At 41.1% G+C, this 144,179-nt stretch overlaps 5 protein-coding genes across 9 annotated transcripts; 4 read left to right on the top strand and 1 right to left on the bottom strand.

The window, feature by feature from the left end:
- Positions 1–14,555: 14,555 nt before the first annotated feature.
- On the top strand, positions 14,556–26,295 carry LOC113070308 (guanylate-binding protein 1-like). The gene is made up of 10 exons (XM_026243552.1): positions 14,556–14,696; positions 15,183–15,362; positions 15,451–15,578; positions 16,378–16,487; positions 22,735–22,925; positions 23,558–23,800; positions 23,900–24,180; positions 24,949–25,161; positions 25,243–25,345; positions 25,553–26,295. Exons 2-10 carry the CDS (start codon positions 15,188–15,190, stop codon positions 25,996–25,998), a joined length of 1,890 nt encoding a protein of 629 aa, XP_026099337.1. The 5' UTR covers positions 14,556–14,696; positions 15,183–15,187; the 3' UTR covers positions 25,999–26,295.
- Positions 26,296–41,817: 15,522 nt separating this feature from the next.
- Positions 41,818–50,169, top strand: LOC113070307 (guanylate-binding protein 1-like). The gene is made up of 10 exons (XM_026243551.1): positions 41,818–42,100; positions 42,690–42,869; positions 42,958–43,085; positions 44,226–44,335; positions 45,301–45,485; positions 46,133–46,375; positions 46,915–47,195; positions 47,551–47,763; positions 48,414–48,516; positions 49,084–50,169. Exons 1-10 carry the CDS (start codon positions 41,833–41,835, stop codon positions 49,578–49,580), a joined length of 2,208 nt encoding a protein of 735 aa, XP_026099336.1. The 5' UTR covers positions 41,818–41,832; the 3' UTR covers positions 49,581–50,169.
- Positions 50,170–59,514: 9,345 nt separating this feature from the next.
- LOC113070324 (gastrula zinc finger protein XlCGF8.2DB-like) lies at positions 59,515–65,601 on the bottom strand. 2 transcript variants are annotated; one of them, XM_026243587.1, is made up of 3 exons: positions 65,497–65,601; positions 63,756–63,861; positions 59,515–60,755 (listed from the first exon to the last, which is right to left on the bottom strand). In XM_026243587.1, the coding sequence occupies exons 2-3, from the start codon at positions 63,838–63,840 to the stop codon at positions 59,878–59,880; spliced, it is 963 nt and encodes a 320-aa protein (XP_026099372.1). In that variant the 5' UTR covers positions 63,841–63,861; positions 65,497–65,601; the 3' UTR covers positions 59,515–59,877. The 2 variants fall into 2 exon arrangements, with proteins under 2 accessions (XP_026099372.1, XP_026099373.1); XM_026243588.1 differs by lacking the exon at positions 65,497–65,601 and adding an exon at positions 65,348–65,490.
- Positions 65,602–65,873: 272 nt separating this feature from the next.
- LOC113070318 (gastrula zinc finger protein XlCGF57.1) lies at positions 65,874–72,241 on the top strand. 2 transcript variants are annotated; one of them, XM_026243567.1, is made up of 3 exons: positions 65,874–65,975; positions 67,494–67,628; positions 70,760–72,241. In XM_026243567.1, exons 2-3 carry the CDS (start codon positions 67,544–67,546, stop codon positions 71,863–71,865), a joined length of 1,191 nt encoding a protein of 396 aa, XP_026099352.1. In that variant the 5' UTR covers positions 65,874–65,975; positions 67,494–67,543; the 3' UTR covers positions 71,866–72,241. The 2 variants fall into 2 exon arrangements, with proteins under 2 accessions (XP_026099352.1, XP_026099351.1); XM_026243566.1 differs by having other exon boundaries at positions 65,926–66,096.
- Positions 72,242–78,136: 5,895 nt separating this feature from the next.
- LOC113070306 (uncharacterized) lies at positions 78,137–120,544 on the top strand. 3 transcript variants are annotated; one of them, XM_026243549.1, is made up of 6 exons: positions 78,137–78,234; positions 110,616–110,673; positions 110,806–111,381; positions 116,098–116,160; positions 116,307–116,882; positions 118,307–120,544. In XM_026243549.1, exons 2-6 carry the CDS (start codon positions 110,661–110,663, stop codon positions 120,118–120,120), a joined length of 3,042 nt encoding a protein of 1,013 aa, XP_026099334.1. In that variant the 5' UTR covers positions 78,137–78,234; positions 110,616–110,660; the 3' UTR covers positions 120,121–120,544. The 3 variants fall into 3 exon arrangements, with proteins under 3 accessions (XP_026099334.1, XP_026099335.1, XP_026099333.1); XM_026243550.1 differs by having other exon boundaries at positions 78,138–78,234; positions 110,619–110,673; positions 116,101–116,160; XM_026243548.1 differs by having other exon boundaries at positions 78,138–78,234; positions 110,619–110,673.
- Positions 120,545–144,179: the final 23,635 nt, after the last annotated feature.

Below are 144,179 nucleotides of genomic sequence, written 5' to 3'. Positions count from 1 at the left end.
ACGAGAAGTATTTGGAAGACGAAGCATGCAAGGAACCGAGGCCCCTTGGTTAACCTTGAAGGGAGCGAACAGGCTGGACATCCCTTATATCGGGTATTTAGTCACTGATTTAAGGATCCATGGGATCGTCGTACCACAGAAGGGGATTGTCATTGTCCAGGATCATTGCTTAGGGACCCATCGAGCCCTCTTGGGGATGAATGTTATTGCTGAGTGTTGGGAGGAACTGTTTCGGGCAAGGCACGTGAAGACAATTCCATTGGCAGAGCAGCAGGAATGGAAACGGATCGTTGCTGATTGCCGCCGGATCCAGACGGCTAGGGCCCGAATGGACCGAGAGGACACCGGCCGAGTGGCCTGTCGATTTGCTCTGTCCGTGCCAGCAAGGAGCGAGGCCATTGAATGGGTGAGGGTCCCCCAACAGGAGTATGGACCCGAAGGCTGGGTACTAGTGGAGCCCAATCTGGACTGTCAAAATGTGGAGGTGACCCGAGGACAAGTCCCAGTAAAAGTACGCAATGAGAGTCTCTACCCGATTCAGTTGCACCGGCACCAGCGATTGGCCAGAGTGACAATGGTCAGCCCCCATCAGGTGAGAGAGGAACGGGACGTAAGTTTTCGGCAGGTATGCCCCACCGTGGTCGAGGTAGCCCTAACTCAAGTGGACTCGCCACCGAACAAGGCGGAGGAGGGAATGCCTGGCCATCTACGGGGCGAGTCTCTACAGGGAGAAGGATTGGAGGAGGCTCAGGCATGTAGACTAGAGGGGTTCTTGATGAAATGGCAACATGTGTTCTCGACACACGATGAAGACTATGGCTGCACGAGTGTGGTAAGACACCAAATCCCCACTGGAGGGGCTGGACCCAGCCGTGAGAGGTATCGTCCCATTCCACCCACTCTATACTCAGAGGTATGCACCTTGTTGCAAGGCAAGCTCGACAGAGGGATTGTCCGGGAGAGTAGCAGCCCCTGGGCAGCACCCATAGTACTTGTACAAAAAAAGACAGGAGCCTGGAGGTTCTGTGTGGACTACCGTAAGTTGAACCAATTCACCAAGAAGGATGCCTTTCCTCTGCCAAGGATTGAAGACTCGGTAGCCAGCTTAACTCAATCTGCCTGGTATTCCACACTGGATCTGGCAAGCGGTTATTGGCAGGTGCTGGTGGAAGAAGCGGGCTGGGAAAAGACTGCCTTTAAAACCCCATTTAGTTTATTTGAGTGGGACCGGATGCCCTTCGGCCTTTGCAACGCTCCCGCCACGTTCCAGCGACTCATGCAGCGGTGTTTGGGAGGTCAACTGATGGAATCGACGCTGGTCTACTTTGACGATGTCATAGTCTACTCCCCCGACTTTGAGTCTAACTTGCAACATCTTGAGAAGGTATTCCAAGCCATGGAGAAGTATGGGTTGAAATTACAACTGGACAAATGCCATCTGTTGACGAGGCAAGCTAAGTTCCTGGGCCATTTTGTCAGTTCGGCCGGGGTCGCTGTGGACCCAGAGAAGGTGTCGGCCGCGCGAGAGTGGAAGGCTCCGAAGACGGTGAGACAGGTCAGATCTTTCCTGGGCTTTGTGGGGTACTACCGGCGCTTTATTAAGGACTTCTCAAAGATTGCGAGGCCACTGAACCATCTGTTGGCAGGAACGGGGCGACCTCGAGGTCGTTGGTCCCCGTCGATTGCATGGGACTCCGAGTGTGAGACGGCCTTCCAACGGCTAAAACAAGAGTTGCTGCAAGCACCTATCTTAGCTTTTGCCGATTTCAACCAACCCTTTGTGCTGTACACAGATGCCAGTAATCTGGGCTTGGGGGCAGTGTTGGCCCAACGTCAGGAGGGAGTGGAGCGGGTCATTGCCTACGCTAGCAGGAGCCTCCACCCAGCAGAGAAGAACGATGCTAATTACAGTTCCTTCAAGCTTGAGTTGCTGGCACTAAAGTGGGCATTGAGCTAAAAGTTCAAGGATTACCTGTGGGGTGCGAAGGTACAAGTTGTCACAGACAACAACCCTCTTGTACACCTACAGACGGCCAAATTGGGTGCCGTAGAGCAGCGGTGGGTGGCCCAGCTGGCTAATTATGACTATCAGCTTCAGTATCGGCCGGGCAAAGAGCATGTCAATGCGGACGCCCTTTCCCGGCTCCCTGAGGAGCAGGGTCGGAAGGACTCCGTAGAGCAGGTGCCTGACCTGGAAGAGGGGTACATGGTGGGCATCGTGGAAGCGCCAGGAGGCCAACAGGAGGCGATACCGTCAAGCTGGGGTTGGGACCTCGACCGCTGGAGGGAGCGGCAGCAGAGCGATGACCGGTTAAGAACATTGAGTAGTGCATATCCCAAATAGTAACTATCCCAAGTGCCGGTAGAGCCATGGATAGGTGGATGGGTCGTGGTCCCAAGGGGCTTTGTGAATGCGCCCGTCTGGTTTGTGACCCATCTCACCACCCCGTCGGTCCCAACGGGAAAACCGAGGACGGCCCCCTGTACGTTATGGCGAGTGGACAGGTGAAGGACGTTCTAGGGACTAGAACGAATTGGCGGGGGAGGATGTCGTGGAGTGACTGTGACGGGGCGGAACCAAAAATGAGGAAGATTAGTTCCACCCGGACCATATATCGCAAACACTGCCACTTCCGGGAACGCTGGCGAACCCAAATCGGCGTGTTATTGGGAACAGGTGTCTAGTTGAGCGTGGCGATCACTGATTGGGCAATTTGGTGAAGAGGAGACCCATAAATAGGGCATCAGAAACATCAGTTGTGTCGGTTATCTGGAAGAGAAGTGGAAAGATCCCGTGTTAATGAAAGTGTGAGTACACTGAAATATTCGTCGTGTCAACAGTTACTTTGCAAGTGTGGAATATCCATATACCTCTTGGGAGTTGTGACCAGTGTGAGCGGCCCCACCGTAATAGGATTGGTGGGTGAGCCGGGACCAGCAAAAAAAAGGAGTCTGGTGCCTTGTCGTGGCTGTGACATTTCCTCTGGCCATCTGTTGCATCGGTGCCCCCAACGTCCAGGAACTAATCCCGGTCCTATGTGGTTTTGACCCTAATTCACTGTGAGTGTGTGTGGAGTGCAGTGGGTGAGTCCTTTTCTTTGCTGTGTGTACACTTGAAGTCTACAGCGTCGTGCTGTGTCATGTCGTCAGTAATCACCCTCTAGGCTGGGAGAGAAAACCCTGTGGAGGAGAACGTGCACCGGTGTTGCGAGACGACGTCTTTTATATACATGCACGCTCGTGGCTTTGGACCCCTACTCCACCAAGTGGTGACGTGTCAACAATAGCAAGTAAGGAACAGTGTGCATATTGTGGGGGACGACGACTGAGAGAAGTGTTGGCTGCTATACGAACATCCAGCTGTGTAGCCCTTGTGTATGAATACCTGTTTGAGGAGTGCTTTCAGAGGTTCGCCCCGTCTAGATCTCTGGTCCGTTGTCTGGAAGAGAGGAGAGGGAAGCGTTCGAGTCATTCCTGGAGAATCACGAGCGTTTGGAAGCTGTGACATTATCGTGAGGAAAAAACATCATCCAAAACAAACCATGGCTTACAGTCAGATTCAGCGTATATTTATGATCCAGAATCAGATCCAGAGGCTGAAATTTACCAAGAGCAGCATCAGCAACGACTACAGCAGGACGTCTATATGTGGTATGTATTGAAACTGTATATATTTGCTTAGCCGTATATTTACTTTTTCTTTTTTTTTTAAAGGTGTACATGTGGGAAGTGCAGTTTGATGACAACATCGCATGTTGTTTACTTGATGTGCTTTTTTGAAGCAGTTTTACTCACCGCCTGCGGTCCCAACACACAATCGTGACCCTTTTTCGTTGGGACTGCATTATCCTTAAGAAATAAACGATACGCAAATCCGGCTAAACTCCATCCACTGGTCCCTTAATGCTGTTTTTTTTTTTTGTCTGCTGTGCTTTGGTGACATTTCGCTCTCGCTCTGATCAGTGAACATCTGTGCTCTGCTATACGGGAGCGCGCGCTCTTCCGGCAGAAGTGCCTTAGGACCCGTATAAGGAAATTCCGCTCCATCTAATGTCACACAGAGCCATACTCGAAAAAAACTTTACGAAACTTGTGACAAACCGGAAGGAGTATTTTTGGAACAGAAATACTCCTTCAAACGTACAACTTAATTTTTGAAACTTTGTACATGTTTAGCATGGGAATCCAACTCTTTAACAGTGTAAAAAACTTTTTTTTTTTTTTTTCTATGCATGAAATAGCATTTCACCCCCCCCCCCCCTTAAACATATTTGTAAATAGTTTATTAATTTTTTGTTCAACTTTTTGCTGTGCCACTGAAACTGTTCATCATTTGTAAATGTTGATGAACATTTACTATTAATCATTTAGTATCAAGTATTTTTTATGTTCACAGTCGCGTGATGCCTTTTGAAAGGCCGGTGACACACTGGCATATTGCACCTGTCAAACATAGTCTATTTTGCTGTCAATACTGTTGACGGTGTCCTTTATCAGTAGGCTTTATATTTATGCTCAACATGAAGTATAGATATTGTTGTCGTGAAGACAAGATCCTGGTCTGTCGGCGGTGCCCCTCTGTCACCTACAGTAGCAGCAGCGTACCAGCACCGCGTCAGCCACGATTCTGGTGTGTAAAGACACAGAAAACGCGAAGCAAAAAAGCAGCAGAAACGCACACTCACAGCCAGTGTGTCACCGGCCTTAGAATCAGCTGCAGGGCGGGATTTGCGCTAAACGCGGAGACGTCCGCCACTTAATATGTTCGTTTTCTAAACACGAAAATGTATATATGTTCCCCAAACAAAATTTTGCATTCGGTCATTCGGTAGACATGTGCACCGTACCGAAAGCCCTGTATCGAAACGGTCTGGTACGAATACACGTACCGTTGCACCCCTACCAGATACAGATCCCCTGTAAATACCTTGTCTCAGAGGACCAACAGGACAAGACCACAGGAAACCGATGTCACAATCTGACTTTGCTGCAGTCTGGAAGGTTTTTTTCTCCATTCTGTCACCGATGGAGTTTCAGTTCCTTGCCGCTGTTGCTTCTGGCTTGCTTAGTTGGGGACACTTAATTTACAGCGATATCGTTGACTTGATTGCAAATGATTGCACAGATACTATTTAACTGAACAGAGATGACATCACTGAATTCAATGATGAATGGACTTTAAATGAAAACTGAGTGTTTACTATTGTCCTTTCGCATTACTGACACACTATTTTCCTATTTGATACTGTAAAGCTGCTTTGACACAGTCTGTATTAGGGATGTAATGATTACCAGTTTGACAATAAAATATGATCAAATTCCCCACGGTTATGCAGTGCCTTTACTCCTGCACCAGTGATATAAGCACTAACATCTATCTTGTTAAGGGTTGGTTAAGAAGTGAGTCAGGTTGAACAATTAACTGATTTATTGCCTGAAACAGCAATGTAAAAGACACAGCATTAACTGAGTATATAAACGATAAAATAAAATGAAGAGCTCTTTAAAATAAGAAATAAACAAAATCAAATAGAAACCCATTCAACCCTCTGGAGTTGATTAACGCGTATACGCGTGATGAGGCATTTTCTCCTGATATCCCCCTAAAATAACTTAAATTACACTTTCAGTTTTGAGTTCTTTATCCTTGAATATATGTGTCTGAGCCCAAAGAATAGTTCCTTAAACCAGTGTGTGCATACGTTGATTCCAAAAAGCGATCAGTTCCTTAAATGAGTGTATAGATTTCAGACAAAAGGGAAGTTCTGCTCCTCAAATGTGGGTGCATTGAGTGCACTAAGTATTCTTACCAGTGTGGACAAGGTTGATGCTCCTATCTGGTGTTTCGATGGACAAATCAAGCCCATTGGGCTCTCTCTTTGATGACTCTCGTGGCTGGCCACACCACTTTCATGTTCGTCACACAGTCTCATTGGGGTGGGCTCGCCATTTCCAATTCTTCTGATTTAAATAATAATAATAACAAATCTACACAAAGTGTAGAAGAAGTAAATGTTATGTTCTTAACATGAGACCTCATTAACTTCTTTTCTGTCATTCAAAGTACAGTCTGTGCAACCAGTTACTATAGATGCACTTAGATTACATGAGCAATTATATTTTTAATTAACGTGTTTCCAAAATAAAATGTATTACATGAATTAAAATATTAAAATAAAGATGCTAACATTGTTTTTCCCTAAAATATAGCTTTATTTATTTTTTCACATTAACATGAAATGAAATAGCATTATTTCCATTTAACTTATTCAAATAGCATGTACAACTCAAAGTAAAAACACTTGTTATGCATCTGCATAATAACCCCTTTACAATCAATATTTAGCTTGAAACGAGTTACTCATTATGTTCACTCATTAGACCCATTATGTTGTGCCAGCATGTCCCCTCTAACATTAAAACATGGTGTGCTTGAAAGTAAAAGTGTGAACATTGTCGTAACAACATTAATTGTTCTCCTAACTATGATAATACGTACCAAAGTTGGTTTAAAACATTTAATTCTTGGTTTTTAAACAAACAGACACCACTACTCTCTCCTTTTAAGTAGCCAGCCAGAAACAGAACTAGCCAAATGCAGCTCAGTCACCAGAGTTTAACCAAAGTTGACCAAGAGTGCTTAATTCGATGTTCAAGTGGAATCTGAGTAGTAAACAAAGTAATTCAATTCAATGATGAAACTCAGGATTTAAACCAGTAAGTTTGCAGTATTTTAATATTTCAGAAAGGACCACTTTGTCAAGTTACTTCAGTTTATTGAACACAATTTATCTTTGGCAGTATGGTTCCTTATGGGGGTTCTGGCTCCCAAATTAATTGAACATAAAAGAGCTTAAACATTAAACCCCCAAACATAATGCAAGGTATTACTGCCTGAATAAGAACCCCCCCAAAACATACCTTGTTCCAATTCTGCGAAGAGAAAAGACAGTGTTATTGAGATAATCTTAATGCAGGCTCCTCCACCACCTGCTCCGCCGCCATTGGTTAGCCCCCTGGAGTCAGTGGCCATTCCACATCCATGGCTCCTCCCTCCATCGGCTCCAACTTTAGTCATTATAATGGCTGTGGCATGGGTCCATCTGGGCTCCTTGCTCCTTCATCAGCGCCTTGGACTCTGCTCTCCCCGAGAGTAATTTCACACCCCTGGACTGGTTTTGTTGCGTTTTCCCTCCCCATATGTTCCGTGTCCCAGTTAATTGACCCTTTCCATGTGTAAGGATGAAAGAACCTGAGATAATTTTATCTCCTGAGAAACAGACAATACAAACATACATGGGCATCTTCTAGACCTCCTCCCCTTCTGGCCATTTGTTTCATTTTAAATCCCTTCACCCATTCTTCCTTCTACTTAATCTGCTCAAAATGATTACATGAAAATGTCAATGGAAGTGAACTAACACTCATGTCTAGCATCATTGGAAATGTCTAAGAGCAACTGGTACAATGGTCTCAACCTTATAAAAGTATTATAAAAGATAATACAGATCCTAATAGTTAAGATATATTTTGAGGTATTTAAAGGAATGCAGCAAGAGGATCAGGGTGATTCTGTAGCCAAAAAGCCCGTAGTGTGGTGCGTCTCTTCACTTCATACTATGTATTTTCTAAGGTCAGGTATGCATAGTTTACTTTTAGATTAATCTTTGAGAATTTGATGTTTTATAATGCTATGATTTGATATGTTTCCATTGGATATCTAATTGGCAGAACACATATTTACATGACTGATAATAAATTGTTACATTTGATTTTATTCTGTTTTACTCTGTAATTATTGACTCGAGTAGATTACTTTGAATCCTTGTTAGCAACATGAGCACCCGAATGAATGAGTTAGTATAAGAATAGGAGTTAACTAGAATAATCAAATGCCAGAAGAATACTAATTAAAAAAGGCATACAACCAATTTGCATTTCAACCTAAATTCAAGGTCAAACTAAAATGGGGTCACATTAAATTATAAAATGGAGTCAGATTTGAGTTTAACCTAACTCTACGCACTGAAAGACCGAACACGTATGAAACCTTCATCCAGCACTGGATACCTTCCTTGGGCCGAGTGCCTGGACCTTACACATGCATCTGTGTTCCCCTGATTGCCGTGTGTTTAAAAGCACCACTCTATTCAGTTTGTTTGTCCGGTCTACTTGTTAGATGTCTTATTTCTTGTGTTCTTGTTGTGGATTTTTTCCCTGTGATTCCAATATTAAAGATAGTGGATGTTTCTCAGAATCTCCACTGTTCCTTCCACAGCGAATCCTGACATAATTCAGCTTTTCCATAAGCGCCACCTGCTGTCAGTGAGTGGATTTTCAGTAAATGGAGTTTGACAACTCTCTCAAGGTTGATAAACATATTAGCTCTGTGATTGGATCTAGTTTTTCACCTCTACTTGCTTGCTAAAATTAAGCCCCTTCTATATGAAAATATATAGAAAATGCTATGCTTTAATTATGACTAGGCTGGACTGCAGCTCTCTGTCTTTTGTAATTTCAAGGTCTCAAACGACCTATATACATGTGGTTCAGAATGCAGCAGCACAAGTTCTGAAAGTAAGAAATTTCCGCATGTTGTTCCTCTTCAGAAAGCACTTAGAATTGAGTTCACAAATCCTATTACTTTTCTATAAATCTTTACATAATCAGACACCAAGTTGTCTAATTTACTCCACTCCTAAAAACTCTCATAAAGCCTAAGAAAGAAGTCTATCTATCTATCTATCTATCTATATCTATATCTATATCTATATATATCTATATATATATATAGATATATATATATATATAAAAGATTACTCCAAATTCCAACTCGTTTTAGCTAGATAGAAACTAAATAAACTGAACTGAAATGGATTTATTTGGTGAAGAGGATTTATATTACTGTGCATCGTAAAAGCATTTTGAGATTTGAGAAGTGAGTCTGCATCTCCTGCACTGCATTAAAGCTTTCCCTCATTCCCTCATGGATAAATCTTTCAGTAAATTCTGCTGTCACTTATTACACAATGATGCAGTGAGATCCAGTCAAAGAAGTGATTGAAAGCGGACTTTCATTTTAAATTAAATTTCATCTTAAATATGAAAACTTTAACAATAAATCAGTAATAAATTAAAGTAAAATGATAATCAAACAATAACCCCCCCCCCCCCCCCCCCCCCAAAAAAAAAACATAATACTGAAAAAGATGTTTACAATAAATAAAAACAGAACATAAGCAAATGGTGACACCCAAACATCTCTCAAATCGGTTGACTGCAGACTTCTGCAAACTTTGAAGGAAAGGCATCTGTAGTATGTGTACCTAACACATTCAATAAAGAAAACACAACACACACTAGGATACGATACACACCCTGTAATGCCACAGACGCGGCACTAAGATATAGCAACTGAAACATTCAGCTCACACAAACAAAGCATGTAATCATGTTTTAAGCAGAAGTTCTTCTCAAACAGTTGAAGGGATAGATACAGTACATGCTTTAGCAAAGTTAAAACTTAGATGTTCATAAAAGAAGATGTGAATAAGAAAGCCATTTTTTTTTGGATTCAACTTTTAATTATTAGACAAACTCCTTGTGTGTGTAAACATACTTGCCATTTATTTAAACCAGCAAAATAATCCAATCTAGTAATCTAGTGAAACTTTTAAGTAAGACTTACTAAGAGGGGAAATCCATATTAAGAGGATGGCAAGATGGTAAGAAAGAAAGAAAAACTGAACTATGAAAGACAAATTAACAATATAAAAGTCTAATATGTGACTTTTGTAATGTGCAGAACAGTCAGTATGTTGTAACAAATCAGAACACTCAGAGACACAGAGACCTTTGACCTTAACTGAGTTTTTCAGTGTTAGTTTACTTTTTTTAAGGGTTAGTTTACAGAAAAATGAAAATTATGTCATTAATAACTTACCCTCGTGTCGTTCCAAACCTGTGAGACCTCCGTTCATCTTCAGAACACAGTTTAAGATATTTTATATTTAGTCCGAGAGCTCTCAGTCCCTCCATTGAAACTGTGTGTACGGTCTACTGTCCATGTCCAGAAAGGTAAGAAAAACATCATCAAAGTAGTCCATGTGACATCAGAGGGTCCGTTAGAATATTTTGAAGCATCGACAAAATTTAACTGAGTAACTTGAGAACAATCAATCTTTTGTTCGTTATCTGGCTCGGCTCTGTGTTCATCTTCATTTCTCTCTTCACAGCAGTTCAGTCTGCAATAGTGTGAAAAATGTATAATTCATCAAACTTCTGATTCCCAATCAGTTGCAGGGAGAGATTGAGCTTGATAATGAGAGATGATCCACATCTCATTAAAGTAGGGAAGGTTGGAATATTTAATTCACTCAGATTAGAATGGAAATTGTAATTGTTTTATCCAGCATTTGGTTTTTTTGGAACATTATAATTGCACTACTGCCCTGTACTGTATAAGTTTGACGATAAAAATGTGTTGTGTTCCCTTGTATTACTGATTTGGTATTAACCCCCCTCTTTAACCAATGGTACATTCCTCACATGTTGCTCTTTTCAGTTTGCGGGAAGCACTCTGAAGAGAGGTATGTGTCTGTGGTAATAGACAACTCAAAATAGGGTTTTAGAGCATATTAAATAGAGGTTACAGCGAAATCAAAACAAAATATACTGTTAATGAACCTGTTGTGTGTTGATCGCACCTTGATCTCAGGTCTCCGAGCTAACAAAGCGGCGTCACATGGCTTGGTTAGCAGCAGTAAGAAGGAAAAGAAGGATTGTCCCTTTGGTCTGATATATACACACATATGTATGTGGATTTATATATATATATATATATATATATATATATATATATATATATACAGAAATGTACGTTATATAAACAACTTTTTTTGGATGTGATTAATCGATTTGACAGACAATGTTACCTATGCATGAACCACATCTCCTGCATTATCAGTGTTATGCATATTGCATACCACCTGTTACAGTAATAAACGGCAAAATTGATCAATTCTGTATCTCTTTATTTGTGCATCATAATGCACTGAGGTTAATTTGTACAGTTTACAATAACGCATATTAAAAATTAAAGGAGCCGTGTAACTTCTTAAGATCATCCGACCACTCTTTGTGTTCGTGCAGATTGAGTTCGTTGATTGTCTTGATTTTTTTTCTAAATACCGCATCTTTGCTTCCTTGTTGAGTTGTTCTTTATATGTAATCTTACACTTGATCTGTATGTCATGTCACTTTCACTTTCACTTTTACTGATAAGCGTGTCCCCAAACATGGCCGCGAATACCCAGAATGCAATGCGCAGTGACGTAGTTTCCCAAGCTCTATTGCTTGAAACGTGCGATTGCGTCATATTTCTATGAGCGGGATAACATCTAAAGTGCCAGTTAATGTCCATGTTAATTTTCTTAAGTATGAGGACGCTTGTTAATGTTAATCTGAGTTTCACATAAATCTGTTTAATGACACGAGTGGTTAATCTTTGCTGCACAGAGTGAAATGCGTGCCAATTGGCGGTGCATTATGGGTAATGTAGTTCATGACTTAAAGCATGTTATGTGTGTTTAGAAGTAACTGAAACTCTGTATTGTTACTTTGAATTTGTAATTCGCCTACATATTTGAAATATGGGACAATGTAAATAACTGAATTATGTATTGGCAGATTACACCAAAACGTGCTTGAACCCCTAATAAAAGATCCAGAACAAGTGATTGTAACACTGTCCCATTTTATGCTTGCAGGTATGAGTTGTATTCATTTAGTTTCATTAATGTTTTATTAATTTGTCAGAATTCATAAATCTTATTAATTCTACATAAAAATATGCTTTTGGTGTTATGCATTTTAATTAAACTGAGCAACTTAAAATACTGTAAAGAAAATACATCTTGTAATGTGTGGGAGTTTGCGGGAAGCACTCTGAAGAGAGATTGTTGATCCAGAACAAGTGATTGTAACACTGTCCTATTTTATGCTTGCAGTAAAAACACAAAAACAAAAGGGGCTCGTTGGTGTCTGTCTTTATTTGGGCTGATCCTGTGGTGCCTCCAGTGGTTCGTTACACAGTCAGTGTACTGTTTGAGTAAATGAATTACTCCGGGATATTGGTTTGTTTGAACTCAGAGGGAGTTAACAAAGTTAACAGCTTAAGTCATTTGTGGATTAATGCGTATTGGAGACGAGAACCGTTTAAAACGATTCAGTTCGATTTGGTGAACTCGTTAAAAAAGATCCGGTTACATCGAATGATTCGTTCACGAACCGGATATCACAAACTGCTTTGTTTTGAACTCTCTCACAACAGACACAGAAGAGTAGACAAAAATGAATAAAGTAAATATTTTTGGACCAAAATGTATTTTCGATACTTCAAAATATTCTAACGGACCCTCTGATGTCACATGGACTACTTTGATGATGTTTTTCTTACCTTTCTGGACATGGACAGTATACCGTACACACAGCTTCAAAGGAGGGACTGAGAGCTCTCTGACTAAATCTAAAATATCTTAAACTGTGTTCCGAAGATAAAAGGAGGTCTTACGGGTTTGGAACGACATGAGGGTGAGTTATTAATTACATAATTTTCATTTTTCGGTGAACTGACCCTTTAAGGTACAGCATTGACAACAAAAGAGCAGATTCATACAGAAAAGCTTTGTCAATCTTACGTAGCAATGACAGTAGTGAAAGAGCCAAAAACACTGAGAAAACTCCACGTGGAAGCCGAGCGGCAACCTCCTGCTCTCTCTCGTGAGGCCAAGTGACAAAAAACTACAATTCATTGACTGCAAAAATAGATTTTGGTCTATACTGCTAGTTTTGCCATTCATGACAACTGTGAGGGGTGAATTTTTTTATAACTCATCCGTTTAAATTATATTAAACCTTAAAGTTATGCATTATTAAGGGCGTGGGCACTTGATTGACAGGTGGATTAGCGCTGCTGTCACCGCTGTCGCGCTAGGTGGGCGTGGCTTCAGCAGTTGTCAGTGACGTCGCGCAGTGACGCGCTGCCAAGATGGCGACGGACCGATCTGCACACTTTAGGCTTCCAAAAACACTCTTCGGGACACTACGTTCATGTTTTAATACAGTCTATGGTGGAAGCGCTAAGTTATTCAAATTTATGGCAGTGCAAAACGCACAAAGGTTTTTTAGCTTTATGCTGAAATACAGGAACAGTTAAGGGAGTACAACAAAAGCTGAGTCGACTCCACCAGAAAGTCCAAAGATAATAAAAACAGTAATTAAATGAAGACATGCTGCGATACATTGCAGCAGTAAAACAGCTCTAAAACTTTATAGCCATTAAAGGGTTAGTTCATCCAAATATACGAATTATGTCATTAATGACTCACGCTCATGTCATGAATCATTAATGACATAATTTTCATTTTTGGGTGAACTAACCCTTTAAAGTAAATAATAAAACAAGAAAAATGGTGAGAAGTGTTACAGCCAGATGTGCCCTTGTTCCCTATCAACCTGAAGTCATTTGATTGTGAAGTCACACAGGTCACGTCTTTGTTGTATATGTTATGTTTGCCAGTGTTGGCTCTTTTGCTGTTGTAAACTGTAAGGACCTTTGAAATAGCTGCATCTGGTGAAGCGATATGAACATGTAATGCTGTGAAGACATACCTGGAACTACTTAATATAAATAACTGCACAACTTAGAATATTAACCAACCAATCAAAATAAACCCCAGCCCAGTAGAGTATAACAATCATTTACTTTTTAGCTGATGGTTTACCCAACCAACTGATTCAACACATTCTATGGTACACAGTTTATGAATGAAAGAGTTCCCTGGACTCTTGTGTTGTCAGTGTCATTCAGTACTGATGGGGTCATGAGTACACCTTAAAGTTTCCCATTTCTTTTCATCGTGTCTGATACTCTGGAGGGGGAAGTTCTTGGGAATTTCCATTCAATGTCATCAGAAACAAGTTTTATCACAGGTTAAACAGACAGACCAGCTTTTCTTGTTTAAGGCTCAGATATACAAAATGTCATTCCAGTCTGTGTCATGTAATACCACAAAAATGAAAAACATCTTATCTTTTTATGTGGCTGCACATTCTGGAAACAATCCAAGCTTCTTGTAACGCTGTCACATGTTTTCCACGTTGCAGTGGCTGATTTTGAAAGTAAATCCAAGATTGAAACTGTGTGTTGTTGTTTGTTCAGTTAATAGGAGGAGTTAAATTCAGCCACAGAGAATAACCTGAGACATACTGAGAGACCAAGTTCAATTAAATTCAAATCAATTCAAGTTTATTTGTATATCGCTTTTTACGATACAAATCATTGCAAAGCAACTTTAGAAAATTAAGTTTCTACAATATTTTACCAAGTGCCTCGTTTAGTGTGTAGAAAAGGTTCTATATTTTGTCCATATATTTACACACATTCCTACATACAAGTACAAGTTAGTAAATCACACACTTTGCGTGAAACTGTGCTTACTCATTGTGCACACATTTGTGTGTACAAACTATTGATAAAAAGGGGACCAGGAACGTCCCCTAGCTCACTCTTGACCAATCAGCATTGAGAGTCTGGACCTGAAGGTGTGTCTAAGAGACACTGGTAGAATATCAGGAAGCTACGACATAAACACAACTCAGACTGAAGTTAGACTGGAGTGAACTAAAGCAAACGGGTAAGAGACGTTCCTTCATTCAGATTATTAAAGCACTTGTGCTGCTCTTATAACGGCAAACAATCAATGTTCAGTGTTTTACAGTCAGCATCAGCACAAAAGCAGATTCTTCCCGTTTGTTTTTGCCCCTGCAGTTGATCATGTGTGATTATTTGTATTTGAGGTTTCATGTTGGTGATTTAATATTAGGACTCAACGAGTGTGTGTTAGTGAACTCTACACCTGACTTGTCTTCATAGATGTTCTGTCCATTTTTTTGTTAGAGCTTCAAAGTATTTTATTTGTATTTTACTTCTCTAGTAGAAACCAACATCAACTAAACCCAGTCCGGTTATAGACTGTAGCTGGGCACACAATTCACACAAAGTTTCTGAACAGAAAGAGGAAATGCTCATGTGGGTAGTTACTGTACTGTGTAATGCAGGATTATTGGAGTATTTCTCAATGCAGTTGATTAAAGGAAGTGAAATGTGTTTGTGTCTCCAGTGGCCATGGACAAACCAGTGTGCTTGATTGACACGGCGTCCGATGGGAAGCTGTGTGTCCAGCGGTCAGCGTTGCAGGTTCTGGAGCAGATCCAGCAGCCCGTGGTGGTGGTGGCCGTGGTGGGTCTCTACCGAACTGGGAAGTCCTACCTGATGAATCGACTGGCAGGGAAGCAAACAGGTCAGCAGCACTGATGTCATCCAAACACTCGTGTCCTCCAGATAAGTGCATGCAAGTCATTGTGGGGTTTCTGGTGTGTGGTTCTCAGGGTTTGCACTGGGCAGCACAATCGAGTCCAAGACGAAGGGCATCTGGATGTGGTGCGTGCCTCACCCCACTAAACCAGGAACCACTCTGGTGCTGCTGGACACCGAGGGACTCGGAGACGTGGACAAGGTGAATTAACAAATTTACCAAATTACTAGTGCCCAAGGTTCCAATAACTCTTTTACTTCAGCAGCAAAGATAACCTTAAAGTGTTAGTTTACCCAAAAATCTAAATGATGTCATTAATAACTCACCCTCATGTCGTTCCAAACCCGTAAGACCTCCGTTTATCTTCGGAACACAGTTTAAGATATTTTAGATTTAGTCCGAGAGCTCTCAGTCCCTCCATTGAAGCTGTGTGTACGGTCTACTGTCCATGTTCAGAAAGGTAAGAAAAACATAATCAAAGTAGTCCATGTGACATCAGAGGGTCAGTTAGAATATTTTGAAGCATCGAAAATACATTTTGGTCCAAAAATAGCAAAAACTACGACTTTATTCAGCATTGTCTTCTCTTCCGTGTCTGTTGTGATAGAGTTCAAAACAAAGCAGTTTGTGATATCCGGTTCCTGAGCGATTCACTCGATGTAACCGGATCTTTTTGAACCAGTTCACCAAATCGAACTGAATTGTTTTAAACAGTTCGCATCTCCAATTTGCATTAATCCACAAATGACTTAAGCTGTTAACTTTTTTAATGTGGCTGACACTCCCTCTGAGTTAAAACAAACCAATATCCCGGAGTAATTCATTTACTTAAACAGTACACTGACTGAACTGCTGTGAAGAGAGAACTGAAGATGGACACAGAGCCGTGCCAGATAACGAACAAAAGATTGACTCGTTCTGCTGTTCTATTTCAATGTGAGTGCAAATGGCTATTTCCAGTTTATTATTCTAACTTCACAAATGTGGTTCTGCATCTTAGGGGGACTCGAAGCATGATACAAACATCTTCTGTCTGGCTGTGTTACTCAGCAGCACTCTGGTCTACAACAGTCGAGGGACGATCGACAACAGGGCTGTAGAGGAGCTGCAGTATCCTTCTGAACATTTATCTAGATTTTAAGTAATTCATTTATTTGTTTATTTGCAAAAGAAATAGATTGTTCAAATGTTTACCACTATTTTACATAGGAAAACCATGCAAATTTACTTTCTTTGTGAATGCTTTATACAAAACATATTTATATATTTACATTAACTACAATATAAAAAACATGACTGGGAGAAGTTAGATGCACAGCACAGGCTGGCAGGTTGTTTACGAAACTGCTGATATTCAGAGAGCTAAATGAATAATTAACTTTTTCACCATCTTTATTTGATAGGGCAATTGAGATCAGTAAAAACCTTCTAATTTGGCTTTATACTTTTAACCGAGCGATGTTGTAAGGATCTATATATACCTGTAGGCTCAGTTGTATCGTAGACTGATAGTTGCTTACTACAGTGTAGTGGCACTGGCATGAGATTAAGTAAGCTCTTTTTGGCCATGAGATAAAGGGTCTTTGGTGATGGAGGGTATTTCTTGATGTTTCCTGATGATATATCCCAAGGTTAACATATAAAGTGTATAAACCATTGGTCCTAGTACTGAGCCTTGAGGTACTCCATTATGTACTTGTGATCAATATGATAACTCTTCATTCACTGCTATGAATGGATGACATCAGATAAGTATGTTTTGCACCATGCCAATGCAATTCTACTAATGCCGACATAATTTTGTAGGATATATTAAAAGAGTGTTGTGATCAATAGTATCATATGATCATATGAGAGCAGTTTCAGTACTATTATAGGGTCTAAATCCTGACTGGAAAACCTCATAGATAACATTTTTCTCAAAGAAGGAACACAGCTGTGAGTGCACTACCTTTTCTAGTATATTTTACAGAATTGTTACATTCAAGATAAGTCTGTAATTAACTAATATTCCTTAGGGTAAAGTTGTTTTTTTAGAGACTTAATTGTAACTCTGTTGCAAGCCGGGAAGAAGTACAGTATTGTTCAAAATAATAGCAGTACAATGTGACTAACCAGAATAATCAAGGTTTTTAGTATATTTTTTATTGCTACGTGGCAAACAAGTTACCAGTAGGTTCAGTAGATTGTCAGAAAACAAACAAGACCCAGCATTCATGATATGCACGCTCTTAAGGCTGTGCAATTGGGCAATTAGTTGAAAGGGGTGTGTTCAAAAAAATAGCAGTGTCTACCTTTGACTGTACAAACTCAAAACTATTTTGTACAAACATTTTTTTTTCTGGGATTTAGCAATCCTGTGAATCACTAAACTAATATTTAGTTGTATGACCACAGTTTTTTAAAACTGCTTGACATCTGTGTGGCATGGAGTCAACCAACTTGTGGCACCTCTCAGCTGTTATTCCACTCCATGATTCTTTAACAACATTCCACAATTCATTCACATTTCTTTGTTTTGCTTCAGAAACAGCATTTTTGATATCACCCCACAAGTTCTCAATTGGATTAAGGTCTGGAGATTGGGCTGGCCACTCCATAACATTAATTTTGTTGGTTTGGAACCAAGACTTTGCCCGTTTACTAGTGTGTTTTGGGTCATTGTCTTGTTGAAACAACCATTTCAAGGGCATGTCCTCTTCAGCATAGGGCAACATGACCTCTTCAAGTATTTTAACATATGCAAACTGATCCATGATCCCTGGTATGCGATAAATAGGCCCAACACCATAGTAGGAGAAACATGCCCATATCATGATGCTTGCACCTCCATGCTTCACTGTCTTCACTGTGTACTGTGGCTTGAATTCAGAGTTTGGGGGTCGTCTCACAAACTGCCTGTGGCCCTTGGACCCAAAAAGAACAATTTTACTCTCATCAGTCCACAAAATGTTCCTCCATTTCTCTTTAGGCCAGTTGATGTGTTCTTTGGCAAATTGTAACCTCTTCTGCACATGCCTTTTTTTTAACAGAGGGACTTTGCGGGGGATTCTTGAAAATAGATTAGCTTCACACAGACGTCTTCTAACTGTCACAGTACTTACAGGTAACTCCAGACTGTCTTTGATCATCCTGGAGGTGATCATTGGCTGAGCCTTTGCCATTCTGGTTATTCTTCTATCCATTTTGATGGTTGTCTTCCGTTTTCTTCCACGTCTCTCTGGTTTTGCTCTCCATTTTAAGGCATTGGAGATCATTTTAGCTGAACAGCCTATCATTTTTTGCACCTCTTTATAGGTTTTCCCCTCTCTAATCAACTTTTTAATCAAAGTACGCTGTTCTTCTGAACAATGTCTTGAACGACCCATTTTCCTCAGCTTTCAAATGCATGTTCAACAAGTGTTGGCTTCATCCTTAAATAGGGGCCACCTGATTCACACCTGTTTCTTCACAAAATTGATGACCTCAGTGATTGAATGCCACACTGCTATTTTTTTGAACACACCCCTTTCAACTAATTCAACTAATTGCCCAATTGCACAGCCTTAAGAGCGTGCATATCATGAATGCTGGGTCTCATTTGTTTTCTGAGAATCTACTGAACCTACTGGTAACTTGTTTGCCACGTAGCAATAAAAAAATATACGAAAAACCTTGATTATTCTGGTTAGTCACATTGTACTGCTATTATTTTGAACAATACTGTAGGTGGGAACAGGTGGACATTTATATAAAAGTTTAATGACAAAACAAACACAAAACAGCGTGACAGTCTGTCGCAGACGAATGCCACGCTCAAACAAAACCCAAATTAAAACCCAGGCCTGGCTCTCTCTCGTCTTTCACTGTAATAACTCCTCTCTTTATACTTCCGGAGCTCCTTTGTGGAACTCTAGACTGTTGAGTGGTGCAGGTGTCACTCATTTCCAATTACTCCACTGGCCTCGAACCGTTATCACGACTCGGTCACGTCTCACTCAGAGATGAGAGAGGAAAAAAACTTTGTTCCAGTTACCAGACACACTGCCGCTCGGCCCTCCACCAGATGGGTAAACTCTTCCGCGGTGGCACTGGATAGCCCTTGGTGGACGGCGATGGCTCCTTGGCTGCCCGGTGGGCAGCAACGGCTCCTCCGGATTCGGGCAGCTGGCAGGAGTCCCCCGTTCCCTGCTCCTCCCCATCATGGTGGATGGCTGTAGGCTCTGGCCTCAGGCAAACGGCGATGACTCCTCCACTCCCTCACAGACGGCAGCCGTCCCTCCACATCCCAGGTGGATGGCAGCGAGTTCGTCCCTCCTCTCGGCAACTAACTCCAGCCCACTGCCTCAAGCGTCCATGGTGGCAGACTGATCCGCCATGCTTGATGGCACTCACCACAGTGGCAAGGGATCTTCGGCAGCACATCCCTCCTTCCTCCCGGGTTTTGGCACCCATGTAACGCTGTTCGCAAGTCGGGAGGTGGTAACTGGCAGACATTTAAATAAAACTTTAATGAGTAAAACAAACACAAAACAGCATGACAGATCCTCGCGGACAACTGGCGTACACAAACAAAACACAAATTAAAACCCATATCTGGTCCTCTCTCGTCCTTCACTGTATTAACTCCTCTTTTTCGAGACCGGTGAGTGGTGCAGGTGTCGCTCATTTACAATTACTCCACGGCCTCTCAACTTTCCCACGACTCTCTGCCCCTCATATTAATAAAAGCCAGTTTTAAGGTTTTTGGGACATATCCTAATTACGTTGATCAATTAATATTCAGAATAGGATCTTCAAAAAAAAAAAGAATTTCGAATATTCGTCAAATAAAAAAAAATCCACATTCGAATGCAAAAATGTGGCATTAGAATTTTAGGTGTCCATTAAGGAGGCTGCTTTAAGGCCCGCCCCGGCTATACTTCACATTCCGCATTTTGTTCAGTCTCACACACAGCATTGTCTGCACAGCTTTCAAAAGAAGGACAAGCTCGACAAGTAGTACCACTTCTGTCTCATCATTCACCTCATGCATGTGCATGTGGATCTTGTTTACGTCAAAACTAAAACCAAGCCATTCATACAGAATGCATATTTCATGCATTTCTAGAGAGGGATATCTTCTATCACTTTTGCACTCAAGTCTCACACAATAGAGCCGCATGTTTAGAAAGCCATGTAAAATTAAGGTGGTTTAAATTTTTTTTCAAAAACTTGTCTTGAGACTTTATGGTGGGTTTTCCCCATCCCACTTGCATCTCATGTTTAAATGAAAAATGTACTCTTGTGTGATTGAAATGTGTGATTGGCTTTCACCCCTTTGTATTAAACTATACATGTACACAAGATGCTGTTTTGTTTATAGTTCTTTAAGCTACTTAATTATAATTGGTTTATAACCATTATTTTTAATATTTTGCACTTTTGTCACAGTCATTTTCTTATGCTTTGAATAAACATGCATTAGTAATATTTTGCCCAATGTGCCCTCTTGTGGCCTCAGAAGAGAAGCCAAAAGCTTTTCTTCACCCTAACTGAAATTATGCATTTTAAATTCAAATATAATTTGATTTTAGTTTTCAGCCATTTTGACAGTCCTAGATCTTTGAGTGGAATTGTTCCTATAGAGGATTATCTGATGCAGTAGTATCATTATCTGGAATAAATGCCTGTGGCAGTGTTTTTTTCTAAAATAGATGAAAAGTCAGCAAATTTAGTAGTTTTAGCAAAGTCCTTTTAGGCAAGTTGTGCCACTCTGCCGCCATCTTGGCATCACCTCCGGGCGGCTACTTCAGACTAACAAGATCAGGCTCCTATCTAAATGAATGGGCATAGAGTCAGAACTGCACTTTCACTGGTCACTTGGACACAAAAACTGCATGTATAGAAACCGCAGTAAAATATGATAAAAATCGTTTTAGATGACTTTGCCCCAAAATAAGGTTTAAAACGCCTTTTTCCCCACAGGTTATACTTTTACTACGCATGCGCAAGGGTTCCTCAACTGTGCGCATACGTCAGTGGAACCAGACGATAGGCTTAAATGTTTTTCCGGCTTGACTGTTAAAGCAGATGATTGGCTTTCCAGTGGGAGGGGCGGGACATGTGCACATAACCGCCATCTTTGCCATTACGGGTTTTCCTTATATAGTTGTATTGAGGATTGAGGAAGTGGCATGACTCTTATAAATTTTCTCTGATTTTCAGTAGGATGAAGTACTTTCCCTCCATGCAATATAAAATGCTTCTAGTTGTGTTTACCTGTTTTCACCATTTTCCATGCAGCTCTCTTTAGTGTGCTTGTTATACCAATGTGTCAACTATTTTCTTTAATTTTTTTTAACCGTAATGAAGCAACTGTGTGTAAAGTGCTAGGAAGGAGAGAGTTCATAGTTTCATGCTAAGGAGACAAATCTGGAATCGTCTTTTGCCATAGACGTGATAGTTCTAACATATTTGTAAAAAGGAGCTTTTTAGCTATATGAATTATCCACAATAATAGATAATGATCTGAGATATCAGTGCTCTGCTACAGAATTTTAATGCCATTAATATCAATTCCATGTGACCAATAAATCTAGAGTATGATTATGACAGGACCTCACACCTGTTGTTGATAGAGTTTAGAATGTCTATAAATGCTGATCCCAATGCATATTTTTATTATCTACATGGATATTATATTACACTGGATCCAATTATATGAAGCACCATCATTTCAAATAAATTGAACTTGAAATCAGACCTTTGACAAATATGGAAAATATTGCCATACATTTTAGCAACACCTTCACCTTTACTATTTGGACGCAGCTCATATTTCTGACAGTAATCTTGAGGGGTATGTAATCATATCATTTACAAAAAGCACTTTCATAGAAAGGAATCTGATATTCATTAAGCCAAGGTTTTTCATTAGTCATCAGTCTTATTTGTTTTTTTCTTAAACTGGTTTGGCCATTTTTTGTATTTGCTAGTTCAGGAAACAGACACAGTCTCTATAGTATGATATCTAGGTGAAGAGTTCTCTATGTATATTTATATTTACAGAGAGCTTTCCTAGAACCAGAGGACCACAGTGTCCTCATACTTGCCTGTATTTAAACAGATATTGCTGATCTATCATACAGGCAACTAAGGATATGTCATTAATATTTTTCAAAAGTGACAAACCATTGGCGTTATATGTAATTTTTGTATTTGGAATACAAAACAGGAGAAAAGACAACCTTGTGGGACCTCAGTATTAACAATGATACTACTAGATTTAAAACCATTAACTGAGTGTGGACATTGTTCCTGAACTGATACCTGATACAAATTCTAATGAAATCATGTTGGACAGTCACTTTGTGTTCATACCTAAACAAACTGTCAGATATGTTACTGAACTAACAGAGTGCATCAAGGTCAAATCACCAGACGAAGATGTTGATGATTCAAATGAGTTTGTGAAGTTCTTCCCTAGTTTCATCTGGGCAGTGAGAGACTTCACCCTGGAGCGAAAGATTGATGGCAAAGACGCAACAGAAAATGATTATCTAGAGTTTGCTCTGAAGCTGAAACATGGTAATTTAAATATGGTACAAAAGATTATTTTAAGAGCCCTGAAACTGTATTGTTCATCCACAGCAAATTGTGTTCTCCCACTCTAGATCAGTGGTTCTCAATTCCAGTCCTTGAAACCTCCCTACTCTGCATATGTATCTCTTTCACTTCAGATATTTGTTCTATTCGACTGTAACTGGTTTGCAAAGTGGACATCACAGGATATTTCGCCATGATTCCAGTTGGAAGGGATCATATATGTTCTATATAAAGGGCATTAATGTGAAAAACTCCTGCAGGGCCACTTTTTTGAAGAGTTTAGCTCCAACCTGCCTCAACACACCTCTCTGGAAATTTCCAGTATGCCTAGTAAGACCTTGATTAGCTGATACATATGTGTTTAATTGGGGCTGGAGCTAAACTCTGCAGGACACTGGCCCTCCAAGAGCAGGATTGGACACCTAGATAATAGTATATATATATATATATATATATATATATATATATATATATAATACACTGTGGATGGAAAGGGTTCAAAGTGGAGAAAAAAAAAAGTTCAGTGACAATGTGGCAGAGAAGGCTACACTCTGCTCAAAGGACAGACACATTTTTAGAACTGAGAAAAGCAACAGCTTGTTCATCTCTTCTAGGAACATCAAAAAAAGTGATGGAATACAACCTTCCCAGGGAGTGCATCCAAAAATTCTTCCCCTCCAGGACGTGCTTCACATTCCCGTTTCCAACCGCCCCAGAAAACGTGTCTCGTCTGGAGAGATTGGATCCTGCGGACCTTTCCACTGAGTTCCTGGAAGTTACAGGACGTTTCTGCAAGTTTGTCTTTGACAAGAGTGAAGTGAAGAAGCTGAAAGATGGATACACCGTCACTGGCAGAGGTGATTCAGAAGCACATTTGAAGAGCTTGCACACATGCTTTGAGTGGAATATCTGTTGCTCAATCATTTTGTTTGACTTCTTTCCTTCTTTTTTGAAAGTTCTGGGTCATCTAGCGAACACATATGTAGACACCATCGCTAGTGGAGCTGTTCCGTGTCTGGAGAACGCTGTGATTGCCATGGCACTGATTGAGAATCAAGCTGCGGTGAAGGAGGGGCTTGAGGTGTACCAGAGTGGCATGGAGAAGCTGAAGAAGTCCTTCCCTCTGGAACTGAAGGAGGTCTCATCAGAACACCAACGTCTCAGCGGCATGGCAACACAGACCTTCATGACTCGATCTTTCAGGGATACTGACGGGAAGCAACTGAAATCTCTAGAGGTTAGATGGATATCGATAGTTGGATCTCTCTCTAAGGAGCTGATTTGAGTTTACTGATAGAGAGATGTTCTTCCAGAGTAGTGAATGTGATCTGGACATTCTCACTGATTCCATCTTCTCACATACAGTATACACCAAAAGTTTGGACACACCTTCTCATTCAAAGTGTTTTCTTTATTTTCATGACTGTGAAAATTGTAGAGTCACACTGAAGGCATCAAAACTATGAATTAACACATTTGGAATTATATACATAAAAAAAAGTGTGAAACAACTGAAAATATGTCATATTCTTGGTTCTTCAAAGTAGCCACCTTTTGCTTTGATTACTGCTTTGCACACTCTTGGCATTCTCTTGATGAGCTTCAAGAGGTAGTCACCTGAAATGGTCTTCAACAGTCTTGAAGGAGTTCCCCGAGAGATGCTCAGCACTTGTTGGCCCTTTTACCTTCTGTCTGTGGTCCAGCTCACCCCTAAACCATCTGGATTGGGTTCAGGTCCGGTGACTGTGGAGGCCAGGTCATCTGGCGCAGCACCCCATCACTCTCCTTCTTGGTCAAATAACCCTTGATGCCTTCAGTCTGAATCTACAATTTTCATAGTCATGAAAATAAAGAAAACTCTTTGAATGAGAAGGTGTGTCCAAACTTTTGGTGTGTACTGTATGTCATTATGTGCTGACAGTGTTATTCCAAATAAACAAGTCAGACCAAATAGCAAGCCCCAAGTCCCAAAGAACAAATACACTGTCCGTATGTTTTTTTCTAGGAAAAAGTTAATGAACTCTTCAATGGATACCTTTGCCAAAATGAGCAAGCTTCAAAGAAAAGATGTGAGGATCTCCTGTCATCCCTCTCAGCAACAATGAATGAAAAACTCAAACAGGGCATCTATGCTAAATCTGGTGGCTATGAGCTCTTCTGCAAGGATCTGGAGGACATTGTGAAGAAATACAACAGCCAGACCAATAAAGAAGTCAAGGTCTTGTCTATGTTGCACACCTTAATTTTAAAACAATGAAAGTCTATCAGATGTTCTGATGTAGCTTGTGTGTGTCAACAGGCTGAGGCGGTCCTAGAGGTGTTTCTGAAGCAGAAGTCTGTGGATTCTAAAGCTATTCTGCAGGCTGACAAAAAACTGACTGAGAAAGAAAAAAAGATTAATGGTAAGAGTTCCCTATTCTTAATCTCTGACCAACATGTGAAAGAAGGGATCAAAGGTTTAGGTAATTGTATAGGTGATACGTTTCAAATGCAATAAATAGCGCTAACAAGTAGCAATAAATAAAAAGCCTTTCACAGAAGTGTCATGAAAAATGTTAAATATTTTACTTGACATCTCTTTCCTTCCTCTTCTTTTTGTCAACAACCAGAGGAAAAAGAGAAAGCCCTACTCCTAGAGCAGGAAATCAAAGCTAAAGAGGAGGAGCAGCTACAGTTAGTAGAGAAAATGGAAGCAGAAAGACAGAGTAATGAAGAGAGGATGAGACAGATGAAGGAGAAGATGGATGAGGAGATCAGGCTTCAGAGAGAGGAGGCCGAGCGTGCCATGGACAGCAAACTGAGGGAGCAGACCGCACTGATGGAGAAGGGCTTTAAGGAGAAGGCGGACAGGATGAGCCAGGAGATGGAAGAGTTCAAGAGACAGAGCGCAGAAGCTGAGAGTAATAGAGCTCGAGAGTTTGCAGAGCTGTTGGAGAAATCCAATAAGAGACATGAGGAGTCTATGGCTATGATGATGAAGCAGCACAGTGAACAGATGAGGGCTTTACAGCAGCAGAAGAGTGCGAGCAGTTCGGATGGATGTTGCATCTTGTGAAATGCATTAAGAGCCATGTAATTGTACGATGCAATTAACTTACTGTAAAATGATTTTGTACCTATACATATAACAGCATTGAAAATATTATTTCCATATACAGTTAATTAAACTGAGTTCTATCATTATTCAGACAAGTAATTTACCCTTCTCAAAGACCTGGCCCCTTTGTTACCATTTGTGTCTCTTTAATGTGTTGGGATGTATTAATCTAGTGTCTCAGATCAAGCAGTACATGAACTGACCATATCTTCATTTTCACTAGTTATAACACAAAATAAACATGAATGAACATCAGAAGGTATTTTGTATCTCATTTCAACCACAGGTGTATTTCAACAAACAATACACCATTTTTCAAGCTCAAGTCAACTGAAGTTCATTTACTCTCCTTTCTGGTTTGTTTGACAGACAAAACAGATTCTGCATTATGATTGGTCAGATCTTCTGTCGATTTAACTCCCGGGGAAGGGTGAATTAAGACAAATGAGTTAGTTATAATAATATTAATATTCAAATTTTTATTGTTCCTCTTTTCAATGAGTCTGACGTCTGTATACTCAGTTGAACTATACAAATAAAAATAATGATGTCAAGGTAGACTGTCAAAATATACAACATAAGTTAGGCTCAAAATATAGGTAAGACGAGACTAATGTGCATAGACCGAATAACTATATGGACAAATGAGCAACTTTTTAGGGGGGCACAATGCAAACTGTTTCTCCAAAACAAGCGACTCAAAACTCCTCAAAATTACATAGCTATCCACCTTGTGTAGTAATATGAAAATGTAGGTAATATGATAAAAATACTAGTTTACAGTATGCAGTAGTAGTGTGAGCCATTTTGAACTGCTACAAGTACCTATAAAGTGGATGACATCCAAAAAACATTCAGGTTACAATGGTTGTGCCACTGCTACATAAAAATGAAGGTGGGTATTGTAATAAATGTTTATTGCACTCAAGGCCATGTAGCTTTGGAGAACAAAGTATACTCTAATTATTACTTTTTTGGAAAGGAACAAATATTTGAAAAAAATATTTTGTTAATAAAATATAAGAGGATGTGTGTCTGTATTGTCCTAATGCATGTGGAGGAGGAGAGTTTGAGTTGCCATAGGCTCTCCAAGGATAAAAGTTGGAGAATTGCAGAGATTTGGTGAGTCTTGGGGTCAGAAAGCCTAAAAAAAAAAATCAAACAGCCCCTATATCACCACATGTTGTTCAGGAGGGTTTCAGGAGAAATGATCCTCGCTCATCCAGAAACAAACTTCAGCATATGCAGTTGTCAGACACAACTGGAACTTAAAATGGCTTCTATTGTCAGATGAAACAAACAAAAAGGAATTAAAAGTTCCCGGTGCCCACATTTAAATATACTGTGGCGGGGTGAGGAACTACACGACAACCGATGGAAGAGAAAAGTCCCCGAAGGGTGGATTTATTAGATGAAAGTGCTCTGGGTGAAGGCGGTGTTCTCCGTGGCGCTTTAAGTCCCTCGTGCTCGCTGTGTCCTGAGTGGTGGATCCCGTGCTGTGCTCTCCTTGGTGGGGCTTGGTGTCTTCCTCCTCTGCCTAAGTAGGCCCTGCTTGATGAGCTGCAGGTGCGACCGCTCAGCCCGTGATGAGCTCGTGCCGGTGATTCCGGTGTGTTGCCAGGGCGACGCTGACGAGCGCTCGGGACGCATGTCACACTCCCCCCCCCTAAGCGTCGACCTGCGCCTGCGGTACAATGGGGAGATATGGGGAGGGTGGGGAGTGGAGCCTGACAGACCTGCGAAAGCTGCCCCTATCCTGGAGAGACCGTCCGCGTTGGCGTTGGCCGTCCCCGCCCGATGTTGTATGGTGAAGTGGAAGTCCTGGAGCGCAAGGAACCAGCGGGTTACCCTGGGGTTGGTGTCCTTTGCGCGGGCCATCCACTGCAGTGGCGCATGGTCTGTCAGCAGGGTGAACCGGCGTCCGAGGAGGTAGTAGCGGAGCTCCAGGACTGCCCACTTGACGGCCAGCGCTTCCTTCTCCACGGCGGCATACCGTTGTTCGGTCGGGGTCAGCTTCCGGCTAATAAAGATCACCGGGTGTTCCTCGCCGTCCTGGACCTGGGAGAGAACGGCTCCCAACCCGGTGTCCGAGGCGTCGGTTTGCACCAGGAAGGGGCAGTTGAAGTCGGGGGCTCGCAGGACTGGCTCCGTGGTGAGGGCTGACTTCACCTGCTGGAACGCTTCTTCCGCTTCTAGACTCCAGGCTATCTTCTCCGGTTGCCCCTTCCTGGTCAGATCTGTCAGGGGAGAGGCTAAGGAGGAGAAGTTAGGGATAAAACACCGGTAGTATCCTGCCAACGCCAAAAAGGCTCGTACCTGGGTCTTGGTAGAGGGCCGCGGTGCCGAGAGGATAGCTGTCACCTTCTTTTCCTGGGGGCGGATGAGGCCACGTCCCACGCAGAAGCCCAGGTACTTGGCTTCGGAGAGAGCCAGGTGACATTTCCGGGGGTTGGCGGTGAGCCCCGCCCGGCGGAGGTCCAGCAGCACCCTCCGGAGCCGCTCTAAATGTTCCCCCCAGGTCTCTGAATGGATGACCACGTCGTCGATGTAGGCCGCGGCGTAGGCCATATGGGGCCTCAGCAGGACATCCATGAGCCTCTGGAATGTGGCGGGGCCCCGTGCAGGCCGAAGGGAAGGACCCGGTACTGCCAGTGGCCACTGGGGGTCGAGAAGGCTGTCTTCGGCTTGGCATCCTTAGACAGGGGGACTTGCCAATACCCCTTGGTGAGGTCGAGAGTTGATATGAACCGGGCCCTTCCTAGTCGATCCAGGAGCTCATCGACGCGGGGCATGGGATAGCCATCGAATTCAGAGACCTCATTTAGGCTGCGGAAGTCGTTACAGAACCTTAGGGTGCCGTCGGGCTTCGGGACCATGACGATGGGGCTGGACCATGGACTCCGCGAGGGCTCAATTACCCCTAGCTTCAACATCTCCTGTACCTCTGTCTCGATTGCGTGTCGCCGAGCCTCCGGGACACGATAGGGCCGCTGCCGGACGATGACTCCTGGTGGTGTTCGGATTTCGTGCTGGATGACGGTCGTCCGCCCTGGCAGAGGGGAGAACACATCCGAGAACTGACCGACCAGGTCCACAACCACGGGAGAGGTGGCGGCGAGGGCCGAGAGCTGGGGCCCGGTCCCCACCCAGCGCTTCAACAGGTTTATATGATAGAGCTGCTCTTCCCTTCGACGACCAGGTTGGCGCACTTTGTAGGTGACGGGTCCCACCCGTTCGGTGACCGTATACGGGCCCTGCCAGCGGGCCAGGAACTTACAGGCTGAGGTGGGGACCAGTACCATGACGTGATCTCCCGGCTGGAACTCCCGGGGTTGGGCAGCCCGATTGAAAAGGCGCTGCTGGTCTTGCTGGGCCTTGGTCAGATGCTCCCGGACCAATGGCATGACCCTGTCGATCCGCTCCCTCATGGCCTTGACGTGCTCGACGGTGGTCCGACATACCGCAGGCTGTTGTTCCCAGGCTTCCCGGGCGACATCTAGGAGCCCTCGGGGTTGGCGGCCGAAGAGGAGCTCGAAGGGCGTGAAGCCGGTGGATGCCTGGGGCACCTCCCGGATCCCGAACAGCACATACGGGATCATCTGGTCCCAGTCGCGTCGGTCCTCGGCCACGACACGGCGCAGCATCTGTTTCAGGGTCTGGTTAAAGCGTTCCACGAGCCCATCGGTTTGTGGGTGGTATACGCTGGTCCGGATCTGTCGGACTTTGAGGAGTTTACAGAGGTCAGCCATGATCCGGGACATGAAAGGGGTGCCCTGGTCGGTCAGGATCTCCGCTGGCAGGCCAACCCGACTACTCAGTAGGAAGAGCTCCTGTGCGATATTTTTGGCGGTGGCCTTGCGGAGGGGAATGGCCTCTGGGTAGCGGGTGGCATAATCCACGATAACCAGGATGTGTTCATGGCCCCGGGCGGACTTCGGCAGCGGCCCCACTAGGTCCATCCCGATGCGCTCGAAGGGCACCTCAATGATCGGCAGCGGGATCAGCGGGCTAGGGGGAGGAGTATGTGGCGAGGTCCGTTGGCACGTCGGGCACGCTTGGCAGTACCGCTTGACATCCGCCTCCAGTCCCGGCCAGTGGAAGCGGTCCCGGATCCGTTGCACCGTGTTTTGGGCGCCGAGGTGGCCAGCCATCGGGTGGGCGTGGGCGAGTTCCAAGACCGCCGGGACTTTGCTCCGTGGTACCACCAACAGCGTCTTTTCCTCCCCCCTCCGCTGGCCGACATAATAGAGCAGGCCGTTTTGGATGATGAAGTGGGGTGTGGGGTGGGGAGCTGGTTGTAGATCCTCTCCTTCCGCCACCCGCACTTGAGACCAGCAATGATTGAGGCGCTCGTCCCCACGCTGCTCTTTGGCGAGCGTCCCCCCTCCCGCTATCTGCTGGAAGACATCGAAGAACAGGTTAGAGTTTTGGGAGGGGGACTCACCTCCTCGAGGGCTGTCCGACGTCAGCAGCGCGGGGCCTCGTCGAGGGCGCCTTGCTGGACTCCGGCGTCGGCGGTTCCCGGCCGGGCTAGCAGGCTGTGTGCTGGAGGTGAGGAGCTGATCGAACCCCGGCCAATCCCGGCCGAGGAGAACGGGTACCGGTAGGTTCCTTAAGATTCCCACTTCGACGGGCCAGGAACCAGGTGTCGCGGTGATGGTCACTCTCCGGGCCGGCACATGCCTGGTATCCCCGTGCACGCACGTTATCGCCAGTCGGGCCCTGGAACCTATTCGGGGTGGAAGGACAGTCGGTTGTATCAGGCTTACCCCGCTGCCCGAGTCGAGGACGGCGACGAACGGCCGGCCGTTGATGCGCACCCTGGCCCGTGGTGCCTTCGGCGCTGGACCGTGGACTGAACAGCCTGCTAGCCATGTCCGTCCTGGGGAACGCGGCGGCTCGGTGGGCATTGGCTCGTCCTGGGGGCCGGGAACCGCAGGCCTGCTCACGGGTCGCTGGGTGCCCTCCGGGGAGCGTCGCTCCTGGACCACCCTTCGGGGAAAAGGCGGCGCTCGCTCCCCCATCTCCCGGTGTTGGGCGGCCTCCGCCAGCTCAATGGCCTCCACGAGCCCGTCGAGATCAGTGGGGTTCCTCATGCCAGCCGCCTGCCTCAACGCGCGGGGAAGGGCGCGGAGGAGTCGGTCGATCACCACACGCTCAGCTACCTGGTGTGCGGAGGGACCCCCGGTCAACAGCCAATGTTGGGCCAGCCGGGATAGTTCGGCCGCCTGGGCGCGAGCGGGCTGTCGAGCTCGATATTCCCAGTCATGGAATTGCTGCGCCGCACAGATTGGGGAAAGGCCTACTCGGCCCAGGATCTCCTTCTTCACCTCTCCATAGTTCCGGCTTCTCTCGGCCGTCATGGTGAAATACGCCCGCTGCGCTTCCCCGGTCAGCAGCGGTGCGAGGAGGTGGGCCCACTCGTCCTCTGGCCACGCCTCCCGGACTGCGGTGGCCTCAAACATCCGAAGATACATCTCCACGTCGTCATGCGATGTCATCCGTGGCATCAGCTGGACGGCTTGGACACGGGGGTCAGGCAGCGGCGTGCGGTGGGCGGCGGCGCGGAGGGCGGCGAGCTCACGTTCGGCGTCTCCTTGACGTGAGGCCATGTGCTCCACTATTTGTTGCTGGCGGATGCTCACCTCGGTGAGGTGTTTGAGCAGTTCTTCCATGCCGGGGGAGGAGCGGCCGCCTGTGAAAACAGAGCAGATACAAATGACAGGGGAAAAAGGAAAACAAAAAAAAAACAAACGGGTGGCTTTAACGGTCTCCTCAGGGGTCGGTTGTCGGTGTCCAGCTCACACTCTTGCCCGCATTCTCCACCAGTGTGGCGGGGTGAGGAACTACACGACAACCGATGGAAGAGAAAAGTCCCCGAAGGGTGGATTTATTAGATGAAAGTGCTCTGGGTGAAGGCGGTGTTCTCCGTGGCGCTTTAAGTCCCTCGTGCTCGCTGTGTCCTGAGTGGTGGATCCCGTGCTGTGCTCTCCTTGGTGGGGCTGACGGTCACACGCTGCTCTCTGGAAAAGAGGAGGTAAGGGTTAGCGTCTTTGTTAGGAGACATTCCTCACCACTCTGTCTTCCTCCTCTGCCTAAGTAGGCCCTGCTTGATGAGCTGCAGGTGCGACCGCTCAGCCCGTGATGAGCTCGTGCCGGTGATTCCGGTGTGTTGCCAGGGCGACGCTGACGAGCGCTCGGGACGCATGTCACAATACCTCTGGATCTTTTTTCTGCTGGAGGTCCTGGACATCATGTTTAGAAACATGACATCATGGATTCTATCAAATACCAACAGATTAAAAAAGTCTAAACCTGACTGCCTCTGTTAGAAATCATATAATGGACCAAGTTTAGATCTTCAATCAGGGGAGTATTCCAAAACAGACATCAAGATTAACATAAAAATCAGCCATTGAACACAAAACGAAGCTTCTGTTATACCTGTCCCAGTCCCCTGACCTGAACTCTATAGAAAAAAATGAAGTTAATGAGGAGAAGCACCAACATGGAGCTGTGAATCTGAAGATTCTAGAGAGATTCTGAATGAAGGAATGGTCTCTGATTTTTTATCAGGTGTTCTCTAAACTTTTCAGGCATTATAGTAGAAAACTCAGAGCTGTTATCTTGGGGAAAGGACACTTCAATAATTGGGTGACAATAATTGTGGCCAACATGTGTAACAAAATGGACTGAAGGCTGGATGGGGTGACCAGAGTTGACGGGAGTGATTACACACCTCAGTGATGGTGGGAACTGGAGGGATCGGAAGATTGTTGCCCAGGTGAAACACTAAAGACACCAGGAGAAGATTGGAGATTGCTGGAGAGTAAGTAAGCACAAGAAATAAGAGGAGTCAATGCGGGTAACTTAGACAGAGGAATGTTCCGCTGTGAAGTCACGAGATCTGACAACTTGGTGAATGAGGTGTGTACCTTTATGTTCTGGGGAATTGATGATTCAATTGTGAACAGGTGCAGGTGATAAACTGATTGGATGGTGAACCGGTGCTGTAGATAAATGCTTGAGTGAGGGAGTGCATTGTGGATGATGAGTCTGACCGACTTGTGACAGTCCCAGAAGGCTCGTCCCGAGCGGTAACATGGGGTGGGCACCCAGGAGGTTGGTGCAGGATAGGAACAGGGTGGAGCAGAGGAGGACCTCCAGGGTGGATCTGGAGAGTGGGGCAGCCATGGAGGATCTGGAGACTAGTGGGGCCATGGTGGATCTGGCTCCGAGGCCGCGGCTCCATCCATCGCCTCGGCCTCTATGGCTAGATCTCTACTGCCCCTCCCTCCCTGGGCTCAATGTGTAATCAGGAGCCATCCCTGGGCTTAACTGGGGTTCTGGAGCCCTCCCTGGGCTTAACAGGGTTTCGGGAGCCCTCCCTGGGCTTGATGGGTAATCAGGAGCCCTCCCTGGGCACAACGGGAGATCGGAGGCCTCTTCTGGGCTCAACGTGAGGTTGGGTGCCTTTCTGGGCTAAACTTAGGAACAGGTTCCTAATCTGGGCATAGCTGGAGATCAGGAGCCTTGACGGGAGATCGGGGGCTTCTTCTGGGCACAACGTGAGATCGGGGGGCTCTTCTGGGCCCAACGGGTGATCGGGGGCCTCTTCTGGGCACAATGGGAGATCGGGGGCCTCTTCTGGGCACAACGTGAGATCGGGTGCCTTTTCTTGGCAAAATTTAGGAACAGGTGCCTAATCTGGGCATAACTGGAGATCAGGAGCCTCAACGTGAGATCGGGGGCCTCTTCTGGGCACAATGGGAGATTGGGGAGCTCTTCTGGGCCCAACGGGTGATCGGGGGCCTCTTCTGGGCCCACGGGAGATCGGGGGCCTCCCTGGGCTTAACTGGGGTTCGGGAGCCCTCCTTGGGCTTGACAGGGAATCAGGAGCCCTCCCTGGGCTCGACAGGGAATCAGGAGCCCTCCCTGGGCTCGATGGGGAATCAGGGGCCTTTCTGGGCTCGCTGGGGAATAATCTGGGGCCTCTTACGGGTGCAACGGGAGATCGGGGCCTCTTCTGGGCACAACAGGAGATTGGGGGCCTCTTCTGGGCACAACGGGAGATCATGAGGCTGATCTGGGAATAACAGGAGATTGGGAGCCCATCCAGGGTGTTAAGTTCCTTGTATGTTTGCTCCGTTTTCTTTCCCTCTCTTTTTCTGTTCTAAATTCTTAGGTTTTGTTTATTGGCTGCTCGGTTTATCATTCGATCAATCAGGATGGACCTACCTGCTTAAAAGGGGGCCAGGCTTCATTTGGTGTTGTCAGCCATCCTGCTTTTCAGCCAGCGGGACAACTGTCCATTTTTGGCAGCCACGTTCATTTTTCTTTTTGATTGTTTGAGTTGTGTTTTGTTTTGTCATTTTCTGAATTGTTTAGTTGACTGACTTACTTGTTGGTTTGAGGTTTCCTGATTTGTGGATATGTTACTAGAACTAGGTCATTGATCATTAGAACTTGAAAACATCTGTTGCTGAATGATTGGAGCTGTAATTGCTAGTTTGTCATTATACCAGAGAGTAGTTAACCTAATCCAATGAGTCCTGTTAGCCTAGTTTTGGGGAGAGGAAGTAGGTAAGTTTTTTTTGTATTTAATTTGTAGTTCTAGATAGGGAGTGACTGACGTCTCCATCCACCTCACTGTCACTAGTGATGGGAAGTTCGGCTCTTTTCAGAGAAATTGGCTCAGCTCCCAAAGAAGAGCCAGCTCTTTTGACTCCTGCATGGCAAATTTAGGATTTTTTGTAGGCCTTTGTCTTAAATGGTAAATGGACTGCATTTATAAAGCATTTTCAACAGACCCCATGGCCGTCCAAAGCGCTTTACAAGTTGCCTCACATTCACACATTCACTCACTCATTCATACAGCACCTGCGGTGTCAGCCATTTAAGGTGCAATCCAGCTCGTCGGGAGCAGCTGGGGTTAGGTGTCTTGCTCAAGGACACCTCAACACTTGGTCAGGTGGAGCCAGGGATTGAACCACCAACCTTGCGGTTTGTAGACAACCTAAATGAACCACTGAGCCACTAATCAAACATTTTATTGCACAAATTAACAACAAAACCGAAAATAAATCCACAGAACTAGAACCGGACTCAAGCAAACACTATTAATGTCCTCAGTGAAGATTTGCATTCAAAAAATTTAGATGCCTCAGCTTTGATGGACTGATCTTATTTCTTCTTTCTGTGATCATCTGCCCTGTTTTTGAGAAGATTCTCTCTGAAGGAACCAATGTTGCCACATTACACAATACTCCCCTCCATTAACGTTGTTACGACTCGTTAACTTGCAGTTGAGTGCTGCTTCTCTTCATCCCCCTCTCTGTTTTTACATAATGGTATGATCCCACATACTCACATCTGATTGGCCGCGAAGCAATTGCTGACCAATCAAAACAAAGTTCTGCCTTGAAGTAAGCAGCCAAAGGGAAAAAACTGGGAGCCGGCTCTTCTGATTCACTACAAAGCATCGTGTCTCACAGCCACATCTTTTGCGCATGACTCATCTCAACCACATGGTTCCGGATGAGCGGATTAGGATCCTCCAAATCAACAAAGAACTTGGAATCATTTAACTCGAGATCATAATTAATAAAATCTGCTACGGGTCTGCAACAATCATAAGTAGTCAAAAAAACAAAAATCTCCTGTAGGATCTCACACATATAATCCTCAGCCCAGCTCATTCTGTTTTTGGTCAGATCTTCTGTAACAAAACGGACTGAAGGCAGGGGGTTAGTGGAACGCAGGATTTTATTGGTACAGGTAAGATAGAAACAGTGAGAATGATGCAGGTAAGTGGATACTTCGGTGGGTGGACATGATGAGTGGATGAGAGCTGGAACCCAGAATGTCTTCTTGCCCAAAGGGGTGAGCAGAGTTGATGGGAGTGAGCAGCATACACCTCAGTGCTGGTGGGAACATGAGGGATTGGACGATAGTTGCCCAGGTGAAACACTGAAGCCACTAGAAGATTGGAGATAACTAGATAGCCCTCAATGCCAGACACCAAAGGGGCCTGGCTGAGCAGCCAACTCACATTCTCACAATACACAACACACACACTTTTATTAATTTAGACTATAATTAATGTGCATGTATTGTTAGTGTGTTTTACTATTGTAGTAGCCTAGTTACAATTCTTTACTTGTATTAGTTAGACTCTTAAAGCTTATATTCAGGTGTATGAGTTTATCTCTGCTTTAAGATCTTCTACGTTTTCTTCCTGGGTATCAACATTATCTGCTTTTTATTCCTCAAACAAGTATAGCGACTCCCCATTCGGGGGAGAGTCTGATCTTCATGGAAGTTTTCAGCAACTTTGTTGATTCACTTTGGAGCAGTCAACCCATGGATGAAATGATGAAGGTTTCACTCCTAACAGGATTCAACAGGAATCTACGCATTATACATGCACCGGAAAACTTTACTCAACAACTACAGAACCAATGAAAGTAACCGCTTGTTAACTATTTAGATGCGCTTTAGGTTTTGATCCATTTTAATTAAGGTAATTTTTTGATGGTTCTTAACAGGTTGTGATGTGGTTTATGAGTAAATACTGCCATGACTCTCCACTCTCTTGCACCTGATCGCTCACTCGCTCTCTCTCTAGCGCTCTCTCTCTCTCTATCCATGCCTTCCTTGCGTTAGCATCTATGTTTAATGTGTGTGTGTTTGTGTTTAGTCAGATGTTTCATGTTCCCCTGTAGTGTAGTTTAATAAACATCCATATGTATTCACGCTTGGTTTTCTGTGTTCGCTGCTGACAGGACGAGCTCACTTTAACGTTCCAGTTTTGTTACATGCTCAGGAAGCAATGCATTGGTAGTAAAATTAATTTTCGTGGCCAGAGAAATAATTTTAATTAGAGTCAATAAACGATTAACACTGTCTGCTCTGTGGATGAACAAATCATTTTATTGTTCTATTACTGCTATAATGCTACAAGTAAATTAAAGAGCCAGTAAGATGAAAATTGTAAGCTTCCTATCACTGTTTATAAGTCCTGTACATTAGGTTTAAATCCATCCAAGGTTAAAAAACATTTTCATTTTGTCAAAATATCATTTATAAAATTACCTCAATTCTCAGAGATCCCCAAACGGTTCGCGCGAAGCTGTTCAAAAGATTCAGTTTCCTTAAACCCCACCTTTCGGTAGCATACTGTGTTCTGATTGGTCAACTAACATAGTTTTGATTGGTTGTTCCGCACACAACTTCACGGTAAACAATGCGTTAGCATCTGTTTGGGGTGAATTATGTATTATGTATTATTGTTCTAAATAAAGTTGGTAATGAACCCTCTTTTATGGCCAAACGCTTTGAAAATCCCGCCTTGTACTCACCGAGATTAGAAAAGCAGTCATCAGTGAAATGTTGTGAACACAACAAAAGCAATTTTTTGTACTGCTCTGGTATTTTGGTAAAATGAATTTTAGCCATTGGTTCTTCTGATCTTTTCTTTGGCAGTGAAAATAAAACAAACTTGCCTTTGAAATTAAAAACACACTGTCTCCTCGACATGATGCTCTCACACCAACCAGAGCCTCTGTGTGTTTGTGTGTGTGTGTGTGTGTTGTGGGGGGTGGGACAGGTCAGAGTTCAGTTTCTCTCAAGACGGTGGGCGGAGATTATTATGCAAAGTGTTCCTAGTGACGTACATAGAGATGGGCAAAAGATTTGAAATCTATAACGACTCGTTTCAGCGATTCAGAGTTGACTCCTTACTTTAGAAGCCAATAACTTTATAAATCGTGTACTTTTTGGTTTAATTACTTTGCACATTGTTTACACTGATGGACAGCTACATCATACACTGTAATACAGGTAATTTTTGATTTCCCATTTGTGTGGCTCTTTAATTAATTACAGTACTTTTTTATGTGCATTATGTGTCTGTTTTTGAGAGACTTGAGTTAAGAGTGGCTTAGCCACATTTTTGGGTGTTGTAAACCTAGTGTTACCAGATAGTGTGCCTTTGGTTGCTAAGGAACCAGAGGCCTGTTCTGTCCTTTTTGAGGTGATACAGAAGCTTCATTTTTGGGGGATGGGTCCATAGACCCTTTGGTTAGATGAGGAGGTGTTAGAAATTCTTTGTTAAATGTAACAAATAGTTGTGTGTCTGATCGATCCAAATGCTACAGCTATGTGCTAGCTCAGAGATCGCTCCCCTGCTTAGGGTTTTAAGTAATGTTCTCTTGAGCCCTTACCTAGAGAATGCTACCTCCCCAAATGGGTTGTAAGTAGAGAGCCCACTCTTTGTTGTCTGGGTAGTTTCAGTAGGTCCCCCTTCTGGTAGCCCTTCCTAGGTAGTCAAGTCAAGTCACCTTTATTTATATAGTGCTTTAAACAAAAAACATTGCATCAAAGCAACTGAACAACATTCATTAGGAAAACAGTGTGTCAATAGCTAAAAGTATGTCTTCAGCAAAGTCAGATTGTGCAGAAGAATCATCTGTTTCCTGTGGTCTTGTCCTGGTGCTCCTCTGAGACAAGGTCTTTACAGGGGATCTGTATCTGGGCTCTAGTTGTCCTGGTCTCCGCTGTCTTTCAGGGCAGTAGAGGTCCTTTCTAGGTGCTGATCCACCATCTGGTCTGGATATGTACTGGTACACAGCTATCTGAGTATATCTATGTGTTAGCTCCGTGACTGCTCCATAATACTGTTAGTTATTAACTATTGCTTATAATGAATGAATGCCACTATAGCCTGATTTGTGTTTTATTTCATAGTCTAATATATAATTTAACAGCTGCTTATTTTTTATTCTTATTCTGTTCTGAATACCATTAAATTTAAAGGATTAATTGTAGAGTGAGAGGAACTATAGTGTGTATAATTTTTTGTTATATTTACTGATATTTAATATACATATAAATTACTGTAAATGTTTGCAATAAAAAGGGGAATGTGTGTTTTTGGAGCAAGATCAGTTTCTCTTTCATGAGATTACTTCCTTTTTTTCCCCTGTCTGTTTCTTTTTTCTTTCTCTGGGAGTAAAGCTTCTAAACTGGGTATTTTTAGGCACATGATATTCAAATGATGGTTGTTTTCTGCCACCACATTAATCAATGTACGACAGGATTGGGGGCATACAAATGTGTTCTGACTCACACGTGAACACTGGCGTAAACTGATTGGTGCACACAGATCTGGGCTCGTTGTTATGTTACATTGATAAATGAGACCCAATGAAACTAAATAGAACTAAATCTAATCCTGACAGTGGGATGAGATGAATAAAAATGTTTTATTATAAGCATACATTATTTTATGTTCTTACATATCTTTTAAGAATTATTGATAATCTAAGACTTATTTTTTAAATACTGTACTTTTTATCATTCTTAATTCAAAATAAAATGTAAAATATTTTATTTATTTATTTCTATTTCTGATTATCACAGGTTGCATGGGAAAAGACAAATCACCATTATTTCACATAATATAGTAACATTACAACAATGCAGACTAATAAAATCTTTATTTTTCAGGGAGTTGGCTAAGCTAACCAGCCAAAACCAAAAGTAATATTGATTTTCATAGTGTGCTTAAATAAATAAAACTTAGCAAGCTAGCAAACATTAGCAAACAACCAAGCCAATACTAATCTAACTTTCAATTAGCAAAATATCAGTTACTGTTGTTGTTGGAGCTTAGGGTCATAGTTGATCTATTCTTCTACATGATGTTATCATCAGACCATCATATGAATGTTGACCCGGTGTCGTCTGAAGACAGTGAGAGAATAAATCAATGATGACCTGTGGTCAAAGTTCATATGATGGTCTGAAGAAAACATTTAAAAGAATAATCAATGAGGACTTCAGGAGTCATATGATGGTCTGATGAAAAACATCAATAATGACAACAAACTTTCAGTGTGTCACTATCACTCACAAGACCTGTTCAAACCAAGTACAAAAACTATAACTATATAGTTCAAAAATCATTTTACATTTAAGAGAATAGCAGAAGTCCAAACCAATTTAAGATCTACTTCAGAACCCCCTTTTTTGTCCAAGATCTTAGAGAAGATTGTCCTAACTCAATTGCAGAGCTTTTTGGTTCAGAAAGCTGTTTATGAGTTGAATCAGGTTTTAAGGCCTTCCACAGTACTGAGTCTGCACTGTTCACAGTACTAAATGATATATCATTATCAAGGGACTCTGTGGTTCTTATGCTTTTAGACCTTAGTGCATCATTTTACACAACAGACCATGGGATATTGATCTCCTGTCTTGAGGAGGTGGTTGGCATTGAATAGGAGATTCTCCGTCAACATCATAACAGGGAAGTGAGTAGCATTGGGTAGCGTTAAAATGTTATCAATTCCGCTTCTGCTTAGTGATTCTGATTCTTTTCAATTCCCAGTTTCGATTTTAATGTGATTAAATTATGATGTCAAACATTTATCCTGTGTCTCTCTTTCTTTTGCCAACCATTTATTGGAGCTGAATAGCATTAACCATTTGTTAAGAGCTGCTTGTGTGCAAAATAGAGTTCCCCTCCCCAATGGAAGATGAGGTTCTCTTATGATTCGAAAGAAGAAACAGATAACTAAACAAAACACATGTCATTTATGAATGAATGATTCAATGACTCACTCAAGATGCACCTGTTTCATTACTGGATGATTCAGCGTTCATGAACAAATATCATGTATGATTTAAATACATTTTAACAGCCCCTTTTTCACCACCTACTGGCACAACAGTGTAATCAATAAATCTTCATTTGAAGAGACAAATTACTTTCAAAAGGTGATGTACTCTTATTTTAATTGCTTTCATGAACATTTAGTTTATATCCAAACTTTAAACTTGTATCCCAGTGCTGAATAAATAAGCTTTCCTTTGATGTATGGTTTAATAGGACAATATTTGGTGTAATAAAACTTTTAAAAAATTACATTTTCATAGATTAATTATTTTTTTTAATTAATTATAATTATTTTATTTTCCTATGGAAACAACTGTAGTGTGATAAGGGGTGAAAGCAGCAAAAACTTTGCTCCTCCTGCATTGCTCCTGCATCACAAAACTTCATTTATGATGAAGATCCAGGCGTAAGTGTGTGGATAAACGCACACACCTTGTCCTCGAACAAGCTGAATGATGGGGACCAGCCAAAGCTTGCTGCAGTTTTAAAGAGGGTTTTTAGAGGGACAAAGTACCAATTTAGGGGTGCTGAAATGCCCCTGAATAGGGCCTACTGACACCCCTTTGGCTCATGTACCTACAGCTCTTATCAGGCACTTCACTGCTCACTGAACAAGCAGAAGACGCAGGCACAAGTGCTTGACAGTTCAAGAGTTTCAATAGTTTTGAATTAAGTTGGGTTTTTTATGAAGTTTTTTTTTTTCAAGATAAATGTGAAGTTTTTTTTTTTCTTTTCTCAATCAACACTATTTTTGTTTGGGCCACCCATTCCACCAGCAGCAGCTGGTCACGTGTTTTCCAGTTTGCAGCTGCTGATTTTGAAAGTGAAACCAAGAGTGAAACTGCACATTGTTGTTTGCTCATTCAATAAGGAAAAGTTATTGGGAATTTCCATTTATTGTCATCAGAAACAAGGTTCACAGGTTAAAAATGGCAATCTTCTGTACTCTTCTTATTTCTGGAGTATCACAGGTCAGCTTTTGTTGTTCAAGGCTCAGATACACAAGATGTCATTCCAATCTGTGTGATACTGTACCACAACAAAGAAAAGCATTGTATCTTTTTATGTGGCTGCTCATTCTGGAAACAATCCAAGCTTCTTGTACCTGCAGTCACATGTTTTTCAGTTCGCAGTTTAAAAAAAAAAGGGAAACTAAGAGTGAAAAAAGAAACTGCACATTGTTGTTTGCTCAGTCAATAGGAGGAGCTCAGATCAGTGACAGAGACACACTGAGAGACCAGGGACCGCCCCTAACTCACTCTCGACCAATCAGCATCCAGAGTCTGGAGCGGAGGGTGTGTCTAAGAGACACTGGTAGAATATCAGGAAGCTACGACATAAACACAACTCAGACTGAAGTTAGACTGGAGAAAAATAAATCAGGTAAGAGACGTTCCTTCATTCAGATTATTAAAGCACTTGTGCTGCTCTTATAACGGCAAACAATCAATGTCTATTGTTTTACAGTCAGCATCAGCACAAAAGCAGATTCTTCCTGTTTGTTTTTGCTCCTGCAGTTGATCATGTGTGATTATTTGTCTTGAGATTGTGTTGGCGATTTAATTTTAGGACTCAATGAGTGTGTGTGTGTTAGTGAACTCTACACCTGACTTGTCTTGATAGATGTTCTGTCCATTTTTTGTTAAAGCTTCAAAGGTCTTTGTTCATGTGACATGATTAACTTCTCTAATAAAACCAGTATCAGTTAAATCCAGTCCGGTTATAGATTGTAGCTGGGCACACACAAATCTGACAGCATTTACAACAAATCTGTGTGTTTCATTCAGCCTGCTAGTGTAATCCTTTGGGAATATGTGTTAATGCAATACTAAAAACACACAATTCACACAAAGTTCCCGAACAGAAAGAGGAAATGCTCATGTGGGGAGCTACTGTACTGTGTAATGCAGGATTATTGGAGTATTTCTCAATGCAGTTGATTAAAGGAAGTGAAATGTGTTTGTGTCTCCAGTGGCCATGGACAAACCAGTGTGCTTGATTGACACGGCGTCCGATGGGAAGCTGTGTGTCCAGCGGTCAGCGTTGCAGGTTCTGGAGCAGATCCAGCAGCCCGTGGTGGTGGTGGCCGTGGTGGGTCTCTACCGAACTGGGAAGTCCTACCTGATGAATCGACTGGCAGGGAAGCAAACAGGTCAGCAGCACTGATGTCATCCAAACACTCGTGTCCTCCAGATGAGTGCATGCAAGTCATTGTGGGGTTTCTGGTGTGTGGTTCTCAGGGTTTGCACTGGGCAGCACAATCGAGTCCAAGACGAAGGGCATCTGGATGTGGTGCGTGCCTCACCCCACTAAACCAGGAACCACTCTGGTGCTGCTGGACACCGAGGGACTCGGAGACGTGGACAAGGTGAAGTAACAGCCTTTATAGTCTGAAAAAAAACATTTACATAAGCATTTTGATGAGAAAATGTGCAGGCAAGAGTATCTGGTACACGCTGATAGGCAGCTGGTTTCAGATGTTCCCCTGCTTGTGTTCACGCACTGTGTTAAAGGTCCTGAGCGTTGTCTCCTAGTGGAAGTGTTGTGTGTCTCGGGCGTAGTGGCAAACAACAAGGGCAGATTTGATTTGACTAAAAACTAAATAAACTAAATAAGCTAGTGTTATATAGTGTTATTTGCTATTTATCATTTTATAGCTTTATGATTGTAATTAGTGTAGTTTTCATGACAGACACAGTAAACATGTTCTTGTATTTTTACCTGACAAACTAACTCGTACATGCTTGCTCTGGGTTTTTATTTATTTCTATCTCGTACAAATCTGGGAATTCCTTTTGTATTTTAATTGATCTTCATCATGCTGTCAACACTCAGTGAAATGTTATTTTGGTTGTTAATCTGCCTGGTAATTGGTTATTGCTTTCAAGAATGTAGATTATATCTTATCTTTGGACGCGGTGAGCTTTGTCTGCCTCATGTAGGAGATTACGTGGGTGTGGTTCGGCTCACGGTTTTTTGCTGTCGTCATTCCGTATGATTGGAGAACTAGAACAATCTAATGCAACAAAGAAAGATATAAGGATAAAGATATACAAGACAAAGATATAAGAAAGTGACCGAGATGACTGATTATTCTGTTCCCCTAATCTGATACTCTACAATCACTTACTAAATAACTGCCAGGGAAGCAGATAGTCAGTTAGTGTCAAGTCAAGTCACCTTTATTTATATATTTATATATTTATATATACATATTTATATAATACATTTCGTCAAAGAAACTGAACAACATTCTTTATGAAAACAGTGTCTCAATAATGCAAAACGATAGTTAAAAGCAGTTCATCATTGAATTCAGTGATGTCATCTCTGTTCAGTTAAATAGTGTATGTGCATTTATTAGTCAATGATATCGCTGTAGATGAAGTGACCCCAACTAATTAACTTTAGGCCTCAAATAGGAAATGGTTATTGTCTGTAGGCTGTCAGGAGTCTATGTATTTCATTCTTGCGATCTCAATTTTTGTCAAATGATTGTCTGTCCCAGGGGGACCCGAAGCATGATACCAAGATCTTGTCTCTGTCTGTCCTTCTGAGTAGCACACTAGTGCTGAACAGCCAAGGGACGATCGACAACAGAGCTATTGAGGAACTGCAGTATCCTTCCACTCCTACATTATACAGTACTCTTAATGGTTCATTAATTTTCTGTCCATGTGTGGTTTGACCTGACTTTGTTCTGTGTAGAATGGCGGAAACAGCATTATTAAACCTGTAGTAGTAAGTTCAAATATCCATGGTCTAACTTTCCTGCCTTTTCTGGGGTTTGATTGAATTTAAACAAAAATGAAATTATGATAAATCCTCATGAAAAATGCTAAAAAATTTGTAATCTGTGGAGTGGAGGGCAAAGACAGGAGACAACACAACAACAGCTTCTGATCCAGTCAGTGTTATATAAAAGGGTTTTGAAAAACAGTTTCACAAATGCTCTTCTAAAGGGAACGTCTCGGGTTATGCATGTAACCATGGTTCCTCGAGAAGGGGAATGAGACGCTGCTTCCCAGAAAAGACGTTTTGAATTTTGAGTTTTTTGCAGGTGCCCTTTTATACTCCCGTCATGACGTCATGGGCTGCCAGTGTCAAGTTCATTATCATGTTTGGACTCATACTTCAGACACCAGTCATTCTGAAGACATTCCTCAGATGCATGCAGTGTCTCGTTCCCCTTCCCAGGGAACCATGCTTACATGCGTAACCTGAGACGTTTTTATTTTATTTTATTGTACTGTTCTCGGAGATCCACTTACTCTTTACTCTTTTTGGTATTGTATTATGCCAGTCTAGGCGGGGAATGGATAAGTTTGGGAACCCATTTATTACACAAATATACTCCCATCCTGTGATAGTTCAAATAAATGCACAACAATTTGGATTGTGCATTACAAATGCAACAGCATATGCACATATGTTTTCAGTGACTTTCAAGACCAGTTATATGCTATTCAGGGAGCTCTGGAACTGAAGGAATACATCATTATTGACACCTCTAGCTCTCTGTTTTCTCTATGGCATTAGGATGTTCCCTATTTGCCTAGTATCCAAACCTTAACCATCTACAGATATGTCACAGAGTTAACGGAGTACATCAAGATCAAATCTGATGAGGATGGAGAGGACTCAGAGTTTGTCAAGTTCTTCCCCAGTTTCATCTGGGTGGTGAGGGACTTCACCCTCGAACAAAAAATAAATGGCACTTACGTGACCGAGGACCAATACTTGGAATTTGCCTTGAAGCTGAAACCAGGTGATATGCAAATGGAGCTTTTAAATCATCGGACCATAAATTTGAAATATAGTCAGCCAGTCAAATAATATTAAAGTGCCCTTATTATTGATTTTTGAAAATGACTTTTTATGAAACAAGTCATTTTAAAATGAATCCCAAGCCATTTCATGTTGACATCAACATGAAACATTACTGTACTGGCCACCCACTTTTTGGAAAACTAGATTTTTGCGTTGGTCTGAATGAAAATGCAAATAATTTTTTGCCAGTAGGTGCCACTTTTGGAGCGGTAAAAGATCACAAACATTGCTTTAAATAAAATCGACCAATCGGACCAATCACCACAGATTAGTGTAATGCAAAGGAGGGGTTTGGGAAAATGAATTGTTGAGTGAATCATTTGTGAGCTGTTGAGCAAATAAGGTAAAAGTAAAAGCAGATTATAAGACCATGAAAGTGTTTTTGACTTTGCATTTATGTAAACCTGTCGTTGGGGACTCCAAAACCAAAATATGAACCTTTTATAACCCATAATAGGGGCACTTTATTAATAATTAAATATAATTTCTGCAAAAACATGCAAGCATTTGAAAGCATTTGGGAATTTCAATTTATTGAGCAACACTGTATTTTGCTAATATCTTTGACAAATGCATCTTTTAAAGGCTCTTCAAGAACTGTCAACGAGTTCAACCTTCCACGGCAATGTATCCGAAATTATTTCCCATCCCGGAAGTGTTTTACTTTCCCTTTCCCAACCGCCCCAGAGAAAGTGTCTCATCTGGAGAGCCTGGATCCTGCTGAACTTTCCCCAGATTTTCAGGAGGTCACGCAACGTTTCTGCAACTTTGTCTTTGATAAGAGTGAAGTAAAGAAGCTGAAGGACGGATACACTGTCACTGGCAGAGGTGATACAACAGGATTTTTTGAAATGATGTGACATAACAAATTTGCAATTATTGAATAGTTTTGAAAAGTTACAATAATAAGAAAAATATATATAATATAATATAAAAAATTTAACCATAAAATACAACCAATTTTATGGCTTATTCGTTTAAGAAGTAGAAAAGAAATGTCTGCGATATGCAGCTGGAGTTGATTTTACAGAGCAGTTCCACTGGCAATGAAAGATCTTGGCCAAACATTTATACAACTTTTCATAGAAATAATTGATGTGATGTTGCATAACATTGTCAAAACAATGGCTCAACAAAAGCGCAATATGATAAAGGTGGTCCAAGGAAAAATATTAAAGTGTGCGATTTATTTTTGTACAGGCAGTGTAAAGTCGACATCCCAAAGACTATCAATAGTGATTCAAGTCTAAAATCTTAAACATTTACTTATTTAATCCAGATTTTTATCCGGGCAGTGTATGTATACCAGTAGGGTTTTTGAATTGAATGTCTTGAGTTAATGTTGTTTTGCTTCTCCTTCCCTGTAGTCCTGGGTCAGTTTGCGAAGACGTATGTAGACACGCTTTCCAGCGGTAAGGTTCCCTTTCTGGAGAACGCTGTGATGGCCATGGCACTGATTGAGAATCAAGCTGCGGTGAAGGAGGGGCTTGAGGTGTACCAGAGTGGCATGGAGAAGCTGAAGAAGTCCTTCCCTCTGGAACTGAAGGAGGTCACATCAGAACACCAACGTCTCAGCAGGACTGCAACACAGGTCCTAATGAAGCGCTCCTTTAAGGACACCGAGGGGACGTACCTGAAATCTCTAGAGGTGATGACCTTTCAATAATTATCTACCACTAAATTGTTATTAAACATAATGGTCATGCAAAAGAGTCTAAGTTTACAATAGTTAAACATCTGGTGTTCGAGGATACATTGAGATGAGCTGATGCCTGTTTAAAGGGAGTTCTGGGTATATTTGGCCAGAAAGCAGCGACTCCATTCAGTCATTTTCTTATTTTTTGAGGGGGGTTGGTTAATGAGTGATATGTCTCTGACATTTTAACCATTAAAAGAAATCTAAAGGCACCCTCACATTCAGCTTTTGATTCAAAGGTATTTTGAGTCATTGTAGCCTCTAATATATGGTGTTATTTTTTTGTCTCTGTTGTGTGGTGTTGCAGGAAGGCATTAATAATCTCTTTCATGGATACTTGTGTCAAAATGAGGCGGCTTCAAAGAAAAGATGTGAGAATATTTTGTCATCCCTCTCTGGAACAATGACAGAGAAGCTGAAGAAAGGATCCTATGCCATACCCGGTGGTCATCTTCTCTTCTCCCAGGACCTTGAAGACATTGTGAAGAATTATAAAATACAAGCCAATAACCAAGTCAAGGTGATTATCAATGTCTCACACAACCTGGCCTTTTAGATAATAAAAGTTTAATTCACCCAAAAATGAAAATTAGCCCATAAATTACTCGCCCTCAAGTCATCCTTGATGTACATGACTTTCTTCTTTCAGACGAATCCAGTCAGAGTTATATTAAAAACTGTCTTTGATCTTTCAAGCTGTTTAATGCCACTCAGAGTAAAATAGAAGTAAAGAAGTAAAATAAAAAGCGCCCATCAAAAAAACCCAAAAATGGACTCACAAGGTTCCGGGGGATGTCCAAGGCATCCTGAAGTGAATTGATGTTCTTTTTGTAAGAAAAATATCCATATTTAAAATGTAATAATCACTTTGATGTAGCTTTCGCCAATAGTTATTGGCATAAATTTGTACATTTAAAGATGTATTTTTTTTATTTTTGGACCAAAATGTATTTTCGATGCTTCAACAAATTCTAACTGACCTTCAATGTCTTGTTTTGCTGCATTGTTAAATGTGACAAAAAAATATGTCAGTTGTGATGTAAAACCAAATTCCATGAGACTCATGAATAGTTGACCCAAGCATTAGTAGTAGATGTAATGTTTTGATAGTACTAGTCACAGATATGTGGTAGTGGCGGTTCATGTTATGTGGTTTTGTGGTGTCCACAGGCAGAAGACACACTTGAAGAGTTTCTGAAGCAGAAGTTGGTGGAGTCTAATGCAATTCTGCAGGCTGACAATAAACTGACGGAGAAGGAGAAAAAACTAATGGGTGAGAGTCTTTAGCATGAAACAATAGCTACTTCTAGAGGAGAAAACAGTTCATCAGAGAAATTGTGCCTCATTTACACTGAAACTAATACGTTAATAATCAAATGCAGTGTATTTCTTGCTACCAAATATCGTTAGTATTCACTAGTTCTGAAGAAAAATGCACAAAGTCTGGACAGCACAAAAAAACTAATTGTTATTTTCAAATCTGATTTAAGACACTTTTGTAGGTGTTTGAAAATGCATCTCCGAATGGACGCTCCAAACACGCCACAGATTGGCACTTAGTAAAGTGTTTGTTTTATACTTAGCATGAAACCGATTCAAATACATTTTAGTATATTTATCTTCACTAGGATGAACATAGTCTTTATCTCATGTTTCCAGCACTTGATGTGATCTGCAATGTGCAATGCATTTCCATGAATTTGTAACCTAAATAATACAGATGCCTGCCAAATTAAGAAAGTTGTGCTAACAATGTACACTCTAACATGAAAGTCATTAAAATGTCCATATTAAACTTCTCACTAAACGTTATAACTTTTGCCTAATGGTCTTCTTCCAGAGGAAAGAGAGAAGGCCATTCTCCTGGCTCAAGAAATAAACACCAAGGAACAGAAGCAGCGACAGCTGGAAGAGAAGATGGAAACCGAGAGGAGGAGTAATGAAGAGAGGATGAGACAGATGAAGGAGAAGATGGATGAGGAGATGAGGCTTCAGAGAGAGGAGGCCGAGCGTGCCATGGACAGCAAACTGAGGGAGCAGACCGCACTGATGGAGAAGGGCTTTAAGGAGAAGGCGGACAGGATGAGCCAGGAGATTGAAGAGTTCAGGACGAAGAATAGAAACACAGAGAAGGAAACTCAGAAACTGTTTGAAAAGATGTTCGCAAACATGAACAAAAGACACGCTGATACTATGAATCTGTTGCAGAAGCAACACAGCGAGCAGATGGAGGCGATCAGGAGCATGCCGAAGCCTTCGTCTAATCCCTTCGCTCTAGTCTTAAATCTGCTAGTCGAAGGTCTCGGTGTCTTTGCCGCTGGCTCACGTCGCTGTTAAAGCAGCCATCGATCCCTGGCAGACACTTACAGACAAAACAAAGTATTACTGATGGAGGCTGCCAATCAGGGTCCCATCCCCATCATCGGGAGCAGGTGGAGTTCAGTGTCTTCCCCAAGGATCTTTCAACGTATGGATTTATACTCTGAAACTTGAGTTTCCAGCGGTGCTTGTTTCTTCAGTAGTACATCCTCAAAAATCTAGCCTCATCGTGGTGTTATTAGACAACTGATACATCCTTCATCATATCCGACTGTTAGGTTTATGGGTAACATGCTTGAGGATGGAGGAGCGAGTACATGAGGAATCATCTCTTGAGAAGCACCTGACGTATATTTCTTTAGCCCATACCTCCTCCATGCAAACCCTTACAATCAGCTAATGCACTGCCACATTCTTTTCTGATTGGATTAACGTTTTTGTAATTAAGATTAAAGTATTTGTTTTATAAAGCCATGTGGCAGTGTTGTTATCTTCAGCAGTGTTAAGTGTTAAAGCCATTTTACCAAAAAATATATTTGTTATTTAATGTATGTATTGAACTTTAAAATACAGCCCAAACTCAGGCCAAATAAAATACTCCACAATACTTGAAGGGTGTATTTCTTAAAGTTGTAGATCAGGGGTTTCTGACCCTGCTCCTGGAGAGCTACTGTCCTGCAGATTTCAGCTCCAACCTCAATCAAACACACCTGAACCAGCTAATCAAGGAGTTCAGGGCTACCTGAAGTCTGCAGGATGGTAGCTCCCCAGGAGCAGGGTTGGAGATCCCTGTTGTAGCTTCCCTTAGAGCAGTGGTTCCCAATCCTGGTCCCGCAAAACCCCCAACACTGCACATTGTCTCCTTATTCAAACACACCTGATTCAACACATCAGCTCATTAGTGGAGACTCCAAGTGGAGACTCCTCAAATGTGTGTGTCAGATCGCTTATACTATCTCTTTTAGTATTGGGGAAAGTTTCTATTAAAAGTAATGCATTATAGTAAATAAAAAAATAAATAAAAAAAACTAGTTTTATCTATTAATGGATGTATACATTGATGTTCACTTATACTTGAAATAGAACACAGATAATGCTTTTATGTAGATATACATACAATTTAAGTATTTGATATATATTTATAACAAAAAAAAACTGTAAATCAAATAATGTTAAGTTAATCAAAACAATATGGGGTACATTAAGAGTTGATATTCAAACATAGTGAAGTCTGGAAATTTCTCTTTTACTCTTTCTGAAAGTGTAGTTCACGATTCTCACTTGGGTTTGCGGTTCAAGTTTTTCACAATACGGTTTTTCAAAGAGTTTTGGGGGTTTCAAGAATCTTTGGGTTGGCTCTTTTTATTTTTCAAGACTTGTTACCAAGCTTGCATTTCATGCGTTTATGGTTAAGAAGAGAAGGAATAGAATGGTAGAAATTGAAGCATGATAAGAGTTTGAGTGAAAAATAGATTTAAAAAGGTATGGAAAAGACGGGGCAGGAAAGGACCATAAATCTCACACAAATCAGGCTGTTCCTTTAAGCTGAGAAACTAGAAGTCAGCTACTGGCAGTCAGATTATTTACCGCAGAAGATACAGTAGCAGATTTAAAGATAAGAGGGAGAAATCACTTACATGATTCACTAATATATAAAAGTCTGAACTTACATGTATGGAAAAATGCACAGTCATTAAAACAAAATCTTTATTTACTAATCGTAATACACTTTAAATAGGGCCTTGACATCCCAAACAAATGAAATGTGCCTGTAAGCTTGGCCTGCTTATGCAGTCCCAGTGGTACCGGGCCGTTGCAAGAGTCATATGCAATCTAAACAAAGTCAGATTTACAACACATGAATGAACACGGTAGTGCAACTTTAAAATAGACTGTAGTGGTAATATGCAGTATAATATAACTAATCTAACATACCCAAGTGTCTTCCTGGTCTGGTGTGGGTTAGGATATTGTTCTCCTCAAGCCAGGCACAGGTTATCCAGAGGTGCTGTGGAAGGTAATCAAGGTAATCAAGGGGACTATATGTGTAAAACCTCCATGTGGCACCCTTGAAACCCTTTTTGTCCATGAAACCCCGTTTATAGGAGAAAGAAACATTTGTATAAAACAAATCTTTACCTGATGAGGGTTCTTCATTTCTCACCTGGCAGCCTTAAGGCAGTGAGCATCTTTTCTCCTGCCTTCACCACAGGGAGTTCATATAAATTATACTTCTTTCATGAGGATATATTACCTGGAAAGACACTGGATTTCTTCTTTTAAGATTAAAAGATAAATTCATTCTCTTATAGTGTAGAAAAACAGACATCGTAGTGTAAAATAAACCAGCGGTGTCCAGTGGTGACCCTTATTTACAGATCCCACCAGCAAATCATATACCTGCAGATTCATCTATACAGACAATTATACATGAAACATGAACATTTATGATCATCACATCAAAATAAACAAGCTTGTTTACTTTCTTCATTCCGTTAGCCTTGCCATTTCACAAATTTGTCATTTGAAATGAATCCATGACAAATCCCTTTCCTGCATAACCTGAACGAGAAAGTGGTTCAATCATTTGTCGCTCGTTTAAAAAAAAAAACACACACATTATGACGAAGTCCAAATAAGGAAAGAATTATAAGGAACTGTGTGTAAACTAGCTCACCTCCCTCAAGCTTCTCTCCAGGTTCAAGGCACTCAAGATCTTAAATATTTAATATGTTGCTCCACAGTTTTCCTCCTACTTTTCCTTCCCAGATGTCTTGTAATACTGAAAATAGCAACGATATTACACTAATGATAATAGAGTGTTGTTCTCTTTACATACTTTACTTTTTTAAAAGGGTGGATACATACAATCAGTGCAAGCCACAGTTGAGGGTCACCAGAGGAGGCCGCGGACTGGGGGGGTCAAAGCATGTTTTGCAGGGAAAATTTAACTGGCAGGGTAACAGGATAGTGCAGTGTGAGAGCTGGGGCTGGACAGATGTGGCAGGGAAGGTTGTGATGGGTGAGGTGACCCTGGGAGCTTTTGGTGGATGATCTTCTGAAAAGTGTACCAGATCAAGTGGATCAAATAGCAGAAACTATGGTGAAAATTTGGTTGTTATCTGCTTTTTGGTTCACAGACCAAACATTGTGGCCTCCAAATAATCAGCCCACGAGCTTGGCCTGTTCTCTACCAACTTGCTCAAACATCTGTAAAGCGGGAAAAAGAAAATCAGTAAGATTATATTGCCATATGCAAATGGTCTCATATTTTAAAAATATGGACTGTGTGTTACCTCTGAATTGTGCCATTGAGTCTCTCAAGCAGTCCATTTATTGGTGGATGGTATGGCACACACAGACTTCTCTTAATGACCAGAGTTTGGCACACACCCAGATTGATCTGTGTACAAATCTCAATTACAAATTAACAAAAGTTAGGCATTTCCTTATTTAGAAGAACAATTAATGGAATAAAAGACTAAAAGCAAAGCACTAACCTTATTTACCAATTCAGGGCCTTGATCTGTTAGGCGTCTTTTAAGGGCACCAAATTCAAAGAACAATTTTATTATGAAGGCTTTACCTCCTCTGGGCTTTTGGTTTCAGTGGGAAAGCCTCACACCACTTTGTAAAGTGATCTACCATGACACATATGTACTGATCGATGTGAGCTTTCCAACTAAACCCATCCCCACAATATCCTAAGGTTGTGCCACCTAATACACATTCAAGTTTAATATAAAATTGCTGTAATTAAAATATTCCTTGTGTTTTCCATCCATTTTTTAAATGTGGATCTCTTCTAAAATTTCTTGGGCACTTTTCTTTTTGACCACTTTTGTTAAAGTACCTTCTTTTTTAATATAATTCAAAGCATCATCTAAAAGGGTATAAAAATTATTACAAAAAAACAGCGAAACCGCTAAATCCAGATATACATTTTACATTACTTACTTTCAAAAATGAAGCTTGAAGAAATTTTTATTTGAGGACCCCAAGGTATCTTTCCAAATCTCTTAAAGTCTGTCCTTGATTTAGCCTCATCCGTCTTCAACATGCAAGTGCAAGATCTAATCAATGAGTCTTATATAATTGGTCATTACATGTAATTGTGCACCCCTGGACTCTGTCATCTAGCCATTGAACCATTTACACTAAATGGCCTGTAATTATGGTAGCCATGGTATTAGATGGATGGATAGATAGATTTTGACAATAAGAAACACCACAGAAGGATCACAACTCAAACTTTATTATGCCACCAACACAAAGGTACATTTATATCAGTTATTAACCGTTTTAAAGGTACTCAAAATAAGGTACATAAAAATGTTTGTTGGCTCATATGTTGGAGTGTATCCTCAGGCACATCAACAAATTAATAGCTGAAATAACTGAATTAAACATAACACACAACACTATCTACAAACTATTGTGCCTAAATGAACAGTAGCCTAAATACCTGCTGAACTTCATCACGCTTGGAGTTTGTGTGTAATCCGAAGAGTCAATATTTTCAGTGGGGCTTTAACGTGAAACAGGAAACTCATGAATATTCATGTATGCTCCGCCCACCATCACTGAAGATCTCAAACACTGGATATTTCAGAATATTTCATATTCAGTGTTTTCCTATGAACATTTCAAGCAGTCTTATTGGTTATAATTAATCGCATGATGAAGAGCTGAAAATGGTCTTATTCTTATTTGTGTATAAGTTTAAAGGGGGGGTGAAATGCTCGTTTTCACTCAATATCCTGTTAATCTTGAGTACCTATAGAGTAGTACTGCATCCTTCATAACTCCAAAAAGTCTTTAGTTTTATTATATTCATAAGAGAAAGATAGTCTGTACCGATTTTTCCCGGAAAAACACGACCGGTTGGAGGCGTGACGTGTGGGCGGAGCTAAAGAATCACGAGCGCGAGTAGGCTTTTGCGTTGAGAGCATGCGGAAGCTGTGACATTACCATGAGGAAAAAACCATCATCCCAAACAAACCATGACTAACAGTCAGATTCAGCCGTTTATTTATGATCCAGAATCAGATCCAGAGGCTGAAACTGAACGAGAGCAGCAGCAGCAACAACTCGCTCGAGCGGGGCTCGAACCCGGGTCTCCGATGGGAGGGGACACACTAACAAGGAGGCAGAGATATTTGAAACAGTTTTTCTCACCGCCTGCGGTTCCAACACACGATCGTGACCCTTTTTAGTTGGGACTGCATCATCCTTAAGAAATAAACGATGTGCAAATCCGTCGTCAAACTGGGCCTTGTTTGTAAAACAAGCATCTTCGAAATGCAGGGAACAAACTCAAACACTTGCACAACTCTGTTGATGCTCTGTAAAAATAAACTCCATCCACTGGTCCCTTAATGCTGTTTCTCTTTTGGTAATCTGTGCAGGGTTGTCTTGCCCTGGCAACCAAAAACACACTTCTTTTGTGACATTTGGCGACGCTCTCGCTCTGATCAGTGAAGTCTGTTGTGCTCTCAGTGCTCTGCTATACGAGAGCGCGCGCTCTTCCGGCAGAAGTGCCTCAGGACCCATATAAGGAAATTCCGCTCCATCTAACGTCACACAGAGCCATACTCGAAAAAAACTTTCTGAAACTTGTGACAAACCGGAAGGAGTATTTTTGGAACAGAAATACTCCTTCAAACGTACAACTTAATTTTTGAAACGTTGTCCATGTTTAGCATGGGAATCCAACTCTTTAACAGTGTAAAAACTCAGTATGCATGAAATAGCATTTCACCCCCCCCTTTAATGTCAAGCCCTGTGTATATGGTTTATATAAATCCACTCTAGTGACACGTGTGATTAATGGAGCTCAGCTGTTCTCTATACATTAAAAAACTTGTTTGTTTTTTTACTGCAAAATCACAAATATACTATACTGTTTAGCATTTACACATTAAGCAGTTCTTTACTTTACAGTAGTTCAACAAATGCAATTTTAACACAAGTAACCATGTATTTGTTTTCTAATACTCTCATTTGTTATACCCTCGTTGCTGTTCTCCGTCATGTTCGATGATGACGTTTCCTCTCGTGTGGCATCCTGGGATAGAAAAGAGTCCATCGATGAACACTTCAGGATCTGGGCTGAAGCAGTCTGACACCCAGGTATTCCTCGCCTACTCTTTCATGAATACTGGGGGTTCAAACCTACTTCTTTTTTCACATACTGTTTTCTCCTACTACACAGCATGTAAGTTGGCATATTAGGATCCAAAGTAAGTATATGTCTGTTTGAATCTTGCGAGAATTAATGCACCAGCCTGGTAATTCTCGTCTACTCTTTTCTGAATACTTGGGATTCAAACGTGCTGTCAGGTTCGTCAGCTGGAGTGCACCTGAACTCCAGTAGAGGACACGTCACTCAGTAGCTGTCCCAAAGTTGAGTGTACGCACTTCGAAGGCCACGGACTTCGAAGACCGGTCTCCGAAGTGCACGAAGGGCCCTCCGAAGTGCGTGTGATGCTCCGCCTTCGCAGGATTTCCTAATTCCTCCACCTGGTGTTCCCGATCAGCGCTCTGTCGTATAGCAACGGTGCAAGCGGAGCACTGATGAGAGGACAATCCTGCCAAGAGAGGTGGAGCCAGAGCGGTTTTTGTTTTTATGTTTTACGTCAAAGTGGAGAAGCCTCCGGCATAACCAAGACCGAGGCCAAGTTACACTGGTTTGCTGCGTCCTTTGTCGGATTACAACTTTAAATGCAGGTACTGGTTTGGAGCTTACTTGAATAATGTAACGTTAATGATATGAAAAACTACAAAATACACGAACACACATATCAGTTAAAATGCTTACTGATATCTTACAAAGGTGCGATTTTATGTAATTTATTGTCTTGACCATGGTGATCATATGTAGACATGTTTTTATTAAGCAGTTAAGCATGAAAATAAAACTGAAAAAAAGTGCATAGTATGGACAGTGCTCTGTTTGATTTTATTATTCGGACAATAAATGTTGTTACTTTAATCATAGTTGGACTGTAAGAAAGTACATAAATTAAGTTAAGTTTACTCAAATATACAAATATAAAGTACTATGTTTTGTTTTTCTCACAGACAGCAGCACTACAAAACTATGGTATTTTACATGATGCATTGTTGTAGATTAAACTACCCAACAGTGTATTAGTAGGCAACTTTAAATTTAATAACATTGAACATATTTAGAAACTAAACAATTTATTTTTCAGAACAATAATGTACATACCTTTACTTTTACTCTCAGTACCTTAAGTATATTAGAGTATGCAAGATAATAATTCTGCTTAAAGGAAAGTTCAGTGGAAATTACAAATCTGTGATCCTTTGCTCACCCTTCATTTGTTCCAGATTTGTCATTTTCCTTTTTGGGTTAACTGTCCCTTCAGGTTATAACCCTCTCAGGCTCAAATTAAGTTTTAGTAACTTAGTAACTTTAGTAACCTTTAGTAAAGTTGTTAGTACTCCAGATACATAAAATATGTATCTGGAGTAATAAGGTTTTTAGTTACTTTACTGTTGCAAATCTGCAACGCCTGCCTTGAGAGGGATCAACATGACTAGTAGATTTTAGCCAATATGGTATTGGTAGTTATTAAAAGTAGTTTACTTAAGTATCTCAATATTTCTTCTACTAATTACATTGTCATAGAGCTAAACAGTTTCTCTTTTCCTTCTTTCCCTAAATCAGACTGTACCCCTGTGCAGGATAGAGCTGAATGTGGCAGTGCTGGACAGGTGTTTAATGGTCTTGGCCCTGAGAGTGCTGCTGGATCTTCTGAGAAGTGAACGCCAACAGTGATGGGTGCCACTATCCAGACCCTGGTGTTTCTCTTCAGTAAAGATGGTCTCCAGAGTGTTTGATATGTGCCTCATTCCACTGTCACTGCATTGTCCTCCGAGTCTCTGCTTCACCAAGAGATTGACCTCCTGAAGACCTCAGAACACACGTAAGCAGCGCTGGGCTCAAACTGATGCTGTTTTTCTGATGTTAAACCTAAACTATGCTGTAAATGGTTCTAAAAAGTACTTTCAATTATAGAGCAATTTGTTTTAATGTGTAAAAAATATATTTACAGGATGAAAAAATAAAAGAATGTTTTGAGAAAAAATGTATGAGCTGCATTAAACAAATTAACAACGTACATAAGTACTTCTTTTATTTACACATGAATATGCAAAAAAATAATAATATACAAAATGTACTTATTTACAAACAAATTACACTCAAAAAATGAATAATGTATACAACTTGCACCACAAAAATAAACTACAGAAATTAGGTTCTTTCATTGACAATATGATATTTAAAAAAGATACTGAAAAACTGTAATGTACCCATTATTCCCCACTGTTTTCTCTTGGCTAATGAAGAATGTATTTGTTAAGCATTCTCTCAAGAAGAGAAAGCTTGTGCTCCTCCCTCCCTCTCTCTCTCTCTCTCTCTCCCTCTCTCTCTCTGGAGTTTGATGTGCTCCCTGAGCAGCTCCACTCACTCGCTCCCTCACCTGTCCCAGGACACTTAGCAAATAAACCATGCCTGTTAACAACAACAACAGCACAATGAATTTCAGCTAAAAATTGTCTAGTAACTTTGTATTAAGTCTTTCCCCAGCAGGCTCACTTTCTCCAGAATTGTACTAAAATGAGATTAATGAAAACACTTGTAAAAAAAACAAAACAGATCTTAACATTAGAAAATAAGACACAGCAGGACATGCATCCTAAATACTGAAGTGCTAAAGTTTGGTTAAAACATTTAGAGACATCCCTTACATGTCAGCACTAAAAAAACACAACAAAGGGAAAGACAATTGCCTTATACTATATATAATCTTGACTTGACTGTCTTATTGTTTGTAGGCTTTATGTTAAAAAAAAAAAATAATAACTTTTAACACTTTGGCTAGATATTTGGGTAAATGAAAACACAATACTTACATTTCAATGTACTTCAAATGTGCCCTTCCAAGTGCGCATTCTGACTTTGGGACAGTTTACGTCATGACGCTGTGAAGCAATCACACTCCACATCCGCACTTCGGAGTCCACGCACTTCACTTTGGGACACAGCTAGTGTCTCAACTCCATTTCCCATGATCCTGTGCCTAGAGCTAATCACCGCCAGGTGTTCCTCATTACCCTATATATACTGTGTTTGGACTCTCAGTGATTACAAAGTCTTGTTTAGCCAAGTCTGATGTCTGAGCACTTTGCTTGTTTGTTCCTGCCATGTATTATCTTGGATTGTTTGTGCTGCCTGTGTCTCTCTGCTGCCTGTGACCGTTATTCTTGTTTGTCGACTCTGTTTATGCTGATTGCTATGCAAGCAAAATAATGACATTTGTCTTTGAAACAAAAAAGCATGCTGAATAGCACAAACTGAAAAAATAATGCATTGCATTAACAGTACTTGCATTTTAATGCCTTGTATTTCCAGGGCTTGGATTTTTAGGTCCTGAAATTTAACATCACTGTTCCTTTAAGATGTGAATATTTAAATTAAAAATATTTCACACTATTTAGTACTCACTGCTTCCGTCCAAACATATGCCTAGTTATCTATTGTGGTAATTTGCAGGTCGTGTCAAAACATATTTTGTATTGAATAGATAAATACGTTTTTTGACTCGTGTACGGTAATTTTCTTCCAAATATGATAATTTTGAACTTCTGGTACGATACTTGGACATTTCCAATCTGGCAACACTGCTGCTGATGAAGACCAAAGCAAAAGGTGGATTAAGTAATGCGGTTACAAAAACTGATCTGCAGAAATGGAGCAGGCGCTAAACAGAAGAATGTGATTATAGGAGGGCATGTGTAAAAAAGCTGATTGTGTGTATGTTTAATTCAACATCTTTGCTGTTACCACAAAGGAGATTATGGTGTTTTACCCAACGCTGAAGTACAAACTAACATTACATTTAAAGAAGACATATGTTCCTTCGGTTGAAAGATTAATTTAATAATTGCAAAGTTGTTCCTTGGGACAAAAACTGAGCTATAGCAGAGATCATGGTCAGGTGCAGCCACTCAGATGCACAATACATAAAATAGAGGCATACACACACATATATATGTATGTATATATATATATATAGAGAGAGAGAGAGAGAGAGAGAGAGACAATCAGATTTGAGCCACATTCAACTTCACCATTTCAAAGAGATTCATACTTTTTAGTGCCATTTAAAAAAATTATAATACACATCCCCAGTCGTCACTGTAGTGAATTAACACTTTTGACACGTTTCTATGACCCTACACAGTTTACAACAGTAAGAAGTTTTCATGTGTGAATCAAGCGTTACGTCTGAATCTCTTTCCACTCTAAGCGCTTCTCTCTAGTGTGAATCCTCATGTGGGACTTAAGATTTCCGTTTTGTAGAAAGCTATCGCCACACAGTTCGCAGGTGAAAGCCTTGGCTGTAGTATGAAGTCTCACGTGAGTGTAGAGGCTCACTTTACAGCTGAAACTCTCTCCACACTGATCACACTCAAACCTGCTCGGTCCTGAACGTTCACCCTTGTAGCCCAGTAACGACTTCTCTCCGGTGTGAACTCTCATGTGGGACTTGAGTCTTTCTTCGTATTTGTAACTCTTCCCACACTGATCACATGTGAATGGCTTCTCTGAATGGATGGTTATGTGTTGATTAAGGGTTTCACTTGTAAAGAAACTCTTTTCACAGTGATGGCATGTGAACAGCTTCTCTCTGGTGTGAGTGTTCATGTGTTGTTTAAGGTTTCCTTTTACTGTGAAACTCTTTCCACAGTGTTGGCATGTGAAGGGCTTCTCTCCGGTGTGAATTCTCATGTGAGCTTTAAGAGTGTCTTTATATCTGTAACTCTTCCCACACTGATCACAAGTGAAAGGCTTTCCTCCGGTGTGGAAGATCACATGTTCATCAAGGCTTTCTTTTCGTGTGAAACTCTTTCCACAGTGTTGGCATGTGAACAGCTTCTCTTGAGCGTGAATTTTCATGTGTTCGTTAAGGTTTACTTTTAATGTGAAACACTTTCCACATTCATGGCATGTTAGGTAACTGGGAGGTTTGGTCTTCTGAACCGAATCGGTTTCAGACGGTATGGGGTTTTTGACAACAAAGAAATCATGTCTCTCATATTGAGCTTTCTCTTCGGTTTCTTTCAGTTCTTGACTCTCTTCTTTTATTGCCATCAGGTCTAAAGTGAAAAAAAAGACAAATAGAAGTTAATGAGAGTTAAACGGCTCAAAGCAACAGAGAGCTAAATCAAGATAAAAGTATTAATACATCAAAACTTTTTAAAGGAGATCATGCTTTTTCCTTTGTACCGTAGTGTAGTGACACTTTTATAAGTGGCTTCAAGTCTTTATTTCCTCTGGTGTTCACATTTAAGTGTGAGTGATGTGTAGCATGATGTATGTCTTGTGTTGTAGTGTTTTGTGTTTTAATGTTTGTTTTATAAAATCCATTTTACTTCGTAAATAAATTTGTGAAAGTACTATATAAATAAACTGAGATATACACATTTCTTATTTCATTGAAAACCATAAATTATATGCAACTTGTTTCTGATATATAAAAAAATCCATTTGATTCCTAGAATCTTTTATCATATCATTGTTAACCCTACCTTTTGGCATCAATAGACTGACCTGAAAGTCATCTTAAAACTATTTCCCAAATAGCTAAGCCATCGATTTTAAAACAATGTATTGAACATACAATTAGTAGGCTGATACTAGAAAAACAAAACAAGAAAAAAAATCCATTTGATTCCTAGAATCTTTTATCACATCAACAACTGGTGCTAGGTGTTGTCACCTATGTCCTTAGGATTGAAATTGAGCCATTCTTGGAGCTAGATGAAATAAATTCATTTAAGCTGTAAAACTTGCAGGGTGTTTTAACGGTAAAAAGACTTAGGGCTGCTCGAATATGCCAAAAATCATAATCACGATTATTTTGGTCAATACTGTAATCACGATTATAAGTGGGCCATAACTCCAAAAAATAAATGTCATTATTAAAGTATTCAGTTAACAGCCTATATATATTGAATAAATCTAACAGCATATTCTTCACTGTAAAAATGTAACTTCCTTTGTTTTTTCTTACAAAAACTGCATTCTTCCATCTTAGAAACATTGCCAAGCTACGAAACATGTTATCTGTTTCTGATGCAGAAAAGCTAGTTCATGCATTCATGACCTCTAGACTGGACTATTGTAATGCACTTCTAGGTGGTTGTCCTGCTTCGTCAATAAACAAGCTACAGGTAGTCCAAAATGCAGCAGCTAGAGTCCTTACGAGGTCAAGAAAATATGATCATATTACCCCAATTTTACAGTCTCTGCACTGGCTACCTATTAAGTTCCGTATCAGTTACAAATTATCATTACTTACCTATAAGGCCCTAAATGGTTTAGCTCCTGCGTACCTAACTAGCCTTCTACCACGTTACAATCCATCACGCACCCTAAGGTCACAAAACGCTGGACTTTTGGTCGTTCCTAGGATAGCAAAGTCCACTAAAGGAGGTAGAGCTTTCTCACATTTGGCTCCCAAACTCTGGAATAGCCTTCCCGATAATGTTCAGGGTTCAGACACACTCTCTCTGTTTAAATCTAGATTAAAAACGCATCTCTTTCACCAAGCATTCGAATAATGGGTCTCATTCATGAAACACGTGCAGAACAAATTTTTGTGTAAATCGCGTGTAAAGTGGTTTTGGCGTAAATTTTCGGATTCATTAAAATGTTCGTATTTTCCAAATGTTAGTTGGCACGAAAGAAATCTACACCTGCTCCCAGCCACGCGTAAATAGTGCGTTTAACGTCTGAATGTTTTGCTCATTAATACGGCTGCATTTTAATTCACCTTAATCGGGTACATATTTACACAGCATTTTGAAAAAAATATTATATATATTAATTACTTACGGTTTTTCTTTTAACTTTTATTATGAGAGCCAGTAATAGGATCTGTAATATGCTGCCAAACTTCCTTTTTTAGGACCTGATACGCCACTAGTAGGCTACGCTTGAAAATAAAATGTGGCGTTTTGAATGAACTTCTGATAATAAAACTTCGATTTCTGCAGCTGAGAAATGTTTCTTTTTCAGTCGCTTTTGAGAAGACATGTTGAAATCCTTCGTTTGGTGTCATAATATGATGCTCATATATAGTTGTCAGTCGGATTTAATAGGCGGGATTTATGGTAATTGAGAGTGAGCGTGCACGCGCGTCCCATTTACGACTGATTGGAAATCATTAAACACACACACATTTCACTATCACATCTGACGTTTACGAAGTTTTTGTGAATCAGGAGAAGAGTTTTCGGGAAGTTCTCTTTACGCGCAAATCACTCAGATATTTACTTGTATATTTACGAATGTTTCATGAATGAGACCCAATGTATCTCTTAAATTGTGAGTGTAGTTGCATCTGATCAAATGCGCATTCTTATTCATTAGCTTGGGTTAAACTAATTTTACTTTGTTGGAACAACAGCTATGCTAATGATGTCTCTATTTTGTTTCTATTTTTTGTTTTGGCATGGGATTTACATTCCGTGGTGACTAGGATTTACACAAGCTCCAGTCTGGATCCAGAACACCTGAGAAGAGATGATGCTGACCCTCAGAGGACCCCAGATGATGCTAACCCTGAATCAACATCATATAACAATTATTTATTAATAATGTTCATCGTCTAGCTGACTACGTCTTGTATTAATTTTTTTCTAAAAATCCTGTCATACGGGCACAAACTGACAGTCGCCACAATAAGCTGCTACTAAATATTGTATAAACATAATTTTCTGTAAAGTTGCTTTGTAATGATTCGTATTGTAAAAAGCGCTATACAAATAAACTTGAATTGAATTTCTTATTGAAGCTACGAAAGACCTTCTGTGAAGATATAAGCCACTATCACTTTAAGAGCTGCACGGATCCAATTTACTGTTACACTTGTATCTGTTGACATTCGTTTAGTACATAACTGACCGGAGTTTACGTGAATAATCACCAAGCACCGGATTTTGACACATTTTTGCGTGTATTTGACCGTTTAGGCACATGCTTTCAGCTAAAAGAGGACTTTAAATTCCTCAAAAAATAACATTCATTTCTGTAGAGCTGGGCATTTTAATGAGGAAAAAGTGAGCGAGTTAATCTTGGAGGATGAAACTAACCAGTTTGTTCCTCAGTGTCTTCATGTTTCAGACTGAACACTTCTGCAATCCTCAGGTCGTCACTCTCCTGTTTAATAAACGCCATCGTGCTTCACCACGAGCACTTCTGGAAAACAGAAATACAAACTAAACCACATTAAAGTCAGTCAGAGGTATAGTTAACGGCTGTAAAACACTCAAAATGTGCACTAAAAATTTATAAAAGAACACATTATATATCCACTAAAAAGAAACAGAATTAAAAACAAAAATGCATTAATTATTTCAACAACAAACATAAAACAAAGCATGCCCAAAACAATAATGTATATCTACATGAGCACAGTAATTTGAGCGCTTCAATTGAATCATTTGGTGAATATATTGTCTCAAGTGACTCTCTAGTGATTTTAAAAGGCTCAGTTTCTCTCATCTTTTGATTCGTGTTAATGACAAACTGAGGCTGCACTCCAGTCCAATTGTTTGCACCTGTCCCTTGTTAACTTCTTTCCATCTCACTCACTCAGATGAATGTACATCGCTTTGATGTACCGTTTGCTACATAAGTAGTGACCTGTGATCTCTGAGATGCAGGAATGTGGGCAGAATCACAGAAATTGTAATTTTTATGATGCATAAATAATAAAACAGGTCAGTACACTTGAATCAAATTGTGATATAGACTAGTGTCTGTGAATATTAAATTGCAAAAAGACCATTTAAATATGAATAGTGTTCATTAAAACACAAATATTAATTTACATTAAAATCTAACCATTAAAATTGGGTCAATTAACATGTTATTTTAGATATAACGTTACTTAAATCACCAGTGAAGATTAAACTACAATATTTAGCATATAATATACAACAGACTATGCAATGTGAACCAGTTTGGTTAATAAATAAATATAATTATTTATTTATTTATTGTCTGCATCAAAGTTATTTCAGAGTTTCTTAATAGTAAATACGACTTGAGAAGCCATTCACGTCCAATTTCTGATTAGGAAACGTTTATATTCACAATAATTCAGATCGCATGAAGGTAAAACAGCTGTGAATAATCAAGGTGCGAAACAGAGTGAAGAATATAAATGTTATTTTGCATGTGATTATTCAGTTTCTATACCTGACACCTTCAAACATAAAGACCTAAAGCACATAATTTCATTTGTATCTTTATTCCATGTACTTAATAATGCTACTGTTTATAATGTGTTCCTTTGCTCTTATGAATTCACTCTTCACTTGTCTTTAAAACCTAACGTTAGGGACTTTACATTTGTTAGGCTAGTGGTGTTGGCTGTGCTAGTGAAATTGAATCGGTATCTTAAGATTTTGGGTGCAGTCGACAGAGTCTTTTAGTTCAATAACACAGATTAAAGACGATGTCAACACCATATATTTTATGTTTCAGTGTAAATGTTGGCAGGGTCAGTAACCTGAACGGACGAGTAGACAAAATAATTCGCGTTAAGCCCGGTTTATCTCAAACACTAAACCAAACGAATGTCACACGGTTTGGAGGTTGTTTGGTTTTAAGCCCTGTATTTCTCGGAAGTGTGCGTTTAAAGTGAAGTGTTCTCGACAGGGAGCGAAATGAAACGCACCTCACAACAATAACCTTCATTACAGTTGGATAAAGCGTTAACCGTGTTACACTCAACAACAGTCCATTCGTTTTACACTTCTTGTAAAGTCATACTGGCGTCTGAACAGTTTACATCGATTTCAACACTTTAAACGAACACAAACAAACCTTTCTTCAGCCGGATGTCAAGTGGATGTGTGACGTCTCAGCAGCCAAAATAAAAGTCCCGTTCACGGGCTCCGTCTTCTTCTGCGAGTGTGTTGGCGGATTGCAAGTCAACTGGAAAAGGCGAGTACCGCCGCCAGCTGTACACTGGTGACGAGAAAGTTGTTCTACTTTCGGTTATTAACACCGCTATCTCTCAAGAGTTTCATTAACGCTGCGCTTATTTTATTAAGACATATTCTTACATTTGTAATCCCACAAGTTTACATTTATATTAGTTAAATATTTAATACCTTTATGATTAGATTTATATTTCATCTTAAATATATGTTTGATCAGCTGGACAATAAGAGCTCTGTAATCTGTCTCTGTCTGAAAGCTGCACAGTGTGTCTGAGCTGATGGAGAAGACTTTAATTCTGCTCTGGCGGCGTGACATCATAGGACTGCGCGCGCTCCCGCGTCTGTTGTGATCCGGCTCAAGTGTGTGTTCAAGTCAAAGCGTTCAGTTAATTATATAGTTTTTAAACGATATCGGATTAATTATTTGCTACTGAATGTAACATTGGAATGCTTTATCTAACGTTAATAGGCGTTATTTTGTGTGAGTATGCATCCTAACAGAAGTAACATAAAAGACCGTCTGGTTTCGCTCCCTGTGTCTGAATCAGTTTATCGTAAACACAGTTAGCTCATTTCTAAGTAGATTTAACTCTGACTCCATTACTAGTGTGCTGACTCCCTAACTAGTGTGCTTACTACTGAACTAGATAGCTTACTACTGAACTAGTGTGCTGAATAATGAACTAGTGTGCTTACTACTGAACTAGTGTGCTGACTACTGAACTAGAGAGCTTACTACTGAACTAGGGAGCTGACTGCTGAACTAGAGAGCTTACTACTGAACTAGAGAGCTTACTACTGAACTAGGGAGCTGACTAATGAACTAGGGAGCTGAGTACTGAACTAGAGAGCTTACTACTGAACTAGAGAGCTTACTACAGAACTAGAGAGCTGACTGCTGAACTAGAGAGCTTACTACTGAACTAGAGAGCTTACTACTGAACTAGGGAGCTGACTAATGAACTAGGGAGCTGAGTACTGAACTAGAGAGCTTACTACTGAACTAGAGAGCTTACTACAGAACTAGAGAGCTTACTACTGAACTAGGGAGCTGACTACTGAACTAGAGAGCTTACTACTGAACTAGGGAGCTGAGTACTGAACTAGAGCGCTTTCTACTGAACTAGAGAGCTTACTACTGAACTAGGGAGCTGAGTACTGAACTAGAGAGCTTACTACTGAACTAGGGAGCTGAGTACTGATGAGCTAGTGTGCTGACTGAACTAGGGAGCCGACAGAGATATTTAGTTGGGGTTTATTTTGATCTCTGTTCATTGTTTTCTTCATCTTAAACAGAGAAAGTCTTGCTGAAGAGACTGATATCCTCATGACACACTGATACTGAACTAGTGTGCTGACTACTGAACTAGTGTGCGGACTACTGAACTAAAGTGGTGACTACTGAGCTAGGGAGCTGACTACTGAACTAGTGTGCTGACTACTGAACTAGTGTACTGAACTAGTGTGCTGACTACTGAACTAGTGTACTGAACTAGTGTGCGGACTACTGAACTAAAGTGGTGACTACTGAGCTAGGGAGCTGACTACTGAACTAGTGTGCTGACTACTGAACTAGTGTGCGGACTACTGAACTAAAGTGCTGACTACTGAACTAGTGTGCTGACTACTGAGCTAGGGAGCTGACTACTGAACTAGTGTACTGAACTAGTGTGCTGACTACTGAACTAGTGTGCTGACTACTGAGCTAGGGAGCTGACTACTGAACTAGTGTGCTGACTACTGAACTAGTGTGCTGACTACTGAACTAGTGTGCTGACTACTGAACTAGTGTGATGACTAATGAACTAGGGAGCTGATGGAGAGATTTAGTTTGGATTTAATTTGCTCTCTGCTCATTGTCCTCTTCTTCTTAAACAGAGAAAGTCCTGCTGAAGCGACTGAGATCCTTGTGACAAACTGAAATAAAGATGGCGTTTATTAAAGAGGAGAGTGAAGACTTCAGAATTGAAGAAGTGTTCAGTCTGAAACAAGAAGAGATGGAGGAACAAACAGGTTGGTTTATTTCTCAAAGCTCAACTCACACAGACAAATGTCCAGCTCTAAAGAAATTAATGATGTTTCTGAAGTATCCTGATTAAAGTGGTTTTATTTGACATGGAGCCTCATGTGGACAGATGTTGAGATCACATGACATGACAAACACTAAGTGCACCTGAGAAAGATCAAATTTCAGTGTTGGACTTGTGTTATTTTGACATCACCCAGTAAATCAGGAGAAATAACAGAAGTAGCTTAAACAAAACAAGTAATTTGAGTAACATTAAACCATATATCTGCTGAAGATAACAAAACTATTAATTTCTATTAGGAATACACTGATACCAAAGACTGTATGCGTTACTCGTATAGTTTTGAATGGGGAAAGATACAATGCTCTATACATAGTAAACTTACCTGTTCATCTAACTGTCCCTGGTTTTATTTATTATGAAAATAATAGGACGTCCAGGAGGTTTGTTAAAATTTTAGTGGATTCTTGGAAACATATAAAAACATACAATGCATGGATTTTTAACAGAGAGAATGTTGGATCGTTCCATAGATGTTGATAAAAGTTTTCCTTTTTTAATACAATCTTCTCTCTACTCCATATTGCTACAGCTCCACCTTTACCGCTGGCTTAATGGCCAAATCTTTATTAGTTCACAAGGAGATTATAGTATCTGGCTCTTCGATTCTTTCTGGATTTGTTAATTTCCTTCTTAAAAAATAATTGTACATCATAATTTACCTTTTTGACAAATGTATTAATGGTTGCATTTTGGATTGGAGGCAGAAATATGACCAGAATACCAACTTGCCTAATAACTCTGGATGCACTGTATATATGATGACAGAATTTTCATTTATTGTCATTGCACATGTAAGGTAAAAGGCAATGAAATGTAGTTAATATATAACCAGAAGTGCAATAAGCAGTGGGTGCTGTGTAGAGTGGGCAGAATTCAGTAAGGAGACAACTGTAGGGAAAAAGCTGTTTCTGAGTCTGCTCGTCCTTGTCCGGTGGCTCCTGAAGAGCCTCCCAGAGGGCAAGTCTTTGACCAGTGTGAAAGGAGTCCTTAAGAATGCTGGGAGCTCGAACATAGATAGCGTTTTCTTTGGATGTCCTCAATAGCAGGAAGTGGTGTCCAGGTGATGTGTTGGGCAGTTTTCACCACCTTCTGCAGTGCCTTGCGGTAAGCCACTGAGCAGTTTCCATATCAGACTGTGATGCATCTGGCCAGGATCGCACACCAGTAGAAGTTCATCAGGATGGCTGAAGACAGCTGGTTCTTCTTTAGTGTCCTGAGGAAGAAGAGGCGCTGGTGAGCCTTCTTGACCAGGCTGGAGGTGTTTGTGGTCCAGGACAGGTCCTACGAGATGTGGGTTCCCAGGAACTTGAAGCTTGAGACACGTTCAACAACCATCCCGTTAATGTGGATGGGGTCGTGCGTGCTTCCTTTCTTCTTCCGAAAGTCTACAATAAGCTCCTTGGTCTTGTGGTGTTTAGGAGCAGGTTGTTGTCAGTGCACCATGTGGCCAGGTGCTGTACCTCCACCCTGTAGGCAATCTCATCGTTGTCTCTGATGAGGCCAATCACCATGGTGTCATCTGTAAATTTAATGATGGAGTTGGATCCATGCACAGGCTTGCAGTCGTGGGTGTAAAGGGAGTAGAGGAATGGGCTCAGCACACAGCCCTGTGGTACGCCGGTGTTGAGTGTCATGGTGGTGGAGGAGGTGTGGCCTGACCTAACATGCTGAGGTCTGTTAAACCCCTTTCACACTGCCATAAAGGTCCCGCAATGACACGTGACATCAGGATGTGATTTGTAATGCACGTGGAAAACGCTAGGCATGGCCACTTAAGCTGGTGAACGACCTCAGCTTCACAACGGATAGTGATGAACTAAATGATCTCTGCTTCATTACATTTTGCACATATTTTTTTGTTGCGAATGTAGATTTGCTTCAAAAGACCTGGTAAAAGAGTCAGTAAATAACGTGTCATCAATATGACAACCCTTTTACGGCATTGGTTCTGGCTTTTGTTCACACAGAACTTGGTGTGGGACCGAACCCGGTTGTGTTACCCAACCCGAGATTGATCCCTGAATCAATCCGGAATGTGTTTGCATTCACACAGAAGCTGACAACGTGCAGTGTGAAAGGGGCTTTAGTCAGAAAGTCAAAAAGTGCAACTGTCACATAAATTCCACCAAATCTTTTAATGGTTGTAATGAAAATATGACAATTCTTCCACCATGTAGTTTTACCTGCACCTGTGCATCATTCTCTACCAGCAATAAAGCTTAATTGCTTCAAAAACAGCAATTTTATCCCCTCGTTGCTGGGAAAAATTACGTAGAAGCTATTTTATTAATAAAAGTTTCTGTGCGCCACAATGTTTCTGTGTGTGTGCTGCACGATTTCGATATTTGTGTTCAGTAATGTATGTATGTGTGTATGCAAATATGAAATCAGTGCAGCCTACTGCATATAGTTTTAGTTTAGCTACAAGCCTGACCTGACTCAGACTGTTGGAGTTAGATTGGGTAGCAGACCTCCAGGTCGGCGGCACTTTGCCCAATTTAACAGAGAATCGGCATCATGGCTATTGGCAAGTGAGAACTCTGATTGGAACAAGTAAGTGCCTGAGAATTCAAGTTAAAGTGATGAAAATGAGTAAATGAGGGCAGCACAAACAAGGGCTGTTCTAATGTTACTTGATCTTACACAAATATGCAAATATTTTCAGAACACTAGCGGCTAAAATTGAATAAAGTTATCAACATAACTGATATTCAAAATGGTAAGCAAGCGCTGCTTTGTTTATATTTTGTATAACCTTGTTTGATGAATGATGAATACATACTATTGATAGCTGCTGATATAGACAGATAATTGTTCTCGCACAGAATGCATGTGTTAGTTTGCAGTTGCAGGTAGACTGTGCAGTGTGTCCAATCACAGCTTTTTGATCCCGATGCTGCTGATGTAGGAAGAAGACAACACCCTAGGCTTATGTGGCTGCCAGTTGTTTGAAGTCTGCTTAGTGTTTCTCCACCTTAAAAGCTTTCACGGTTGCTTTTCTTATCTTTTGCTTTCTGACTTTAAACTTGTATTTATCTTTTTTTGCTTTAGACCTGCTGGTGCTGAAAGAGGAGAATCAAGATCTGAATGAAATGGAACAAACAGATCAGTATGAGAATAACCATGTTTTAATAACTGGTAAAAAATCCACGCAGACTAAAACAACATCTTTACGAAAAAGCGCTCAGAAAACTAAATCTAAATCTACCAGCTCTTTCACCTGCCATCACTGTGGAAAGAGTTTCGATGAAAAACAAAATCTTCAAACGCACATGAGATTTCACACTGGAGAGAGACCATTCCCCTGTCAACAGTGTGGAAAGAGCTTCGCTCAACAAGGATCCCTCAAAAATCACATGAGAACTCACACAGGAGAGAAGCCTTTCAACTGCCAACAGTGTGGAAAAAGTTTCCCTCATGAAGCAGCTCTTAAAAGTCACATGAGAATTCACACAGGAGAGAAACCATTTACCTGCCAACAGTGTGGAAACAGTTTCAGTCATAAATCAAACCTTAAAAGGCACATGAGAATTCATTCGGGAGAGAAGCCTTTCACCTGTCAACAGTGTGGAAAGAGTTTCAGTCAAAAAGTAAAAATTCAAAGTCACATGAGAATTCACACTGGAGAGAAACCTTACACCTGCCATCTGTGTGGAAAGGGTTTCACACAGAAAAGCACCCTTCCTTCCCACATGAACATTCACACTGGAGCAAAACCTTATACATGTGAGCAGTGTGGAAAGAGTTTCCCTGGAAAACAAAACCTCAAAATCCACATGAGACGTCACACTGGCGAGAAGCCTTACTCTTGCAAGTATTGTGGAAAGAATTTCACAAATGCATCCTCCTGTAAATACCACATGAGAGTTCACACTGGACAGAATGTGTTCACATGTGATCTTTGCGGAAAGAGACTCACAACAGAATTAAGCCTTGAGTGTCACAAGCTCAGGCACACTGCAATAAAACCCTTCGAATGTGTTCAGTGTGGAAAGTGTTTCAGAAGTCTGATAAGATATGATAGCCACATGAAGACTCATTCGGCAGAGGAATGTGCTCAGTGTGGAAAGAGTTTCAAGAATAAACGTAACCTCAATGTTCATATTAAAAAACAACACATTCAAGAGAAGCCTCTGGGAAGAGCTTCCCACAAATAATCTTAAGATTCCCATTAAATATGTGTGACTAGGCTCACACCACAGCCTAAAGTGTGCCATATCTGATTATGGCATCTTCATAGCCATGTCTTTTATTTGTATTGTTAACTTTTTTTAAAAACTTGAGGCTTTTTATTTTTTTTCTATAAATGATTTCCTGTATATCCACACCTGTTTTCTTTTGCTATGGTTTAAAACATTACAGTAGACACACTCTAATTGTGATTGTATGGAGACATTGCTCTATTCCGTTTACTGTAAACTTGGAACCAAAATGTTACATTTCTGTCTTTACATTACATTACATTACATTTAATCATTTAGCAGACGCTTTTATCCAAAGCGACTTACAAATGAGAACAATAGAAGCAGTCAGGTCAACAAGAGAACAACAACAGTATACAAGTGCCATGACAAGTCTCAGTTAGTCTAGTATAGAACGCATAGCCAGGTATATATAATTTTTTTTTTTTTTTTTTATTAAATGAAAAAAAAAAAAAAAAAAAAGGCTTACTGCAAATTGCCGCAATGTAACTAAATGATTAAAAATAAAATGTGAACTGCATAATGAGCAACAATGAGCATAGCAGTGTTGGCCATGTTACTTTTAAAAAAGTAATTAGTTATAGTTACCCTCTTCTTCTCACAATTAGTAACTGAGTTACATCTTTATAGAAGTAACTATTTTACCATGGAAAGTAAATGTTACTTTTTTTAATGTTCAGATGTGTCAAATAACTTGGATGCCACTAATACTAAATATGTTGAATGAAATGGACTCTAAATAGAGTAAATTATTATTATAATACATTGTACACTTATCTTCACTAATGTTGGTATGTCGGACAATGTGTGACACTGATCAAATTCAATATATCATTGTAAATATTACCATACATATAGTGGGACAATAACACAACAGATGGTTTAGAACTTTTAACATTTATTGCACAGGCCACAACTGGCCATTAAAAAAAGTCAAAAAATAAATTGGTCTTCTCCTACTTTGGTGGCTGAGCTCAGGTTATCACTTGTGTTCTGTTGACACCGTTAACATTTTAGGTAATCAAGTCTCGATCTTAACGCGAGATTGTCATGTCCCCGCAATGAGAACATGAGTCATCCACGAACGCAGTGTCAGCAGGCTGAAAGCCCAGAAACGTGACACAGTGATCGCGGCCATCACGAGGAGCGATATATCGACCGCACCCATAAACACACGGCGAAATGACATCTTTAAAAAAATGCAAATTCAACCCATTTTCTCTTTTAGTTTGTGATCTTCAATTGCACAAAGGCATTGGCACTCGTTGTAGTGTTTATCATTTTATATCAAATCGCAAAAGGAAAAAAGAGGAAATCAATAATTTTATAGCTTTAAGGTTTAATCTGCATTTACTTTCGATTTTAGTTTTTGATAGCTTTATTCAGTTGTTGTATATTTCTACTGAGAAGCACAGGTAAATTAAAATTATTTTAAAGCCTAATAAATGTTAAAATTGAACAGAACAGAAAAGGATCAAATTAAACTTTTGAAAGAGTGCACCTTTTTTTTACAACCAAAACGTGGCTGTTTCATTGTCTGTTGAGAAAGTACAGACGTTGCTCTTGTTGATAGCAGAGGAGCAGATCACGGGAGTAGAGGCAGCATAACTATGATGAAGCGAGTAATCTAAAGCGTTACTAAACTGCACTTTTATTACAAACCCATTAAAAGTTATGTTTTCTATTTTTTGTGTTTATAATTGTTCATTTTTAAAGATACAATCATCTTTCCTTGAGCTTGTATGTAATTGTTAGGTCTGCAGGAATAATAAAGAAGATTCAAGGGACAGGTGCACAAACACCTCATAAGATCAGTAACTCAAAATTTTTTTTTAGATATATATATTTTCACCCCTACCCCTTGAAACTTTGGAAGGGGTAAAAACAGAATTGGGTTTGGACCTACATACAAATAAAAGGTCAACTTTAATTTATTAATAGGTCAATGAGGTGATGCTAATGGAGAAGAAAGAAGAAGGGAAGAAGAAAGGAAGCACACATGACCCCATCCACTTTAACGGGATGGTTGTTGAACGTGTCTCCAGCTTCAAATTTTCTGGGAACCACCATCTCGGAGGAACTGTCCTGGGCCACAAACACCTCCAGCCTGGTCAAGAAGACTCACCAGTATCTCTTCTTCCTCAGGACACTGAAGAAGAATCAGCTGTCTTCATCAATCCTGGTGAACTTCTACCGGTGTGCGATCGAGAGCATCCTGACCAGTTGCATCACAGTCTGGTATTGGAACTGTTCAGTGGCTGACCGCAAAGCACTGCAGAGGGTGAAGAAAACTGTGACGCATCACAGGGACACCACTTCCTGTTATTGAGAACATCCAGAGGAAACACTTGCTGAGTCCCTGAGTACTTGATAAGTGCTATATAAGTCTCAGTTAGGTTAACACAGTACACGTAGCATGGGATTTTAACTAATATAATAAATAAAAAGAAAACAGATAGAAAAAAATAAATAAAAGAATTGAGCAAGCTAGTTAGAGGTCTTTACACAAACACACACACATACATATACAATTGCATAATAAATGAAAAGAAAATAGAATACAAAAAGATTAGAAAGGTAGTTAAAAAAATTTAAGAATAGAATTAGAATAGTGAGTGTTAAAGTTAGAGGGTCAAATAAAGATGGAAGAGATGTGTTTTAAGCCGATTCTTGAAGATGGCTAAGGACTCAGCTGCCCGGATTGAGTTGGGAAGGTCATTACACCAAGAGGGAACATTTAATTTAAAAGACCGTAAAAGTGACTTTGTGCTTCTTTGGGATGGCACAATCAAGCGACGTTCACTTGCAGAACGCAAGCTTCTAGAGGGCACATAAGTCTGAAGTAACGAATTTAGGTAAATGGGTGCAGAGCCAGTGGTAGTTTTGTAGGCAAACATCAATGCCTTGAATTTTATGCGAGCAGCTATTAGAAGCCAGTGCAAATTGATAAACAGAGGTGTGACGTGTATTCTTTTTGGCTCATTAAAAATTAATCTTGCTGCCGCGTTCTGAATTAATTGTAAAGGTTTGATAGAATTGGCTGGAAGACCTGCCAAGAGAGCATTGCAATAGTCCAGCCTGGACAGAACAAGAGCTTGAACAAGGAGATGTGCAGCATGTTCCGAAAGAAAGGGCTTGATCTTCTTGATGTTGAATAAAGCAAATCTGCAGGATCGGACAGTTTTAACAATGTGGTCTGAGAAAGTCAGCTGATCATCAATCATACTCGCTGTTTTTGAAGGAGTTATGGTTGATGTGCCTAACTTGATGGTGAAATTGTGATGAAACGATGGGTTTGCTGGAATCACAAGCAGTTCTGTCTTGGCAAGGTGGAGTTGAAGGTGATGGTCCTTCATCCAGCAAGAAATGTCTGTTAGACAAGCTGAGATGCGAATAGCTACCGCCCGGATCATCAGGATGGAATGAGAGGTAGAGTTGAGTGTCATCAGCATAGCAGTGGTATGAAAAGCCATGTTTCTGAATGACAGAACCTAAAGATGCCATGTAGACAGAGAAGAGAAATGGTCCAAGAACTGAGCCCTGAGGCACCCCAGTAGTTAGATGTTGAGACTTGGACACCTCACCTCTCCAAGATACTTTTGAGTCTTACCTATCAGATAGGTCCTTCAACCATTGAAGTGTGGTTCCTGAGATGCCTTTCACCAGTAGTGTTGATAGGAGGATCTGGTGGTTAACCGTGTCAAAAGCAGCAGACAGATCAAGCAGGATAAGTACTGAAGATTTGGATTCTGCTCTTGCCAGTCTCTTGCCAGTCTTTATCCAATGATGCAAACAGTTTAGGGGAAGGAAGTGAAGATGAAACCATTGCAGAAAGCCAAAAGGGTGAAAGTGTGCATAGGTTACATCGAAAGATGACATGTGGAGGGGTAAGTGATGTGTCAGGGATCATGTTGAGGTTAAGAGTGAGGAGGAAGTGATCCGACGTGTGCAGTGGAGTAACCAGAACATGATCAGTAGAGCAGTGTCGTGTATAAATAAGGTCCAGTTGGTTGCCTGATTTGTGAGTAGCAGTAGTTGACACTCGGTTGAGATCAAAACAGGCAAGCAGAGTGTGGAAATCAGCAAACAGAGGTTTATCTAGATAGATGTTGAAATCTCCAAGCATAACTAGGGGAGTACCATCCTAAGGAAAGGTAGAGAGCAGCACATCTAATTCATCCAACAAGTTAGCTAGTGGTCCTGGGGGTCGATAGAAAACTAAAAAATGTATTTTAAGAGGGTAGGTAACAGTAACTGAATGAGATTCAAAGGACCTGTTGATACCCAAAGATGGTAAAGGATTAAATTTTCAATCATTAGAGATGAGCAGACCAGTACCTCCACCTCTTCCAGTCAAACGGGGGGAGTGGGAAAATGAGAAATTATTGGAGAGTGCTGCAGGTGTAGCAGTGTCCTCTGGTTTGATCCAGGTCTCTATTAAGGCCATTGAATGACTAATAATAGAAGTAATGAAATCGGCTTTGTTTACAGCAGACTGGCAATTCCAGAGACCAATAGGAAAAGAAAGTAGTGCATTAGCAGACATAGGCAAAGAGCGCAGGTTGTTAAGATTGCGCTGTCTACAGAGATGGTCTTAATTTACAATTTGATTAATTTATTAATTCATTATAATAACTGATTAACTCTTCATACAAACTGATTAATTAATTAATTACAATTATTTATTAATTAAAGATTTGGTCAGGACCAACATAAAATTAAGGAGCCTCTCTTCCCTAGCTGCTACATCTCTTCTCATCTCCTCATCCCTAATCTCCATTCTCACTCTAAATTCTTCTTCTCTCCTTCTGGCTTCTTCTTCTCTCTCTTCTCTCTTCCTCCTTTCTTCTCTCCCTCTCTTCAAACTCTCTTTCTCTTCTTTCTTCTTGCAGCTGTGCCTCTTCCTCTCTCTTAGCCTCCCTTTCCTCCAGCTCTCTCAAATAGGCAAGAAGCTCACTCTCTCCTGACCCTCTCTTCCTTTTTGTGCCTCCAATGTTAGAAGGGCCAGGAACAGATGGACCAACAGCCTCATCCTGGTCACCAGACTGTATTAATACTGGTGGGGTGATGGATGGCTTTGAGCCTAATGCAGCATCCATCACCCCATACCACTTCCAGGATGCGGCTGTCAGTTCCCCTCCCTCTGTGCTGACCCCTGACTGTTGACACTTAAGATCCTATAACAAAGCTCCTCCCTCCCGCACGCAATGGGTTGTGGGCAATATTAGCACTTAGAGTGTGCACTGATCTGCATTTCGAATTCTAACTGGAAATAGTAGACCATCCGGGTATCTTTGGAATACTCTTTTCAACATACTACGATTTGGGACGTACTAATTCTAGTTTCGCATACTATTTAGGATGGATAGTATGCGAATTGGGGCGAATTGCGATTGTGAAAAAGGCCCAGCAGAGGTAGTTGAGGAAGTTTAACCTGCCACAGGGGCTGCTGAAACAGTTCTACTCCACCATCATTGAATCCATCATCTGCACTTCAGTAACTGTCTGGTTCAGCTCAGCTTCTAAATCTGACCTCAGAAGACTACAGAGAGTAGTCCGGACTACTGAGCGAATCATTGGTACAACCCTCCCATCTATTTAAGAACTGTACTTATCCAGAGTGAGAAAAAGGGCTGTCAAAATCACTCTGGACCCCTCACATCCAGCACACTCCCTCTCTCGTTATATTTTTACAGCTCATTTCTCAGGAGGTTTGCTAAGAACAGGTCGATTTTAGCCTGTCCATTAATTAGCATCGGGCTTGACTACTGATTGGCCTGTTGTTTTCTGAGTGACACATGGTCAGGCCAACCACAGGTCACTAGGGTCAGCCGCCGTCACAAAGGGGAACTGTTGCCATCGGGTCGACGCTACAGAGCTCTGAGCACCAGAATGAACAGACACAGGCGGACTTTCTGTCACTAAAACAAATTCCTTGCATGTGTAAACATACTTGGCAATAAAGTTCATTCTGTCTCATTCTCATATAAATTTTTGAAACTCTGTCCATGTTTAGCATGGCAATCCAACTCTTTAACAGTGTAAAAAACTCAGTATGCATGAAATAGCATTTCACCCCCCTTTAAATATTTTAAATGTAAAATAATTTTAAAAGTTTGCTGTATAGATTGAAGTTAAGTTAAAGTATCTATCTCATTAGGCTAGTAACGATCCTATACCAACGTATGGATACAACAGAGATAAGTTTCGATCCGCCCACCCCTAAAGAAGAAGAAATGAAACTGAAAGATTCAGTCAAGTTTAGATAGGTTTCAAGGTCATTTCAGAACACCGTGGAACAAGCAGTTTCCATTACAACTATTGGTAAGTCCAGCAATATTGCTCTCATACATTCCTTGATGTTGTGATGTATGTGTCTCGATATTATATTAAATTATATTATACATTTCATTTGGAATATTAGACTTAAAGTTGATCTGGAGTTTACTGGAAGATGTTTCCTCAATGAGTCAAACACAATTCATGACCAGCTAACGCTTGTCACAATCTATTTATCAGGTCTATACAAATGTCTTCAAAATAAGAATCTATCAGTAGATAGATTATCTCAACATTGGCATAAATGTGTAAATGCTGTTTCATTTAGCCTCATAAATGGAATGAGATTCATTTAGCCTCATAAATGGAATGCGATTCATAAATGTGTTTTCTTCCATATTCAGGGACAGGTACTTTTTTATTATTGTTTTAAAATTATTTTATTAATTCTTAAACAGTCACATTGCCGATGAATCAGACAGGGATCCATAAAATAATGACCAATAATTATAAATTAAATATAATTAAACACAAATGCATACACATTTATAATTAATTAAAAGGATTATAAAAACTAATGATACACAAATTAAAAAAAAGGCTTTAACAGATTGCGAATGACATTACAATGAGATTCAAACAATCATACACAAGGAAACCACCTAAATGTACAGATTTTCTTTAAAAACTTCTATGTAATATAGGGTTAATGTCTCTGCTTGTTTGCAAAAAGAAAATCCACATTTTTTGACAGATTAGAATTGACAGGATATATATTTATCTAAAAAGTGTTTCCTTTGCTTATGGTACAAGCCAGATGAAAAAATGAAAGTGAAAGTCGTGACATTTGCCAAGCATGGTAACCCATACTCAGAAATGGTGCTCTTTGGGTTACAAGTCCAACTCTCTAACCATTAGTTAAGAAACTGGTGCTCAATCGTGTCAAAGGCTTCATAAATATAGAGAAGAAGAAGACTTTTTGAGTGCACAGAATCAGCATAATCCAGCAAATCCAAGACTAAACTGATAGTAATGGATATATGATGATGAAACAGATTGTTTTTCAGAATTATAGAGTCAAGATACGTTTTTAATTCATTGGCATACACCAAGGCCAGGATTTTATAAACCACAGTTATGAGCATAATGGGGCGGCAATTATCAATTGAAAGGAGATCAGTTTTAGTTTTTTTTTATTTATTTCTGTGCCACCCCAGACTCTTTGCTGGCCCCTCCCTGACCACCCCTATCAAGACATCCTTGCTCTGCCACTATATGTGTATAAATATTTTATTGTGTGGGCTCCAAATTCACTTATTACAATTAAATGTGCTATAAGTGATTGTCTTTAGAAATTTGTTGTTGTTGTTGCTATTCTGGTTGAAAGTCTCTTCACATGCCGATAGCAATCATTAACTTGAAGTGGTCTAAATGGATTTATGTATTTACATATTCTGTTAAAGGCGTAGGACCAAGAACTCGTTCTGAGCGTTTTGATTGACTTTCCTACCTGTCTGTCAACGTGTATTTGCATTCCTCTGTGCACCCGGTTCATGCAGACAGGATCTGTCATCAGCGATGTGCAGACAGAGCGAGAATGGCAGACAAATATCAACAACCTTATCTTCCTTGTGGTATTGTTGTACCTTTACTAACTGTGCTATAAAGTTTTCTCACCGTTGAATGACACATTATGTATTGTAGTAATTTTGTCTCTGATCGTCTGATCTGCATGCATATCTGCATTCAGGGGGCGTGGCCTTGAGCGGCGATTTGCAGGGAGGGTGGGACATTCGCGTTCAGTGCTATCTGGTTGAAGTTAGCATTTTCCAAGATCTCCTAGTGCACCTTTAAAGATCCCATTTTGTACACACTTTTCTGGAGTTTTATTTTAGGTTTTGATGTCTCTAAGATTATATATTTGCAAAAAACCATCTCATATTTTTACAGCTTTCTGCTAAGAACAGGTCGATTTTAGTCCATCTAATTAATATTCATGAGCCTCTCTTCTGATTGGCCTGTAGTTTTCTGAGTGACGCACGGCCTGACCAACCACAGGTAACTAGTGTCAGCCGACGTCACAGCGATAGCTGAAGTCAGCGAAACAAAAGGGGAACTGGAGGTGCCCGCTAAAACCAGCGCAGATTCAGCTATGTTAGGAGCTTTAAATATCATCTTGTTGTGATGTTGGGTGCCAGAATCGACGCAATACAGCCTCAAATTAGAAATTTGATTGCATAACAGCTGCCTCTGCAAGACAAACAAACCGATGACAGCTATGATTAAACACAATAAAACGAGCGGACTGGACAGAAACCATCGTCAAAAATGTTAGTTTTTGCAGCACGCACTTATTAGAAAAAAGTTCAATAAAGTATTGTCTTTTGTTGTTATGGATGAAAATGGCAAACATATCAAAATAGTCTCCTAACAAAATTATGATTTAACTAGTAGTTTTTTTTTACATTCTTTTGTAAGTATTCAATATCTTAATTTGCATATGCATAATTTGCATAAATACAAATTAAAACTCTACAGTAAAGACTTTTCAATCATTAATTTGTTCATGTTTTTTAAATAGATTCAGAAATGTGATTTTTCCATATTTATATGGATGTCATATTTTTTTAAACTGAAAAGAATTACCCACATGAATTCTGTGAGTTGGATATTTTATGAATAAAATCTCAAAAAGTAAAAATTTTAAGTTTTCTAATAATTTTGTTTCATGCGCAGACTGCTTAGACACAAGCTTGTGTCATCATCTGAAGGACAACCTTAGCATGTTAACTAGAAAATTCAAAGCACCAAATGCCAGAGGGGTAAAAAATCACTACTGAAATGGTGTTACTCACCAAAATTGCTCAGTAACTTATTATTTTCATAAATTTTGACAATACACGGGTGGGATAATGTGATACGACTTGAAATATACGAATGTGACCATCAAATCCCACTGGTTGTTATGTAGTTATATAAGTGGTGGGCCGTTATCGGCGTTAACGAGACTCTTATCAGGCGATAAAAAAAAATATCGCCGTTAATCTATTCTCAAAGTTGGGTTGGGAGCTGGGTCTATACAAAGCAAGCTATGATGACTTTCACCTTGATATTTTATATAACCGACTCGCTGAGGACAGCCTAAAAAGATGCTCAGGACAGTTGACGGGCCACTGCTGCGCATCGTCACGAAAGCTTATCTTTTTCACATGTTGTTAAGCCGTACCGCTTGTCGATTTAAACATTAAAGCATCCAAAAACTAGATGCGGAAAAGCTGAATAGAGTAGCTGGTTACTCGCGCGCTGTGTTCAGTGCGAGAGAGAGAGAGAGAGAGAGAGAGAGAGAGAGAGAGCCGCGTATCACAGACAGCGACACTGAACCGAGCTCTCTTCTGAGAAGAGAAAGGCGTCTCAAAACACTTGAACATCGAATTTGCTTATTTTTGCTCTTGTGCCAACAAATACATACAAAATATGTCAAAATATCCACCTCGGAAATTATGCTCGAAAAAAACTGTCGGTTATTTCTTAAGTGAAAATAATCAGTTGAGAAAAAAATGGGATGTGTATTATATTGGATGCGTTCATGGTCTCTTAAAGTGACCGCGCCTAATTTAGCTGCTGGCTGCTGTAATGTTAATCCAAGAAAATGAAAATGAAAATCACTCATTGCTCTTGACTGAATTTCTTTGTAGTTTTAACAGTCAAACCAAAAATTATTAAGACACCAGATATAATTTTTTATATATATAGCAAAACTGTAATAATGTGAGAAAGGTTGAAAGTGTCTGAATAAATGTAGGTTTGATTGTATATTTCATTTTTACATTGAAGACTATCCAGTGCTATTTTACATTTAATTATTTGGTTTCTGTACCTTGACACCTACAAACTTGAAAAAAACTTAAACATTGGTGTGAAACAGGCGTAAGGTTGTTTGCACCATGTGCAATGTGGAATTAGTTTACAGCTTTATCAAGCACTTTGTGATGCATTTTGGAAACAGGAGATGAGCCCCTTATCTAATGCACCACCTAGCTTGATTAACCCCTTCTCAAAGACTTACTGTTGTCAATTTTATTTGGGTAACACACATATTCTGAATACCTTTGGCAGAATTGGAATGAGCCATTTTAATCTAGATTAATTTCAAGATCACAGTGAGATTAATCTAGATAAAAAAAATTAATCTTTGCCCACCACTAATATATATATAGTCTGACATGCTGTATGTTCCAGGGTAAAACAGAGCTCTGTTTATTTGTTCAGTGCTGTGTGTTTGTGTCGCTTATGTAGCGCCCCCTAGCATGTCTAGCTATTAGTGTGGAGTGCGCTCCCCGAATTCCTATTTATCAAAAGATCTCTCTCTAAATTAATTAATGCACTAAATGTAATTCCCTAAGTAACACTTGTTACTGTTTACCTTAATAGTAGCTTTTAACTTAGTGCAAAGTGGTGATGCAGTGTCTTTATATAAAAATTAAGGTGAAACACTAATTGTATGCAGGTTTCTCAAATACTGGGTTAAATTAACACAAACCTTTTATAGTTTTATTAATATTCCACCCGTTTTAAATGGCTATCAATACTGTAAGTGAAATAAACATCAATTCACAGGTCACTTATCCTAATTAGTAATGATAAATACTTTCACTTTAAACCAGTTTACTGTAAACTCAATATCTTGCTTCAAGTATCAAAATTATAAATGTCATAAACCCAATGTAATGCAAATCTTCAACAGAAATTCGTTTGAACTATTTACTGGAAAAATAAAATATGTACATAATATATACAGTTCAAATATCAAGTGCAAGTCAAATGAAACACAATTAAATAACCCCAAAATTAAAACTAAGCCGGCAAAATGACTAAATGGCCACTCAATTAAATAAAATGAATACCCCAACAGTCATAGGAGGAGACGTTGCAGGCCTGAAGTGTGGCTTGGGAGCGGGGAGACCTTAAACACAATGGCCGCTTCGCGCTGTGGCGCAGAAAAAAAAACTCACTGCTGTTGTAGTGCTGATAGGCATGTCGTCATTCACGACGTGGCAACGCGATGCTTGCGATGCTGGTGATTGAAGACGTCGTCCGACAGCTAAGCAGGAAATGGTTCTGGAGCTGAGTGCATTTTTTCAGACGATGCACAAAAAGGCAACCGAGCAGGCTACACGCTGGCAAAGTCCTTATAACTAAATCGTTCTGACTAGCAGTTCACTCTTTCTCCTCGTGGAAAACTCTGACCGAGTTCCGCAAAACCATAAACTTTCACGATGTAAACTTCTATAAACGGGTTTGTAACTCACTTTTCGTGCAGTCTACAAGTACATGTACTATCACAAACCTTAACTTGATGTTTTACCAAATTTCTAAACGTAACAGTCACAGCGCGATTCTCACTCATGTCTCTCCATCTTCTCCACCCGATCTTCTCTTCCTCCACCTCGTGACCTCTCCCCCCGATTGCTGATTGGATCTTTCTTCCGGGTATATACATTTTAATTAACTCAATTTTTTAACACACAAAAACATTATTTAAACATTTTTAACATCATGAAATTTACATTTTAAAGAAAATAAACAAAATAAAAATAATACCCAAAATTCCCATAGGGCTACATCCTCCCCTTACTAAAATGTCTAAATGTCCTCATTAGACATAAAACAAAATCCCTACATTCCACTATGTAGACTAATGAACCCCTTGGTCTTTTTAAAACTAAGAGCTCCTAATTATGATCTACGTGGAAACCTAATGTTTTCCTAGTTTAATAATTATTCCTCTGTGAACTATGGTAAGTGGTTGCTCACTTGACTTTCCAGGTTCATCATAGGTAAGTCTCAATACTGGTTTTATTTGTCTCTTCTCAGTTAATCCTGGTCTAGGTACACTATTAACTTTTGTTTTAGAGCTCAGTTTTTCTTTAGGTGCACAGACAGAATTTCTTCCAGCATCCAGGTCTGTTCCTGAATCATAAGAATCTGACTCTGTCACTGCTTGACCTTCTTCGTCATATTCTATGTTGGACTCTAATTCTTCTGCTGACTGCACAGAATTTGGTTCTATAGTGTCTTCACACTGTGAACAATCTGAGACTCCATCAGACACTTCTTTCCTCTTCAGTAGACGTTCCACATAATCCCGGTATGGTATACTGTTATGGTCACAATCCACATCAGATGAGGAATCAGTCATCTCTGAGACTTCTCTTTGCCTCATTATCGGTGGTCTTTGTCTTGTTCAAGTTGAACATGTTCTAGATCTCACAGTGGTTTTCTCACAGGCTTGCTCCACTGGGATCCTCACAGATTGCCCAATAGGTAATATGTGGTCACGATGGATGGTTCTTATTCTGCCTCTGCCTCCCTCAGGTCTCACACGGAATACAGGTAAGTTTGGCATCTTTCCTACTACTACATGGGGTATGGAACTCCATCGGCTGTCCAGCTTGTGTTTCCCTTTTAGCCCAAGATTCTTTAGAAGAACACGATCTCCTTCCAGTATGTTTTGAAAACGGACCTTTTGATCATATGCTCTCTTTTTCCTCAAGTGAGTCTTGTCAGCAGCTTGACTAGCCAGTTGATAGGCTCTTTTCAGGTCCTGTTTCAGGCTTTCAGCATACTGAAAATGGTTCCTCTCCTCAGTTCTATCTTTTGACGTTTCAAAGCACAGGTCTACAGGCAGTCTAGCTTCCCTACCGAACATTAAGTAGTACGGAGAGTATCCCGTTGCATCACTTTTTGTGCTGTTGTACGCATGCACTAATGAAGCTACATGCTGACTCCAGGATCTCTTCTTCTCTTGCCCTAACGTAGCCAACATAGAGAGCAGCATACGATTGAACCGCTCCGGCTGGGGGTCCCCTTGAGGGTGATACGGAGTTGTTCGGGATTTCCGTATGCCCAGAGTTGTCAGCAGTTCTCTTATCAGGCTCGACTCAAAATCTCTTCCCTGATCAGAATGAATCCTAATAGGTAAGCCATAGTGAATGAAATACTTTTCAACTAGGATCTTAGCTACTGTCAGGGCTTTCTGATTCTTTGCAGGAAAGGCCTGTGCATATCTGGTATAGTGACGTTACTAATGCCCCTGGAATCGGGCTCCATTGACAAAAAGTCAATACACACAAGGTCCATAGGACCACTACTGGTGATTTGGTGTAGAGAGGCAGCTTTCTTGGCAGGTGTTTTACAAGTAATGCACAGTCCACAATTCCTCACATACTCCTCTGCATCATGAGCCATTTTGGGCAAGTAGAATCTTGCTCTTAGGAGTTGAGTTACCCTCTCCACACCTAAGTGGCCCATCTCATCATGAAGAGAGTGCAACACTACTTCTCTGAACTCAGCAGGCAGCACAAGCTGCAATGCCTCCTCTGCATCTTTCTTGATTGCTCTGTACAGAAGTCCATCTCTCATCACAAATCTGCCAACTTCCCTCTTCATCAGTAGCATCTCTGGGTCTAAATCTTTGTTGCTAGGCCAAACTCCCTGTTTCAATGCCTCAATCACCCGTCTGATCACAGTATCCCTCTTCTGGGCAGTCATCAAGTCAGCTTTTGATAGTTGTTCCAGTGAGCTGAGGTGTAACTGAGACGGAAATGAATACACGTCTGGTATAAAGGCTGGCGAAGCTCCTGATTGTTCCACATATCTGGGGGACGAATTTGGAGATACATCCACTTCCAACCGCCGACATATGGACTTCACTTCATTCTGAGACAAGTCATCCCACTCACTGTCTTCAGGTAAGTTGCGAGACAGCAAGTCAGCGTCAATGTTTGCTTTTCCAGGCCTATATTTTACTTCGAAGTCATAAGTGGCCAGGGCTGCAAGCCAACGATGACCTGTCGCGTTGAGTTTGGCCGTGGTAAGTACGTAAGTCAGCGGGTTATTGTCGGTGCATACAGTGAACTTGACTCCATAAAGGTAGTCATGAAATTTATCCACGACAGCCCATTTCAATGCAAGGAACTCTAGCAGATGTACAGGGTATCGTTGTTCAGAAGAGCTCAACTTTCTGCTGGCAAACGCCACCGGTCTTAACCCTTCTGGATGTTCCTGATACAGTACGGCACCAAGCCCTTTGAAACTTGCATCAGTGTGTAGAACATATGGCTTATTGGCATCAGCAAATGCGAGAACAGGTGCATTGAGCAGACACTGAATGATACTATTGAAGGCATCCGTGCAGGACTGATCCCATCGGTCACTGAATGGTTCTGAGTCTTTAAAATATGTCTTGGTCTTGTCTGGGGTTTGCTTCCTTCCACGCTGGGTGGGTGCATAACCCTTTGTCAGTTCAGTGAGGGGCCTAACAATCGCAGAGTTGTTTGCTATAAAGCGTCGATAATACCCACAGAAACCTAGAAAAGACCGCAATGACTTAAGGTCTGTGGGCATAGGCCACCTAGCGACTGCCTCTAGCTTTTCAGGGTCAGTAGCAACACCATCAGCGGAAACTATGTGACCCACATACTTAACCCTGGGTTGACAAAATTGACACTTGTCAAGGGAGAGTTTTAGCCCTACCTCTTCAAGCCTATCTAACACTCGCATGAGGCGTTCTTCGTGTTCTTCTAAAGAACGTCCAAAGACTATGAGATCATCCAAATAAACTAACACCTGAAGGAGATTCATATCGCAGACAGCTTTCTCCATAAGTCTTTGGAACGTTGCAGGCGCTCCAGTTATGCCTTGGGGCATCCTTTCAAATTGGAAAAATCCAAGGGGACAAATGAAGGCGGTTTTTTCTTTGTCCTCCTCCGCCATGGCGATCTGGTAGTAGCCACTACGTAAATCAAGGACAGAAAACCATTTGCTCCCAGTTAAACAATCCAACGCATCGTCTATGCGAGGAGTCGTGTACTGATCCGGAATTGTCCGCCTATTAAGGGTCCTATAGTCAACACACATTCTGATACGCCCAGTCTTTTTTCTGGCGATCACAATTGGTGATGCATACTGGCTACGTGACTCCTTAATTATACCAGCCTTTAACAACTCTTGCAAGTGCTGACGAACATCGTCAATATCTGCGGGAGCTAAACGTCTTGAACGTTCTCTGAATGGCTTTGCATCGGTCATCCGGATATGGTGTTCCACATCCTTTGCCAGGCCAACATCCCATTCATGCAATGAGAATACGTTTGCTCGCTTACTTGACTTTTGACGGAGTCGTGCTTTCCATTGTGATGGTATGGGCGAGTCGCCAAACTGGATCAGTTGCAGGTCTAACTCTGGTAGTGTCGTGGCCTCAGTTTCAACTTTCAGAGATGGAACGACTGGATCAACGTGACACAGCTGGCCTAATACAGTTCCAACTGGAATGACGGTGTCTTTCATGGACTCATTCTGGATAAGGATAGTGAGGTGATCATCCACTGCAGTACCATGCATGACCATAGGCTGCAGCAGTACTCCGGATGGTAATGGAGTGGTGGGTGATGCCTCAACCATTAACATGTCTTTACCCAGAGGCCTCTTCAACTCCACTTCACAGATGGCACAGCATTCACCACCAGGAGGTAAGGTTAGTGAGCCTGGACCCATCCACTTCACACATGCAACTACATCCTCTTCACCCTCAGTTGTTGGTTTGTCTTTGTGACAAATGGAGTTCTTTGCCTTTATGCCAAGGGTCTGTGCAATGTCCACTCCTGTGGTCTCCTTGCAGAGCATAGACAGTCTCTGGAACAGGTTTGCATTTGTTCCTAGGATCACAGGGGTCTTTTCAGGACTTTTTGAACTTGGGCAAATCAGAGCAAGGACGGAAAGTGTCTCCTTTGCCCCGGTAACCTTCTCTGGAAATTCCATCTCCACTACGACATATCCCAGGTAGGGGTAACTGGTTTCGCTTAAACCCCATATTGCCAACCCTGACACTGGCTGAATTGGGACATCCGGTAAGTGGTGCTCATACCAGGGCTCGAAGATAATTGTGATTTGAGAGCCACTATCCAGAAGTGCATCACAGTGCTGGGCATTTATCTTCACTGGGATTATGGAACAGGGCCCGATCAATCCTGGAGGAATGCCTCTTTCAAGGGTGGTTACTTCACTTTTCTTAGCTGAGCACACTGTGTGACAATCACCTGATGCTTGAGAAGATAGATCACCCTGTTTAGCTTTCTTTAGAGCGTGAATCAACTTTCGAATAACTTTGGCCTGATTCTCAGGATTCTGGCATTTGGCAGAGTAATGGCTGTTTTCACCACAGCGATAACAAAAGTTCCCATCCGAGTCGTTAGATGGTTGCTTTCTATTATCACTATGGGTTTGTTTAGATGGCTCCACTCGAAGAACTGAAGTAGGGGATTCAGAGACTTTTAGCTTATGGCTTGTCATTTGCTTTTGCAAGTTTTTCACTTGCTTTCTTAAAACAGCTACTTCACTATCACTACCTGTCTCTGGAGTGTGCATCTTTGTCATTAACACCGGTCCTTTGCTATCTGCTACAACCTTGTTAGGCACAGTTGTCATGGCAGTGAACATTGACTTGAGTTCTTGAATTTCTGTTCTCAAACGCTCAACATCATCCTGTCTATTGTCTGTAGCAGGGTTTGTGTGAACTCTCTGAACAGAGGTGTTCAGCTTCGTCCTTGATGACTCGTACTCTTCTTCACTTCTGATCTCACTCAGCAGTTCCAAGAATGATGGAGGATTTTCCTTTCTCTCCCTGAGTTTGAGCTGGACAAGCATCATATCGGAGTGAATAGCACCTCTCAGGAGCTGCTCCACTCGAGCACGGTCAGCACGGCTTGTAGGGAGACCTCCACGACGAACTACCTTGGTCAATGACAACTCTATGCGCCTAAGAAAGTCAGACAACTTTTCCTTTGGTTGCTGCTGTAGCAATCTAAAGGCAAAATACAGATCTTCGCCGGTCTCAGCAGACCCAAAAGCACTCTCAAGGGCTTCTAAACGCAGAGCAGGACTAACCTCTGGATCAGCAGTCCGCACAGCCTTTACAACAGCTAGCGCAGGACCTTTCAGACTTTCCATGATGCGTCGTCGTTTCTCCTTAGTGGAACACTCACTCTCCTCGACCATCAGACGTGCATGTTCTAACCAATGCTCAAGAGACTCTTCTCCAACTGGAGTTGGCAAGGTACCGGAGAACACTCTCAGACGACGGTAACTGCTGTTGTCACCTGATGGTGTCCCCATCTTAGTCAACAAATCACCCACCGCACGAATAATAGACTCTGCTGAGCCACTCTCAGGAGGTTCTTCCAACAGGCTCTTTAACGGAGTCGACGGAGTATGGCTTTCAGAAGCAATAACAATCATCCATTTTTTCATCTTGCCCTCTGGCAACAGTTCAGGAGGGACTTTGGTGGGGTCCACTGTCTCTTTACACTCGCATAGCACCCTGTGGCTATCCAGCTTCAGACTAACAGTCCGTCCTCTCACTCGCACTCGCCCTAAGGCTTTGATAGTTCCTAGAGCTTCTTCAATCTGGGCATTTGCAACGTCTTCTGGAATCAGTACCATGAGGGAATGTGCATCATCCAACTCTTCTCTTCTGCACCAGTCTTTGAGCTCTTGAACTAATTCTGCAGTGCTACACTTAGCCTCCATTTTCTTTTGGGTTTTTAGCCTAAACTATTTGACTTATTTTTTATTTTATTTTTTTTTAAAAGCTAATTAAAAAAAACCAGGCTAATTGTCAACAGTTAGTACCTTAAATTAACGTATTTAGTATCTTATGACAATTTACTTAAGAAACTAACAAAACTGTAAAAGCTAACGCTATTAGCATCAAATTACAAATTAGTTGATTGCATTAATTATCAATCCCGGACGAGCCCCCATTTTATGTAGCGCCCCCTAGCATGTCTAGCTATTAGTGTGGAGTGCGCTCCCCGAATTCCTATTTATCAAAAGATCTCTCTCTAAATTAATTAATGCACTAAATGTAATTCCCTAAGTAACACTTGTTACTGTTTACCTTAATAGTAGCTTTTAACTTAGTGCAAAGTGGTGATGCAGTGTCTTTATATACAAATTAAGGTGAAACACTAATTGTATGCAGGTTTCTCAAATACTGGGTTAAATTAACACAAACCTTTTATAGTTTTATTAATATTCCACCCGTTTTAAATGGCTATCAATACTGTAAGTGAAATAAACATCAATTCACAGGTCACTTATCCTAATTAGTAATGATAAATACTTTCACTTTAAACCAGTTTACTGTAAACTCAATATCTTGCTTCAAGTATCAAAATTATAAATGTCATGAACCCAATGTAATGCAAATCTTCAACAGAAATTCGTTTGAACTATTTACTGGAAAAATAAAATATATACATAATATATACAGTTCAAATATCAAGTGCAAGTCAAATGAAACACAATTAAATAACCCCAAAATTAAAACTAAGCCGGCAAAATGACTAAATGGCCACTCAATGAAATAAAATGAATACCCCAACAGTCATAGGAGGAGACGTTGCAGGCCTGAAGTGTGGCTTGGGAGCGGGGAGACCTTAAACACAATGGCCGCTTCGCGCTGTGGCGCAGAAAAAAAAACTCACTGCTGTTGTAGTGCTGATAGGCGTGTCGTCATTCACGCCGTGGCAATGCGATGCTTGCGATGCTGGTGATTGAAGACGTCGTCCGACAGCTAAGCAGGAAATGGTTCTGGAGCTGAGTGCATTTTTTCAGACGATGCACAAAAAGGCAACCGAGCAGGCTACAGGCTGGCAAAGTCCTTATAACTAAATCGTTCTGACTAGCAGTTCACTCTTTCTCCTCGTGGAAAACTCTGACCGAGTTCCGCAAAACTTTCACGATGTAAACTTCTATAAACGGGTTTGTAACTCACTTTTCGTGCAGTCTACAAGTACATGTACTATCACAAACCTTAACTTGATGTTTTACCAAATTTCTAAACGTGACAGTCACAGCGCGATTCTCACTCATGTCTCTCCATCTTCTCCACCCGATCTCTTCTTCCTCCACCTCGTGACCTCTCCCCCCGATTGCTGATTGGATCTTTCTTCCGGGTATATACATTTTAATTAACTCAATTTTTTAACACACAAAAACATTATTTAAACATTTTTAACATCATGAAATTTACATTTTAAAGAAAATAAACAAAATAAAAATACCCAAGGAAATACCCAAAATTCCCATAGGGCTACACTTATAATTTGCATTTGGGAACATTTTTGGGGAATTTCCCTTGTCTTAATTTTAGAGTGGCTCAATAGTGCATTTTGCATTATTATCGCTATATATATATATATATATATATATATATATATATAAATAATGATTTAGCTTAATGCAGATATTGAATCACAAAGGCAAATATTTGCACAGCATCAGTAGTAAATGCTGCTTAAAAGTTGCTTTTAACATGCATCTGAAAAAGCAACATGCACCAAACATCCTCCCAAACTTAACCAGAAGTGTTTATTAACCTGTAAGAGAACAAAAGAAAACATTTAATAACATGTTTTTACTCCACAGCATCAGTTGAGTGTTTGAAATAACTTCATATTCTGACATGGGGGCCGTTTCATAAAACAAGTGTAGCAAATAACCCAGGCTTATTTCAGTTAGTCTGACTCATTTGTCAAATGATTTGGTTTCAAAAATCAAAATGACTATAGCTCAAACTCAGTGAGTGTGGTATATTATTCTGGGAAACTAACCTGGTCAGGACCAGACTAACTATCAGGTTAAGATGAGCTCCTCTAAGACTGACATATCTCTCTGTTATTTGACCTTATCAGTACAAAAATACAAGCTTACAGAATATACACCTTAAATAATCTAATAAATGAAAAAAATTGGCTACAAACAAACTGTATTTAATGTATTGTGCCCAAAATGTAATGACAGGTGCATCAAAAAAATTTTTTCTTGTAATTTATTTAATCTCAAACAATTTGATGCATCTCCAAAAAAATTTGAATATACCATGAAAATGTTCATTTTCTATTTTAGATTAGTTACATGTAAAATAAAACATTGCAAAAGTTTATTTGTTTGAATTTTGATGTTTTTATCCTGCTGAAAAAATGTCAGGTGCTCTCTTATAATTACCAGCAATTTTTTATACTAGAGATTTTTACACTTTTGAGACGCTTTTATTGCTATGATCAGGAATATCCACAGCGACAACATATTAATAGTATCTAATTTTTGAGAATATTACTGAATATAAAAATGTAACCAGCAATATTAACTTCTCTATTGTTGTACAAGTGAGCAAAGGAACTCGTAAATTATTATGATGGCAGTGCATCAAAATTCAGTGTCATCATTTTGCCAAAAAGAACACAGAACATTTGACGCACCATTTACACATGGTAGGGAGCACAACACTTTGAAAATTCAAGATTCAAGATTTGTATTCGTCACATACATGATTATATAGAGCATATATAACCAACAGTGAAATGTGAGTCAGGTCCGCTCCATGGACAGTGCAATTATTAAAGAATACAACACAGATGAAAATATACATAAATATAGCTATGGAAGAATGAAATAAAAGTAAACAATAAAAATATAAGAATAAAATCTATAAAGATAGAACGCAAAATAATGTGCATGAAAGTAAACTGTAGTCTTAATTATTAAGATGTACACGAATGTACAAGAAGCAAATGTGCAAACAGGGTGACACTGTCAGTGTCTCAATGTGAGGTAGTGAATGATGAATATCTTACTGATAAAGTGAACATTAAGTGGAGACATGAAGATGTTAAGAGGCTGGTTTTGAGTTTAGCAGCCTGATGGCCTGGGGGAAGAAACTCCTCCTGAGTCTCTCGGTTTTTGCCATCAGGCTACGGAAGATGGCAGCAAAGTGAAAAGATGGTTACTGGGGTGGGTGGAGTCTTTGATGATTTTGCATTGTTTGAGGTAGATGTCATGCAGAGAGGGGAGAGCAGACCCTGAGATGCGCTCAGCTAAGCGCACAACTCTCTGCAGGGCTTTGCAGTCTTGACTGGAGCTGTTCCCATACCACGCTGAGATACACTGAGTTAATAAACTTTCTACGGCCCCAGAATAGAAAGTTTTCAGGATTGCTGGTGAGACCCTGAATTTCCTCAGCTGTTGCAGATGGTACAGTCTTTGCCTGGCTTTATTAACCTGTGTTTGAATGTGAGTAGTCCAAGTCAGGTCCTCTGAGATGTTTACACCAAGGTACTTGAAGCTGCTCACCCTCTCCACAGGGGTCCTGCTGATCATAAGAGGAGTATAGGGCTGCTGCTGTCTCTTCCTGAATGTGTGAAAATATGAACACTTCAATGAATCCGAATAATTGACGTCAGAACAGCCTTACAAATGATTTACACACACACACGAAAAAAATTCTGCTCATGTTTCATAAGCAGGAAGCTTCAGGTCATGGTTATAATACACACCAAGTTGTGGAGATATAGGCTGTGTTTGAAATGCCATACTATCATACTACTCTTACTATTTCTACAGTATCCATTATGTATGCTATGCACAGTATGCAAATTTTCTGTATGCATGGAATTCCTGGATTAACTATTACAGTGATCCTGGCACGCAAGATCCAGTTTCCTGCAGAGTTTAGCTCCAACCTTCATTAAACTCCCCTACCTGTTAATTTTAAAAGTTCATATTGCTCATGTTCTATTCTGTATTGTTAATATAAATCATACACTCTCCGAATAAAAATGTGGCATTTTATGCATGGAAACAGCCTATTACTGGCAGTCCCTTATGACAATGAACCATGGTAAAGTGAACATATTTTAAAGGGGGGGTGAAATGCTATTTCATGCATACTGAGTTTTTTACACTGTTAAAGAGTTGGACTCCCATGCTAAACATGGACAAAGTTTCAAAAATTAAGTTGTACGTTTGAAGGAGTATTTCTGTTCCAAAAATACTCCTTCCGGTTTGTCACAAGTTTCGAAAAGTTTTTTTTCGAGTATGGCTCTGTGTGACGTTAGATGGAGCGGAATTTCCTTATATGGGTCCTAGGGCACGTCTGCCGGAAGAGCACGCGCTGCCGTATAGCAGAGCACAGAGAGCAGAAGCATTCACTGATCAGAGCGAGAGCGTCGCAAAATGTCACAAAAGAAGTGTATTTTTGGTTGCCAGGGCAAGACAACCCTGCACAGATTACCAAAATAAAACAGCATTAAGGGACCAGTGGATGGAGTTTATTTTTACAGAGCATCAACGGAGTTGTGCAAGTGTTTCTGTTTGTTCCCTGCATTTCGAAGATGCTTGTTTTACAAACAAGGCCCAGTTTGACGTTTATTTCCCAGATTGCTTATTTCTTAAGGATGATGCAATCCCAACGAAAAAGGGTCATGATCGTGTGTTGGTACCGCAGGCGGTGAGTAAAACTGCTTCAAATATCTCTGCCTCCTTGTTAGTGCGTCCGCCTCCCATGCCGAGACCCGGGTTCGAGCCCCGCTCGGAGCGAGTCGTTGCTGCTGCTGCTCTCATTCAGTTTCAGCCTCGGGATCTGATTCTGGATCATAAATAAACGGCTTAATCTGACTGTTAGCCATGGTTTGTTTTGGATGTTTTTTTCCTCACGGTAATGTCACAGCTTCCAAATGCTTTCAACGCAAAAGCCTACTGGCGCTCGTGATTCTTTAGCTCCGCCCACACGTCACGCCTCCAGCCTGTTGTGTTTTTCCGGGAAAAATCGGTACAGACTATCTTTCTCTTATGAATATAATAAAACTATAGTTATGAAGGATGCAGTACTACTCTATAGGTACTCAAGATTAACAGGATATTGAGTGAAAACGAGCATTTCACCCCCCCTTTAACTATAGTATTTGTAGATTTCATTGGTTACCACTACAGTTAACATAATTTAACCATGTGTACACAAAAATATAACCTAATAAGTTACAATTATATTTGAAATGCATTTTAACATTCAATACACCTTAAAGTAGGTATTATTACCCATTGTACTCGTAATAGTTAAATAAATGACATAATCTAAAAGATCGGTTTAGAAGTATCGATGTCGACGATACTGGACATTAAAAGTATCTGTATCGTATCGAAAACAAAATATGTGGTATCGCCTATCCCTAGATGTCACCTTTATCTCTATAGCTATCGCATGCATGTTCCTGTTTTCCTTATATGGTTCTTCCTGTTCCTGTCCTCGTCATGTGAATTTGTCTCCAGTTGTATTTGATTAATTTGTTGTATTGTTCCCAGATGTGTCCCATTATTATCTGCCCTATTTAGTTCTAGCCCATTCTATTCACCCTTGTCTGGAATTGTTCATGTTCACCCCTTGCTATGTGTGTTTTCCTGTTCCTCTGACATTTATTAGTATTTTTGGGGCCTGGAGAAGTTTGGTCATTTCCTGACATTTGTGCTTGTTTCAGTTGCTTATAAACATCTAAATAGCTAAAGTCTAATATCAATGTAATCAGCACAAACTGGGCTATACTAATATGTGAGCAACATGTACATGATTGTGTTTTTTAGAAAACAATGTTATGCCTGGTTAGTGAAAAACTAAAAATGTTAAATCACTTGAATAAGGCCATAAAACACATACAGAAAATTGGTTCCCGGGATTTTTGAGAACTGAAGCTTGTAGCCTAGAATTTTTCTTTCTAAATTATGTGAAAATCATCTTGTTTACTCACTCACAGAAAACAATATATTGATTACAATTTTCTAAGACACTTTTTGTTGTTAAAAGTCAGATGCGAGTAGGCACCAACTATCATGAATATAATTGTGATTTACACCTGAGAAGACAAAGACCCGAATAATGAGCTGCATAATGAGCCTTTCAGTCAGCTGTGCCACTGTGAGGGAGGAGTTAGGCCTGGTTCACACCGGACGCAGAAGTGTCGCCGAAGCGTTGCGGAAGCGAAAATCACGCGCGGTCCGGCGCCTGCCTGTTCACACCAGACGCGTATTCTCCACGACGGTCGACAAGCGCTTCTGCTCAGTTTCCCTGTTTGTTTGTGTGTTTAGATACCCATTGCTCCCACCCACTCCCACCCGCCCTTTAGTCCGCCTACTCCCGTTGCTCTGTGTGTGCATGTGCGTGCGTGTTGTGTTTTTTTTTTTTTTTCTAGTCTGTTTAGATACACAAATATGATCGCATTTGTCACTCGCGGCATTTTAATTTGAAAATTGCTTATATTTTGAAAATTGACCAGATTGTCTCGCGTTTCTTGGTTTGACTTCAGATTGACGCAGATCGCTCGCGGCTCGCGCAAAAAATAGACCAGACGCCGAAACTGGCGCTTCACGGCGTGGGCTGGCCGCGGCACGCCGCGTCGCTCTGCGTCTGGTGTGAACGACACCATAGGTTAACATGGGCGCCTTCGCTTCGGCGTCCGGTGTGAACCAGGCTTTACAAGAAAGAATGTGAGGACAAAATAAATCTATATAATTTAATGTTTGTAGTTTATTTAGAATATATTTAATTATTCCACAACATAATTTAATAACAATCATACTTTCAAAGCTGTATTTTTTTACATCATTACTCCAGTCACACAATCCATCAGAAAACAAAAAAAAACATTTATTGTTATTATTATCATTATCATTATCATTATTATTATTAATGTTGAAAAGAGCTGATAATATTTTTCCACCACAATTCTGTCACTGCGATTGCGGAGAGGCACACAGTCAGAAGACAAAACTACATGTGTAGTGCGGTAAAAATCTCCTGCCTCATTCCCCGCAACACTAACACGCCTGCTAATTTCGTGATGAACACTCAGACCCCGAGAAACATTGTTCACACCACTGACATTGGGCAAAGGACCATCTACATTGGGCAAAGGATTCACCATTTGTGCTTGGTGTAGGGTTATACTTTCTCTTTCAGTATCACCGTCATCTGCTGAATGCAGATATTCCCCTTCAGAATCAGGGTCCACAAATAGAAATCCCAACACTTCATTGCGGGTTTATTGAAGCTTTATTGATGCCATTAGATAATAATAATGTTGTGCTCTCGTCTGTAATGTTAGTCTATCAGTATCCGTGGAGGCGTGGAGAGAAGCACACAACAAAGATAATCCATTGAAGGAACTTTACTTAGTAAAGTATAGATTTACAACAGCTGGGTTATGCTCTTGCTGATGGGTTTACTACAACCATCTGCACCAGAACCTGCGAGCATACTAACTCTGAACATAACAATCAGTAAAACTAGTCCCCGTGTAATGACATAACAGCATCTAATTGGACAATACAGAACTCATTATAACAAATAAAATAACTGTAACTAAGCTTATATTTAATTAACTAACACTATAACATCACCCCCCCATTTTTTTTTAGCTTGGCAGAGTCCCTTCTGCACTACTGAGGGTGAATAGTTACTTTTCTTCTTTCTCTCTTTTTTTTCTTCTTCTCTTCTCTTCTCTTCTCTTTTTTATTTTTATTTTTTTAGTCCACATAACGACTTGGGGCCCGAACAAGTCGCCCCCTTTTTGTTTTTGTCCCCTCTTTTCCACAATGATATGGATCACTGTTAGAATCCATGGTGAGAAGAGTCTGAGGCTCTTTTGACAAAGAGTTTTTGAAGGGAGAAAGATTTGACGCCTCTGCCATAGTGACTACAGGATTCTGGGCAGTTTTTGGAACCAACGAGCCTTCCTCAGTGTCTGTGTATTTCCGTCGCATCTGCTGCATCCAAGTAGGGATGTGTTCACTTATATAGGGTTGTAACCGATCATGATGCAGTACTCTCTCACTTCATCTGTCTTTGACTCGGTAGAGCACTGGTCCAAGGCATTCTGTGACAACGAATGGCCCCTGCCATGGAGCTTGAAGTTTTGGACTGTGTCCCTTTTTCCTGCTACAGACCCTCACTAGAACAAGATCACCCACTTGGTAGGACTTCTCTCTGGCTCGTAAGTCATACACCTTCTTCTGCCGAATCTGAGCAGAGTGTAAGTTGTGACACGCCACTTGATGAGCCATTTGCAGGTTAGCTTGCAGTTCATGAACAAACTCAGTTGTTTCTCTTGCTTTCCTGGTAACTTCAGCTGTGCTTAACCAGATGTCATGTGGCTGGAAAACTTCTCGCCCCAGCATCAGCTGGTTTAGTGTGAAGCCTGTTGCTGAATGCACAGTGCTCCTGTACACCGCAGTGAGTAGAGGAAGATGTTCATCCCAATTCCGTTGACTTTGATCCACGTAACACCGTATCATCTGCAATAATGTTCTATTGAATCTTTCCACTTGTCCGTTTGATGCTGGATGGTATGGTGTGGTCCGGGTTCTGGTGACTTGTAACAGGCAACAAACTTCGTTGAACAGTGAGCTCTCAAAGTTCCGTCCTTGGTCAGTATGAATTTCAAGGGGAACTCCAAAGCGGGAAATAAAGTCAAACACCAATCTCTTTGCGGTTGTCTCAGTTCCTTGTTCTGGAATAGGGAATGCCTCTACCCAGCGGGTAAACTGGTCAATTATAACGAGAACGTAGCAGTTGCCTGAATTAGATTCTGGAAATGGTCCTAGGACATCAAGGTGGAGTCGGTCCATAGGTGCTCCAGCCTGGTAGTTCTGGAGCTTGGCTCTTCCCATTGGACTGGTGATCTTACAGCAACTACACTGTGGACACTTCTTGATGGAAAGGCGTAAATCAATTCCCATATTTTACCAGTGGTAACGACTGCGGAGGCGCATGAGTGTCTTTTCCTCCCCTGCATGACCTGCTTGTGCTGGATTATGACAGGCTTGGATAATCTCATTCTTCAGGGAAGCAGGAACAAGTAAGCACAGAGATATACCTCCAGTAATACTGTCCCAATGGTAGTAGAGGATCCCATCTCTCATCTCCACTTGGGACCAACACAGCCAGTACTTGCGAATTGCAGGGCTCAGCATCATGACTTCTTCTTTTCCAGGCAAGGAACCATCAGACAGCCATTTATGGAGAATTGAAAGGTCTGGGTCAGCTAACTGTTCTTCCCGGAGACTTTTGAGGTCCAGTGGTTGCAGCCAGTTTGTGGAAGGACCTGGATTGTCAGCACCTACTTCATTTACATGGCTGGATGTGTTAGTGCAACTGCTCTCTTTCTGACAATCAATGGAGTGTGTGGGTCTTATCGCCAAGGGGATAACATCATCAACATCTTCCTCGAATCTGGCCCATTGATGGTGCAGCTTTCGACAGAATGGACAGCCCTTGCACGGCAAGCTCTCCAGCTCTTTTCCTGCTTGATAACAGTCACAAGATGCCTCATCCAGTGCCCTTCGGGACAGTGCATCAGCATTGGCGTGGTGTGTGCCTGCCCTATGCTCGATGACAAAGTTGTACTGGCTAAGTTCTTCAAGCCACCTAGCAAGTTGGCCTTCAGGTCTCTTAAACCTGTATAGCCAAGTTAGACTGCTGTGATCCGTCCTCAGTATGAAGTTAGACCCCAGCAAATAGTGGCGGAACTGTCTGGTAAATCTAACAACAGCTAGGAGTTCTTTACGTGTGACACAGTACCGCTGATGTGCTGGTGTGAGGAGACAGCTGGCAAATGAGATAACCTTCTCTTCCCCCCACTAAAACCAAGATTGGTGCAGTCATGAGACTCCTTTTAAGATGTTCGAAAGCCTTTTTCTGCTCCTCTTCCCAGGAGAAGGGAGTCCCCTTTTTGAGTAGCATTGTCAAGGGTGCAGTTATTTCAGCAAATTTGGCAACAAACCTCCTGTAATAATTGCAAAGACCCAGGAAAGACTGGAGTTCCTGGATGCTGGTTGGGGTCCTCCAGCCCTTAACGTCATTAATGAGGGAAGGATTGGTCTTAATTCCTTTGCTGCCTACAATGTGACCCAGAAACACGACTTCGTCCTTTAACAGCTGGCATTTTGAGGGCTTTAGCTTGAGTCCATAGTCCTGTAACCTTTGAAAAACCTCTGGAAGGCGTTCAAAACACTGTTCCACATCTTCACCAAAGATGATTATGTCATACAGGTATATTAGCAACGTGTCCCACTGCAACCCTCGTAGAACCAACTCCATGGCCCTCTGGAATGTGCTGGGTGCGTTACACAATCCAAATGGCATTCTGGTGTACTCATATAATCCATACCTTGTCACAAAAGTAGTCTTGGATCTGTCTTTTTTATTCATTTCAATCTGCCAGTATCCTGACTGAAGGACAAGTGTCGAGAATGTCTTCACACCACCCACCATATCCAGGCATTCCTCTATTTTTGGTAGGGGATACGCATCCTTAATTGTAAGATCATTAAGCTGGCGATAATCTACGCACCAATGGACCCCGCCATCTTTCTTCCTTACGAGGACAATAGGGGATGCCCATTCAGAGTTTGAGGGGATCACAATACCTGCTTCAAGCATTTTTTTTTAGATGTGTTTCCTCCTCATTCCAGAATCCTAAAGGGGTACGTCGCTCTGGCTGTCGAACAGGCTTAGCCATTCCGGTGTCAATGCTGTGCTGCAGAGCAGAGAACTTCCCCAGATCATCATCAGTTGCTGCAAAAACTTCTTGGTGTTCATTCAGTAGATCTATTAACATCTCTTGCTGATGTTCTGTGAGTGTTTCGCTTGCAGAAGAGAACAACTGTCTGAGATGCTCTGGAAGGTCAAGGGCATTTGGTGACGACACCCTTCTCACATGGTGCTCATCCAGGGGCTCACTGTTAGGGTCTTGTAACACTGAGTCCCCACCTTTTGAATAAAACTTTGCCTCGACTGGAATTGTATAGGCTCTCTCTCCCTCCTCTTGAGCATCAGGATATGCTTCGATGAGCACCCCCAAACAGACTCCTCCTGATAAGGGTCTACTGGAAGCTGTGATGTTGCATAGCCTGACCGGAATTCTCTGTTCCATGTTAATCATGATACTGCCTGTAGACACTCCATTGGCCAGGCTAACAGGCTCTAGAACAGCAGGGAGTTCTGGTTTTGGGTCATCTACCACACCCCAAACTAAACATTCACACTCTGGCGGCACAGTGAAATCACTCTCTAACATTACTCTGGAAATGGCGTAGTCTGGCCCTTTGCCTTCAGATATATAGGCTGGGATGAGTTCTGAGCCCATGAAAACTTTACCAGAGGCATGAATGGTAAAATCTGAAGTTTTTAAGAAATCTAAACCCAGGAGCAGGGCATTACGAATTGGTGCAATGCAAACTGTCCACTCCAACACTTTTGTGCCAATTCTGAATTCCACTTTCACTCCTCCTGTTGCTGACATCTCCTTTCCAGTTTCTGCATTTCGGAGACACACATTTTTCAGTCCTACAGGTGATTTATCAGGTAATTTTCTGTATGTCTCTTCAGACATGATGGTGGCCTCAGCACCTGTGTCTATAACTGCATTAACAGCTATGCCATCAACAGTGAGTGAGATCATTAAACTGGGCCCTCGACTCTCAGCTCTGCTTACATGTACAATGAATGGATTTTGTTCTGCTTGCTCAGAGCGATTTTTACTTGGGGGTTCCATTTTGGTCACAGTGTTTGCAGGGGGACTTGTAGATGGACTGGGGGACCATGAGCAGTTTCTTTTGTAGTGCCCCTCCTCCCCACACTGAAAACATGGCCCACTAGCAGCTCTGGTGGGACTGTTATTCTGCTGTCTGTATCTGTTTGATTTGAAAGAAGTCTGAGCTGTGTGTCCCCTTTCTGACTGGACTGCCAGACTGGACTGCCATACTGGAGTTTGTCTAGTGGGTGGGTCTTACCGTAGAAGGGAGAGCAGCAGAAGAGGGAGGAGGTAGACGGTCTACATCCAGTTGGAGCTTATCAACTTTATCCATGAGTGCTTGCAACCGGTGCTGAGTAACATAACCCTGTGACTGCACTCTACGTGACTGCAAGGCCTGTGGCTCCTCATCAGAGTCCATGTCCAGATCTGCCCAGGATACTTGACGTGTCCTCCCCTTCTGATCGAAATCTCGCCCGAGTGTCGCTTTGAAGTTGTGTTCATAGGATGAAACTAGCCTCTGTGCTTCATCCAGTGATACAGGGCCATGGTTCATAACTTCATATGCCACTTTCTGGTTGCACAGCCCTTTGAGAAAAGCGTCAGCAGCAATTTGCTCCCTAAGCTCCAGGTCAACTCCAGGGTAAGCCAAAATGACTAGCATGTGAACCTCTTCAGCAAACTCTTAAACAGTTTCTTTGGACTGGTGCAGTTCCTCAAGTCTCCTCCGTGCTGTGGTGGGAGGCTCTTTTTGGCCAAATCGGAAAGCCAACTGCCTTACCATCATAAGTGTCAAGTTTAGCTTTAGGTCCATCTGGAGCGCTACCATAAGGGGCTGTAAGATGATGGGTGGGCGTTGAAGCAGTAGAGGGTGCGTGCATGGGTGGGCCCAAGTTGAATGAGCCATTATAACGGCTGGGTCCCTGTGCACGGGTCTCACATCCGGGCCAGGTGTTGAGGAATTTGGACTAGCTGGGGTCTGTACATGTCTATCAATGACTGCAAGCTCAGCAGCAAAATGTTGTTCAGCATCTGAAGGCACTGTTGCATCTCTATTTGTAACAAGTGTTCTTTCTGGGGCAGATGAAAGTGTGGTAGTGTCATCATGTGGGTGTGAAACACATGTCACCTTTTTGGCATGGGGCTGCTGTGTGAGAGCTAACAAACAAGTCTCTGTTGCTTCCAGTCTTTGAAGCAGAGGTGAAATAGCATTTGAAGTTGCTTATTTTGTTGTGACAGCACAGCCTGTAGCCAGTGTGGGGGGTCTGAGGCAGCTGAAGCTCCAAATGAGACTTCTGGATCAGTTGAATCCATCTTATATTATAGTTTAAATCCAACTTGATTGAGTCAATGTTTTATTTATAATATTGATTTATTATTGTGGAAGTATATTATGCTCTGTGAATTGCAACGTGATGTTTCAAGGCTGTTTCATAGTGCCTGTGAATCTTGGCAGGCAGCCAAATGCAGCGCTTAATTTGGCAGACTTCCAGCAACACGCCTTTCAGCTGGGGGGGAGGGGGGATTCCTTGCTGCTTTTATCTCCGTGAAAGAGCGGCTAATGCGCTAACGTAACAGCATCTAATTGGACAATACAGAACTCATTATAACATATAAAATAACTGTAACTAAACTTATATTTAATTAACTAACACTATAACAATAATAATAATAATAATAATAATACTCTAATGCCAATACTCGCTGATGTTGACAATATTGCTCTGATAAAATCGCTCACTCTCACACTAGCTCCGCTTTTGTTTGCACTGATTAAGTGCGTTCTAGCTCAAAGATTTTGTATAGAAGCATGACGTTTTTTTGAGTCAGAGATGAAGTATTACATGTCTGCCATCTGGTGCAGGTGAGGTCGCATGAAATTTGACACCCTATTTGACAAAATCGCCCATTTTTTTCAGTGCTGCATCTTGTCGAGTAAACTCGACCGTGGCGCCTAGAAGGTTAAGGCCTTTGTGTTTGTATTTGCAATCTGCATCTCCTTGCTCTGTGCTCCCCACAGTAGCACTCTGACAGAATTCCAGACCAAAAACTGTAAGCGGCACCCCATCCAAAAAATGGATGAATGAGTGAGGTTCATTGCGGTTGCTCAGGTGAGCCCAGACCCTGTTGTTTTAGCATGGGCGTTTGTGCTGCTCACCTCACCAGCTCCCTCGAGGGGAAACCCTCGCGACTCTGTTCCAAATCGGGATAACTTTCCATCATCCCACGGAGCTCCCAGACACCACCAACCTCGGCTGGAAGGAGGCATCTGGTGTTTGGATAGTGTCTGGAGGCATTGGGTTTCTGGATAGTCCTTATCCAGAACCCCTCCACGTCCTGGTAACGAGTCAGGTCAGCCGTCCGTGGCTCACCCAAGTTAATACGGCAAGCCGAACGAACATTGATATGGCAAGCCAATTGAATTTTGATATGGCAAGCCCAATAATCATTCATGTGTTCCAGCTCCTTGAAAGTGCTCTGCTGTGCCAGCACCACTTAAGCACATCCCCCCCAAGGCAACCCCGGGATGGGCTCTTGTTCCTGAGTTAAGCCCAGGATGGGCTCCTGTCTCCCCATTAAGATTCACAGTTCAGCCCAAAGATGGTTCCTGAGCCCCAATTTACATTTACATTTATTCATTTAGCTGACGCTTTTATCCAAAGCGACTTACATATATATCAGAGGTTGCACGCCTCTGGAGCAACTAGGGTTAAGTGTCTTGCTCAGGGACACATTGGTGTCTCACAGTGGATTCGAACCCGGGTCTCCCACACCACAGACGTGTGTCTTATCCACTGCGCTAACACCACCCATCAATTAAACCCATGGAGGGCTCCTGATTTCTTGTTAAGCCCAGGGAGGGTTGCTGATCCCTAGGAAGGGCCCCAGATCCTCAAGTATGCCCAGGGAGGGCTACTGTCCCAGAGTTTAACCCAGTGTCGGCTGCAGCCCCCAGAGCTCACTCCAGTGTCAGCCCCTGAGCTCACTCCAGAGTCGCCTTCAGCCATACATCCTGCTTCCATTATCAAGAAGGTTGTCTTAGTCTTTTGTCTCATGGCTGTTTTGCATGCATGGGCCACTTCAGAGTCCAGTCCAGAGCCTGCTACAGTCCGGGAGCATTCAGAGTCCACTTATGAATCTGCTTCAATCTGGGAGCCCTCCGAGTACATTTTAGAGCCTGCTCTAATCCGGGAGCCCAAAGAGTCCACTCCAGAGTTTGCTCCAGTCTGGGAGACCTCAAGAGTCCACTCATGAACCTGATCCAGTCTGGGAGCCGTCCGAGTCCACTCAAGAGTCCACTCCAGTCCAAGAGTCCTCAGAGTTCACTCATGAACATGCTCCTTTAGCTGTCCTAACAGTCCATTGCAGTCTTTCTTATATCTGATTTGTAGTTTGATCCAAATTAGACCGTTATAAAAGAGCACAGCATTGACTAAACAGCGGAGTAAAACTGTGTCATCTGTGCTTGTGGAAGGTTGAACTTTTTCAGTTGACAAACAAAAGTACAACCTCTGCTAGGCTTTTTTCAAACTGTCAATGTCAATGTAAGTGTCCTACTTTAGGTCCTGAGAGATGGTTGTTCCCAGGAATCTGAATGACTTCACTGTTGTTACAGTGCTGTTCATGATGGTAAGTGAGGGGAGTGTAGAGGTGTTCCTCCTGAAGTCCACTATCATCTTCACAGTTTTAAGCATGTTGAGCTCCAGGTTGTTGTGATTGCTTCAGACAGCCAGTGGCTCAAACTCTTGTCTGTAAGCAGACTGGTCTCCATCCTGGATGAGGCCGATGACTGTGGTGTCATCTGCAAATTGCAGGAGCTTGACAGAGGGGTCTTTAGATGTGCAGTCGTTGGTGTAGAGAGATAAGAGCACTGGGGAGAGAACAAAGCCCTGGGGAGCTCCGGTGTTGATGGTGATGGTCCTGGATGTGAGTTTTCACAGCTTTACTAGATGCTGCCTGTCTGTCAGAAAGCTGTTGATCAACTGGCAGATAGAGATGGGCACAGAGAGCTGGCTAAGTTTATTCAGAAAGGTATCAGGGATAATGCTGAAAACAGAGCTTAAGTCCACAAACAGGATCATCACATACAGTATTGTTCAAAATAATAGCAGTACAATGTGACTAACCAGAATTATCAAGGTTTTTCGTATATTTTTTTATTGCTACGTGGCAAACAAGTTACCAGTAGGTTCAGTAGATTCTCAGAAAACAAATGAGACCCAGCATTCATGATATGCACGCTCTTAAGGCTGTGCAATTGGGCAATTAGTTGAATTAGTTGAAAGGGGTATGTTCAAAAAAATAGCAGTGTGGCATTCAATCACTGAGGTCATCAATTTTGTGAAGAAACAGGTGTGAATCAGGTGGCCCCTATTTAAGGATGAAGCCAACACTTGTTGAACATGCATTTGAAAGCTGAGGAAAATGGGTCCTTCAAGACATTGTTCAGAAGAACAGCGTACTTTGATTAAAAAGTTGATTAGAGAGGGGAAAACCTATAAAGAGGTGCAAAAAATGATAGGCTGTTCAGCTAAAATGATCTCCAATGCCTTAAAATGGAGAGCAAAACCAGAGAGACGTGGAAGAAAACGGAAGACAACCATCAAAATGGATAGAAGAATAACCAGAATGGCAAAGGCTCAGCCAATGATCACCTCCAGGATGATCAAAGACAGTCTGGAGTTACCTGTAAGTACTGTGACAGTTAGAAGACGTCTGTGTGAAGCTAATCTATTTTCAAGAATCCCCCACAAAGTCCCTCTGTTAAAAAAAAGGCATGTGCAGAAGAGGTTACAATTTGCCAAAGAACACATCAACTGGCCTAAAGAGAAATGGAGGAACATTTTGTGGACTGATGAGAGTAAAATTGTTCTTTTTGGGTCCAAGGGCCACAGGCAGTTTGTGAGACGACCCCCAAACTCTGAATTCAAGCCACAGTACACAGTGAAGACAGTGAAGCATGGAGGTGCAAGCATCATGATATGGGCATGTTTCTCCTACTATGGTGTTGGGCCTATTTATCGCATACCAGGGATCATGGATCCGTTTGCATATGTTAAAATACTTGAAGAGATCATGTTGCCCTATGCTGAAGAGGACATGCCCTTGAAATGGTTGTTTCAACAAGACAATGACCCAAAACACACTAGTAAACGGGCAAAGTCTTGGTTCCAAACCAACAAAATTAATGTTATGGAGTGGCCAGCCCAATCTCCAGACCTTAATCCAATTGAGAACTTGTGGGGTGATATCAAAAATGCTGTTTCTGAAGCAAAACCAAGAAATGTGAATGAATTGTGGAATGTTGTTAAAGAATCATGGAGTGGAATAACAGCTGAGAGGTGCCACAAGTTGGCTGACTCCATGCCACACAGATGTCAAGCAGTTTTAAAAAACTGTGGTCATACAACTAAATATTAGTTTAGTGATTCACAGGATTGCTAAATCCCAGAAAAAAAAAATGTTTGTACAAAATAGTTTTGAGTTTGTACAGTCAAAGGTAGACACTGCTATTTTTTTGAACACACCCCTTTCAACTAATTGCCCAATTGCACAGCCTTAAGAGCGTGCATATCATGAATGCTGGGTCTTGTTTGTTTTCTGACAATCTACTGAACCTACTGGTAACTTGTTTGCCACGTAGCAATAAAAAATATACTAAAAACCTTGATTATTCTGGTTAGTCACATTGTACTGCTATTATTTTGAACAATACTGTAAGTCCCTGCTTTGTACATTTGTTGGAGGATGTAGTGCAGTCCCATGTTGACTGCATCATCCGCAGACCTGTTTGCTCGGTAAGCAAACTGCAGGGGGTCCAGCAAGGGTCCAGTGATGACCTTCAAGTAGACCAACACCAATCTCTCAAATGACTTCATGATCACAAGATGACTTAGTGACATTATGTATTTGCATTAATGAGCAGTTCAACAGGTGTACCTAATAAAAAAAAGTGGCTGAAAAAATAAAGCTTATTTGATATATACAGAAGAAACAAACTGTCACGCTGTCTAGTCTCTTTTTCCCTCTGTGTCCACTAGTGGGCTCACTTCCCCTTAGGCACTAGAATTCCTCTAGTCTTGTCCTGTCATCACAGTAATTGCACTCTGGTTAATTGCACCAGGTGCAGGAACTCTATTGTCATTAGCCTCCCTATAAATTCCAGTCTTTTCCTGTTGTTTGCATGGAGTCCTTTCCGTTCGTATATTCAGCCTTCTATTCTTCCGAGATTCCTCCTTGTCTTCTCGTTCCCATTCCTTTTACTTTCCTGTTCCCTGTTTTGGTTATTTGTTCATTTGTTTCTGGACTGATTTTTGGTTTTCCTTGGACTGTTGTTTGACCTCGATTTGCATTACCCTGTACACTGTACAATAAAATACCTGCAATTGGATCTCTCGCTCTCCTTGTATCTCTCTGGGCAACGATCGTCACAGAACTCCATCAACGAGATCGAGCGGTATGTCTGTTCATATTTCCTCCCCAGCCACCGAGCAGGAGAGTAATGGTTTTGAGGGTACCCGCCTGGTCGTGTTTCTTACCGCCAGGTCCAGCGGCACTGCACAAGATGGCCGTCAACCCAGCGCCACGAGGCAAGATGGATGCCAGCACAGCGCCACAGCACAAAGTGGTCACCAGCACAGCGCCATGGTGCAAGATGGCCGCCGGCTCAGCGCCAACGCCCAAGATGGCCGCTGAGACTTTTTTGGATTATTTCTCCATGCTGTCAAAGATCCTAGAGATTCCCAGGAGTGTTCACGTCACATCTGCCGATCCAGAGATTGTTTACGTCACGTCTGCTGAGCCAGCACCACAGTACAAGATGGCCACCAACCCAGCGCCACTGCACAAGGTGTCCGCCAGCCCGGAGCCACTGCAGAGGATGGCAGCTACAGTGGGCTTTCCTGAGTTGAGTCAGGTTCCCGTTGACTCTCCAGAGTTGAGTCAGGTTCCGGTTGACCTTCCAGAGTCGAGTCACGTTCCAGTTGATTCTCCAGAGTTGAGTCATATTCCCGTTGACCCTCTAGAATCAAGTCAGGTACCAGTTGACCCTCCATAGTTGAGTCAGGTTCCAGTTGACTATCCAAAGTCGAGTCACGTTCCAGCTGATTCTCCAGAATCAAGTCAGATTCCTGTTGACCTTCCAGAGTCGAGTCAGGTGCCCGTTCACTCTCCAGAGTTGAGTCAGGTTCCGGTTGACCCTCCAAAGTCGAGTCAGGTGCTCTTGGACCCTCCAGAGTCGAGTCAGGTGCTCATGGACCTTCCGGAGTCAGCGTTAGTCACCATTGACCTTCCAGAGTCAGGGTTAGTCACCATTGACCTTCCAGAGTCAGGGCTAGTTCCCGTTGACCTTCCAGAGTCGAGTCAGATTCCAGTTGACCATCCAAAGTCGAGTCACGTTCCAGTTGATCCTCCTGAATCAAGTCAGATTCCTGTTGACCTTCCAGAGTCGAGTCAGATGCCCATTGACTTTCCAGAGTTGAGTCAGGCTCCTTTTGACCCTGCAAATTCGAGTCAGTTGCTCGTGGACCCTCCAGAGTCGAGTCAGGTGCTCATGGACCCTCCAGAGTCAGGGTTAGTCACCGTTGACCTTCCAGAGTCAGGGTTAGTCACCGTTGACCTTCCAGAGTCAGGGTTAGTCACCGTCGACCTTCCAGAGTCAGAGCTAATTACCATGGACTTTCCAGAGTCAAAGCTAGTCACCGTTGACCTTTCAAAGTCAAGTCAAGTCACTGGTGATCTACAAGGACAGAGTCAAGTCACTGGTGATCTTCAAGGACAGACTCAAGTCACTGGTGATCTTTCAGAGTCAAGTCAAGTCACTGGTGATCTTCAAGGACAGTCATGTCACTGGTGATCTTCAAGGACAGAGTCAAGTCATCGGTGATCTTCGAGGACAGAGTCAAGTCACCGGTGATCTTCAGGGACCGAGTAAAGTCACGGGGTTCTTCAGGGACAGAGTCCAGTCACCGGTGATCTTCAAGGACCGAGTCAAGTCACCGGGGTTCTTCATGGGAGAATTCAAGTCACCAGTGATCTTCATGAACAAAGGCAAGTCACCATTGATCTTCATGAACAAGGAAACACCATGGGAGTACCAGAGTCTCGTCATTTCTCTGTGGATCTACCAGAGCCTCTCCACGTATCTGATGATCTACCAGAATCTCTCCTTGCTTCTGCGGAACTTCCAGAGCCTCGTCACGTCTCAGTTGAACTCTCTGAGCACCCGACTGATCCTGCTGTGGCCACGGAGGCTACCTTTAACTTGTTCATGATTTTTGTTTCAGACTTGTCCAATCAGACTTATCCTCCTGTTTATTTGGCCACATGGAGGTGGCTCCCCCTGATCCTCCGCTGGTCCACCTCCCTCCTGGGTTTCTTGTCTGTGTCTTTCTTTCTGTTTTCCTCTAAGGACTTGGTCCTCCGTCCCTCCCCCTGATCCTCCGCCGGTCCACCTTCCTCCTGGACTCCTTGTTTTGTGTTGTTTTGTGGACTCCCTGTTGTTTGTATGGAGTGCTTTCCGTTCGTATGTTCAGCCTTTTCTTCTTCCGAGATTCCTCCTTGTCTTCTCGCCCTCCGAGTTCCCGTTCCTTTTACTTTCCTGTTCCCTCTTTTGTTCATTTGTTCATTTGTTTTTGGACTGATTTTTGGTTTTGACCTTGGACTTTTGTTTGACCTCGATTTGGATTACCCTGTACAATAAAATACCTGCAATTGCATCTCTCGCTCTCCCTGTGTCTTTCTGGGCAATTATCATCACACAAACAGAATGAACAAAATCAAAAATTTACTAATAATACAAATTATAGTTTTGTTATGTTCAATAATTTTGCTTTCAGTAATTTATAATTTTAATTTCTTTAGAAATAAATCTTTGTTATTTGTTTTCATTTACTTGAATTTGTGTTTTTGTTTTGTTTTTTCATTTTTTTGTAAAAGTATGCAAGGTGTGGGATTAATGTGCAGTACAAAGGTATCCAATATAACTAACATTTTTATTTTCTTCAGCAGCTGTTGCCCGTATTCCTCCTGCCAGGAGACAACAAAGCCAGAATGCCTATTGACAGTGAGTCTAGTCCACAGACACTATACTGGATATCTGAGCCCCCTAAAGGGTCACTTCAGGTTGCTAATTGTTTTACAGGCACCCATTACATTGTGTAACATACTGTAACATCATGTGTGTTGTGTGTTTCAGTGAGTAATTTGAGGCTTGTTCTTCTGGGTAAGAGTGTGTCAGAGAACAGCCAAGTGGGAAACTTCATCTTAGGAAGAGCAGTGTTTGACAGTGAATCTCCTTCAGATGATTTAGTGCCGTACAGTGACAGAGTCCGAGGAAAACATGTGACTGTCGTCAACAGTCCTCTCCTGCTCAACCCAGATCTGTCCCTACGTCACATCACACAGGCAGTGAAGGAGTGTTTGTCTCTGTCTGCTCCAGGACCTCACGTGATCATTCTGGTCCTCAAACCTGACGAGTGTTCAAGAGAAGAGAAAGTGTGCATCGAGATCCTGCTCAGCTGTTTCTCTGACAGTGTGTTTCAGCACACCCTGGTGCTCACGACACAAGAGCCAGAACTCACTGAGCCAACTGAAGTCAATGATGTCATAAAGGAAATCATTAAAAAATGTTGTAACAGACACAGCAGATTGGAGAGAAACGGCACTCCTGCCAACCTTATAGCCACAGTGAAGGAAATAGTTCAGGAGAATGATGGATGTTACATGAATTGTAACAAATGTGAGGACTTCACTACAGACGACACAGAAGGAGGTGAGTGCACAAAATATTTCAGTAAATATATTTATTTGTAAATAAAAAATTTTATGCCGCAGTCTCATCAACTCTTATGGAATTTATGGATTTTATTAAAATGTTTTTATTAAGATATCTGGAAAAGGGGAGATGTATCGATACTCGAAACCATGATGTCAAGGCATCAACATAATGACATTGTATACTTGAAAAGAAAAGCAACACGACATAAAGGTTCTAATAGATGAATGAAAAAGTCCCAAAATTTATATTTAAAAATGTAATCTTGGAGTTGTGTTAAAATACCTGTAACACCTTCAAGGTTTTCGGTTATAAATAACCGGCCTACAAAGAATAGCTTATAAATCATTTGTTGTGCTATATTATCACCAAATATGGGATTCAAACTTTGTCAACCTCTTTTCTTTAAATTAGCACTAGTTTTGTATTTATTTTTGGATTTGATTAATCAGTTTGAAAAAAAGCATTATTTGTGTATAATTGTGTCCATATTAAATAAAAGAAAAGAAAAACAAACAATTGTTTAACCAGGAAATTTGTTTTGAAAAGCTTTTATTTTGTACAAAATTGCAAAAAGTCCAATAAAGATCAAATAAAAAGAAAAACTGCACAGAAACTTCAACTATAACTTTTAATTCAATTCAGTCCAATTCAAGTTTATTTGTATATCACTTTTTACGATACAAATCATTGCAAAGCAACTTTTTAAGTTTCCACAAATTAAGTTTCCACGATATTTAGTAGTAGCTTGTAAGTGGTGACTGTCTGTTTATGTGCATATGACAGGAATGTTCAGAAAAATATATACAAGAAATAGTCAGCCAGACTATTAAAATGCCATTCATTCATTTACACAGACACACGCAGAACATGCAGGATTCATATTTTAACCAACTATTGCAGCTTTACATTTACAGATACTGGTCAGTATGGAGATTTGATTTTATTAATTTATGCTAACTTTAACAAATTCTGTGACTGTCCATATTAAATTGTAAGTTTCATTTTCATGACTGGATTTTGAGATTCCGTCCACGTTTTCTGGTTCGCGGAAATCATAGCGCTGGATGCATCAAGAACCAGGTTGACCGGGTCCTCGGTATCACCGGTACTTAAAGAAACCTGCTACCGTGACATTTTCTCTTTTTTTTACCGACTTGGTACCGAAGTACCAGGTCTTTTCACCATATAGCCTGTGAATAAACAAAAAAAATCTCAGGTTACGAATGTAGCCATGAATCCCCGAGTAGGGAATGAGACACTACATCCTCTAGGGGGTGCTATGGGGAACACCTCCTCGTGACCAGTGTCTGAAGCATACATTGAAAAAACACCAACAAGTTGGCTGGCAACAGCCTCTGACGTCACTACCAGCGCAGCTTTGTCTGAAGCTTGCGTCCGAAGCATGGCAGGGAGCTAGAGGACACAGTGTCTCATTCCCTACTCAGGGAACCATGGTTACATTCTTAACCTGAGAAGTTCCCTATAAAAAGGGAACTTCAAACTGCGTCCTCTAGGGGTTGCTATGGGGAACAGTATACCCACACGGCCATGCTGTGGGGAGTGCAGGCCAGAATCATTGCGAGCACTAAGTACCAACTCAACCATTTCCATGGGAGTTGCCCCTGGGACATTAGATTGCTGTCCATGACATCATCCCTTATGGCCAAAGGCCTAGGCTACATACCCAACTTACCTGTGAGGGCCTTGATCCGGGGTAGAGCTGAAGGCTTGGAATCAAGAAAGATTCCTTTAAAGGGATGCGGCAAAGAACCCAGCATTTTATACTTAGTCTTGCCTGTCACACAGGGGCTACTGCTTGCTCTTGCGTAAGCTTGCTGAAGGAACCGTCTCAACAGATCCTAGTAGCAACACCCTGTTTAGATAGGTTTCTGAGGATACATAGGTGGAGCGGCGACCAAGATGAACAGGGCTTTAACCAACTCAACAAAGAGCATGAAGCAACCGTGTGAAGACTTCACCATATAGAATTTTTTGAGAGAACGCAGAGTACTAGTTTGTGAACTTACCACAGTGTTGATTTCAGAAAGTGCGCAAAGACTTTACGTGCACACTTACCATAACATGGATTTTATATTTTATATTACATGGGAGCTCGACCTACCGCATGTTCCAAGCTGGAACACCTAGAAATACATTTACTTAGGGAGCAAAACCCAACTCTCACGAGAGAGGGGGCTCAACTTGCAGCATATTCCATGCTGGAACGGCCAACAGTAGGCTACCTAGCAGAGGGAGCACAACCCTAACTCTCTACAAGAGAGGCTGCTCGACCTACAGCCTGATCATGAGAATCAGAAGGGTTACAGTACTGCAAGCTAGCCAAAAACTCAGCTCATCAGAGAGGCGAAGGAAGGGCCTACTTTACCTGATGCTGCTGGATGCCAGGTGCTCTGGGAAAAACAAGAGAACTCAACTATCATATTAGAGAACACCAAATTCAGAAAGATAGTAGCGCACTCATAGGAAACCCTTTTTAGTAAAGGGAAGCACTGTTAAACTACCACGAGAATAACCCCTGGATCGAGGAATTCAACTCTTACCACGTCTCTGATCCTCAGACCAAGATGAACCAGGACCCCTATGTTGGTTAGGCTCAGACCTTGTTGTTCATGAAGGATTGAAGGCCGCTGAGCATGCTTTCACTTCCCTGGTACCGAAAATTCAGGACGCGAGACTGGAGCATCAAGTAGAAAGCCTTACTTTCTTCCAGATATCTGCCAGGGTGGAGCATCTCAGCTACCTCATCCTGAAACTTTCTGTGTATCACCTCAATATTGCATACTAGTATGCTGGAACCGTTAGATGCGTAAGAAAAACGGTCTCTTCCATTTCTACTCGATCTCTGTAAGGAGATCAGGAAGAAATGGAAGGCTCACCTGAGCAAGAGGGCTTTAGCCAGAAAGATAACGCTCATTGAGATGACCATGCGGCGTTACCTTCTTAGCACTTTTTCACAGCAAGTCCAACCTTGAAAAATTACCTCAAAAGCTCGAGGGAAGCAGATGTCTGCCCCTCTTTCCTCGAAAAGAGAGATAACCGAGAGCGAGACTTTTTTTTTACGCTCACAAATTCATGCACATTTCCCCCTCAAGGACATTGCGTGCATGCTCTTAGCGCAAACAACCATTGCCGAGATTGTGTGTGTCATCGGGTATCAAACAATGATGACATGGATGCACACATCCTCTAAACGTTTTGCTAGTGTCTGCTTTACAAGGTTTTTTATGTTTTATTTTAAACATTTTTAAGCTGAAGTGCAGCATTAACAAAAGGAAATTGCTGATAGGAGAAATTTCCCATCAGATCCTTTACATGTTCTCACCGCGACAACGCGCAGCATCAACACTCCACTCACTCATTGATTATCTCGCAATTCCTGCGAGAGGTGAACGCACTCAAGCAAATGTTGCTACAAACTCTGGTAAATAGTGAAATACTCACATCCCCTCTGAGTCTCACAAATGCATCACAATGAGCGCAGCAGAGCGCATCCAACTCCCTCGAGAGCTCAACACTTGCGCTTGCTCAACACTACACACAACACAGTATGCGAGCCGTGTGAACTGCAGGAATCAGTGTAAAGATTCTGGCGAGAAACATGTACTCGTAGACGCTATACGATTCAAACAAAACAGTCAATGAAGACGAAGAAGAGGATGATGTGTTCTCCTGGCACTCGTTTATAGTTGTACCAGTAGTGACGTCAGAGGCTGTCGCCGGCCAACTTGTTGGGAGCTTTTTTCAATGTATGCTTCAGACATGGGTCACGACAAGGTGTTCTCCATATCGACCCCTAGAGGATGCAGTTCGAAGTTCCCTTGACAGGGAACATACTTTTCAATGAAAGAACACTTAGAGAGTGTAGTTTACTTCGGGTGTTTGGATTTTTTACTTCAATATAATGAGCTCCAAGTTTAAGAATAATGAAATACGTCTTCCTTCAGGTAGACTGAATGTTTTCCTGCTTTGCTAATTGTTGGGCTCATTATCAATGAGTTGTATTTGCTCAAACTGATTTAAAATCAAACTGCGGACAGTGAAGCTGGGTCAGTTATTGCGAGTCGCTTGCTGTGAAGCGAGAGCAGCTAGCGAAGGATTCTGCTTGGTCTTAAAGCCTTCCTCAAGTGCCTAGGTTCACAAATAATGATTTACACAAAAATAATGATTAATTATCAATTGATAATTTGTTATTATTATGGTTTTGTGAAAATAATAATATGGACTGCGAGAAAATAATGGATACAAAGAGTAACACGAGTAACATGAGATCCAAACTGTTTTTATTTGTTGCATCCATACAATATTTTTTAGACTATGAAATATAATTATCTAAGAATGTAACCTATTCATTATGTATTGAACCATCTCTTTATGTTTTTCTAAATCCCAAACAGAGTCCAGAAATTAGTACAGTATCCCTCTATTAACATGTTTTATAGGCTGTTTTAGATTTGGGAAATACAGAGATGTGACAAAAAACACCAGAGTTTTTGGAGACAAATCTACTGGTGCTGGTCATATAATTTGAATATCATCAAAAAGTTGATTAATTTCACTAATTCCATTCAAAAAGTGAAATTAGTATATTATATGCATTCATCATTACACACAGACTGGTATATTTAAAATGTTAATTTCTTTTAATTTTGATGATTATAAAAATGATTTATATTTTGTAATTTTTTTCAGCAGCATTTACCAGTATTCCTCCTGCCAGGAGAGGAGACAACAAAACCAGAACGCCTCCTGAGGGTGAGTCTAGACTTTATTGATACGCAGAGACACTATACAGGATATTTGAGCCAGCTAAAGTGTCACTTCAGTTTGCTGATTATTATACAGTCACCCATTAGATTGTGTAACATACTATATAACATCATGGGTGTTGTGTGTTTCAGTGAGTGATTTGAGGATTGTTCTTCTGGGTAAGAGTGTGTCAGAGAACAGCCAAGTGGGAAACCTCATCTTAGGAAGAGCGGTGTTTGACAGTGAATCTCCTTCAGATGATTTAGTGCCGTACAGTGACAGAGTCCGAGGAAAACATGTGACTGTCATCAACACTCCTCTCCTGCTCAACCCAGATCTGTCCCTACGTCACATCACACAGGCAGTGAAGGAGTGTTTGTCTCTGTCTGCTCCAGGACCTCACGTGATCATTCTGGTCCTCAAACCTGACGAGTGTTCAAGAGAAGAGAAAGCGTGCATCGAGATCCTGCTCAGCTGTTTCTCTGACAGTGTGTTTGAGCACACCCTGGTGCTCACGACACAAGAGCCAGAACTCGCTGAGCCAACTGAAGTCAATGATGTCATAAAGGAAATCATTAAAAAATGTTGTAACAGACACAGCAGATTGGAGAGAAACGGCACTCCTGCCAACCTTATAGCCACAGTGAAGGAAATAGTTCAGGAGAATGATGGATGTTACATGAATTGTAACAAATGTGAGGACTTCACTACAGACGCCACAGAAGGAGGTGAGTGCACAAGATATTTCAGTAAATATCATACTTTTTTGTAAATAAAACATTTTGTAGCATCAAGTTATCCACATACTGGTATGCATGCCATGTAAACTTCTATATTTAACTAGATTTTTGAAAAAAGTAAACTGAGACAAACTTTTCCACTGGCTTTATTATTTAAAAATCCTGGGGTCTTTTGTTCCTACCTTGTTTAAAACATTTGAAATGATTTGACAGATGGCAGATCTACTAATCATGGTAACTGATACCTGGCCATCCACCTATTTTAAAGTGCATTTTGGGATATTGCAAACAAAATCCTGCTGGATTAAAATGCCAAGATGTGCGTTAATTCTAAAAATGTGCATAAAAAACGTATGCACTTTATTTAGTTGGATAAAAAAATTCTATAAAAATAAATGTAATTACATGCATAAAAAAACGGTTTTGCGTGATGTGCGATCTTGTCACACAGCATTTGAAATGCAGTTTGATGATTCTAAAGTGCTTGAGCAAAGACTGTCGTCAAAGTGGTTCAATTTTTCATTAAATTTCGTTCCAGAGCTGTCATATGCGACTGCATTCCCAAACAACTGGCTTTCATCTCCAAAAATAAACATGTTTATTGCTTTCTGTCTTTTTGCGCTGAAACTCAAGTCATTTAATATTATAATGTGACCAATCAAGGAAAGTAGGGACACAAGTCGGTTCTGGGTCATTTTCAGTTATTCACAGATTCTGAAAGTGTAGTCTCCAAGCTTTCCAACGATGTGTAACACATGGAAATCTGATAATATTTGGAGAAGTTGTGGCCATTTGAAGGTAGGCACTCAAAAAAGCTCAAAAGGGAGAAAATGGCCTCTGAAGATTGTGCAGTTCTCACCTGTTCTCACTGCTGCGAGTGACAATAGGGCTCATTTACATCTCATTTACATAAGCCATACCCCTGCAAAGCTCCATGGTTGCATAGCAACGACAGATGTAACGGGAAAAATTGGACCGCATACTATTAATAATAAAGGATAATGTGCATTGTAATAATAACACTGTTACATGAAAGAACTGAACTATCTGATGTGAAAGCCCCTTAAGTGAAGGAATGAGAATTCTGGTCTCCCTGTAAACAGAAACAACTCTCAAACCATTTAAAGCCAGTTTAGACAACCCAGTTCAATGTACTCTTAAGTGATATGATGTTGCTGTTAGATAGTTGCTGTTTATTTTTCCTTGAATTTTCTATACATTGAAAATCTCTGGCATGATTATATCATCTTTTCTGAAAATTGAAAAAAAAAAAAAAACCTGCTGAATATTCAGACTTTATGATATGTTTAAAGATTAGGATGTTTGCACAAGTACAGCACTACACTGTATAAATACTAATGATACTTTATTGAAATCTGGATGTTCAAACTATTATTTTCTTTTCCTTTCAGCGGCACAGATGGAAACAGGTCAGGAAAAATCAATTAGACACAGTCAGTCTGCTGTTAATGAGAATCCTAAAATGTCAAGAGAAACCACAATCAGCGAAAACATGGAAACAGATCTCAGCAATGCAAAGAGCTTAAGTGTTGCACAAATTATAAAGGACAGCCAGAGCAGAAAAATAGAAGATGGAAGCAATGAAAACCTACCAATGTTTAAACTCCACCTGGATGAAACTTGGCAGAACAGTGATGGATTCTGCAGAAGAAACACATTTGGGAAAACCATCCCAAAAGAGAACAAGACCATTATGATGATCGGAGCGACAGGTGCAGGAAAAACCACTCTAATTAACAGCATGATCAACTACATCCTGGGAGTGCAGTGGGAAGACGACTTCCGGTTTGTGCTTATAGATGAAGGGAAGCAGAAATCTCAGGCTGAAAGTCAAACATCACAGATCACAGCATATCAGATTAATCACATGGATGGCTTCCGGGTCCCATTCTCTCTGACAATAGTGGACACACCAGGCTTTGGTGACACCAGAGGAATTGCACATGACCAGAAAATCACAGCACAGATTCAGGAGTTCTTCTCTGCCAGTGGAGGGATCGACCACATTGATGCTGTGTGTTTCGTAGTACAGTCTTCACTTGCTCGTCTGACACACACACAGAAATATGTCTTCGACTCCATTCTTTCTATATTTGGGAAGGATATTGCTGAAAACATCCTTGTGCTGGTCACCTTTGCAGATGGGAAGACACCTCCAGTTCTCGAGGCCATCAAAGTCTCTCAGGTTCCCTGTTCTACCGATGAGTCCGGAGAGCCACTTCACTTCAAGTTCAACAACTCTGCCATGTTTGCTACCAATAATAAATCTGGAGGAGCTAAGGAGTCTGTTTGGGAGAACTTTGATCAAATGTTCTGGAGTCTGGGATTTTCTAGCATGACAAAGTTCTTCACATCTCTTAACATGATGCAAACTAAGAGTTTGTTTCTGACACAGGAGGTCTTAAAAGAGCGACGACAGCTAGAAGTGCTTGTGGAACGTCTCCAGCCCCAGATCAATGCTGGTCTGACAAAACTGAATGAAATCAGGAAGACATATGCTGCTCTGGAGCAGCACAAGGCTGAAATGGTTGCAAACAAGGATTTTGAATACGAGATTGAAGTAACTGTCCCAAAACAGATAAAAAACACATCTAGCTCCTTCTTAACCAACTGTCAAACTTGTCACTTCACATGTCATGACAAATGCATATATGCAAATGACTATGATAAAGATAAGTGCTCTGCCATGAAAAATGGAAAGTGTAATGTCTGCCCTGGAAAGTGTGTCTGGAATGTGCACTTCAATCAGAAATACAAATGGGATTATATCACACAAAAAAGAAAGGAAACCTATCAGGATTTAAAAAAGCGATATGAGGCTGCACATGGACAGGTCATGTCAACAGAAAAGATCTTTGAAGAGCTTGAAAATGAGCTTGATGTTGTCAAGGATACTGTGGCTGGACTAATTAAACACTCTCAAATGTCCTTGGAGCGGCTGCAGGAAATTGCCATCAAGCCCAACCCTCTTTCTGTCCCTGACTACATTGATCTGATGATTGAGTCTGAAAAACAAGAAGCCAAACCTGGATTTAAAGATCGCATTAAGTCTTTATCAGAAGTCAGGAAGAAAGCAGACATCATCAGTAAGGTTTCAACAGGAGAAGTGCTTCCACAGCATTGGAAAGAACACAAACGTACAGGAAAAAAAAAAACTTTCATTGATGTAACAGGCTGGTTCAATTTTGGATTTTGGAAAAAGTAGGCAGGAACCACAAATTATAAATTAAACTAATAATGACATCAGCAATCATGAAAGTAAAGTGGAACCCCCTAGAGTGTGTCACAGTCTATTCCCACACCTAACCTTCCATGCTCAACACATTTAACAAAACTAAGAATTTTGGCTTTCTGTTAAAATGTTCTGTATGCGTTCTTATTATTCTAAATACATCAGTTTATAATGGTCTTCATCTTTAATCTACATATGATGTACAATACCCACCCAGTTTGTTAAATCTATGCATCTAAAATTGATCTATGTCATATTGATTTAACTAATAATGTCACAGATGTTTAGAATGTATCAGAGTGCTGTTTTGGGATGATGTAATTTTACTTTCACTGTTTCACTTTCACAATTTTACTAAACTCTGTGTACTGCCAATAAATAGTACATAAATGCTCCCTGGACTTTTATATTGTGCTGTTCTTTTCCTGATCCTGGGGCCTTGTTTGTAGTTTTAAATTAAAAATAAAAAAACTAAAACCTAAATATTTTATATTTGAAATGTCAAGACTTTAGTTTTCAATATGATAACTATCAAAATCATTTAATCAAGTTTAAACAATGAGAAAAACTGTATGTGTGGTCATAAATGTGTGTTGTTGTTGTTTTTTTACTATTAATACAGAATATACATTCACTATAGGGAAGTATAAACATTATCAATGTATCAAATTTAAATATTCAGAAAAAATTGAGTATTGATTACGTTAAAGTATTGAATCACTTAAAAGGCTAATTGCAGATTAGAGACCCCAGTGAGTCATTTTATAGAAAAGTAATGTAGAAAATAGATTTTCTTTAAACTATACTTTATACTTCATTTTTGTGAGAAAATGTTACTTCCATATCTCAAAACTGGAAGTGGCGTAATGAGAGGGAGTGCCATCCATAGGAAAACAATGGATCGCATTGACAGTTTGGAATAATATGATCAATTTTTTTTTTGCACCAGTTAACAATCTGGTCGCTGCATTCTGGACCATCTGCAAACGAGCCATTGAAGATTGGGGAAGACCTAGGTATAAGGAATTACAGTAGTCCAGTCGTGATGATAAATTCATAAATAACTTTTTCCAAGTAGTGAAAAGTGTTGATTTAAATCTAGAAATGATTCTCAATTGATAATAACTGTTTTTAACTTAGCTAATTTGCTTTTCAAAAATTACATCTACATTTTTTGCATGTGACTTAACCTATAGAGTGAGACTAATAATCACGTCAGATTTTTCATTATTTAGCTGGAGGATATTATTTGCCATCCATATTTTAATGTCCTTCAGTCAGTCCATAAGAGGCTGCAAAGAATGGAAGCAAGTACAGATTAAAAAGTAATGGCCCCAGAAAGGACCCTTGAGGAACCCCACAAGGGAGAGAAACTAATGATGAGGAAAACAGGCCAATACCCACTGAAATTGTCCTGGATTTAAGATATGATTTAAACCATGATAATGCTGTATCCTTGATACCTACCCAATGTTCAAGGCATGACAAAAGGATGTTGTGATCAACTGTGTCAGAAGCGGCACTTAAATCCAATAAAATCAAAACTGCGTTTTCACCACAGTCAACAGCAAGTAGCAAATCATTAATCAAAGCCATTTCAGTGCTATGATAGATTGCAAAACCTGATCAAAATGGTTCAAATACAAAAGTTGAATTTAAAAATGGCAGTAACTGTGATTGAACTATGATTCCATAACTTTTAAAAGAAAAGGCAGTTTTGAGATAGGACAACTGCATGCTTTAAAAATACAGTAACAGTGCCCGAGACTAAACAGGAATTGATGATTGTTTGGATGTTAGAACCAATTATATCAAAATAACCTTTAATGAATTCAGAAGGAACAACACCCTGGGGTGAGATTGTAGATTTCACCTGCATCACTAAGTTCCTCAGATCAAACAAAGACACCAGCTGAAAGCTATTAAAATTGGCTGTATTAACTGGACATTTAAGCAAAGTGTTTGAGTAAGAAGGACTAAGGGAGGATTGAATGCCATCAATCTTTTCAATGAAAAACATCAAAAATCTTTCACACAAGTCAGCAGATGGCTCTGCTTCGTTGGAAGTATGCGATTAATTATTGAATTTATAGTACTGAACAAAATCTTTGGGGTATGAGAATATTAACTGATAATATCAGAGAAGAATTTTGGTCTTACCTTTCTAACTACTTTCGGAAAGTTTACCAGGGTGTTCCTAAAGATTTCGAAAGAGACAATAAGATTATCTTTTTTCCATCTATCTGCTTTCCAACAGATCTGTCTAAGTGAACGGGTGATATTTTCTAACAATGGTTGTGATTTTAAGTTTTGGGGATTTGTATTTAAGAAGGGCCATAGAGTCCAAAATATCTGAACAAGAAGAGTAAAAGAGAGAAAGTAAATGTTCTGGGCTTGAAGATTGCTCAGCAGCAAATAAGATTTCAGATTAAACATCATTTGTTTTATACAAATCAGAAAAGTGATTTGCAGTGAGAATTAATATAATGAGAATAAACACTTGTATTTTTAGCAGCATGTATAGAACTTGATGATATGGCATTGAAAACAATACCCAGATAGCATGTAACCATTGAAACAATGTTGAGTCAGTGTTGATGTGTCAACGCTGATTACATTGAAATAACGTTAGAAAGTGATGTTGCTTTAACATCACTCTTGCACCCTCAGTTAATATTGAAATAATGTTCAGATTTCAACCACAAATCAATGGGGTTAATATTGCTTCAACATTACAAAGTGATGTTGTTTCAACGTCACTTTTGCACCCTCAGTTAATATTGAAATAATGTTCAGATTTCAACCACAAATCAATGGTGTTAATATTGCTTCAACGTTACAAAGTGATGTTGTTTCAACGTCACTTTTGCACCCTCGGTTAATATTGAAATAATGTTCAGATTTCAACCACAAATCAATGGTGTTAATATTGCTTCAACGTTACAAAGTGATGTTGTTTCAACATTACTTTTGCACCCACATTCGAAACATTATTAATATTGAAGACAAAAACATGCTCATAACATTGAATCAATATTCAACCAACTATACTAATAAAAAATTAAAAACACTGTTTCAACCACATTCTTCTTTATTTACCAGTCTTTGTTCTTTTAATTCATTCAACTCAAAGCACTCAATTCCATGTAAAAAAAAAAAAAAAAGAAAAAAAAAAAAACCATCATCATACAGACTCAAAAGTAAACCAATAAACAAATAAACCAATGAACAAAAAAGCAAATTAATTTGTATCTGGAGGCACCGACGGAACAGTTTCACTTGTTTGAAGTGCAGTTCCGCCCACACGGTATGGTGCATATCGGAGCCATTTCTGGACTGCCTGACTAGATTCATACTGGGAAACTTTTCCCACACCCATGTGCAAAGTCATAGCATCTAACAAAAGAAAAACAACAGGATATGAAGTGTATGCAAATTAATAAATTAATGGAGGAACTGGAACAGGGAAATATTGGATGAAGTAAGGTCAATTTCTGGGAACACAAAAGGCAGAACGACAATTAAAATCATTGATAGTAATAACTCACCAAATATACACATATTCAAGAACGTATCCTTGAATGCCCTCTTTTGCCTTGACTGCTTTTTAACCATCTTCCCAGCCCAATTTAGTGATGATGCCAGCTCATTGGTCAGTGCCCAAGAAAGCATGCGACGGACCCTAACTTCCAATGAGGTTCCTCCAATTATGCTGAAGTGTTTTACCTGCCATACAAAATGTGAACACAAAGCAGAGAGAACATGTAAAATGTAAAAAAAAAAAAATGGGTTAACAACAAAATGGTCAACATAGAACCACAAACCATTATTGTCCTTGCTTCACTGGATGCTAATATCTCCTCTGCACTCCCAAGCTCATCACTATTGTGCAGAGGGACTGAGACAGGCAATGGTTGCAGCAGTTGCTTTGAGGGCAAGGACTGTCTGAAGAATTCCTGACATTCCTCACGCAGTTCCTTCACTTCTTTTACAAGTTCAGTTACAGTTCCGATCAACTTTTGTAAAGCAACATCTTGTGGAGAATAAAAAACATTACAGGTCAAAACATTTAACATGTATACTGTATAAGGAAAGTAGGAAAACTTCTCTGCACTTGCCTTTCATTAACTCTCTTGCAGAATCCCTTGCATCTGCAACAAGAAAAAACTATTGCTAGTGAACAGACTCGCAGATTAGCAACCAAATTATATTTTAGGATAAAGTAAGAGTATTGTATATTGGTGTAAACTGACTGAAATTAGGAAACTGGACATTAAAATCAAAGCAAATATTGGTCTCATTGCAAAACTGCCAAAGCACTTCTGGAATGGATACCCTCATGATCCTTGGAAGATGGTTCCTGGCAGGGGTACATGGCAGGCAGGGCTGATGAGTCACTTGACTCAGTCAAGTATGGAGAACTGCTGCACATCTGGTCAGAGGACTCGGAGGGATGGTTAGGCAGAATTTGATTAGAGGGCTGGACAAAGGTCTGGACTCTGGAAGCTGATTGAACAGGAGCCTGCATTATATTGGAGACTGCAAGAATTGAAGTCTCAGTCTTAGTTACATAACATCACTGTTATACCTGGAGATAGAAGTCTAGAAGCTGGGCAGAGGTTTCTTTTTTTAACTTCCTCTTCTGTATCAGATGTGTTGTAAATGGGATTGTGTCTAATAGAGAAATAAAACTTCAGATACATCTAGGAATTTCATGTTATGATTATTATTTCCCCTTGTCATTCATTAATTGTGTTACCTGGATTTTCTTTTGTTAAACTTTTTTACCCCGAATTGCAAGGTGTCTAACAGGTTCATAGGACAACCATTCCTGAGTAGGCAGCTCATATTTTTTCACTGCAGCCCGTATCTTGGCTGTGTCTTTGGGTGGATATGGTGGCCAAAGAAGCTTATTTCCAATCAGCCGGCTGTGTGGCACAATTTCTGTGCCACCATTTTGAAATTGAACGACGCACCACTGCTTAATTTTTTAAAACAAAATAACTCCCCTACAATACAATATTAGAAATGTAAACTTTTCCTTGGAGATGGAAAAGCAGGAACTAATTATGTTAAGTACAAGCTTTTCTTACAACAGCAAAATCATGTTTTAATCTACAAACAATTAATTATGTCATATGGATGAGTGGCATGGCAATGAAAACATTCTTGTCAGGACAGAGGAAATATTTGAGCTTAATATCTTGGAGCCTTGCCATTTCAAGATTGTCATGCAACTCCCAAACTTCATAACAACCTATGCTGGTTGACTCAAATGGGTAGGAGAAAAATGACTCTTGATTGTGAAACTTTTGAAACAGGACAAAAATCCCTACTCCACCTACCTTAATGATATTTCTTAAAATAGCAATGCGGCGAACTATTTGTACACAATTATCTCCTTGCACTATTTACAGAGTGTACTTTTCAGTGACAGCTTTTCTGAACTGTTTGCCAAGACTAAGGCTATGGAGCACTGGACCGTCAAAATGTGTCTGACTTAAGTTGCACTCATGAGGCTTCGGTGAATCTGGACTTGGCATCTCAGATAACCTTTTCACAACTTGCTATAAGGGTAAGTGAGGCTTGAGCAAAAGACGTTTTATTTGTCCTAAATAATTCTCAAATGGAAATGCTGACACATTATCCAAAGGTCCAAAGAGACGATACTCTTCAGCCAGATGAGTGAGCTGGTGTATATTGTAGACTATTTCATGTTTACCATACAGTTGTCCAAAGTGGCATACAAATGAGACAAGCAATTCATGAGCACAATCAATCATCGCCTCTGGGGTTCCAGAGGATAAAAGCAAATGCATTGCAACAGAAAACAGCATAAAGTTCTCATACATTGGCATTTGAATGCTATTCTGAAGCACAACAGGGCCTGTGTACAACATAAAAGAGCGCAGCTCAGTAGCTTTCCAGCGGTCAATTTCTGATAACCCTCTTGGTTTCCAACTAAACTCAACCGGCGTGTAGGAACTCAGCAGCTTCAACTTTTCAGAAATGTCAGCTACAGTTTGAGTGGACAACCTAGTAGTAGTTGCTTTACCTCGGATCCATGAGTTCAAAAGTTTCCTAGTGACGCCTAGACAGCACAAGTGCATATAATCTAATGGAAACATGGTAACCATTTTTACCAAGCCAGCTAAAGGAGAAAGTTTTTGGTTCAAGTGGTGGTCTTCATCAATCATATCATTAAAATCAGAATCCGTCCTCAACTTTGCATCAGTTTCTGGGTATGTCATTTTATTTTGCCACTCACCCACTTGAACACATTTGTCACAGCCTGAGTAGCCATTGTGAGATTTTATATTTTTAACAAAGGCTCTGGCAGGGGCATCAGACACAAAAGAGCTTACTTCTACCAATATGTTTTGACCATTGTAAACAATACCACCCATAAGAACATCAGCTAAATCATCAATAAATGGCTTCAAGAACTCAAATATGCACTTGGGCTTTTTCATACCACAGTAAACGCCAACGAGGAAGGTATGTTTAGTATAGTCACAATTAACAATGGCAAGAATTGGCCAGAACTGAAGTGTACAGCTTTTGAAAAGTGGAAGGCCATCTAAATTGAACTGTACTTTAACTATTTTCAATTGTTCAGGCAGAATTAAGCTTTTCAAACACGACAATATCCCCTTTGCCAAACCAAAATGATAATACTCCCCACCTTCCATCTTTATGGTAGATACATGGGTTTGGGTCTTAACAATTGTCCTGGCATCTGTGGGCAATTCTGGATGAAACATTCTCAAAATACTTAAAAGTGCACTGAGTGCAGCAAGTGAGACTGAGAAGGTTGAGGCCCAATATCGCAAACTCCTTAAAGGGACAATAAGTAACTTTTTAGGTATTTTATTATCTAAAATCAATATTTTTATTCATAAATATGCCCTCAATGGTGTGCAAATACCTATGCCAATGTTTAAACTAATCCTCATAAATGAAGAATTTATTATCTTTATATACATGGGACGGGTAGGTCGACGGAGGCTTCCATGTAGTTCCGCCATCTTGCTAAACTATAATAGCAGAGAGGGACAAAAAGTACTAAGCCAATGCGTTTCCACAGCGCGTTTTCGGTCAGAGCCAGAAACGCAGGTGCAGAGCAGTGAGAGGCGCTTGAAACTGCACCGGCAAGTCTGGATTGCATTCTTATTATGGACCATTCATATGCCGCGCCACAGGAGAAGAAAACATCGTCGCCAAAACAGTCAAAAATAGAACGTAAAAGGAAACGTGACCGTAGATTACAGAAAACAAGAGTTAATGTCAGGGAAGCTTTTTCTAGGTGGAAAGAGCTAATGCTTGATAAAGATTTCAAAAGAGACGCTGAAGTGGCCTGTTTTCTTCTCGACAGGTAAGTCAGTGTTTGATGATGATATCTAACAATGCACATAATTCAGAAAATATAACGAATAAAGAAGACATAACTACTAATTACAATATTTTATGTTTTCCACAGTCCGTAATTCATACTGTAACATTCGTTTGTTAGTTGTCATGTTGCAGTTTGTTTGAAATAACACACCTGTTCACCTGAAGGAAAACTCGACGAAGTGCTATTAGAAGACATCCTGTCAAAGCTTTTTGGTACATATCGCCTACCGTAGATGCAACGCGCATTTGAAAAAGCGAGGCGCTGGAGAGCAAAATTAGTTTGAATGCAAAATACAATTTCACCACTAGATGGGAGTAATTCCTACTTACAGTCCCTTTAAAAGAAACTCACTCGTTGGAGCTTCTGACTCAGTATCAGGGTCAACGTCTGATAAGTTGACTGTGTCATTATTAACACTGTGTATATTGGTTGGATGCCACAGAACCTCATCAGACACCCCACCAGGGAACTCATCTGTGACTGAATCATTACAATCTGAACCAGCTGAGTCTATAACAACTTTAGGGTATTCAACATAATCTTTTACTGCTTCAACATGATTTTCTTCTGACACAGAATTTTGTGCACTGGTTTCATAGAATTGTTGTAGTATTTCTGACTCTGTGGACTTAATCATTGACTTCAATTTACGCCTCTTTGACCACCGTGAAGTCATTATTGTGGCAAGTGGTGCAACTGTTCAATTTGATAAAATCTGGCTCAGACTGTGCCTCTTTTCTTTTGGATTCTCTGAAAAAGTAAAATAAGTTCTCATACATATAACATACATACATACATAAAGTCACATAAAAACATATTGAAAATATAACACTTCTAACTATTTATGAATACAGACAGTTAGAACATGATTTTAGTATCACTGATTTAAAATAATCTAAACTCTATTACTGTTTCAATATATTTTACATTTAGTGCTTTGAACATTTGCAAATGGAAGAGCTATAATACACAAGACATCAGTATGTTGACAGTTTGTAAATTTTATGGCACCTAATTTACCAAGAACCTATTTATTGTAGCAAGTGAAATGTTCTGAATTTAGTTTGTGGGAACAGCTTAATTATAAAGCTGTTTCATTAACGCTGGAGACTTACCTAATGCTAAACCATTAATCTATTTGAATATCCCATGAAAACATCTTTGATTTTGAGTTGTACCTTTTAGAACTGTTACGTTTGATACTTTTTCAGGAATATGAATGTTTACCTAATAAATCTGCTAGCAGGAGATGGGATACAATCCAATCTTGTGACAAGGAGTTATGCTGTGGACTACAACTCAATGTATGATCAATGTCAGCATGATTAAGGGTGTGCTTCTCTTTTCTTTAATTATCCACCCTCATCAGCCTTAACCCCTCCTACTGAATGCATTGGAGTAATTGTAGAGTAACAGAAACATAGGCTATGTCAAGTTTAATATTCATGCTCATGAGCTCCTAGAGATCAGCTAAATATTATAGAATTTTATCAATCAAGGCTAAAGATGAATTGGAGATCATTTTTTATCACCCACTTCCATTTTGGCTCTTGCCTTTAATCAAAATATCAATGATGATTCAACATGTTTTGGATGAAAACACTACATTGTATCAATGTCCCCACGCTTCTGTGCAATTTATTTCAACACTTTTTACTTACTTTGAAAATTAATGTATGTTAGTAGATTTAGTAACAATAAATAAAATGCAAGTAAAAAGCATGCTAAAAACAGAAATTAATTCTATGCACCATTGTTTGAAACTCAGAGAGGTCATGCATGTCAAGACTTCCGTATAGGACGCACCTTGTGTTTTCTCTCAATAAGGAAGCATCAATTAACTATTGAGAAGCCCACATGCAAAACCAAAATGGGCGTATACCAATTAGTGCCAATTTTCAAACTACAATTGGTTTTTCAACCATTTTTCAAAAGACTTGCTAAAATCATGAGGGCCCACCCCTAAACCAAACCCCCAGTGTATTAGAGCAAATGATGTAACACCATTGAAAGCGCCCATCATAAACTGAAACGCCCCACTGATTGGGAAACACCCAGTAGTGTTTTGCACAGATACATGCCTGCAAGATATTGTGCTCATGAACTAAGACTCACTGGGTCTCATTCATGAAACACGAGCAGAACGAATTTGTGTGTAAATCGCGTGTAAAGTGGTTTTGGCGTAAATTTTCGGATTCATTAAAACGTTCGTATTTTCCAAATGTTAGTTGGTACGAAAGAAATCTACACCTGCTCCCAGCCACGCGTAAATAGTGCGTTTAACGTCTGAACGTTTTGCTCATTAATACGGCTGCATTTTAATTCATAATCGGGTACATATTTACACAGCATTTTGAAAAAAATATTATATAAATTAATTACATACGGTTTTTCTTTTAACTTTTATTATGAGAGCCAGTAATAGCCCTTACGGAAATTAACCATGGTTTTACTACAAATGAAACCAAAAAACCATGGTTACTATAGTTAAACCATGGTAACCACAAATTAACCATGGTTTTTCTATATTAACCAGTTTAACCACGTTATATGTAATAAATCTGTGGTTAGACAAATGGGAGTCAATACGCCAAAAAACCATGGGTTACTACAGTTTTACTATAATAAAACCATGGTAATTTTTCGTAAGGGAGGATCTGTAATATGCTGCCAAACTTCCTTTTTTAGGACCTGATACGCCACTAGTAGGCTACGCTTGAAAATAAAATGTGGCGTTTTGAATGAACTTCTGATAATAAAACTTCAATTTCTGCAGCTGAGAAATGTTTCTTTTTCAGTCGCTTTCGAGAAGACATGTTGAAATCCTTCGTTTGGTGTCATAATATGATGCTCATATATAATCAGTCGGATTTAATAGGCGGGATTTATGGTAATTGAGAGTGAGCGTGCACGCGCGTCCCATTTACGACTGATTGGAATTCATTAACACACACACACATTTCACTATCACATCTGACGTTTACGAAGTTTTTGTGAATCAGGAGAAGAGTTTTCGGGAAGTTTTCTTTACGCGCAAATCACTCAGATATTTACTCGTATATTTACGAATGTTTCATGAATGAGACCCACTGTTAGTTCAATGTCACTGTCTTCACCCATGTGTGCTGTTCCCTTTCATCAAAATTTCAATGCTGATCCAACACACTTTAAACATTGAAATTGTGATGTCAACCAAAATGATGGTTTGAATCAAAACTCAACATTGAATCAATGTTACCATGCTGTCGGGGTAGGCTTTGGATCTGAGAAAGAAGCATCTTTAATATTAATAATCAATGGGAAACCCATATGACATAACCTTAAGTCAAGAGAATTCCCAAGTACATGTGTAGCTTTATCAAACAAGAGCCTAAATCATGAGTAAGCTCAGTGAATATAGGCTTTCCAGGACAGCAGACGTGAATATTAAAATCACCCAAAATTAACAGATGATCATATAATGTAATGATATGAAGTCAGAAAACTCCTTTATAAAATCTTGTTCTGACTTCGGAGGTCTGTAAACCAAGAGATACAGCAACAGAGTGGTGGGAGATTCTGTCAGAACACATTGTGATTCGAATGTAGAAAAGTTCTCAGTAAAGATTGTCTGTATTTTGTACTGGTTCCTAAAAAAAACCAGTGGCACCCCACCTCCTCTTCAACACTAAATAATAAATGCTAATAGTATTACAATTAAATGGACATAGTTCATAGTTACAATTAAATGGACATAGTTCACCAAAGATTTAAGACTTGTCTGCTCCAGTCCATGCCTCAGTTAATAAAAATAAAATAAACAGGGCTGGGAAGGTTACTTTTAAAATGTATTGCACTACATATTACAAAATACAAGCTACAAAGTAATCAGTAATGTATTTTGTTAGATCAATCAGGTTTAGTAACTTAATCTAAACACTTTAGAATACTTTGAAATGAAACACACAATAGAACATATAAACTGATTAGCTTTTTTTTATGCTTTCCAACTCTAAATAAAAGTGATAAAATCCCGTGCTATTTCATGCTGCATTCCAAACTTCAAAATGAATCCTGTGATGGGAGTGATTTGGGGTGAATTAATTTTTGATATACATTTTAATATTTATACGATTGGCTCACTGATCAAATATTTGTATGGTTATGCTCGTTTTCCTAACACCTGTTGATGGACTAAACTGGACTAATCAGTGACTTAGTGTCATAGGTTGGTTGGCAAAGAAGGTGGAGATGGTTGCCCTTTAAGACCGTGCTTGAGAGACTGACAGGTGCGTGTTGTTGGATTGCTTCACTTACGTGGATGTCGACGCCTGTCGAGATGGAAAGTTCGGCTCTTTTCAGAGAGCCGGCTCTATTGGCTCAATTCCCAAAGAATTCCCTCTTTCGACTCCTGAAAGTCTCTTAATTTAGGATTTTTTTGTAGGCCTTTATTTTACCATAGCTTTGCAAAAATTAATGGTTTGTGTGTTGAAAACCCTTTCATGTGCAGTGTTTTTATGAGAATCCTTATAATTGCCTAATTTTGTGCATTTATTTTGTTACAAAACCATTCTTTTGTTTAATATTTTAATCAAACATTTTATTGCACAAATTAACAACAAAACCGCAAATAAATCCACAGAACTTGAACCAAACTCAAGCAAACAGTATTAATGTCCTCAGTGAAGATTGGCATTCAAAAAAATCAGATGCCTCAGCTTTGATGGACTGATCCTATTTCTTCTTTCTGTGATTATCTGCCCTGTTTTTGAGAAGATTCTCTCTGAAGGAATCAATGTTGCCACAATACACATTCTCCCCTTCATCATCTTCACCAGACGTGGAAAGACTGAGGCCTTGGCCTGCCACCAGCTCAGTGGGTCTTCTGCTCGTTGGATGATGGGCTCCTCAAGATAAGACCTCACCTCCAGTATAGCATCAGCTGTAGGATTTCTTCTTGTAGCATCTCCTGTAGCTCTTTCATCAAAAAGCCTCCAAACAACAGAGGTTTGTGGTTCCTCATACACTTGGCCTTCTAATGGCGGAGCTGGGTGGCTGCTAGGGGTGCATTTTGCTGCTGCTGCACTAATTCTCTGAAGTGCCTCTTCAACAGCTCTATTGTCATTGAATGCAAGTTTTTTAAACCTAGGATCCAATAATGTGGTTTCTGAGAGGACAGTGTTGTACTCCATACGCAGAAATATTTCTGTCACCCGCTGCAAACCTTTGCATAGCAGGAGCATTTTTGAGGCCGAGACATAGCAGAGGGAGAGAAAACAGCAACTTTTAAAATTAAGCTTTTTTTAAAGTATGTGGCATATTATATGTGGCACATTATACTGTATTGTTTCTGCAATGTATAATAGTGACTGAATGGTAGTAGTGAAAAAAAAATGGTTCAAGGTACCTGACTGCACTGATCTCCACAGTCACCTCCTCAAATGGTTGCAGGACTGTGCAGACCTCTTTCACCAGCTCCCATTCCTCTCGACATAGAGCATCAACTGGTGTGTTGATGCGGGCCAGGGTGGAGATGATGGCATCTTTTGTTTCAAGAATTTGTTTCAACGTATAAAATGTTGAGTTCCACCTGGTGGCACACTCTTGTTTGGGCCTCAGTTCAGGCATCCCCATCTGGCACTGTGTGGACATTAGCCTCTGTGTTGCAACTGTGCTTTTGTGGCAAAAACTCCACAACAGCCTTCACCTTATCCACGGTTGGTTTGACCACCTTTAGGGCATCTCTAATCATGAGGTTTAGTGTATGTGCCAGACATGGGTGGTGGGTCCACTTCAGAATTTTTATGGCTTTGGTGATGTTTGCTGCATTGTCACTCACACAGCACACCACTTTGTTCTCTACTTGCCACTCTTACTAGCTCCTCTGCCAGGTTTCTGCAGTGTGTCTGTCTGTGAACTCAAAGCAGTCTAAAAGGCAAGATGTCATCTTGTAATTTTCAATGAAATGGCAAGTGACAGCCATGAAAGAGCAGGTTGTTCTGGGGGACCAGCAATCAGTTGTCAGGCAAACTGATGGAGCTTGTTTCACCCTTTCTTGCCATAATGCCCCTTCTGTGTCATATAGTTTAGGTATTGTTGTTTGGGACAGTGTTTTTCTACTGGGTAGAGTGTATGTGGGATTTAAAGTTTTGACAAAACTTTTAAAACCTCTGTCCACCACAATGGAAAAGGGTTGGAAATCAGAAGCTGTAATTTTAGCCAGCCCTTAATCAATGCTGTGCTGTTTGGATGGGGTCATCACTTTGGGTATAAACTGGCTTATTTTGCTTTGAGCTGCAGTAGGAGAGGTTATACCTGCATGTGTGGGGAAGCCAGTAGATTATGGTGCAGTTGCTGTTTTTATGGGATGAGACACACCAGGATCTGTAGATGGTGTGCTAGCTTGCCCTCTCTCCTCTACCTGCACTGTAGGATGGACTGTTCTCATACGTCTACGCAGGTTTGTGGTGGAACCTGCTCTTAAAGTAATTTTCATCTTGCAGTGAATGCACTCTGCTTTGTTGTTTCCACTGTCTTTAAACTGGAGCCAGATGCTGCTTCTCTTTCGGGTGTCATTCACAGTTTTTCAAATACGCCAACTCACACGCTCTCCTCACCGCTATCTGACAGACAGTGTTGTTATTAACGTTGTATGACTCGTTAACTTGCAGTGGAGTGCCGCTTCACTTTACCCCCCTCTCAGTTTTTACATCACGAATTCATCAAGAGCTGTTCGGAGACAAGCGACACGACAATGGAGGGTTTGCACAATGCTGGAAACTGACTAGACTGGAGTTCGGTAAAGTTGGCAAGATATTCACAGAGTCTACTTTTCCGGATCAATAACTCGGAGCAAAATGTTTTTACTACACAAATTAAAGGGGTCATATAATGCACATTTTCCACAAGTTGATAATGATTCTTTAGGATCTTCATGAAAAGTCTGTAACATAGTTTGTTTAAAATTTCCCAATTTTAGTGTAAAAAACAAATTTTTTCCCAGTCAAAAAAACCTCTTCAAAACACGCTGATTTGTGGGATTCTCCTTTAATGCTAATGAGCTCTGCTGACTCCGCCCCTCTCTTATGATCTGCTGTCTGAGAGACTGTTTACTTTAGCCACATTCATAGTGAAACTTGCTAATTAGCACATATTAGGAAAGCCTATTTTCAATGATTCATTAAAATACATTATACTCACTGCTGGAGGCTGGATCATGAAGGATTCGCGCAAACATAAACGCATTTAAATAGATCAAGGACGGATTTCTTTAAATTCTCCATATATAAGTTAATCCTCTGCGATTTCAGTCGCTCAGATGTCATTAGTAAAGGACTACTGGTATGTTCATTATTACATCCAACAACAAAACACCTCAATCACTCAGGAGTCATGCTCGTCTACATCTCGGACTGATGACGGTTCAATCAGGGTGGGTCTGAGGTAAGACACAAGTCCAGTCTGTGCTGAAACGCTGCTGTCAATCAAACAATCGTGGGAGGGGCCTACTGTGTGACGTCACATGTTCAGACGCTCGATTTGAGAAAGGGGAAAACATTTAAAGGGATTACAGAAAAACCACTTGGTGGATTTATATCATTATAGGGTGGTTGTGTACACAAACTGCCAACACACATTTCAGTTCAAACAACTTGTAAGAGTGCATGTAGCATTATATGACCCCTTTAAGCCCCTTTTCACTCGTAGTGATGTAGTAAACGAGGTACAAGAGGAGTTTTCCTCTTTACAAGCTTTCCTCATCTCTGTACAAAATGCGTTGATCTCAATGTGCTGGCGTCTGAGAGACAAGTCCAAAGGGGCCGTCTACAAAGTGCGAAACTTGAAAAATGTTTCTAATAAAATACTCAATAACTTCACAGTAACACACTGTACTTGCACCAAATTCAGTTCACACTTCACTGCTCTCCTGCTGGTTCTACTAAAACTTCATTTTGAAAGTAATTGCTTTTGCACATTTTTTATTATGAAAAATAGTTATTAACTTTATTGGAAATAATAGTTACAAATTTTAATGTAACACAGTAAATTAATCAAATTCAGTTAACACATCACTGGTCTGCGGCTGGTTTTACTACAACTGTCATTATGAAAATAGTTGCTTTTGCAAAATTTTTATGATTTTGTTATGAAAAACAGTTGATAGCTTTACTGTAATACACTGTAATTTGTCCAAATTCAGATAACACATCACTTCTCTCCTTCTGGTTATACTACAACACTTATATTGAAAATAGTTGCTTTGACACAAACATGAATACAAATATTTTCTAAAAATGAAAAAAAAAGTCTTAAAAAGAAACCATGGACTAAAAAAATTTATTTCAAATTTTATTATTTAATTTTGCCTCTTGTGCAACATCAAAATGAGCTTTATTGCCAATAATGTTTACAATGCACACATAAGAAATTTGTCTTGGTGACAGGTGCTTCCAGTGTTGAAAAAGTAGAGACAAAATGGAATATGGAATATCACACACAACAGTACAAAATGTAAGCAATCAATTAAATTTAATACAATCTATATGGGTAGTTGACGTGACGTGGCTTTTTCACCGTCAAAGGAGAAAAATTATTTCACATTTTCATCCTCTAGAATACTGTAAATGGTTAAACATTTTCGTGTTTTGCATTAATTTGTTTTAATAGCCAAGTTATTTTTCATTTTTTTACAACTTTGAGCCAAATCTCAAAATCGTCCTATGGTGTGACGGTAGACAACATTATTTCATAAATATTTACTTTTATAAATAAAGAAAACCTTATCGTGGTGGAGAGGTTTGAGTACCCGAATGATCCTGGGAGCTATGTTGTCTGGGGCTATATGCTCCTGGTAGGGTCTACCAAGGCAAACAGGTCCTTGGTGACGGGCCAGACTAAGAACAGTTCACAAAACCCCTTATGGCAAAATTAAAATCAAGGACCGCGACGTCGCCCGGCATGGCGCAGCCGGGGCCCCACCCTGGAGCCAGGCCCCGGGTTGGGGCTCGTATGCGAGCGCCTGGTGGCCGGGCCTTCCCCCATGGGGTCCAGCCGGGCTCAGCCCGAAGGAGTGACGTGGGGCCGCCCTCCTGTGGGCTCACCACCTGCAGGAGGGAGTATAAGGGGCCGGTGCATAGTGGATCGGGCGACAGTCGTAGGCGAGACCCCCGACGACCCGATCTCTGGACACGGATTCTGGCTTTAGGGACGTGGAATTTCACCTCGTTTGTGCGGGAGGTCGAGAGGTACTGACTAGAGATAGTCGGGATCACCTCAACGCACAGCTTGGGCTCTGGAACCACACTTCTTGAGAGAGGCTGGACTCTCTACCACTCTGGAGTTGCCCATGGTGAGAGGCGGAGGGCTGGAGTGGGTTTGCTAATAGCCCCCCAGCTCAGCCGCCATGTGTTGGAGTTTACCCCGGTGAACGAGAGGGTCGCTTCCCTGCGCCTGCGAGTCGGGGATAGGTCTCTCACTGTCGTTTGTGCCTACGGGCCGAACGGCAGTGCGGACTACCCGGCCTTCTTGGAGTCTCTGGGAGGGGTGCTGGAAAGTGCTCCGACTGGAGACTCCGTCATTCTACTGGCGGACTTCAACGCTCACCTGGGCAGTGACAGTGACACCTGGAGGGGTGTGATTGGGAGGAACGGCCCCCCTGACCTGAACCCGAGCGGTGTTCTGTTATTGGATTTCTGTGCTAACCACGGTTTGTCCATAACGAACACCATGTTCAAGCATAAGGGTGTCCATCAGTGCACGTGGCACCAGGACACCCTAGGCTGGAGGTCGATGATCGACTTTGTGGTCGTGTCATCAGACCTTCGTCCATATGTCTTGGACACTCGGGTGAAGAGAGGGGCGGAGCTGTCAACTGATCACCACCTGGTGGTGAGTTGGATCCGATGGCGGGGGAGGAAGCTGGACAGACTCGGCAGACCCAAACGTACTGTGAGGGTCTGTTGGGAACGTTTGGCCGAGCCCCCTGTCAGAGAGATCTTCAACTCCCACCTCCGGCAGAGCTTCGACCGGATCCCGAGGGAGTCTGGAGATATTGAGTCCGAGTGGACCATGTTCTCCACCTCCATTGTCGCTGCGGCTGCTCAGAGCTGTGGCCGTAAGGTCTCCGGTGCCTGTCGAGGCGGCAATCCCCGAACCCGGTGGTGGACACCGGAAGTAAGGGATGCTGTCAAGCTGAAGAAGGAGTCCTATCGGGCCTGGATGGCTTGTGGGACTCCGGAGGCAGCTGACAGGTACCGGCAGGCCAAGCGGACTGCAGCCCGGGTAGTCGTGGAGGCAAAAACTCGGGCCTGGGAGGAGTTCGGTGAGGCCATGGAGAAAGACTATCGGTTGGCCTCGAAGAGATTCTGGCAAACTGTTCGACGCCTCAGGAGGGGGAAGCAGTGCCCTACCAACACTGTTTACAGTAGAGATGGGCACCTGTTGACCTCAACTGGGGATATCGTCGGGCGGTGGAAGGAATACTTCGAGGATCTCCTCAATCCCACCGACTTGTGTTCCGTTGAGGAAGCAGTGGCTGGGGTCTCGGAGGAGCACTCGTCCATCACCCGGGCTGAAGTCATCGAGGTATTTAAAAAGCTCCTCGGTGGCAAGGCACCGGGGGTGGATGAGATCCGCCCCGAGTACCTCAAGTCTCTGGATGTTGTGGGACCGTCTTGGCTGACACGCCTCTGCAACATTGCATGGTGGTTGGGGACAGTACCTCTGGACTGGCAGACCGGGGTGGTGGTCCCTCTTTTCAAGAAGGGGGACAGGAGAGTGTGTTCCAACTATAGGGGGATCACACTTCTCAGCCTCCCTGGGAAAGTCTATGCCAGGGTACTGGAGAGGAGAATTCGGCCAATAGTGGAACCTCGGATTCAGGAGGAACAGTGTGGTTTTCGTCCCGGTCGTGGAACACTGGACCAGCTCTATACCCTTTCCAGGGTGCTGGAGGGTTCATGGGAGTTTGCCCAACCAGTCCACATGTGTTTTGTGGACTTGGAGAAGGCATTCGACCGTGTTCCTCGCAACATCCTGTGGAGGGTGCTCCGGGAATATGGGGTCGGCGGCTCCCTACTTAGGGCTGTTCGGTCCCTGTACGACCGGAGCAAGAGCTTGGTTCGCATTGCCGGCAGTAAGTCAGACCTGTTCCTGGTGCATGTTGGACTCCGGCAGGGCTGCCCTTTGTCACCGGTTCTGTTCATAATTTTTATGGACAGAATTTCTAGGCGCAGCCAAGGGCCGGAGAGTGTCCGGTTTGGGGACCATACGATTTCATCGCTGCTTTTTACGGATGATGTTGTCGTGTTGGCATCCTCAGACCAGGACCTTCAGCGTGCACCGGGACGGTTTGCAGCCGAGTGTGAATCGGCTGGGATGAGAATCAGCACCTCCAAGTCCGAGGCCATGGTTCTCAGTCGGAAAAGGGTGGATTGCCCACTTCAGGTTGGTGGAGAGTTCCTGCCTCAAGTGGAGGAGATCAGGTATCTTGGGGTCTTGTTCACGAGTGAGGGAAGGAAACGTGAGATTGACAGACAGATCGGTGCAGCGTCTGCAGTAATGCGGTCGCTGTACCGGTCTGTCGTGGTGAAGAAGGAAAGTAAGGCAAAGCTCTCGATTTACCGGTCAATCTACGTTCCTACTCTCACTTATGGTCATGAGCTGTGGGTCATGACCGAAAGGACAAGATCCCGGATACAGGCGGCTGAAATTAGCTTTCTCCATCGGGTGGCTGGGCGCTCCCTTAGAGATAGGGTGAGAAGCTCGGTCACTCGGGAGGAGCTCAGAGTAGAGCCGTTGCTCCACATCGAGAGGAGCCAGCTGAGGTGGCTCGGGCATCTATTTCGGATGCCTCCTGGACGCCTTCCCAGGGAGGTGTTCCAGGCACGTCTCACCGGGAGGAGGCCCCGGGGAAGACCTAGGACACGCTGGAGGGACTATGTCTCCCGGCTGGCCTGGGAACGCCTCGGGGTCCACCCGGAAGAGCTGGAAGAAGTGGCTAGGGAGAGGGAAGTCTGGGCGTCTCTGCTTAGACTGTTGCCCCCGCGACCCGGCCCCGGATAAGCGGAAGATGATGGATGGATGGATGGATGGAAATAAAGAAAATAGCGTTGAAAAATCTTAATGAACACTCCTGGCATAATTGTACAAGTGTCTATTTCACTAAGTGGCCATCACTTTTCCTATATATACATTTCTAAAAGTGTGTGTAGGAATTTCATAAGATTTGTCAGAGAAAAAAATGTCCTTTAGTGTTATTCAAAAACCTGATATAAGTTGGGCAATATCATGGACAACTACATTTAGTTTAAAGACCCCATTCAAGGTCATGTGACTGAAGACCCCTATGAAGGCCATGATCAGTGCACATGGAATGTATTTCTCTCAGAATTGTTCAAATATTTAACTAGGTTTTCAGACCACTGAAGTTGTTACGTTTTTTCGTCCTTTGGTTTGACACCCCTAAATTTCATTAATTCAAATTTGTATATTTAACAGCATGACTATGTAATATTATGCAAATGTATAATGTTAATTGCTAATGACAATTCAGCTACTATTAGCAGATTTAGTCAGTAAATCTGGTTCCGTGATTAGTGCTAAATCGCCATCACCTGTTTTAAAATGGAGAGGCATTTAAAAGAGAGAGAAGAAATTCACTGACAAGATTGCATGTATATTCGTCATAACAATCATTCATTGTTAGTGTGAAAAAAAAGGTAAAAAAAAAAATTTAAATGGATAACTATAAACATGAATGAATATGTGACCAATCACGGAGAGTAGGGACACAAGTCGGTTCTGGGTCATTTTGAGTTATTCAAACATTCTGAAAGTGTAGTCTCCAAGCTTTCCAACGATGTGTAACACATGGAAATCTGATAATATTTGGAGAAGTTGTGGCCATTTGAAGGTAGGCACTCAAGAAAGCTCAAAAGTCCCTACTGTGCCTCTAGTCTCTCTGAAAAACAAGCTGATTTCAACCTCAAAATGTACACTTTTAACCCTCAAACTGTCCTCATTTCCTGTTCATCAATATTGAAAGCATAATTGTAGAAAAAATATACATTTTCAATAATACAAATAATATATCTTTTTTTTGTTTACTCCTCAACTATGCATTACTGCTGTGTTTTGGGAGATTTGAAGTACTTTTGTACCCATTTACCACAGAAATCTGCAACTACACCATTAGCTTGCATGTGAAATATCATTTTTTTATGAAAAAAATCTAATTTTTGATTTAAACTGTTTCTGGATATAGATCTAGGTGTTAGGTGTAGAATACTGCCATCTGGAGGTTAGTGAAAAAACTAAGGAGATTAGTATTTAAGCAATAACTTGTTTTGACCAGCAGAGGGCCATTGAAAGCCATTAATTTTACTGGATGTGGCCAACTGCTCATAAATACAACCTGAAGGACAAAACTCAGAGTCAGACTGTAGTTGCATATAACCATAGACAGTAAAAGAAATGGACACAGCGACCCCATTGGAACTCAACTGAGACAATTGAAGCCCAGTTTTAGCTATTTTTAGCACTTCCGTTTCTGACGCACAGACTCAAACGAAGCTTGACGACATCAGCAACCTGTCTGACAGATGTAAATCTTCTAGTAGCTGTGCGTGCAAACTGCCATCGTTAATCTTGCAGAGACGGCGAGCTTGAGCGGGGAGTTCTTTGTCGTGAGTGAGCAGGAGTAAGTATTCTGATTAATTATTTTGTATAGTATTTTAAAATGTAACGCCAGTACGCTATATTAAGTTAATTGCCTGCGAGCTTCTCCTCCTGTCTGTACGGTAATGTAACGGTAATCGTTAGCCTATTTTTACAAAAACTGTTTCTATGGGGCCATAATGTAACATAGAAGGTAATGGAGCCCTTTATACATTGTCGTGTATCTTTAGAAATAAATAATGGACAAATAGAGTCTTTAAACGCCTCAGATGTAAAGTTATTCGCTGTCAAAGTGACGCCAAAATGAATGGGAGTCAATGGGAATGCTAACACAAGTAAAGTTCTGCTACAAGATGGCAGCACCCGGCCGACTTCAACTTCCGGTCGACTTCCTTGCCGCCTGCATATAACTGAACATTTTAATGATTCAAATGTAAAAAAAATATATATATTAATAATAACTTTAGAATGTAAACAAAATGTAAAAAAAAGTGTAAATAACCAACAGCAATATCCAGAAATAAACAGGAGTAAAAGTATACAAGTATTTTTTTTTACAATCAAATTCTGAACACTAAACATAAAAGCAATAAACTACCAAAAATATGTAAAGGACATTGTGTACAACACATAAAATCATTCCATGCACATCTGACACAAGAACACAAACATGACACCTTGTTCGCTTTGATGGTTGAGGTTCAGTGGAGGGTCCTGGAGCGTTGGAAGAATCCCACCATCTCTTTAGGATTGCTGCAGATTCTGGTGCACGAGGCAGGTGTTGTCGTTGCTCCATGAGAGGGGACACCAGAGCTTTCCCCAGCTGCTCTAGAAAGATCCTCCTTTTCATAGTCTTCCCTCTCTCCCATGATGGATTGGCTTCTCTCCACACCACAAAGGCATTTATGGCCGTGACATCAAGGATGGTAGAGAAGACAACCATAGGCCAACGATTAGTCTTACGCTTGCAGTTGTAGTCCAAGATGACCTCTGGCTTCCTGTCCTCCCGGTCACTGATTTTGTCATCCTTGTGACAGGTGCTCATGAGCAGCACATTTTTATGCCTTTTGGGGCAATATGAGACAACACTGTGTGTCTCCGTGAATGCAAAAACAGATGAAAACACAGCTCTGTCTTTAATTGTCAGAAGTGCTGATGGGAGTTCCCGTTTGTTTCGGTGAACTGTGTTGACCATGGTCATTTTTCTTTTCAGGAGCTCCTGGCCAAGGGCATAGGAAGTGAAGAAATTGTCACAAGTAACTGTGTGTCCCTGGAGTCCAGTGGTCAAATCAAGGACCACACGCATGCCCTGATTTCTCTCAGGTGGTCCATCACGAGGCTTGCCGGTGTACACTTGCTTGTCTTGGCGTCACATGCTGCCCAGAATTTAATTCGGTATTTTGCTGGCTTACTAGGCATGTACTGTTTGAAAACGCATCGGCCTCGGAATGCTGCCAGACACTCGTCCACTGTTATGTTTGGACCAGGGTTGAACATCATGGGGAGACGCTCAACCCATGAGTTCCACAGCTCCCGAATTGGTGCCAGCTTGTCATTTTCTCGTCGGGCAGGTCTTGTGGCCCTGTCATCGAATCGGATGAGCTCTTACATCTCAACATAAACTTTCTCAAAGTGGAAAAGGTCAGTTGTTTTTCATCTCTGTTTGATCTCTCTCATGCTCTCTCTGAATGTGTATGCATGCATTAGGCCGCACACACACACACACACACATGTTCTGCATGTATGGCTGATTACCTTTGCCTAATTTGAAAATCGTCTCTGTGGCTGTGTGTGTGTGTGTGTGTGAGAGAGAGAGCGAGAGAGAGAGAGAAATAGAGAAAGAGTGTGAGTGAGAGTGAGAGAGAGAGCATGTGTGTTTATCTCTGTGTGAGTGTAAATGTCTTTGTGTGTGTGTGTGTGTGTGTGCGCACATTAGGTCTCACCCCTTTATATCTTTTTTTTCTGCATTTGTGGCTGATTTTATTTGTCAAATCTTTATTTTTGTGTATGTATAGATAGATAATGTAGGAAAAGTCACAAAGTTTTATTCCTCCGAGATGAACAAAATCCTTTTTTTAACTAATGAAAAGTCGATTGGGGTCATATTGACCCCAAGGACAGATTGAGGGTTAAATATACCAATACTGCTCTCTCAAACACGGAGAGGCTTCTTTGTGATCTCAACTAACAGATTCTGCAAAAAAACAAAAATCACCAATAAAAAAAAAAAAAAAATTATTTCTCATTTTGCTCGAAAGTTGTGCTGCCGACTTGTGTCAGTGGTTTCCGTGACAAGTCACATATTTGCATTTTTAGCGTAAATGGTTTAAGGTTGGGTGGTCACTCATTGTCCAAATTGCACAACATATCTTAAAACAGTACTCAAAATAAAAAAGCAAAAAGCGGAAAAAAGGAATACAACAGAAAAATCAAAGCTCAAGTTCACACAAAAGCAGGCTGCTGAAAATGTTCATGCCATAGCAAATTGAGGAAATGCTGCATGGAGTTTCTAATATACAGCAAATGGACTTTTCCACAGGCATCATCAAACAAGTAACTGTCCCAAATACATTTCTGCACATTACACTGCAGCTAATTTTAGTCCAGGTACTTAACATTCCTGGCATTTGGGAAACCATGCTATCATGGTAGCTAAGACACAGTGAAGTGCTTCAGGATGTCTTTGATGGGGAACTGGTTGAAATGTATTTAAATCAAGTCTATTCTGCTCACTAAGGCTGCATTTATTTGATACAGTTATATTGTGAAACGTTATTACAATAAATGTTTGATATTTGAATATCTTTTAAAATATAATTTGATTCCTGTGATGAATGCAGAATTTTCAGCATCATTATTCCAGTTTTACATTTAACAACATGTCAACTGGATACTGAACAGCAAGTAATAACAAAAACACTGGTAACACTTTACAAGATCTCACTTGTTAGCATTAGTTAATGCATTAATTTACATGAAC

Source organism: Carassius auratus, unplaced genomic scaffold (assembly GCF_003368295.1).
Source record: "Carassius auratus strain Wakin unplaced genomic scaffold, ASM336829v1 scaf_tig00003761, whole genome shotgun sequence".
NCBI classification, from domain to species: Eukaryota; Metazoa; Chordata; class Actinopteri; order Cypriniformes; family Cyprinidae; genus Carassius; species Carassius auratus.
The sequence above is the reverse complement of the archived record's forward strand: the minus strand, read 5'-3'. Positions and strand labels throughout refer to the sequence as shown.

Bases quoted from the DNA above. Each gene is read 5' to 3' on its own strand.
- LOC113070324 (XM_026243587.1), bottom strand. From the start codon at position 63,840: ATGGCGTTTATTAAACAGGAGAGTGACGACCTGAGGATTGCAGAAGTG. The intron at 60,756-63,755 runs GTTAGTTTCATC...TTTTCACTTTAG, and splicing joins AGACACTGAGGAACAAACTG to ACCTGATGGCAATAAAAGAA.
- LOC113070318 (XM_026243567.1), top strand. From the start codon at position 67,544: ATGGCGTTTATTAAAGAGGAGAGTGAAGACTTCAGAATTGAAGAAGTG. The intron at 67,629-70,759 runs GTTGGTTTATTT...TTTTTGCTTTAG, and splicing joins AGAGATGGAGGAACAAACAG to ACCTGCTGGTGCTGAAAGAG.
- LOC113070307 (XM_026243551.1), top strand. From the start codon at position 41,833: ATGTTTTTCAGTTCGCAGTTTAAAAAAAAAAGGGAAACTAAGAGTGAA. The intron at 44,336-45,300 runs GTATCCTTCCAC...AACCATCTACAG, and splicing joins AGAGCTATTGAGGAACTGCA to ATATGTCACAGAGTTAACGG. The intron at 46,376-46,914 runs GTGATACAACAG...CCTTCCCTGTAG, and splicing joins ATACACTGTCACTGGCAGAG to TCCTGGGTCAGTTTGCGAAG.
- LOC113070306 (XM_026243549.1), top strand. The intron at 116,161-116,306 runs GTGAGTCTAGAC...TGTGTGTTTCAG, and splicing joins AACCAGAACGCCTCCTGAGG to TGAGTGATTTGAGGATTGTT. The intron at 116,883-118,306 runs GTGAGTGCACAA...TTTTCCTTTCAG, and splicing joins TACAGACGCCACAGAAGGAG to CGGCACAGATGGAAACAGGT.
- LOC113070308 (XM_026243552.1), top strand. From the start codon at position 15,188: ATGGACAAACCAGTGTGCTTGATTGACACGGCGTCCGATGGGAAGCTG. The intron at 15,363-15,450 runs GTCAGCAGCACT...TGTGGTTCTCAG, and splicing joins ACTGGCAGGGAAGCAAACAG to GGTTTGCACTGGGCAGCACA. The intron at 24,181-24,948 runs GTTAGATGGATA...GTTTTTTTCTAG, and splicing joins AGCAACTGAAATCTCTAGAG to GAAAAAGTTAATGAACTCTT.